This window comes from Hyla sarda, chromosome 6, assembly GCF_029499605.1.
Source record: "Hyla sarda isolate aHylSar1 chromosome 6, aHylSar1.hap1, whole genome shotgun sequence".
Taxonomy (NCBI): Eukaryota; Metazoa; Chordata; class Amphibia; order Anura; family Hylidae; genus Hyla; species Hyla sarda.
This window is the reverse complement of record NC_079194.1, coordinates 236,756,204-236,900,382: the sequence shown is the minus strand read 5'-3', so window position 1 is coordinate 236,900,382 and position 144,179 is coordinate 236,756,204. Positions and strand designations below refer to the sequence as shown.

The 144,179-nt window shown below is 43.4% G+C and overlaps 1 long non-coding RNA gene across 1 annotated transcript; it reads left to right on the top strand.

Moving 5' to 3' along the window:
* The first annotated feature begins 55,417 nt into the window (after positions 1-55,417).
* LOC130276816 (uncharacterized) lies at positions 55,418-143,389 on the top strand. Its single transcript, XR_008845255.1, has 4 exons — positions 55,418-55,460; positions 88,352-88,464; positions 133,908-133,950; positions 143,157-143,389. It is a non-coding gene; the product is annotated as an uncharacterized LOC130276816 (long non-coding RNA).
* The last annotated feature ends 790 nt before the right edge of the window (positions 143,390-144,179 follow it).

The window sequence follows — 144,179 nt, the reverse complement described above, 5'->3', positions numbered from 1 at the left end:
CCATCCCCAGTTTTATAATTACCTGTTCCCGGGGCCCGGGGTCCGTGCTACTTTTCGCTCCTGCGGCATCCTGAGCTGTCACCGCGCGCACTGACGGTGATGTCGCGTTGAGGACATCACTCATCATTGCGCTGTGCAGCGCGCAGGACGTCGCAGGAGCCAGAAGTAGCTCAGACCCCGGGCCCGGGAACAGGTAATTATAAAACCGGGGATGGGGGAGGCAATGGGGCAGCAGCGGCGTCGGCATCAGAGGCAGCAGGGAAGATCGTCACTAATCTTCGCTGCTGCTTCTAGGAGTTTCAAAACTACAACTCCCAGCATGTCCATGCTGGGAGTTGTAGCTTTGCAACATCTGGAGGGCCACAGTTTGGAGACCACTGTGCAGTGGTCTCCAATCTGTGCTCTTCCAGATGTTGCAAAACTAGAACTCTCAGCATGCCCAAACAGTCCAGGCATGCTGGGAGTTGTAGTTCTGTAACATCTGGCCCTGCAGATGTTGCCGAACTACAACTCCCAGCATGCCTAGGCAGTCTGGGTATGCTTGGAGTTAAAATTTTGCAACATCTGGAGGGCCACAGTTTGGAGACCACTACACAATGGTCCCCAATCTGTTCTCCTCCAGTTGTTGCAAAACTACAACTCCCAGCATGCCCTTCAGCTGTCTGGGCTTGCTGGGAGTTGTAGTTTCGCAACAACTGGAGGCACACTGTCTGGGAAACTATCTGTTTTCTAACTCAGTGTTTCCCAACCCGTGTGCCTCCAGCTGTTGCAAAACTATAACTCCCAGCATGCACTGAGAGACCATGCATGCTGGGAGTTTTAGTTTTGCAACAGCTGGAGGCACACAGGTTGGGCATGCTGAAAGTTATAGTAGTGTGCCTCCAGCTGTTGCATAACTACAAGTCCCAGCATGCCCTTCTGTCACTGCATGCTGAGAATTGTAGTTTTGCAACAGCTGGAGGTTTGCCCGGCTATGCACTGACAAGTAGTTGCCAGTGCATGGCCAGTATTTGTCGGCGCTTTCGCATACCAACGCTCAACCCGTGGCGTACCCCTATGAGTACGTGTACCACGGGTTGAGAACCCAGGCCTCTGGTCTGACTCTTTTAGAAAAGGTGTACATTAGACACAGCTGCAGCAGGAGAGGTAAGCCCTCCAGCTACCTCTACAGTGGATCACACCCCCCCCCCCCCTACTATCGAGCTGCAGGGGGGGCAACATGGTTTAAATTTCCTTTTAGACGCTGCTGTCAACTTTGACAGCGGCGATCTAAAGGGTTAATAGCTGGATCACCGCATATCGGCTATTAATACTGATTCCTGTAGCTGGGGGCCGGCCGGTATGGTGCCATACACCACTTGCCGTGTCAGGACGAGCTGGCTAGTCCTTAGACGGCAATCGGTTAAAGGGGTACTCCAGTGGAAAACTTTTTTTAAATCAACTGATGCCAGAAAGGTAAACAGATTTGTAAATTACTTCTATAAAAAAATCTTAATCCTTCCAGTACTTATTAGCTGCTGAATACTACAGAGGAAATTCTTTTCTTTTTGGATTTATTTTCGGTCTGTTCTTAGTGCTCTCTGCTGACACCTCTGTCCATGTCGGGAACTATCCAGAGCAGGAGAAAATCCTCGTAGCAAACATATGCTGCTTTGGACAGTTTCTAAAATGGACAGAAGTGTCAGCAGAGAGCACTGTGGTCGTGACAGAAACGAAATCCAAAAAGAAAATAATTTCCTCTGTAGTATTCAGCCGCTAATAAGTACTGGAAAGATTAAGATTTTTTTTATAGAATTTAATTTAGAAATCAGTTTACATTTTTTGCACCAGTTGAATAAAAAAAAAAAAAAAAGTTTTCCACCAGAGTACCCCTTTAAGTAACAGAGGGGGTCCACCTCTAGGCAACAAGACAACTAGCATTAACACCAAAGATCACTGAATCCAGAGGGACCAGATCGTCAGTTTATAAACATGGACATCTCATTGATGCAACCTGCGCTGACATTGTCTTTCTTTATAATGTCTCTACATACATTTCAGGGCATGGGGGTGTCTTTTCTATCTATACATGTAAAGTATGTCTTGTGGGCTTAGGAGAGGGGCTCCGGTGTCCTATCTGAAATACGAGTTATTCTTGGTGGCTTATTCTTGCCCCACTGATCTGGGTTCATAGATCTCCCTCTATACTCGAAAAGGAAGAGAGCTATCAACCAAGGCTGATGGAGTGAGGAGAAGCTGCCAGGGACCGCCATGAGGACTCATGGTTCAAGCAACATGAAACCAATGACAGGTTCCCTGTTAAAGGGGAAGAAAAGACAAAATCAGTCCTAGTGTTATCTAATGGGGGGGGGGGGTTTGCACCAGTGAAATGCCCATGTTTAACCTGTTCAGGATCAAGGGCATACAGGTGCGCCCTCAAGCCCTGGTACTTAAGGACCAAGGGCATACATGTATGCCCTGGTCCTGTCAACTGGGTTTAAACCGTTCTTACGAGCGGAGAACAGGTTAAACCCAGTGTTTCCTGGTTGCTCAGGGCAGCCAAGGCCCCCGGCTAATGCTGGGCACCGCCAACTGGGCCGATGCCCAGAACTAACCCTTTAGACACTGCGCTCAAAGTTGATTGCAGCGTCTAAAATGAAACTAAAACTCCCGCAGCTCAGTGGAGCTGATAGGGACTACCGCGACAAAATCATTATGTCCTGATCAGCTTAAAGGACGACGAGAGAGTCCTTACCTGCCTCTTCGTTGTACGTTCGGCAATTTGCTGCAGGTGAGGACAGAGTTACAGAGTGCCGAGAACACTGACCAATGCTATGCTATGGCATAGTATTGATCAGTGTAAGCAATCAAAAGATTTAAAAAAGATTGCTTTAAAAAAAAAAAAATAGCGTAAAAATAAAAGTTAATAAAAGTTAATTAACCGCTTCCCTATTAAAAGTTTAAATCACCCCCCCTTTTCCCATTTTTTAAATAAAATAATGTAATAAAAAATAAAAATAATCATATGTGGTACTGCCGCGAGCATAAATGTCCGAACTATTAAAATATAAGTTAGCTAAAATGCACGGTCGATGGCGAACACGTAAAAAAATACCAAAGTCCAAAATTGTGCATTTTTGGTCACCTCATATACTATAAAACCTTATAAAAAGCAATCAAAAAGTTCCATTAAACCCCTTAAGGACCCGGGGTTTTTCCATTTTTGCATTTTCGTTTTTTTCCTCCTTACATTTAAAAAATCATAACTCTTTCAATTTTTCGCCTAAAAATCCATATGATGGCCTATTTTTTGCGATACCAATTCTACTTTGTAATGATGTCAGTCATTTTACCCAAAAATCTACGGCAAAACGGAAAAAAAAAATCAATGTGAGACAAAATTGAAATTGTTACTTTTGGGGGCTTCCGTTTCTACACAGTACATTTTTCGGTAAAAATGACACCTTCTCTTTATTCTGTAGGTCCATATGGTTAAAATGATACCCTACTTATATAGGTTTGATTTTGTCGTACTTCTGAAAAAAAATCTAAACTACATGCAGGAAAATTTATACGTTTAAAATTGTCATCTTCTGACCCCTATAACTTTTTTATTTTTCCGCGTATGGGGCGGTATGAGGGCTCATTTTTGCGCCATGATCTGAAGTTTTTAGCGGTACCGTTTTTGCATTGATAGGACTTATTGATCGAATTTTTGCGCATACGCCATTGACCGTGTGGTTTAATTAACAATATATTTTTATAATTCGGACATTTCCGCACGCGGCGATACCACATGTGTATATTTTTATTTTTATTTACACTTTTTTTTAATGGGGAAAAAGGGGCGATTCAAACTTTTATTAGGGAAAGGAACTTTATTGACTTTTTTTCACTTTTTTTTTGCAGTGTTATAGCTCCCATAAGGACCTATAACACTGCACACACTGATCTTTTACATTGATCAGTGGTTTGTCATAAGAAACCACTGATCGATGATTCTGCCGCTTGACTGCTCATACCTGGATGTCAGGCATTGAGCAGTCATTCGGCGATTGGACAGTGAGGAGGCAGGTAGGGATCCTCCAGCTGTCATGTAAGCTGTTCGGGATGCCGCGATTTCGCCGCGGCTATCCCGAACAGCTCCCTGAGCTAACCGGCATGGTTTCACTTTCATTTTAGACGCGGCGTTCAACTTTGAATGCCGCGTCTAAAGGGTTAATAGTGTGCGGTACCGCGATCAATGCCGCACGCTATTAGCCACGGGTCCCGGCCGGGCCCGACCCGCTATGACCCGGGGCCACGGCGTGGCCCCGCGTTATAGATCGGGAGCAAACTCAGGACGTACAGGTACACCCTGGGTCCTTAACAGGTTAAAACAAAAATCATACTGATAAAAACTACAGACCATGGCGCAAAAAATGCAGAAAAATAAAAAAGTTATAGGGGTCAGAAGATGACAATTTTAAACATACTACTTTTGGTGCATGTAGTTAGGATATTTTTTTTAAGTAGTAAAGCAAAATAAAACCTAGATAAATTGGGTATCCTTGTAACCGTATGTAAAACAAAAGAAGAACAGGCGCTCCCTTGTGGAGAATCAATGGGATCACAGGTGCGTGAGAAGGGAGGGTAAAAATGAAGGCTCACCCTGCCAGGTTGTGCAAATTCCCACACAACAAGGATCTGCGTTTGTAGTATAGTGAACTGGGTAGCCTTCCTGGAATCGACAGAGATGCAGAGGCGAAAGCTTCAGGGGTGCAGGAATACAGGCGCTGACCAAGGAGGGGACCAGTGAAGCCAGGTAGGTATCAAACAGCTTTAATCCAATGTGACACGTTTCACCGCGCTTGCGCGGTTTCATCAGGCATGATGCCTGATTAAACCGCGCAAGCGCGGTGAAACGCGTCTCATTGGATTAAAGCAGTTTGATACCTACCTGGCTTCACTGGTCCCTTCCTTGGTCAGCGCCTGTATTCCTGCACCCCTGAAGCTTTCGCCTCTGCATCTTTGTAACCGTAGAGACCTACAGAATAAAGATCAGGTGTCATTTTTACCGAAAATTGCACTGTGTAGAAACGGAGGCTCCAAAATTTTACAAAATGGCAGTTTTTTTTTTTCAATTTCCCTCCACAAATATATATATATATTTTGGTTTTGCAGTAGATTTTCCTATTAAATGATTGATGTCAATACAAAGAACAATTGGGGGAGTAAAAAAACAACCCTTATATTGGTCTGTAGGTGCAAAGTTGAAAGCAATATGATTTTTCGAAGGGGAGAATGAAAAAAAGTGCAAAAACGAAAATTGGCCTGGTCCTTAAGGGGTTATACACTGACTACTCTGGATTCAATGACTATAATAGAGTACATTTACAAATATTTCCTGACAAATAAAATGCTGTTTTCATTTCGGACTGACAGCAGATTGAAATACTGTAGAATTCTGCTTGGCACAGGAATACATGACATATTCTATGTGCTTGTCCAAGATCTTATGTGTAAATAGTATACCGTGCCAGGTCTATGGGGTATTTGGGAGACACAGACGTAGATAAATCTTATTAAGTAAATGCCACTGGACTTGTACAAATACTGCAACATGCTGCTGCCACCGCTGCAATAAATGGAGGTTGATATTGTTTTAATCTCAATAAAGTACACTGTGTGTAGAAATAAATGTCTTATGCATGACCCGGTCTGGTTTAATGTACTGGATATCGCTACTCACTTATTACTCAAAGAAACTCATCTCATCCTGTCGAGGAAGTGTAAACTCATTATTTGTCATAGGCCCCGTAATGGTGATATACAGCAGAATGTAGAATATGGAAACTGCTGCTGGGTGATTTCATACAGACTTATCTGCATATGGTGCTTGAGTCGCTAACCAGAAGCTTATCTGCTCCTGGACCCTAATGCAAAGCCTAAGACAGGGACCACCAAATATCAGACTTCATTTAATGGTGTGTATAGAAAGGTTTATCTTGTATTTTCTTTTTACTTAGCTCATATCTAGTGTCAACGGGTGGAATGTGAATGGAATGCACAGTTCGTGACGCCAGGGAAACATTAACTTCCACATTCCGAGGTTGAGATAGCTCACCTGGGCCAAGCGCGGGGACAATGACGACCACGATGTCAGGTTACGGAAAACTATCTTTATTGAGGCAGGAATGGTGTTAAAGGGATACTCCGATTGAAAACTTTTTTTTTTATAAATCAACTAGTGCCAGAAAGTTGAACAGATTTGTAAATTACTTCTATTAAAAAATCTTAATCCTTTCAGTACTTATTAGCTGCTGAATACTACAGAGGAAATTCTTTTCTTTTTGGAACACAGAGCTCTCTGCTGAATCACGAGAACAGTGCTCTCTGCTGACATCTCTGTCCATTTTAAGAACTGTCCAGAGGAGGAGGAAATCCCCATAGCAAACATATGCTGCTCTGGACAGTTCCTAAAATGGACAGAGGTGTCAGCAGAGAGCACTGTGCTCGTGATGTCAGCAGAGAGCACTATGTTCCAAAAAGGAAAGAATTTCCTCTGTAGTATTCAGCAGCTAATAAGTACTGGAAGGATTACGATTTTTTTTAACCCCTTAAGGACTAAGCGTTTTTCAGTTTTTGCATTTTCATTTTTCCTCATCACCTTCTAAAAATCTTAACACTTAAAATTTTGTACCTAAAAATCCATATGATGGCTTATTTTTTGCGCCACCAATTCTACTTTGCAGTGACATTAGTCAACAAATCATTGTGCAACAAAATTGAAGAAAAAAATTAATTTTGTAACTTTTGGAGGCTTCCGTTTCTACGCAGTGCATTTTTTGGTCAAAATGACACCTTATCTTTATTCTGTAGGTTTATACGATTAATATGATACCCTACTTATATAGGTTGGATTTTGTCGTACTTCTGAAAAAAATCATAACTTCATGCAGGAAAATTTATACGTTTTAAAATTGTCATCTTCTAACCCCTGTAACTTTTTTTTTTCTGCGTACGGGCCAGTTTGAGGGCTCCTTTTTTGTGCCGTGTTCTGAAGTTTTTATCGGTACCATATTTGTGTTGTTCGGACTTGTTGATCGCTTTTTATTCATTTTTTTATGATATAAAAAGTGACCAAAAATACACTATTTTGGAATTTGTATTTTTTTTGCGCGTACGCCATTGTCCGTGCGGTTTAATTAGTGATATCATTTTATAGTTCGGACATTTACGCACGCGGCGATACCACATATGTTAATTTTTATTTACACAGTTTTTTTTATGGGAAAAGGGGGGTGATTCAAACTTTTATTAGGGAAGGGGTTAAATGACCTTTGTTAACTTATTTTTTCACTTTTTTTTTTTTTGCAGTGTTATAGCTCCCATAGGGACCTATAACACTGCACACACTGATCTCCTATGCTGATCCCTGCAGAGCCATAGCTTTGCACGTATCAGTCAGATAGGGGCTTGATTGCTGAAGCCTGTAGCTCAGGCTTGGAGCAATCAATCGACGATCGGACGCCGCGGAGTCAGGTAAGGAGACCTCCACCTGCGTCCAAGCTGATCAGAACATCGCGATTTTATTGCGATGTCCCGATCAGCCCGACTGAGCTGCCGGGACGCGTTTACTTTCGTTTTCAGACTCGGCAGTCAACTTTGATCTCCGCGTCTGAAGGGTTAACAGTGCGCAGCACAACGATCGGTGCCGCACGCTGTTAGCCCAGGGTCCCGGCTATGATTAGCAGCCGGGACCGACCCGGTGTAATGCGGGGTCACGGCGTAACCCTGTTTTTCATGCCGGGACCTGGCTCAGGGAGTACAGGTACGCCCTAAGTCCTTAAAAGGTTAATAGAAACTTTCTGGCACCAGTTGATCAGTTTTCCACCAGAGTGCCCCTTTAATGTCTTCACAGTACAGATTTATGCAGTGAGAAGTGCAGAGTGAGGCCGAGAAGCCTGTTGCCTTGCTGTGACTTGTAGTTACTGAAACTGCAGACTTGAAATTAATGACAGCCCACGCTGATTTAGAGACTTTATACTGACTGACTGATTGAAGATTATTTTTCCCCTGGTGCTTTGTGCTTCCGCCAGGCTTGAACTTCACCTGAGTGATGGGGTTTTCCTGAGATTCGCGCGTGGCTGCAGATTTTGGGTTTCTTCTCCTTAGGCCTCCTCAGACTACACACCGTTCCTCTGCTCTCCAACTCCAAGACTCCTTTCTTCAACAACTCCTGACTAGATTTAGACTGAACAGCCCCCCCCCCCACTATATAAGAATAATGTTGGGGCTCCCATTGGGGCGTCAGGGTCACCTGGGTCCCTCTGCAAACAGCAGCATAGTTGATTAAAACATAGCAGAAAAACACATTACATTACAACAAAACAAGAGCACCTTAGAGTAGTGGGCCCAGAACAGTGACACCAGAGGCGCCTGAGGCAACATTTAGCCAACAGGACAACATCCTGTACTGGGACACCACAAATATAAAAGCGAGAGATGTCATCATTCCAAAGGCCCTTATGTAACCATAAACTCACCTTTGTGTGTTAAAAATTCAATAGATGGCCCCATCCCCTCTGAATTGCTGTATAGCTGAATATATATATATACCTGCTGTATAGCAAAGTTTTCATTCCTGTTTACTTTGCATCTTGTTGCACTTGTTGCTTTGTATTTTACTTTTTTAGTAAACCAAATGTATCTATTGTGTATATGGACCTAATTGTTCTTGCATTCATACAATCCACCCTCTCTTAATACAGGGTAAAAAGCATTTTATGCCTCCTCAGATTCCTGGTCCTTGGTGCAAAAGCATCATTTACAATAGTATGGTAACACACTTGTCTGTAACTCTTAGGGTATGTTCACACGGTAGCAACATTTGCCATGGAAATCCTGATTACAGCGTCCGCAAAAACATTAAACCTGTTCAATGTGGATTCGGCACGGAAATGCATTGCATCTATGATACAGCGCATTTCTGAGCAGTCCTGGTGCCATGTTCTGCCACCGCTTCACTGTCTGTGGAATGTCTGCACGGAAGTAGCCTCAGGCTAGGTTCACACTTTAGAGATTCCAGTGCAGCAGGATCCCATTGTTGGCAATAGGATTCAACATTTTGTTCCGAACGCTTGGGGCAAGCGGCGGGGATCATGATGTCACAGCCACACCCCCTCAATGCACACCCCCTCCCATAGACTTGCATTGAGGGGATGGGGTGTGACATCACGAGAGGTGTGACCGTGACAACATGAACCCTGCTGCCCGCACCCAGCGTTCTAAATAAACGCTGGTTGCTGCACAGAGAACGCGTGGGTCCCAGCAGCGGGACCCCCGCAATCAGACATTTTATCCCTTATCCTTTGGATAGGGGATAAGATGTCTAATGGCGGAGTGCCCCTTTAACCTCTTCAGGACGCCGGGCATATGCATACACCCTGCATCCCTAGTTCTTAAGGACGTGGGGCGTATGCATACGCCCGTGGGAATTCCAATCATTCAGCCGGCACATTGCCCAGGGGGGTCCTGAGACCCCCCCATGTCGGTGATCGCAAAAAATCACATGTCAATTCAGACATGCGATCTTCTGCTATTCCGGGCTGATCGAGTCTCTGGTGACCCGATCACCCGGAAAATTGGGATGATCGGAGCAGTCAGTGACAGCCCCGATCATCCTGAGGGTTAGAAGTGAGGTCACAGTGCTGCGATCTCCTCCTATCCCCTGCCATTGGTCAGAACTGATTCTGACCAATGGCAGAGCAGGACAGTGGGTTGTCATGGCAACGGGGGGTTGCCATGACAACCCACTGTCCTGCTCTGTCATTGGTCAGAATCAGTTCTGACCAATGGCAGGGGATAGGAGGAGATCGCAGCACTGTGGAGATGGAGAAGATGGAGGCCGGTACCTGGAGGAGAAGATGCCTGGAAACCGCTGATCTTCGCTGGAGACTGCAAAGTGTAAAGTGATCTTTACTGTGGCAACCACTTGAAAGGCCAAACTGCAACTCCCAGCATGCTGGGAGAGGTAGTTTTGCAACATCTGGAGGGTCACAGTTTGGAGACCACTGTTACAGTGGTGCCCAAACGGTAGCCCTCCAGATGTTGCCAAACTACAACACTCAGCATGCTTAGACTGCCCAGGCATGCTGGGAGTTGTAGCTCTGTAACATCTGTCCCTTCAGATTTAGCAATTTTCATGACATTTTTGAAAATTGCTGCTCTAATTTGAAGCCCTCTAATTTTTTCAAAAAGCAAAAATATGTCCATTTTATGATGCCAACATAAAGTGGACATATTGTATTTGTGAATAAAGGAGTGAAAGGTAGAAGAAGGTTCTCCACAACGTATGAAAGTAAAAAGAAAAACGAAGTTCCATTTAGTGGGTGCAAAATGTCCCTTGGACAAGGAGGGGACAAGAATACGTGAGTTGGTTTCTCTGGTGCTCCTGGGTGCTATGTGAATGGTGTGCCAAAAAGAGGGAGCTTCACACAAACATCTTCACATGTATTCACACTTACCAGTGAGTGTCTCCATCAGGAATCAGCTCTGCCATCTGTTCATATAAATACCAAGCAAACAGGCTATTCACATATCTTCAGTGCTTCTACATACTGCAGACAATGGGGGGGGGGCAGCTTTTATTTACAGTATAATATTATTAGACATCATGAGGGGGCGGGGCTATAACGTCCCAAGTTCCCCGCACCGGCTCCAGATTTCAGAACAGTTTGTTCAAAACCCTGAGCAGCAGAGCACCCCTTTAATGTGCATACATTAAGTTACCTTTATACTACTCAGCATTTTTTCCCTACAATTAGATTCACTTTCCTCTGTGTAGATAAACCATTTCCTCATCTGATGCTGTGATTTCATATTCAGTATTTGCTGCCTCTGAAACACAAGTGAAATGTGTTTTATATTCGGCTTTTATTAAATACATGTAAAAACAAGCACTTTTATAAGCGGCGCTGGAATAATAATATAGTCTGGCTGAGCTGTAGGTCTATGAGCCTCGGTAAAAGTGCTTCAATTATGCAAGAAATGGTGACTTGTAATGATTTAGCATCTGCAGAGGTCGCATTTATGAAAGGTTGAAATCTGCCAAGGCGCAGACCTAATGCCGGCAATAAATTGACAAAATCACCTGCGCCAAAGAAGAAGGTAGTAAGATTAAATCAAGGCAGAAATTACAATGAACGATACTAAAAATATCCCAGCTTCTCTGTTTAAGGTTCAATTTTCAGTCATTTTCCTCACTATCCATTGCAGAACATAACACGTTCCGAGAAGTGAATTAACAGAGTGATCTGCAGTACAGACACATCACATATGCACGTGTTAGATACTCTAGTGCAGTGTTTCCCAACTAGTGTGTCTAAAGCTGTTGCCAAACTACGACTCCCAGAATGCCCGGCAGGGGCGTAGGAACCCCAGGAATTCAGGGTGGGGGACCCTAGAAGGAAAGCTGAGTAATGATTCTTGTGAAAAATGTAATTTCTCACAGGAATCTGTAATATCCACTTACCTAACTATCTAGCTAACAACCAACCTAACTTTGAACATACCTAGCTACCTACATAGCCAGCAACCTACGCATGTAGCTAACTACCTACTTACCTGCCTATCTACCTAGCTAACAACCTACCTACTTTCCGATGTATTTACCTACTGGGGGGAGGTCTACAGTGGGGGATAGGCCTACTTAATGGGGGGGACCTACTATCCTAATTATGAGAGGGCATTGCACTGGAACAATGCAGAGTCTAACATGTTTTTCCTGCAGATGCTAAAGAGATAGTTTTTGGCTTTAAGAAGTTGATATGTCAGTCTGATCCAGATGATCCAGAAGAAAAGGAAAGAGGACATCGCTGATCAGAAATGACCGTACCTGTGAGTCCATAGATGTAACTATAATCACTTACAGTATATGGTATACAGATCCTGTGTACAGCTGGTATCTACCTTTATATGGCCCTGTATACAATCACTTATATGGGATACAGGTCCTGCAACAAAGTCCAAGACCACAGTACCAAAAATTGAAAACTCTGGATATGTGCAAAAGAGCAGTAGTTTATTGGTTCCCCAAAAGCTTTTTTTGAGGAACAGTTTTCCATTTTTCATTCAGTTTTCCATTTCTGGTTCTGTGATCTTGGACTTTGTTGCATGTTTGGTATCCGGATACCAAACATGCAACAAAGTCCAAGACCACAGAACCAGAAATGGAAAACTCTGGATATATGCAAAAGTGCTATCATTTATCTGTTCTATCTGGATGACTACGGGGACAATGGATTTATCCAGTGCTGTCTTCTACTGCTTTTCTGTATACAGATTCTGTTTACTGCCGGTATCTACTTTTTTATGGTCACTGTACAGGGAGATACAGGTCTGTATACAGTGGTTTTATTCAGTAACAGTATGATGCATTAGTCAGTCACTGTGTGATGTAAAGTGTGTTCCTGATGATGCGGTATTATTTGCTCCTGTTATTGTTTACATTCTGGTATTATCAGTATTGTTAGTCTGTACATAGTAGTTTTACTCAGTATGGCGGTATTATCCTGTCTTTTTGTGCCGGTATAATTTGTTCCTTGTATACTGATATTATTGGCAATATTGGTCTTAGTATTCAGGATTTGGTCAGTAAAAATATGGTGGTAATATGTATGGTGATTTTATTCCTCCTTGTATACTGGTTTTAATGCTTAAAATTGTCCTCTTCTATAAGACTTTTACTCATGGGACTTATTTGTTGCTTCGTGGTCTGTAGTTTTATCGGTATCATTTTTGTGTTGATGGGACTTTTTGATCACTTTTAATAAACTTTTTTTCTGGTATATGAAGAGACCAGAAATCAGCAATTATGGACTTAGGTATTTTTTTATGTTTACACCATTTACCATACAGTTTCATTAATGTTATATTTTAATAGTTCTGTCATTTCCACATGCGGCGATACCAAATATGTTTATTTTTGTTTACATTTTTATTAGGGGAGGGACGTGATCACTGATGTCCAGCATTAGCAGTAAATGAAGAGCGCTCAGCTTGCAAGCGTACTTCATACACCCAGACTGCTACCACGGCATATATGTGCACCCTGTTTGTCAAGGTGTCAATGGTGCCTACACTAACCCCTTGTCCTGACCACACAGACTACCTCCCACAGTCCTGACAGATCCCTATCCCTTGAATTCACTGCTCCCTGTATTGTCATGCAAAATTGAGTGGCCTGCCCTTTTAGTCCCTCCCCTTTTATGGCTCCACCTTTTTTCAAAGCCACACCCAGTTACAATGCGATCCCCCCATGATTTGCAGGGATCCTACCCCCCCTGATGCCCGGACAGCCTTTGTGGCAAAAAGTAGTCTCTGTGCTGTTTGGTATCATGGTGTAAACCACATTGAACATGGATCATGGGAAGTCAAGGAGAGAGTTGTTTCAGGAGGTTAGAAAGAAACAGCGTGTGAAAGGTTAAGACTATGAGACAATCTCCAAGCAGCTAGATTTTCCTTTGACTACAGTTGCACATATTATTCAGAAGTGTAAGGTCTACAGGACTGTAGCCAACCTTCCTAGACATGGCTGCAAGAGGAAAATTGATGATAAATTGAAGAGACGGATAATACAAATGGCAACCAAGCAGCCCAGCACAATGTCCAAAGACATTAGAGGTGAACTGCAAGGTCAAAGTACATCAGTTCACACCATCCATCACTGTTTGTGCCAAGGAGGACTTAAAGGGGTACTCTGGAGGAAAGTTAAACAGATTTGCAAATTACTTCTATTAAAAAAATCTTAATCCTTCCAGTACTTATTAGCAGCTGTATACTGAGGGAATTGCTGAGGAAATATTGTTTTCTTTTTGGATTTCTTTTCTTTCATGACCACAGTGCTCTCTGCTGACACCTCTGTCCATATCAGGAACTGTGAAAGCAGGAGAAAATCCCCATAGCAAACATATGCTGCTCTGGACAGTTGCTGAAATGGACAGAGGTGTCAGCAGAGAGGACTGTGGTTGTGAATGAAAAGAAATTCAAAAATAAAATAATTTCCTCTGTAGTATACAGTCTCTAATAAGTACTGGAAGGATTAAGACTTTTTAATAGTAGTAATTTACAAATCTGTTTAACTTTCTGGCACCAGTTGATTAAAAAAAAGTTTTCCACCGGAGTACCCCTTTAATGGAAGACGACCAAGTAGGACATCACTGTTACAAGTAAATCATAAAAAACTGAGATTGAAATTTGTCAAAATGCATATCGAGAAGCCTAAAGCTTCTGGGAGAATTTCTTTTGGACAAATAAGACTAAGCTAGAGCTTTTTGGCAAGTCACATCAACTCTATGTTCACAGGCGTTAAAATAAAGCCTTCAAAGAAAATAACACTATACTTACTGTGAAGCATGGAGGATGCTCTGTTATGTTTTGGGGCTGCTTTGCTGCTTCTGGCACAAGGTGTCCTGAATCTGTAAAGGGTACAATGACATCTCAAGACTATCAAGGCATTCTGGAGTGAAATGTGCCCAGTGTCAGAAGAAGCTTAGTCGCAGGTCATGGGCCTCCAACAGGATAATGACCCAATACAGACAGCTAAAACCACCCAAGAATGGTAAAAACAAAACATTGGACAATTCTGAGGTGTCCCTCCATGATCCCTGATCTGAACCTATTGATCATCTGTGGAAGGAGCTGAAACATGCAGTTTGGAGAAGACACCTTCACCTTCACACCTGAGACAGCTGAAGAAGGATCTTATGAGGAGTGGGACAATATACCTAAAGTCTGGAGGAGACACCTTCACACCTGAGACATATGGAGCAGGATCTTATGAGGAGTGGGCCAAGATACCTGCAGTCTGGAAAAGATACCTTCACACCTGAGACATCTGGAGCAGGATCTTATGAGGAGTGGGCCAAGATACCTACAGTCTGGAGAAGACACCTTCACACCTGGGACAGCTGGAGCAGGATCTTATGAGGAGTGGGCCAAGATACCTACAGTCTGGAGAAGACACCTTCACACCTGAGACATATGGAGCAGGATCTTATGAGGAGTGGGCCAAGATACCTGCAGTTTGGAGAAGACACCTTCACACCTGAGACAGCTGGAGCAGGATCTTATGAGGAGTGGGCCAAGATACCTGCAGTTTGGAGAAGACACCTTCACAACTGAGACAGCTGGAGCAGGATCTTATTAGGAGTGGGCCAAGATACCTGCAGTCTGGAGAAGACACCTTCACACCTGAGACATCTGGAGCAGTATCTTATGAGGAGTGGGCCAAGATGCCTGCAGTCTGGAGAAGACACCTTCACACCTGAGACAGCTGGAGCAGGATCTTATGAGGAGTGGGCCAAGATACCTGCAGTCTGGAGAAGACACCTTCACACCTGAGACAGCTGGAGCAGGATCTTAGGAGGAGTGGGCCAAGATATCTACAGTCTGGAGAAGGCACCTTCACTCCTGAGACAGCTGGAGCAGTATTTTATGAGGAGTGGGCCAAGATACCTGCAATCTGGAGAAGACACCTTCACACCTGAGACAGCTGGAGCAGGATCTTATGAGAAGTGGGCCAAGATACCTGCAGTCTGGAGAAGACACCTTCACACCTGAGACATCTGGAGCAGTATCTTATGAGGAGTGGGCCAAGATACCTGTATGTTGTGTCAGGGGTGTGGATGGTGTAATCCACAGTTCGTGACGCAAGGGAAACGTTAACCTACATGTTCCGAGGATGAAATAGCGCTCTTGGGCTAGGAGTGAGGGCAATAATGACCACGATGCCAGGTTACGGAAAACTACTGAGGCAGAAATATTGGTAAATCGTCTGTTGTGCAGGGAGAAGTGCAGAGTGAGCCCGGGAAGCCTGTAACCTTGCTGGGATTGGTAGTTGGCGAAACAGCAGACTTATTATTAATGGCAGCCCATTAACTGAAGGTTTTTTTCCCCATGCATTGTGCTTACCGCCAGACTTTAACTTCACCTAAATGGATGGGGTTTTCCTGAGGTTAGCGTGGCTGCAGATTTGAGGTTTTCTCCTCCTTAGGCCTCCTCACACTGTTTCTCAGCGCTTCAACTCCGAGACTCCTCTCCTTAAACACTCTCTCTTACAGAACCCTGACTAGACTTAGATTGCTCTCTTCTCACAACTGAACCGCTCTTCCCCCCCCCTACACTATATAAAGGTCATTGGGGCATCAGGATCACCTGGGTCACTCTGCAACATTCCCTTAAAAAGACAGTAACATAATTTATTACAACATAACACAGGATCACACTTCAGTACAACAGGATACACCATGGAGCAGTGGGCTCAGACCTGTGACACAAGGGATGCCCGAGGCAACATTTAGCCCACAGGACGACGTCCTGTGCTGGGACACCTCATTTAGACAGGTGGAGAAGTCTCATTGATAGTTATAGAAATCGGATTGGATTGCAGTGCCTGCCTCATAAGGTTGTGCACCAAAATGTAAAGTTCACCATTTTTGTCCAGGACAGTTTTATTATTTTATTTTTCAAAATGATTCTGTTGAACCACCATTTAGAACTAATATATGATTTTCATCAATTAGTTTCAGTACATTTTTATTCATTATTACTTGTGTCAGTTTATTTAAAGGGGTACTCCACCCTTAGACATCTTATCCCCTATCCAAAGGATAGGGGATAAGATGTCTGATCGCGGGGGTCCTGCCACTGGGGTCCCCCGCAATATAGCACGCAGCACCCACCTGTTACTGCTCCGGAAGCCCTGGAGGGTCTGGCTCCTGACCACAGGGACGGAAGATCGTGACTTCACGACTCAGCCCCCACGTGACGTCACATCCCACCCCGCCCCCTCAATGCAAGTCTATGGGAGGAGGCGTGATGGCCGCCACGCTCCCTCCCATAGACTGGCATTGAGGGGGCAGGGCATGATGTCACACGGGGCGGGGTCATGACGTCATGATCTTCCGTCCCAGTGGTCAGGAGCCAGACCCTCCAGGGCTTCCGGAGCAGTAACAGGTGGGTGCTGCGTGCTATATTGCAGGGGTCCCCAGCGGTGGGACCCCCGCGATCAGACATCTTATCCCCTATCCTTTGGAAAGGGGATAAGATGTCTAGGGGTGGAGTACCCCTTTAAGGGAGCATTGTGGGGGTTTTCTGTCTTTCCTGGAAGGGTACCAGCAATTTTGTCCACGTCCTGTATTTTAATGCTCAATATAATAAAGTGGCATCAAACCAAAGCTTCCTGTACCATGAAATCCTTAAAGCCTGTGCTCTGTAAAAGAAGGATCATGCATATACAGTATAATAAGAAATATTGTGGCTTTATGAGGTGTATGAGCATAAAAATAGCTAGAATTCATTGGACTTCTTAGGAAAGTCACCTTGCAAAGTAAATTGCAGTATAACAATTACTTGACGAATAAAACACACCATAAATACTTGAATAACAAGCAGAAAAAATGGACAGTAACTATCCGTAGGCAGCATTGTATCAGCATGTAGTAGGTTTATACATGTACAGAACACATAGATGTACTGTATGGACACAGTCAGCGAATTGTAAAGTAAATGATGCCTTACTGTATACATGACCTATGCCACCATACAAAAAGGACTGTCCTACTGATCAATAAATGTTTGTTAAAAAATAATACAGCTATACAGTGCACAACTAACAGAGACTGAGTATATTATCAGAATCCCCCCATTTATATCGCCATCATAGGCAGTGCTGCCGTATACTGTACTATTTAAATTCCCTTCCCTATGTACACTGACCATTACTTATCATACAATGCCATTTGTTTTATTTCAGTGCAGCTGCATCTATGTTTTTTTAAATATTACTTTAACTCAGGGGCAGACTGATAGGTCGCGGGCACTGCCAGAGGGCCCAGGCATGAGAGGGGGCCTGCTCTCCACAGGACTTGCTACTGCTCAAAATCAGGGAGCATGCAAGCTATAGGTCTGTATGTATTATTTTATTACACTGCTCAAAAAAATAAAGAGAACACTTACACAACGCAATGTAACTCCAAGTCAATCACACTTCTGTGAAATCACACTGTCCACTCAGGAAGCAACACTGATTGACAATCAATTTCACATGCTGTTGTGCAAATGGAACAGACAACAGGTGGGAATTATAGGCAATTAGCAAGACACCCCAACAGAGGAGTGGTTCTGAAGGCGGTGACCACAGACCACTTCTCTGTTCCTATGCTTCCTGGATGATGGTTTGGTCACTTTTGAATGCTGGCGGTGCTTTCACTCAGGTAGTGCAGCTCATCCAGGATGGCACATCAATGTGAGCTGTGGCAAGAAGGTTTGCTGTGTCTGTCAGCGTAGTGTCCAGAACATGGAGGCGCTACTAGGAGACAGGCCAGTACATCAGGAGACGTGGAGGAGGCCGTAGGAGGGCAATAACCCAAAATGAAAATACACTTAAAATGAAGCATTTTTTTTTTTTTTTTATAAAATCCTATTAGAAAGTTGTTCTATATATAATCAACTGTAACATATCAAAAAGTTTTTTTGATGACAGGTAATCTTTAAAGCAGAAGTTACAGGTTTGGGAGAGACCGAAATCTTGCTTGTTTATAGGTGACCAAATACTTATTTTCCACCATAATTTGCAAATAAATTCTTTAAAAATCAGACAGTGATTTTATGGATTTTTTTTCTCATTCTGTCTCTCATAGTTGAGGTATACCTATAATGAAAATTACAGGCCTCTCTCATCTTTTTAAGTGGGAGAACTTGCACAATTGGTGGCTGACTAAATACTTTTTTGCCCCACTGTATTTAACCTGCACTATACCTGTATTGTATAAACTAAGCCAGACTAGTATTGATCTTATGACTTGTCTTTTCATTATAGGGAGATCTCCAGATAAGTATATGAATTAGGCTATGTTCACAGGAGGGAATGTCCGCACGGAAAATTTCCCTTACAGTGGACCACCGGCATAACATGGTGGCGCTAGGCACTATAGACAACAGTGCATTTCTGTGCTGAGTCAACAGAAAGAATAGACATGTTTATTCTTTATACAAACACCAGAATTTTTATTTCCGTGCCAGATATTTGCGGCACATAAATTCTGCTTTGTGAACAGCGCAGAAGAATCCCATTGAAAGCTATGGGACTCTGCTGTTGGGGAAGGTCCGTGCAGAATTCCAATGAGAAATTCCGCACGGTAATTCCATCCTGTGAACATAGCCTAATACTAGAAATCTGATCTCTTAGGCTAAGTTCACATTGCCGTCGTGCTCCGTCCAGTTTTTTTTTCTTCCGCTGAACGGCCCAAAAAATGGGTCAGAGCACAAGGGACTCTGCTAAAATTGACGGAATTTCTGACAGAGCTCCACATTGCAGAGCCTGATGGCAATGTGAAAGGGACCATATATATCTCCTCTAATTTTCCTCTTCTGTTTAGTAATGACCACTAAAAGGAGAAGTTCTCCTAGGTGTTGAGTAGAGATGAGCGAACTTGCAGTAAATTCGATTCGTCACAAACTTCTTGGCTCGGCAGTTGATGACTTTTCCTGCATAAATTAGTTCAGCTTTCCGGTGCTCCGGTGGGCTGGAAAAGGTGGATACAGTCCTAGGAGACTCTTTCCTAGGAATGTATCCACCTTTTCCAGCCCACAGGAGCACCTGAAGGCTGAACTAATTTACGCAGGAAAATTCATCAACTGCTGAGCCGAGAAGTTCGTGACGAATCGAATTTACTGTAAGTTCGCTCATCTCTAGTGTTGAGTGCAGGGAACCTTCCCCTGTGGTAACTTTGTGTTGCTGACATACTTTGTGAATCATTGTTGCTATGAGATTGCATGTTAGCATCTGTATATATCTACAAGCTCGATTCCTACCATTTGTACATGTTTAATAATGACATCTATAAACTAATGGAAAAAATAAGTGGTGCTATCACTCAGGAAGACCTTCTGACCTGACTTTTAAAAATTGGCACATTTAACGGTTATGCCCTTTTTTTGTATTTTATGCCGTTATACAAGATTTCATTTATTACTATACAATATGTGCAAAAACTTAGCTCTGCCGGTGGATCTGTGGCCAAAGGGAAGATCAAGGATGCCTGATCATTATTGTATTCTATGTCACAACAAGGGAGCATGTATTACAGAATGGTATTTTGTCATCATGCTGTTTTGATCTCCATATTGGCAGCATATAATGGTATGTGTGTCATAGCTCCAGTACCCCGGTGAGTACAAGTACCCTCAGGCCTATGCCTTCTATGATGTCTGAATACATCAGCCCCATGAATGTTACTTACTGTATATACTCGAGTATAAGCCGAATTTTTCAGCACGATTTTTCGTGCTGAAAATGCCCCCCTCAGCTTATACTCGACTGAACTCTCCGCCTGTCAATCCCTTCTCAGTGGTCTTCAACCTGCGGACCTCCAGATGTTGCAAAACTACAACTCCCAGCATGCCCGGACAGCCATTGGCTGTCCGGGCATGCTGGAAGTTGTAGTTTTGAAACATCTGGAGGTCCGCAGGTTGAAGACCACTGCGGCATTCATCATCATTCACACCCCCCTTTAGTTTTCTACTCACCTCCCCTCGGTGGGAAAGAAAGGTGAGCTGGTCCGGGCCGTCTATGCTGCAGGGACCGTCTGGTGGGGAGGGTTAGTCGTTCCGGGCTTTCCATTTTCACCGGGAGGCACTCTTCTCCGCTCCGGGCCAGCCCTGGACTAGTGACGTTGCCTTGACGACGACGCACAGGGACGCCTGTGCTCAGCAGACGTGCCTGCGCATGAATGTCCCTGTGCGTCGTCGCCAAGGCAATGTCGCTAGTCCGGGGCCGGCCCGGAGCGGAGAGGAGGGCCTCCCGGTGAAAATGAACAGCCCGGAATGACTAACCCTCCCCACCGGACGGTCCTTGCAGTATTGATGGCCCAGACAAGCTCACCCTTCCTTCCCACCGAGGGGAGGTGAGTAGAAAACTAAAGGGGGGTCTGGATGATATGGGGGGATGATGTATTTCCCACCCTAGGCTTATAGTCGAGTCAATAACTTTTTTTATTTTTTTTTTTTTTTTTTTTTTTTTTTTTTTTCTGGGGTGAAATTAGGGGCCTCGGCTTATATTCGGGTTGGCTTATACTCGAGTATATACAGTATATTTTATGAAGAATGAACAAGAAAGCAATTCCATACAGACTATTCCTGGCCAGTTATATCTGATAATCCCACCCCTGAAATATGTGACTATCATGGCTAAGATTAAAATAGACCATTTCACCTTTTACACGAAGACTGATGCCTGCTGCTCCAGCTTTATTTCCACATTAAGAACATTTTATTTCTTAAGTCTGATGAAACTTCATTTTACAGCGGCCATCAGGATAAGAAATGTTCGAGAATGGCTTGAGAGCAATAGAGATAGGGGAGATTTGTAGCACCACATGGAGGAGTGAATAGACATTGTATGCAGAAGGAGGCATTTCTTCTTATCTTCATCCTAGTAGCGATAGGAGTTGTGATGATCAGATAGAAATCTGAATATGATTGATCAATCTAATTGTCTAAAAGGTAATTGCTACCTTGTCCATTATTCATGAGAAAGACACATGATAACATTTTATTACACAGGAAATCAGTCTGTGCCACAGAGCAGAATGACGTATGGTAGTACAGAATACCATTTGGTGATAAATTACAGCCATAGATCACTGTTCTGCGACACAGATCATTGTTGTTCTGTGATAGTTGTTGTCATTTTGTGACATTAAATTTTGGTTTGTGATAGTTGAGTTTATTCTGCCTTTTGGTTTAAACAAGGTTTAACCAATACTTATTCTCCAGTAAACCATTGGATCTCCGGCAGACCCCATTCAACGTGTCCGTGTGGAGTGGCTAAATACTACCGTAAAATTAGCACATTTTATGTGTATTTTTTCCTGGAGCATTGTATTTTGTCTCTACCATTGATCTTACCCATTGGATGGTAATGGAAAAATATGCAGCAAATCCAATAAGAATCATTGACAAAGTTGAATGTCAAATTGGGAGCCTAATTTAGTGTTTTGTTGTTAGGAGAATAAATGATGCTGACCGAATAGTTTTATTAAATAGTGGGAAAACTTTTGAGGTATCTTTAAACTGGAATAAAAAAAAAAAAAACTCCCCACCACTGAGGTCTCGACTAAATAAGGTTGTGCCAAAGCAAACAATGGCTTCCAGCCCATTCTACTGTGCTGCCAGGGGAAGGCTTCCTCCACCTAAAGGCCATTGGTGGTCAGTATGCATTATACAACTCTCACATAAAGTACCTTTATATTGTGCAACACTAAGGTATTTATGCCATACTTCTCCTTCCTCAAACTGTCTGCAAGGGAGCGTGTATCACAGAATGGTATACAGCCCACTGGACATCACTGAATTATTGGAGGTCTCAAACAAATAAACAAGTTGTGTCTCACCAACAAATTTTCAAAACATCTCTCCTGGTACCATCTGACAAAGTACTAAAAGAAAAAAATAGTATAAACAGGATGACTCCTCCAAGCTCACAACCATAAGGTGCCTAATCCCTATTGGGACAACATATAAAAAATATATAAATACAAATATTTCTCCACAACAATCATATAGCAAATAGCTGTAAGTAACAATAATTTCCATTTATAAATATTTCAGGAATAAAAACAAAGCATTTGTAATGTCTGTTTTTGTATTTTTGTGTTTTTATGTTTTGGGGTCTGTTCAGACAATGGTATTCTTGTCAGCAGGCGAGCTACCATCTGTTCCAGCCCCTGCCTCTCAGTGCACCCCCATACTCTGAGTGTTGCATCAGGTATTGGTGGGTGGAAATCCTGGCTGATCCATGCCTGATTCATCTTCACAAAAGTCAGTCTCTCCACATTTTTCGTGGACAGACATGTTCTCCTTGGGGTGAATATGGCCCCCGCCGCACTTAACACCCACTCTAATGGCACACTACTGGCCGGACAGGACAGCTTTTCCAGGGCAAACTCTGCTAGTTGTAGCCATAAATCAAGTTTGGCTGCCCAGAAGTCCAGCGGATCTTTAAGGTGTGTTTTCACGGCCATGTCACAGTATGCCACCACCTGCTGGTTCAGTTCCTGCTCCAGGTCTACCTGCTGATGATGAGTTGCTTCACTATGTGGGTGAAGAAAGCTACTCATCAGCGACTATAGACTCAGGCTGCTGCTGATGGAGCTGGTACTGCTCCTGCCACCCCTCCCCTCCCCAGCAGCCATGGCAGTGGAAGGTGAGCGCAGAAGGCCCCCCGAGTCGGACCTGTGAAAGGATGGACGATGGCGCTGATCGGCCAACTGACTATGTAGGATGTCTCTGTAGTAGGTTAGTTTGTTCTCCCTCTCAGTGGGTGTAAAAAGGACCCGATTTTGTGCCGGAAGCAAGGGTCCAATATGGTGGAGAGCCAGAAGTAATCCCACTGACGAATGATGACAATTCGGCGGTCACTACGCAAGCAAGTGAGCATGCATCGTGCCATTTGTTCAAGTGACTCGAATGGACTCACTGCTTACATCTCCACTGCATACTGCCATGGTGTGTCTGGGTCCTCGGTCTCTCCTTCCTCATAACCCTCTAGCTCCTCAGGCTGCTCCTGCTCCTCCTCTCCTGTCAAATGACTAGAAAAACTGCCCATTTTGCGAAACCTAAACTGTTCTCTACTGTACCCCTCCTCCTCAAGTTCAGCCCCCACAGGGCTCATGTAACCGTGAGATGTAGGCGCCACATCTCCAGTGCCCTGACCAGCCATCGTATCCAACACGAGTTGTAGTAAAGGAATAAGTGGAAAGACGTTGTTCATCCCGTAATCCTGGCACCTGACTAATAATTTGGCTTCCTCAAAGGGCCTGAGCAAACGACAGGTGTCACGTATGAGCTGAAATTGAAGTTACACAGAGGAGTCCCCCTATCAGCTTGGATCATCAAGAAATCGGTGATGGCTTTTCGCTGTTCATATTCTCGGTCCAACATATGGAGAATGAAATTCCAACATGTGGCAACATCGCAAATCAGACTATGTTGGGGGATACCGTTCTGACGCTGCAGCTCAAGGAGGGTGTGCTTTGTGGTCTACGAGTGGCTGAAGTGCATGCAAAGTTTCCTTCCAATTGTTAGGATGTCTTACAAATGGGGGGAACACTTCAGGAACCGCTTGACAACCAGATTGAACACGTGTGCCATGCAGGGTACATGGCTCAGCCTTCCTTGTTGCAGCACAGACAAGATGTTCTTCCCATTGTCAGTCACCATGGTTCCCATTTCCAGTTTTCGTGGAGTAAGCCATGCTCTGATTTCTGTATGAATGACTTTTAGCAATTCCTCCCCTGTGTGACTCTGTTCACCAAGGTAAACCATGTGAAGAACAGTGTGACACCACCGTGCCCTGCACACATGGTATGCAAAAGGGGCACTGAGACTTGTCCGTGCAGAGGAGGCAAAGTCGCACACTGTCACAGGACCATCAGCCTGAGAGCATGGGGGAGGAAGCAGCGTGACCTGTCCAAGTTGCTGTTGTTGGTGTGCAGGAACCACATTCACCCAGTGTGCCGTAAAGGACATGTATTGTCCCTGACCAGAGTTACAGCTCCAGACGTCAGTGCTGCCATGCACTTTGGTACACACCGACAGGCTCAAGGACTTGCCAACCTTCTCTTCCACAAAATTGTGCAGGGCTGGTACTGCCTTCTTCGCAAAAAAATGACGGCTTGGGACTCTCCACCTCGGCTCGACATAAGCCATCAGTTCTCTGAAAGGTTCAGAGTCCACCACTTGAAAAGGGAGGGACTGCAGCACCAGCAACTTGAACAAGAGCACATTCAGATTTTGTGCCATTTGATGAGTGGGCTCATACTGTTGTCTCTTGGACATGGCTTCGCCGATGGATTGCTGGCGGAATGACTGCGCCGAAGTAGGAGGAGCAGGAGCATCTGAAGTGACAGAAGGAGAGTGTGACACACAACTCCCTTCGGCTGAAGTGGTGGAGCCTTGGCTTGCTGAAACAGGGAGCCGCGTGTCGCTGGGTGATGCAGCAGGCTGGACCACTACATCTGAGCAACCGTTCTCCCATGCCGCTTTATGGTGGTACAGCATATCTTGATGCAGGCCCGTGGTGCCAACATTGGGACCCTGGACACGCTTCATTTTCTGCCGACACATCTTGCATGTGGCTATGTTAACTTCCTCAGGATGCTTGATAAAAAACTGCTACACTGCCGAGTAGCGGATTTTCTTACCAACAGTCCACACTAATTGACAGCTACTGCTGCCGTCTCCAGGAACCCCTGTTCCACTACCTCCTGGGAAAGTAGGCTGCCGCGAAGCAGGTGGTCTCCCCTGGACACGTTTGGCTCCAGAATTTTCACTTCTGCCTCCATGTTGACTGCCAACAATGCTACCACCTTGCTGGCTCAGCTGCTGCCTCACGGGCAACCTGGAACCCTCTTCTCCAGCTGATGATGAAGCCCCTTCTGCACCCGGCTCCCAATTGCGATTGCTTCATCATCATCAACAAGTGTCTGCACGTCACTGATGTCCTCCTCAGGTTCCTCAACAGTGTCTGCTTCAGAACCCTGAACTGGCAACACCGCCTGTCACGTCACTCTCCGCATCACTACTTGCCCATCTAGCGGATGAAGCGGTGCATGTCTCTTCCCCTTCTTGGCTGGGCAATAGCTGCTGACTGTTCTCTATTAGATCGTCCTCACTGAATAGTGGAGCTGAACCCACAGCATAAGATACTTCTGTAGGAGAGGGAACAGCATAGGACAGAGGCAATGGGAGGACAGGGACTGCTCCCAGGCCATGCCAACTGAGGGTTGTGTCTGAGGAACCCACCGACTGTTGACTGTGGGTGTCAGATGTCACTTGTGATGAAGTAGATGAAAGTGTTAACCAATCGATGACGACAGATGGGTTGCTGGTTGAGAAATGACCGCTGGCTGATACCAGAATATGAGGCCTCTCTCTGCGACTCCTGCTGCCACTCGCCCCTAGTCTGCTGTGACATCTGCCTGATGAATTTAGGCCTCTGCCACTCCTCTCTGCACATCCTAGGTAACAAACACACAAAAAAAAAAAAACGGATCCAGGCGCAACCGCTTAGTTCCAAGGAGGAGATGGTGAACTTGAATTTTTCACACCAAAATAATTTAATGCAATTAAAAAGTAGATACTGGCCACAACATAATGCGTTTCAGGGCATACAACGCCCCTTCCTCAGATGTGTAAAAATGGCATCTGTGCACATCCTGGCATTTCTCTGCCTGACATACTTAGTGCGTATATGAGGGGAGTACAATACACTTCACTATGCTTAAAACAGTATTTGTCTAGAACAGCAGCAGGTGTGTACTTCTGCCTGGCCTTTTACAGTAACTAGGCCCTTAAAGGGGCATTCCAGGCCAAAACTTTTTTTTTTATATATCAACTGGCTCCGGAAAGTTACATAATTACAAACATATTTGTAAATTACTTCTATTAAAAATCTTAATCCTTCCAATAGTTATTAGCTTCTGACTTGACTAGAAGGTGAATCGCTGCTGGAAAAAGCTTTTCTGTGCAATACACAACTCTGTCTGTCCCTATCTATCTCTCTGCAGTGAAAGGCTGAAGTGACTGGACCGCAATACGGCTGCCGATTATATATGGCTCTGACATCACAGGGGTGACTTGCTGCTGATAGGGTGCATCCTGTATGTGATTCAGGGTCATCCCAACTACCCTTGTTCCCGCCTTCCCTGGATTCCTTGCCCCATGTCCTCACATGTTGATTTTAGATGCCCTGGAGCCTGGTCCGCACTAAATGGAGTTTAACCCCTTAAGGACCAAGGACGTACCGGTACGTCCTTGGTCCTGCTCTCCTGATATAACGCGGGGTTACGCAGTAACTCCGCGTCATATCACGGCGGGCCCGGCATCATAGTGAAGCCGGGACCCGCCTCTAATAGCGCGCGCCGCACGCTATTAACCCTTTAGCCGCGTGCTCAGAGCTGAGCCGCGCGGCTAAAAGTGAAAGTGAAAGTTGCCGGCTAGCTCAGTCGGGCTGTTCGGGATAGCCGCGGCTAATCGCGGCATCCCGAACAGCCGACAGGTCACCGGGAGGGCCCCTAACTGCCTCCTCGCTGTCCAATCGCCGAATGACTGCTCAGTGCCTGAGATCCAGGCATGAGCAGTCATGCGGCAGAATCATTGATCACTGGTTTCTTATGAGAAACCAGTGATCAATGATGAAGATCAGTGTGTGCAGTGTTATAGGTCCCTATGTGAGCTATAACACTGCAAAAAAAAAGTGAGAAAAAAAAAGTGAAGAAAGATCATTTAACTCCTCCCCTATTAAAAGTTTGAATCACCCCTCTTTTCCAATAAAAAAGAAAACACAGTGTAAATAAAAATAAACATATATGGTATCCCCGCGTGCGGAAATGTCCGAATTATAAAAATATATCATTAATTAAACCGCTCGGTCAATGGCGTGCGCGCAAAAAAAATTCCAAAGTCCAAAATAGTGCATTTTTGGTCACTTTTTATATCATTTAAAAATGAATAAAAAGCGATCAATAAGTCCTATCAATGCAAAAATGGTACCGTTAAAAACTTCAGATCACGGCGCAAATAATGTGCCCTCATACCGCCCCATACACGGAAAAATAAAAAAGTTATAGGGGTCAGAAGATGACAATTTTAAACGTATTAATTTTCCTGCATGTAGTTATGATTTTTTCCAGAAGTCCGACAAAATCAAACCTATATAAGTAGGGTATCATTTTAATCGTATGGACCTACAGAATAAAGATAAGGTGTCATTTTTACCGAAAATGTACTACGTAGTAACGGAAGCCCCCAAAGTTTACAAAACTGCGTTTTTTTTTTCAATTTTGTCGCACAATGATTTTTTTTTTCCGTTTCACCATAGATTTTTGGGCAAAATGACTGACAACATTACAAAGTAGAATTGGTGGCGCAAACAATAAGCCATCATATGGATTTTTAGGTGCAAATTGAAAGAGTTATGATTTTTTAAAGGCAAGGAGCAAAAAACGAAAATGCAAAAACGGGAAAAAACCCGGTCCTTAAGGGGTTTGCGCGATAGAATCATGGCAATATTCTCATTTTTTGCAAATTGAATTTTTTCTGAAATTCGTAATGAATTTGGATTTGTCAGATTCGATTCACTCATCCCTAGTAATCACAAAATAGCCGCTGTGACTTGTAGTCTGCCCCCGACTACTGATTTATGTAAATTATGCTGAAAGTTTAGTGCCTAGTTCTGCTGTCCGGCTAGGCAGCTCCCTCCCTCTACTGGGAGAACTCCCTTACAGCTACTCTGGCAGCACAGCGAGTCACCTGCTATCTAGACTCATCTGTGATGGCGGCCCCCAGTGTGAGTTGCGCTTCAGAGAGGTGGACAGTGGTACAGCCTCCTCGCCCGATGGCCGCAGGTTAGACTCTGGTGCCAGCACTAAAGCTCCATCTGCCGCAGGTACAGTGTGAGGCCTTCCTGAGCACCCAGTTCTCGGTCTCTCCTGCTTGCCACATTGCAGAGGTGGGCTCCATCTCCCCTCAGCAGCCATATACACCCCTGGACCCTCTCCATAAAGGGTCTCCAGGCTCTCAGTTGCTCTCCTGGGAGTCCATTGTAAGAGGCTCACCTTCTCAGCCTCTCCCCTCTCTTGGAAACCCTGCAGCTGCTATTACCCTGGATTCACAGGAATCCCTTCTGGGCCACCCTTCTACCACAGTGGATTGAGCCTCCAAATTGGGGCCTCTCCCCTCCCCCTCCTGTGTGGCAACGGGTCTGCAGTCGGCGGTCTGGAGGGACCAAGAAATTGGCCCCTCCCAGCCGGCATGATCCCCCCTTCTACGTCTCCATGAGTAGGAGTCCAGAAGTTTGCTGACGATATCCTTATTCCTATGATACTTTGTTGTTTCATGTTTTTCCCCTAGGATACATTTTCTGTTATTATTTAATTGCCTGTTCTCTGCTTATTAAGATGTTTATGCTAATGTATCCTTTGCCCGTATTTGCGGTCACCTATCATTCTTTAGTTGGTTCCCTTGGCATGGCCTCGTGAGTGGAGCTGTTTCTTCTGAATGTTGTTCTCTCATCTCCCCACTGAGGCCTTACCAATCGGAACAGTGTATTGGAGGTGCTTTTGTATCATTTTTATACTAACTTTTTGTGCCTCCTCATTGACCAAATAATCATTGGTTTACTTTTGGATTTGTTGTTCTGTTTTGTTTGTTGTGTTCATGACTTTCCTGTGTCGTTCAGTTGGGTTCGATTTTTCTCTCCTTTCCTCTTGTGTTTTCCCTCTCTCCTTCCTCCTTGTTTGTATCTTGGCTTCCTGGTGTGGCTGTGGCATCCTTCGGTTCCCTCAAACATCGCTGGCACAATCAACCATGGGTGGTTCCCTCTCATACATGGGTAAGTGCACTCCCTTTTTGTGCTTCTTTTTCTCGCTCTTTCTTCTGCTATGGCTAAGTGTGTTTCCTTGAATGTAAAGGGCCTCAACTCCCCCCTAAAGGGCACCTCTTGCAATGGGATTTGGTCATACAGAGGGCTGATGTAGTCTTCCTTTAGACAGATTGTTGCTTATTGGAGCATGGTGAGGGTATCAGTCCCCCTGGATCCACTAGTTTACCTGTTGCATCTCTCCAGTAGGGCTCTGATCAAATGACACTTTAGGCTAATAATGCACATTGTCCTAGCAGTAAAGACCCTTATTGCGAAATGTTGGACGCAATCCGCCCCTTAGAGATGGATCTCCTGGCAAGGATCAGGGAGATACAATCTTGAATCCCTTACTGCCTCTCTTAACGATACCATGCCTCTTTTCCTTTCCATTTGAGAACCTCCATAAATCTTTTGCCCTTCTTATGTTCTTTTTCCCCCTTCTTCCTCTCCTCTCTCTTTCTATCCCCCTCCCCTCGTCTTGTTTGTTGTGTTCTTATTTTTATTTTTGTCCATGTTTGTACTTGTGCTTGTGATGTTCTGTGTCCCTTCTATTTCTGTTAAGGTTACTCAAGGGCCTTCCAAAGTTCTTTCCTAACATCTTTTTCGTACCTTGACTGCCGTTTTGTAATTGAATGCCATACGTGTGCTTTTATATAGAACCACTCGCAGAGTCAACTTCATCCAATTTTGATTACCTCTTTTTCTCTCTGCCATTGTCTTACTTCCTGATATTTATGTGTAAATGATATACTATTCTTTGACTGTTGTTTTGTACCTGTAATGGGCTTAAGTTTTTCTTTTCTGTATTGAAAAAACTTTTATAAAAACAGTTGAAAAAAAAAGACTGAATGGAGGCCTCAAACTCAGAGGTGAGACACACATCTGGGGGGCATCTATGGAATAGAGTGTGGATATGCCCTAAATGTCTCAGATGGGAATACACCCAAAAAATTAATCTCTATAATGATATTTTTTAAATAAACCACCTTAATACTTAAATAAAAAAACTGCAATGATACTTAGATTTTATAGGATTTTAATGATCACCTATACAGAGTCACATAGAAAAACAATTCTTTAACTGAAAGCAGCTATAGAGACAATTTATGCGTGAAGCGAATTTGCTTATGGGAGCACTTGTGCCTTATGTAGATTTATGGGAAAGGTTCATGCTGAACCGACAAATAAAGAAAGCGCGTTATACCCCGCTATCATGAGGGATTAAGAAATGTCTACACTGAACTATAAGATGATGAAATCAATACATTACAGACTTCTAAAGATGTTTTTACTACATTCACATAACAAACGTGTGGAATAGGAGAGATAAATGTATGTGCGCTAAGCTTTTCTGGGTGGGAGATTTACATGAGAAGCACATTTTAATATTGGTTGATGGAATTTCCATAATGTCCGCTGAGGATTAGTCTTACTGTGGATCATGGCAAGTGAAAAAGGAAATTGGTTTAATTTATGGCTTTGGGATTAACCAGTTAGGATGAAGTGAGGTCACATGTCCATGTAATATCCCTTCAGAGCATTTCCAATTTAATAGCGTGAAGGTAGCTTCAATTACCTGGCGTCTCAAAATTTAACTAGTTAACTACCTGAATGCTCAGTTAAAGGAATACTAGGCTTGAAGAGGACCCATGGCTTTTCTTATATCTCTGTATTGTACATGAACACCTTGATGCTTTTTTCCTTCTCCATTCTCTGATCTGCTGTGTAAACCCAGACAATCAAACAATATCTAGGCATCTTTTCTGTATCTCAAGTAAATATAGCTAAAATCTCACATTTTAAAGGGGTATTCCAGGAATCTTTTTTTTATTTGACTATGCAGCAGAGGCTGAAAAAGTTAGTGTAGTTCATAATATAGTGTCTTTACCAGTGTGTGACAGTTTTCTCACAATTCTTCTGTAATTATCGCTCCAATATTTATTTTTAACAGTATACAAAATTACTCATGTCTCGGGATTTCCCAGGTTGCAGCGCGTCGAGACCTGACTACACTAGTCAGGTGATCATAGGGAGTCTGTCCTGCTTTAATGGGTGGAGCGACCGCTGGCTTGGAGAGAGTTCATTTTGCAACAGCTGTAGGCACCCTGATTAGGAAACACTGGTGCATTGCATTGAAGTGACCTCATACTTACAAACTATGGAACTATGGGATGTGTAGTTTAGAGAACAAAATTCAACAGAAAATACCAGTTCTGGCAGGTACGCACTTATAAAATCACCTTATGGTGCATAACCCCTTTAAATCATTTGAACTTGGGAAGAACTTTCCTCTTCTGATGAGCATTGCATCTGATCCTTGGTCCAGACAAGTCTCTGGTTTTCTGCAGGATGATCCATGATGGATGCAGGTCTCTTTTTTTTTTTAGCCTAAAGTGTGCCTGAATCAATAGACATTAGATCTTTAATTGTCACATAGGGCAAGGAATAGTTAGGCCCTGCTCTCACCCAGACCACTGTCCCTGCCTACTTGACAACACCCTAGGTAACGAACTCTTAACTGGGCAACGATCTCTGTACTTGATTAAAGTGCGTACAAGTTAAAACAACAATTAAAACAGTAAAGGTCAAGGAAGCAAGTCAGAACACAAAGGGTTAATCAAGGATACTGACAAACAGGGCACCAGGAAGATAAAATGCCAGGTATACAGAGTACTGACAAACGTGTACCAGAAACAGGTATCCAGGTCAGAATACAGGTAACTGGAGTTAGGTCAGGATACAGGTTTAACTAAGATAAAGCAGGAGTACTAACACACAAGGCAAGAGGCAAAACAAGAAACGCAGTAAGTAAGATCTATATGAGATGAACTACTGGAGCTGTCTGCTCCAGTAATGAGGGAGGGAGAAGTGCAGGGCAGGCCAGACAGGTACTGGTAGTAGGGGACTTAATTATTAGGGGGACAGACAAGGGGATCTGTCACAAAGACCGGGATCGCCGAACAGTGTGTTGTCTTCTTGGTGCTCAAGTTCAGCACATCGCGTATCGGGTTGACAGGTTGCTGGGTGAGGCTGGAGAAGACCCAGCAGTCATGGTACATATTGGCCCCAATGACAAAGTAAGAGGTAGGTGGAGTGTCCTTAAAAATGATTTCAGGGACTTAGGCCACAAGCATAAGGCAAGGACCTCCAAGATAATATTTTCTGAAATATAAGGCTGCTTTCACACTATAAAATTCATCCGTTACAATCGTCCGTTAGAAAAGCCCTGGTAAACGTCTGTCAAACAATCCCATTAAAGTCTATGGGATTTTTTATTATCCTTTATGACCCGTTATAGTCCGTCATGAATAACAGCCGTTAGTTGTGACGGAAGAAATAACAGCACATGCACTAACTTTTCTTCCGTCACAAGAAACGGGTAAATTAACGGCCATTATTTTTAACATTGAAGTCTATAGCTGACGGATGAGCCTTTATGTCATCCGTTTGCACACAGTTTATTATATTCGTTATTACTTCTGAGCATGCTCAGAAGAGGTGACCTCAGTAGACTCCTGCAGTGCTGAGGGAGGACTACTACTCCCATCATGGAACAGACTTGTTTCCATGATGGGAGTAGTAATTCCCCAGCTGCAGGAGTCTGCAGACAGCTGGGGAGGCTAGATTAGTGTTTGTACTACAACCCCCATCATGGAACAGAGTATTTTCTATGATGGGGGTTGTAGTACAGGGGCTGAGGGATTGATCGCACCGGGTTTCACTTCTGATACCCGATGCGATCAAAAATTATTAAGCAGGGGAGCGGGCGGCATGGTCCGCAACCCTGTGATGTATCAGTGTGTTTTAACTTTCATTTTTGAATCCCCCGCAGGGAGCCCTGAATGGGCGATCAGGGCTCTTAGCAAGAGATTGAAAAATGAACTTTGAGAGTAGCAGGGGCCAAAGAGCACTGTGGGGGGCAAGATATAAAGCGCTGCAGAGGGGGGCAGACATATAGCCTATATATCTAGCCCCACAGAAGCGCATTAGATATGACCCCACCTGCGCATTAAATAAATACCCCCGCAGCGCATGTACATGTGCCCTCACAGCTCTTCTATATACATATGCCCCTACCGCCGTATGAATGAAAGGTATTTCTATTAGCAGCGCATAGTGTCGGCTCCCGGCACTATGCACTGCTAATAGAAATACCTTTCATTCATATGGCAGCAGGGGTATATGTATGTAGAAGCACTGGGGGGGCAGATAACGCTATATGTCTGCCCCCCACAGCTCTTCTATATACATATGCCCCTGCCGCCGTATGAATGAAAAATATTTATTTTAGCAGCGCATAGAGCCCAGAGCCGACACTATGCGCTGCTAATAGAAATACCTTTCATTCATTCGTCGGTAGGGGCATGTGTATATAGAAGAGCTGCGAGGGCACATATACATGCGCTGCGGGGGTATACATTTAATGTGCCGGCGGGGGGTATATATTTAATGCGCCAGCGGGTATATATTTATTGCACATGCGGGGGTCATATCTAATGCGCTGCTGGGGGGCTAGCTATATAGGCTATATGTCTGCCTCCCCCCTCTGCAGCACTATATATCTTGCCCCCCACAGTGCTCTTTGGCCCCTACTACTCTCAAAGTTCATTTTTCAATCTCTTGTTGAGAGCCCTGATCGGCCATTCAGGGCTCCCTGCAGGGATTCAAAAATGAAAGTTAAAACACACTGATACATCGCAGGGTTGCGGAGCATGCCGCCCACTCCCCTGCTTAATAACTTTTGAGCGCATCGGGTCTCAGAAGTGAAACCTGGTGCAATCAATCCCTCATCCCCTGTACTACAACCCCCATCATGGAACAGACTCTGTTCCATGATGGGGGTTGTAGTACAAGCACTAATGTAGCCTCCCCAGCTGTCTGCAGACTCCCGCAGCCAGGGAATTTTTACTCCCATCATGGAAACAAGTCTGTTCCATGATGGGAGTAGTAGTAGTCCCGGCTGTGGGAGTCTGTAGGCAGAGGTGTTTGGCCATACAGGAGGGGTAACGGATGAATACTTATTCAGCCATTAGCACCCTTTATTTCATCCGTTATTAAACGTCCGTTTTTACACAGAAAATGGACATTCAACCCCTTAAGGACCAGGCCATTTTACACCTTAGGACCAGAGCGTTTTTTGCACATCTGACCACTGTCACCTTAAACATTATTAACTCTGGAATGCTTTTATCTATCATTCTGATTCCGAGATTGTTTTTTCGTGACATATTCTACTTTAACATAGTGGTGAAATTTTGTGGTAACTTGCATCCTTTCTTGGTGAAAAATCCCAAAATTTGATGAAAAATTTTAACATTTTGCATTTTTCTAACTTTGAAACTTTCTGCTTGTAAGGAAAATGGATATTTAAAATATTTTTTTTTATTCACATTTCCAATATGTCTACTTTATGTTTGCATCATAAAATTGACGTGTTTTTACTTTTGGAAGACACCAGAGGGCTTCAAAGTTCACCAGCACTTTTCCAATTTTTCACAAAATTTTGAACCTCGCTTTTTTTCAGGGACCAGTTCAGGTTTGAAGTGGATTTGAAGGGTCTTCACACTAGAAATACCCCACAAATGACCCCATTATAAAAACTACACCCCCAAAGTATTCAAAATGACATTCAGTAAGTGTTTTAACCCTTTAGGTGTTTCACAGGAATAGCAGCAAAGTGAAGGAGAAAATTCACAATCTTCATTTTTTACACTCGCAATGTTCTTGTAAACCCAATTTTTGAATTTTTACAAGGGGTAAAAGGAGAAAATGTATACTTATATTTGTAGCCCAATTTCTCTCGAGTAAGGACATACCTCATATGTCTATGTAAAGTGTTCGGTGGGCGCAGTAGAGTAGAAGGGAAGGAGCGACAAGTGGATTTTGGAGAGTACGTTTTTCAGAAATGGTTTTTGGGGGGCATGTTGTATTTAGGAAGCCCTATGGTGCCAGAACAGCAAAGAAAAACCACATGGCATACCATTTTGGAAACTAGACCCCTTGGGGAACGTAACAAGGAATAAAGTGAGCCTTAATACCCCACAGGTGTTTCACGACTTTTGCGTATGTAAAAAAAATAATATTTTTTTTCACTAAAATGTGTGTTTCCCCCCACATTTCACATTTTTGCAAGGGTTAATAGCAGAAAATACCCCCCAAAATTTGTAACCCCATCTCTTCTGAGTATGGAGGCACCCGATAAGTTGGCCTGAAGTGCATTACGGGCGAACTACAATGCTCAGAAGAGAAGGAGTGATATTTGACTTTTTGAGAGCAAATTTTGCTGGGGGGCATGTCGCATTTAGGAAGCCCCTATGGTGCCAGAACAGCAAAAAAACAAACACATGGCATACCATTTTGGAAACTAGACCCCTTGAGGAACGTAACAAGGAATAAAGTGAGCCTTAATACCTCACACGGGTTTCACGACTTTTGCATATGTAAAAAAATATATATTTTTTTTCACTAAAATGTTTTTCCCCCCAAATTTCACATTTTTGCAAGGGTTAATAGCAGAAAATACCCCCCCAAAATTTGTAGCCCCATCTCTTCTGAGTATGGAGGTACCACATAAGTGGACCTGAAGTGCACTACAGGCGAACTACAATGCTCAGAAGAGGAGGAGCACCATTGAGCTTTTGGAAAGAGAATTTGTTTGGAATGGTAGTCAGGGGCCATGTGCATTTACAAAGCCCCCCGTGGTGCCAGAACAGTGGACCCCCCCACACGTGACCCTATTTTGGAAACTACACCCCTCACAGGATTTAATAAGTGGTGCAGTGAGCATTTACACCCCACTGGCGTTTGACAGATCTTTGGAACAGTGGGCTGTGCAAATGGAAAATTAAATTTTTCATTTTCACGGATCACTGTTCCAAAAATCTGTCAGACACCTGTGGGGCGTAAATGCTCACTGTACCCCTTAGTACATTACATGAGGGGTGTAGTTTCCAAAATGGGGTCACATGTGGGGGGGGTCCATTGTTCTGGTACCATGGGGGCTTTGTATACACAAGTGGCCTATAATTCCGGATAAATTTTCTCTTCAAAATCCCAATGGCGCTCCTTCTCTTCTGAGCATTGTAGTGCACACATAGAGCACTTTACTTCCACTCAGAAGAAATTGGGTTACAAATTTTGGGGGGCTTTTTTTTATTTTCCCTTGTGAAAATGAAAAATTTTGGGTGACACCAGCATTTTAGTGAAAAAAAATTATTTTTTTCATTTTCCCATCCAACTTTAATGAAAATTTGTCAAACACCCGTGGGGTGTTCAGGCTCACTATACCCCTTGTTACGTTCCGTGAGGGGTGTCGTTTCCAAAATGGGGTCACATGTGGGTATTTATTTTTTTGGGTTTATGTCAGCTGTAAAATCAGCCACCCCTGTGCAAATCACCAATTTAGGCCTCAAATGTACATGGTGCGCTCTCACTCCTGAGCCTTGTTGTGCGTACGCAGAGCATTTTATGCCCACATATGGGGTATTTCCGTACTCAGGAGAAATTGCGTTACAAATTTTGGGGGTATTTTTTCCTTTTACCTCCCGTGAAAATAAAAAGTAAAGGACAACACCAGCATGTTAGTGTAAAACATTTTTTTTTTTACACTAACAGGCTGGTGTAGAACCCAACTTTTCTTTTTCCTAAGGGGTAAAAGGAAAAAAAGCCCCCAAAATTAGTAGTGCAATTTCTCCTGAGTACGGAGATACCCCATATGTGGCACTAAACTGTTTCCTTGAAATACGACAGGGCTCTGAAGTGAGAGAGCACCATGCGCATTTGAGGACTAAATTAGGGATTGCATAGGGGTGGACATAGGGGTATTCTACGCCAGTGATTCCCAAACAGGGTGCCTCCAGCTGTTGCTAAACTCCCAGCATGCATGGACAGATAGTGGCTGTCCGGAAATGCTGTGAGTTGTTGTTTTGCAACAGCTGGAGGCTCTGTTTTGGAAACACTGCCGTATAATACGTTTTTTATTTTTATTAGGGGGACAATGTAAGGGGGTGTAAATGTAGTGTTTTACCCTTTATTATGTGTAAGTATAGTGTAGTGTTTTTAGGGTACGTTCACACTGGCGGAGGTTTACAGTGAATTTACCGCTAGGAGTTTGCGCTGCGGCGAAAAATTTGCCGCAGCTCATACTTGAAGCAGAAAACTTACTGTAAACCCGTCAGTGTGAATGTACCCTGTACGTTCACATGGAGGGGGGGGGGCAAACCTCCAGCTGTTTCAAAACTACAACTCCCAGCATGTACTGACAGACCATGCATGCTGGGAGTTGTACTTTTGCAACAGCTGGAGGAACACTGGTTGTAAAACCTTCAGTTAGGTTCTGTTACCTAACTCAGTATTTTCCAACCAGTGTGCCTCCAGCTGTTGCAAAACTTCAACTCCCAGCTTGTACTGATCGCCGATAAGGCATGCTGGGAGATGTAGTTATGCAACAGCTGGAGGGATCGCAACTACAACTCCCAGCATGCAGAGACAGCTGTTTGCTGTTTAGGCATGCTGGGAGTTGCAGTTTTGAGAGCTATAGTTTAGAGACTGCAGTGGTCTCCAAACTGTGGACCTCCAGATGTTGCAAAACTCCAACTCCCAGCATGCCCAGACAGCAAACTGCTGTCTGGGCATGCTGGGAGTTGTAGTTTTGCAAGATCTGGAGGTGCACAGTATAGAGATCACTTTGCAGTGGTCTCAAAATGTAGACCTCCAGCTGTTGCAAAACTGCAACTCCCAGCAAGCCTAAACAGCTCTCTGGGCATGCTGGGAGTTGTAGTTTTGCAACATCTGGAGGGTTACAGTTTAGAGACCACTATAGTGGTCTCAGACTGTAGCCCTCCAGATGTTGCTAAGTAACTCACCGGCTTCCGTCGGATCCAGGGAGCTGCGTCGCGTCCTCTTCTTCCGCTGATCATCACCCGCTGCCGTTGCCGATGGGTAAGTTGATCTTCGGCGCCGGTCCCTGTCGGTTTCCCTGTCGGTTTCCCCGTCCTGCCCCGCCTATTGTGGTAGGGCAGAACGGGGAAACCGAAAGTAAACCCCTCCGCCCCCGATCTGCTATTGGTGGTCGCGTCTAGACCACCAATAGCAGAGATAGGAGGGGTGGCACCTCTGCCACCTCACTCCTATCGCTACAGGGAGATCGTGGGTGTCTAGGACACCTGCGATCCCCCTTCTATTTCGGGTCACCGGGTCACCATAGACCCGTAATGACCCGGAATCGGCGCAAATCGCAAGTGTGAATTCACTTGCGATTTGCGCCGATCGCCGACATGGGGGGTCTAATGACCCCCCTGGGCATTTGCGCGGGGTGCCTGCTGATAGATATCAGCAGTCACCCCGGCCCGGTCCCCGCCCGGCGGGGACCGGAATTCCACGGGCGTACAGGTACGCCCTTGGTCCTTAAGTACCAGGGAGCAAAGGCGTACCTGTACGCCCTTGGTCCTTAAGGGGTTAATAACCGATGAATGCTCATAGTGTGAAAGCAGCCTTACCTGTACCATGAGCCATGCCAGAGAGGGAGCGGGAGATTAGGGAGGTAAACAAGTGGCTCAAAAGCTGATGTAGGTAGGAGGGGTATGGGTTCATGGAGAACTGGGCCGTCTTCGCTGTCGGATACCGGCTCTACCTGTTAGTTTAACCTCCTTTGTATGTAAATAGTTTGAGGGTTTTCTAAGGGATGCTATTTTGGAGTATCTTGATAAAAAAAAAATCAGCATGGCTTTATGAGGGATCGGTCCTGTCAAACTAACCTGATCAGCTTTTATGAGGAGGTGAGCTCCAGACTGGACCAGGGGCAATTGCTGGATGTCGTATATCTGGATTCTTCCAAACCATTTGATACAGTGCCACATAAAAGATTGGTGCATAAAATGATAAGGATGGGGCTGGAGGAGAATGTGTGTAAGTGGGTAAGTAACTGGCTAAGTGATAGGAAACAGATGGTTATTAATGGTAATTATTCTGATTGGGTGACTGTTACTAGTGGGGTACCACAGGGGTCCGTCTTGGGTCCTATTCTATTTAATATATTCATTAATGACCTTGTAGAGGGGTTGAATAGTAAAGTAGCAATCTTTGCAGTTGATACTAAACTCTGTAAAGTGGTAAACACAATAGAGGACAGTGCACTGTTACAAATGGATCTGGATAGGTTGGAGGTTTGGGCTGGGAAGTGGCAGATGAGGTTCAACACTGATAAATGTAAGGTAATGCACATTGGGAAGAAAAATCCGAGCTGGGATTATGTATTAAATGGGAGAACACTTGGGACGACTGACGTGGAAAAGGACTTAGGAGTCTTAATTAATAGTAAATTTAGCTGTAGTGACCAGTGTCGGGCAGCAACTGCCAAGGCAAATGAAATCATTGGGTGCATCAATAGGGCATAGATGCCCACGACAAGGAAATAATTCTACCGCTGTACAAATCACTAGTCAGACCACACATAGAATACTGTGTACAGTACTGGGCACCAGTGTACAAGAAATATGTAGTGGACCTCGAGAGGGTTCAAAGACGGGCAACCAGAGTAATGCAGGGAATGGGAGGACTACAGTACCCAGAAAGATTATCAGAATTATTGTTATTTAGTTTTGAAAAAAGAGGCTTAGGGGAGACCTAATAAATATTTATAAATATATCAGGGGGCAGTACAGAGATCTCTCCTGTGATCTATTTATACCAGGACTGTATCTAAACTACGTTTAGAGGAATGAAGGTTTCAACACCAGCACAGACAGGGGTTCTTTACTGTAAGAGCAGTGAGACTATAGAACTCTCTACCAGAGGAGTACGTAATGGGGAACTCTGTAAAAGAATTCAAAAGGGGTCTGGGTGCAATTTTGGAGAAAAACATCATTACAGGTTATGGATTCTAGATCTATAGGGACAGAATGTTGATCCAGGGATTTATTCTGACTGCCATATTTAGAGTCAGGAAGGAATTTTTACCTCTAGTATGAGGGTTTTCTGCCTTCCTCTGGATCAACTCAGTAGGGACTCATTTAGGTTATAGGTTGAACTTGATGGACTCTGGTCTTTTTTTCAACCTTATGAACTATGTTACTATGTTAATACCAAAATACCACAAGAAAGTATTGCAAAATAACATATCTCAGAATAACAGACTGTCACAGGCAATGCTGCACAGACAATAGCTGTACGTCCCCTGTTTACTCTGAGCAATGTATGGCTGGCTAATAATAATTTTATTGTCCTGCATAAATTATACCATCAGCCAGAGGCGTAACTTGTAGCTTTTGGGCCCCGATGCAAAATCTGCAACAGAGCCCCATATGCCAATTATAATACTGCTCTCTTTTGGGGCTGATGTGCTATGGGGCCCCCTTAGGCATCAGGGCACCGATGCGACTGCTATCTCTGCTACCTCTGTAGCTACGCCCCTGCCATCAGCTAGTGTTTTCTCATTTATTGGCTGATCACTGGCATTTTTACACTTCCTTTGGCCGACAATCGGCTCATGTAAAATGACCTTCTGACACCTCACTGAAAGCTCACTGTAAGCTGGGAGGATATTATACAGGAGAATACTCATAAGACTTTCTCATATGGTACATATATTCATTTGGGCACTAAAAGTGCCTTCTGTAACATTAAGCAAGCTTGAGTTGTCAACAAGGAGGATGTCTATTCAGTTATTGCTTGAACTTTCTTGGAGGCACTTAAAGGGGTATTCCAGGATTTTTTTTTATTTGACTATGCTGCAGGGGCTGTAACGTTAGTGTAGTCCATAATATAGTGTCTGTACCTGTGTGTGATGGTTTTCTCACAATTCTTCTGTGATTTTCACCCCAATATTGATTTTTAACAGCATACAAAATGACTGTTGTCTCAGATTTTTCCCAGGTTGCAATGCGGCCGAGACCTGACCTCAGTAGTCAGATGATGACAGGGAGCCTGTCTGCTTCAATGGGTGGAGGGATCGCTTGGTGGGAGAGAGATAAATCTGCAACTAATGCAACAGCTGTAGGCACCCTGATTGAAAACCACAGGTGTTTTGAATGGAAGCAGCTCATTTGTGTTTCAATGGGTGGGGTGGCTGATGTGTGGGAGGGAGGAAAATGGAATTATGGGATTTGTAGGAAAAAGAAGAAAACTCAAACAGGAAATACCAGTTCACAAAAAGCTAGCCACACTGTTATGGTAATCTCACAACATAGCCATTTAGCCCCAAGACAAGCGCAGATCCTTCCTAAGCATGTCCATTACTGTCTGCCAGGTACGTACTAAAATCACCTTATGGTGGATAACCCCTTTAAAGCTTAGCAGTTACACAGGTTGAGGCTAGTGGTACATTTGCAACATGGGGCTTCATTTACTAAAAGTGTAGTTTTCTTTTATTTTATCTCTTTCTGTTTTCTGTTAGTTACTTACTATTTTGTCTCACTTTGTATTTTTTTTTGGTTTTTTTTTGGGGGGGAGGGGGCGCACGAGGGATTAATTTTGTCCACATTGGAAGGGACAAAAAGAGTAAATAAACAACAGTGTCAGCAACTGAGGAAAGAGACCACACCACAACAACCAGACAGAGGTGTCAGCAGAGAGCACTGTGGTCAGACAGAAAAGAACAACTAAACTTCCTCTATAGTGTAGAACAGCTGATAAGTCCTGGAAGGATCAAGATTTTTAAATAGAAGTAATATACAAATCTGTTTAACTTTATGGGGCCAGTTGATATGAAAAAAATTGTGCTCCACCGGAGTACCCCTTAAAATTTGGGTGCCAAATGTGCTTTTTGAACTATGACGATTTCATTTAAGAAATAACAATTTTTTTCACTAAATATTGAAAAACTTTTAAGCATTTATTTGGACACTGAGGCTGCCAGCCATTGCGACAATATTCTATATACCAGATGAAAGAAAAGGATGAATGTGGATTATGTTAGCAATGCAACAAATAAAGTTGTGCAATAGATATTGAATAAATCAAAGATGAAATTAAAAAGTACTACCATGAAACAATGCAAACATCAAAGTAAACCATATTTTAAAAATACATTTATTTAAAATCAACACATTTAAGGTATAAAAATATTTGTCCACATATCCTATCGAGTCAGGAATATAAGTCCCGATGAAAGGCGAGTTAAGTGAACCAGTCTTTTTAATTTTGGTTTACCTAGTTTATGCATATTGCCCATAATAACCCTGCTTGGTGAAAAACTGACCATTTTGCCTGTTTTTGCACCAGCCTCTGGCTTTCGGGTCTTCAGAATTCACTCTTGTCCGCTTTTTAGCAGGTTTTGGACAAAAAAGCGGAGTGATTTTAGAAAAATTTTGTGTTACACCAATTTTTTGATAAGCCACGCCCCTTTATACGGTTTTCTCAAACTCTCCAAGGGATTTTTGAAAATGTAGTTCTTTTTTTGTCCAAACATGTTGCAAACATTGTCGCACAGGCGTGCACCTAAATTTAGTCCACAAAACCCGATAAAAACTGTGGGGTTGGGCTTAGTAAATAAGGGCCTTTGTCTCACTAACTCCAGTGTCATGGGTATGGTCTCTCACAGACTGTTGTAATACTGCAGAACAACGCAGTACCAGTGCTACTCACTCGGATGACACTGATGACACCATATGCCTATCCTGTACCAGGAGCTTTCTGGCCTAGCTGTCATTCTGGATATTGCTGGTGGAAATCACATGGTCCATTCTCTCTATGGCCCAATCAGCTTCAATTGTACTTGATGGCACTGCTGCATCCAGGTGGTAGTAGCAATCACTTTTATAAATGTAAAGAAGCTCCTCTCCCAATAAAGAATTTAATCACCTTTAATCCCATTAACAAATGAAAAATAAATTAAATAAATAAATAAACATATAGGGGGTCAGAATAGAAACATTTTAAACTTACTTAAAAGTTACTTCTCTTGTTATAAAATAGGACTTTTAAAAACACAGGACATCCCGTGTCCACCTCCACCATACGAAGTGCACTCACGAGCTGGCAGCCTGCACTAATGGAGCACTGATAACACTGATCAAGGCCTGATGAAGCACCCCTGCAACTGCATTATATCTCCACCCTGTATTTATGTATGTTACTCTAATCTACATATTTATGTATGTTACTCTAATACTCTAAGAATCCACATCAAATGGTGAGTGCTGCTATTTGTTCTTTATACAAATATTCTTTACAAAGTATAATTGATGGCACAAAAACAAGGGCTCTTAAGAATCTGTAGGTGGAAAATGCTTTTTATAAGGCAAGAAGAAAAAAAAAACAAAAGTGCAAAAATGAAAAATTCCTGTGACCTTAATGGGTTAAAGGGATACTCGGGTGGAAAACATTTTTTTAAATCAACTGGTGCCAGAAAGTTAAACAGATTTGTAAATTACTTCTATTTAAAAATCTGAATCCTTCCAGTACTTATTAGCTGCTGTATACTAAAGAGGAAGTTATTTTCTTTTTTTATTTATTTTCTGTCTGACCACAGTGCTCTCTGCTGACACTTCTGTCCATGTCAGGAACTGTCCAGAGCAGGAGCAAATTCCCATAACAAATCAATCCTGCTCTGGACAGTTCCTGACATGGACAGAGGTGTCAGCAGAGAGCACTGAGGTGAGACTGAAAAGAAGTGTAAAAAGAAAACTTCCTCTGTAGTATACAGCAGCTGATAAGTACAGGAAGGATTAAAATTTTTAAAATGAAGCAATTTTCAAATCCGTTTAACTTTCTGGCAGCAGTTGATTAAAAAAAATAGTTTTCCACTGGAGTACCCCTTTAAACAGCAGTACAATAATAGAAAAGAGTTTAAACATGGGTATCATTTTAATCGCATTGACCCACAGAATAAAGAAAATCTGTCAGTTGTGTACCACATAAAAATTGTAGTTTTCTTTAAAAAAATTTCCTACTTCAAATAATATGTTTAAGGTTGTGCCATACATTTATGGTAAAATGAAAGCTCTTAAAGGGGTACTCCGCCCTTGGCATCTTATCCCCTATCGCCACGCCCCCTCCCATAGACTTGTATTGACGGGGGCGGGCCATGACGACATGAGGGGCGGGCCGTGACGTAACGATGCCCCGGCCCCTGTATTGCCCGTCATTACGTGCAGAGCGATCTCGCTCTGCGCAGTAATGATAGCGGAATGCTGCAGCAGTGATCCCCGGGGTCCCCAGCAGCGGGACCCTGGCGATCTGACATCTTATCCCCTATCCTTTGGATAGGGGATAAGATGTCTAGGGGCGGAGTACCCCTTTAAAATGCAAACAATTCAAATTGACTGTGTCCTCAAGGTCAAAATGGGCGGTGTCCTTAAAGGGTTAAAATATAAGATTCTGAGAAGGTCCTAGAAAGTTAAAGCAACCCTCTGAATCTCCCATCATTATTAACACGGAAGCCCTCAGATTGATTACTGCAATGATAATCTGCTTTTGATTAGAACCTGAAAATAGACTAGAGAACGGTATACGCTTTCAATTACATGGTTCATATAGCGCTTTCTGTCTATGGATTTTCTATGAGGATTTGAGTAACCTGTGAAATCACTCACTCGGCTCCAAGTGATCACAGCTCTGATAGGGTTGGGAATTTCAGATATTTTCTTTCAAATATCCTTGGATGAAAAGAAAAAAATAAATCCCTAAAAAATGTGTGTCTACTTCCCCCGTTATCTGGGTGTACTAAACAAAAAAAGCTTATATTTATATATTTATCTCCGTATATACCGTATTTTTCGCCCTATAAGACGCTCCGGCATATAAGACGCACCCAATTTTAAATGAGGAAAATCTAGAATACAATGTAAAGTATAGGTCACAGTGATCTTCAACCAGTGGACCTCCAGATGTTGCAGAACTACAACTCCCGGCATGCCCAGACAGCCGTTGGCTGTCCAGGCATGCCAGGAGTTGTAGTTTTGCAACATCTGGAGGTCCGCAGGTTGAAGACCACTGGTATAGGAGGTAATACTCATGTGTCGCCGCCGCTCCGGACCCGTCACCGCTGCCCTGGATGTCGCCCTCCATCACTGTCGCTGCGTCCCCGTGGTGTCCCCGTTGCTCCGGAACATCTCTGCTGCCCGGTATCCTCGCTCTCCATCGCCGCCATCACGTCGCTATGCACGCCGCTCCTATTGGATGAGGGGGCGGCGTGCACGACAACGTGATGACGACGGGGAGTGCCGGCCATGCAGGGGATCCCGGCACAGAGCAGACACCGAGGAGGCAGGTAAGGTCCCTCCCGGTGCAGCCGGGTTAGTGTCACTTTTGCTTCAGACGCAGTGGTCAGCTTTGATCGCCGCGTCTGAAGGGTTAATACAGGGCATCACCGCGATCGGTGATGTCCTGTATTAGCCGCGGGTCCCGGCCGTTGATGGCCGTAGGGACCGCCGCGATAGGTGTGTATTCACCGTATAAGACGCACCAACTTTTCCCCCCAGTTTTGGGGAAGAAAAAGTGCGTCTTATACGGCGAAAAATACGGTAAATATTATCCTTTTGCTGGTCCTTAGTTATATTTCCCTGTACTATTTTTTGCCTTCTTATGGATCATTTCCAAACCAGTAATAAAACCCTTCCATTATAGGAAGACATTATGGTCTGGATGGAGCCATCTTGCTGCTGACACTGTACGATTAAGTATAATCTGATGTTTTGCTGTTATGTCATTGTGCCCAGTTACTACCTTGTACGGAACATTTTTCTACTCAATGACCAATTTGCAGACGTTTCATTTTCCTTGTGGAAACGTTGAAGTGCATCACTAATAGATGACCGGATCTCCAAGGGAAAATCTCATCTGAATAATCATTCTCTCTTTTCTCATCAAGATAGGAAGAAAGGACTAAGTACTTTAAATAAAAGTGAAGCTGATAGATAAAAAAAATATAAACAAAAGTTTGTGTTCTGTTTCCCTCTAAATTACATTTAACATAGAAAAAAGTTATTAAATCATTTTTGCACCATATGAAAAGTTTTTTTTTCTTTTCCAATTACAGTAAATGATAAATAGAAATGTGTTTGATATAGTGTTCAAGGTATGAACAGTTATCTGAATGTGTTTTATCTTGTAACTGTTCATACCTTGACAAAGGTTATTTACCGAAACGCGTCGGATCATTTTCTATTTTTTATGTCATCCCTATATTTTTAAACATGCATCAATAAAGCTGTTATGTTTTAACTTTTTCTGAGCCTGGATTGGAAGTGCTGGGATCCTCATTTGGGGCGTCTCTTCTATAATTGTACTTGCATACCGACTGCAATGCCCTAAGCACCTGGTCGGCTAGATTTTGCTTGGACATGGACATTATCTACAAGGGGGGAAGGGGGGGTGAGCAGACTTTTTTTTTTTACTTTTCTATTGTGTTCTATAATTTAATCTGGTATCACATGATGAAGAATTACCTACCTATCTATCTAAAGCAGGGCACTCACCCTTACAAGGGGACCTATGCTGTAACCTGTCCCTAATCTACCCAAATCCTCCTAAAGTATCCCTTTCTATCTAAAGCAGAGCGCTCACCCTAAAAATGGCAACCCCATGATGGAACCTGTCCCTACATACGCAAAAAGATGACCTACGATGGCCCCGACATACGATAATTTCAACATGCGATGGCCTCTCAGAGGCCATCGCATGTTGAAGGCAGCATCAACATACGATGCTTTTGTATGTCGGGGCCATTGCATAAACGGCTATACGGCAGCGCAGACTGCTTCAGTTGCCGCTGAATAGCCGTTTACGGTGCCCCATTTGCTCCGGTGATGGTCTCCTACCTGTCCTCGGTGCTCTGGAGCGTCCTCTTTACGATCCCCTCCATCGCCGGTGCTCTCCTTCGTCGTCATCACGTTGCGCGCACGCCGTCCCGTCATCCAATAGGAGCGGTGTGCGTGTGTAGTGACGTGATGGCGGCGACGGAGAGCGAGGATCCCGGGAAAGCAGAGACGTCCGGAGCTTCGGGGACACCACGGGGACGCGGCGACAGAGATGAAGGGCGACATCCAGGGCAGCGGTGAGGGTCCGGAGCGGCGGGGACAGGTGAGTACAGCTTCCTATACTTTACATTGCATGGATCCCTCAACATACAATGGTTTCAACAAACGATGGTTCATTTGGAACATAGAAACATAGAATGTGTCGGCAGATAAGAACCATTTTGCCCATCTAGTCTGCCCAATAATCTGAATACTATGAATAGTCCCTGGCCCTATCTTATATGAAGGATAGCCTTATGCCTATCCCATGCATGTTTAAACTCCTTCACTGTATTTGCAGCGACCATCTCTGCAGGAAGGCTATTCCATGCATCCACTACTCTCTCAGTAAAGTAATACTTCCTGATATTACTTTTAAACCTTTGCCCCTTTAATTTAAAACTATGTCCTCTTGTGGATTACCATCGTATGTTGAGGGACCACTGTATTGATAGAGCATCACAGTGTATGGAATACTCATTAAAAGTACTGATAAAATCCCACATTGATACTGATAGCTACAATGTCTAGAAATTGATTATATCCACCCGAACACATGTTTTCTCTGAGATTACTTCCCTTTATAGACAGAGGTGTCAGCAGAGAGCACTGTGGTCAGATTGGAAAGAACTTCCCTTTATAGAAGTTAGCAATTCATTTAGTCATTGAGGGCTCTATGACTTCAAATGGTCCACATCTGCTTGAAGAATGGGCCAAAATGTTCTCTATCACTTCCTTGGCCTGGTTCTTATAAGTGCCTGCTCTCTGGACCATTTTCTGTTCCTCTTGTCTTTGTTTAGATATAATGAGTTGTCTGTTCTGTGTCTGTACACAATGAAAGAATTGGTGGTTGCAGCATTTGCATTTTGTGTGGGTTAGAAGCTAAGGAGGGTGCTGGAAAAGGGATGAGCTACAGATTTCTGTAAAGCAAACTATGTAGACAAAGCCATGAATTACAAAGTGGTAATAGTGGCTTGAGATGGATGGAGAAGACAGGAAAAGTGAATTGTAAATAACTGCAACATAATAATTTATATGGTCTGCAGAGCCTATGTAGAGCTGTTATCTACTAGACTACTATATGGACACTAAATTGAAGGAATATCGGTCTATGTACATGTGTTTTTTATTCCGTAACAGTATGGGGGAAATCACTTGTTACTATTAACTGGTAGCGATATATTGGTCATGCTAGTGGTATTATTTAATCCTGGTATAGTGGTACATTGATAATATTGATCTTTGTAAAGTGTCTGGGACTAAAGTGTGTAATACATGACTGTGTCATTGGTACAATAGTGCATTAAATGGAGCATCACATTTAATTTTGCTCAGGGGCACACTGAGGCCGGGTTTACACTACAGAATATCCGCCCGTGGAAAGACAATACATTTCTGAGCTGTTGAGAGAATGGACATTATCATTCTTTTGGTAAAGTCTGGAATTTAAATTTCCGCAGCTGAATTTTCTGCTGTAGAAATTCTGCAGTGTGCACAGTGCAGTAGAATCTCATTGAGAACAATGGGAAGCTGCTGAGCCAGAATTGCCAAGAAAAATTGTTCAGCTATAAAAACTTTTAGCGAAAATGTAGTCAAAGGTCACGTCCACTCCATGGAATTCAGCTGGCTGAATGTCTGGTTGCAGCTTCCAAATACGTCAGCGGTAGGACTGCGCAGACATCGCCTCCTCCATAGACATGATCACGTTCATTCTTTGAGTGGATGTACTTTCTACCGGCGGAAATCCTCTGCGGTAATTCCGTAGTCTGAATGGAGTGGCAGAATTCCATGAAGACATGCCGGTGGAATGTCTGCAATGTGAACAACCCCTTCTTATGGGTTTGTTTCGATGAGGTCATCACGGCCTACTATTTAAACCCAGGTCTCTTACTTATTGTCGGAGTATTGTCTTCATGCAGGCACTGCCTCCAACCAGAACACCAACATATATTTATACTGACCTGTGTGTGCATTTCCCTAAATTTTATTTATTGCCATGCCCTTGGAAGCTTGTAACTATTTCCTGATCTTGACTCATGGCCGAACCAGGGCTGTATTTACAGCTCACACTGCCCTAGGCAATAATGCTGAATACACATTAAAGACTCATTACACTGTCCAATTATCATTATGACTTACTCGTTTCTGAGGAATGGTTATGGTAATTGGTCAGTGTTAGCAAAGGAGACGGATACTGTTGACATATACTTGGGCTTTGCTTCCAGCATTTTTGTTTCTGATTAAGTATATTTTCCATTTCAGCAAAACCAGGCTGTGAAATAAAGAAAATATCAATCCAAATTACAACCCTTACTTGCTATTTATCTTTATACATGAAATATTTGACATTAACCCCTTAAAGACCAGGCCCATTTTGGCCTTAAGGACCAGAGCGTTTTTTGTACATCTGACCATTGTCACTTTAAGTATTAATAACTCTGGGATGCTTTTACCTTTCATTCTGATTCCGAGATTGTTTTTTTTGTGACATATTCTACTTTACGTTAGTGTTAAAATTTCAGAGATACTTGCATCATTTCTTGGTGAAAAATTTAATTTAGCATTTTTTTTTTACTTTGAAGCTCTCTGCTTATCAGGAAAGTGGACATTCCAAATAAATGATATATTGATTCACATATACATCATGTCTACTTTATGATTGCATCATAAAGTTGACATGTTTTTACTTTTGGAAGACATCAGAGGGCTTCAAAGTATAGCAGCAATTTTCCAATTTTTCACAAAATTTTCAAAATCTGAATTTTTCAGGGACCAGTTTAGTTTTGAAGTGGATTTAAGGGGCCTTCATATTAGAAATACCCCACAAATTACCCCATTATAAAAACTGCACCCCTCAAAGTATTCAAAATGACATTCAGTAATTGTGTTAACCCTTTAGGTGTTTCTCAGGAATAGCAGCAAAATGAAGGTGAAAATTCAAAATCTTTATTTTTTACACTCGCATGTTCTTGTAGTCCCAGTTTTTGACTTTTTACAAGGGGTAAAAGGAGAGACATCTTCCTAAAATTTGTAACCCAATTTCTTTTGAGTAAGGAAATACCTCATGTGTATGTAAAGTGTTCGGCGGGCACAGTAGAGGGCTCAGAAGGGAAGGAGCGACAATAGGATTTTGGAGAGTGAGTTTTTCTGAAATGGTTTTTGGGGGGCATGTCATATTTAGGAAGCCACTATAGTGCCAGAACAGCAAAAAAAACAAAACAAATGGCATACTATTTTGGAAACTACACCCCTCAAGGAACGTAACAAGGGGTACAGTGAGCCTTAACACCAAACAGATGTTTGACGACTTTTTGTTAAAGTTGAATTTGTAAATTAATTTTAATTTTTTTTCACTAAAATGCTGGTTTTCCCCCAAATTTTACATTTTTACAAGGGGTAATAGGAGAAAATGCCCCCCAAAATGTGTAACCCCATCTCTTCTGGGTATGGAAATACCCCATGTGTGGACGTCAAGTTCTCTGCTGGCCACTACATTGCTCAGAAGTGAAGGAGTCACATTTGGCTTTTGGAAAGCAAATTTAGCTGAAATGGTTTTTGGGGGGCATGTCCCGTTTAGGAAGCCCCTATGGTGCCAGGACAGCAAAAAAAAAAACACATGGCATATTATTTTGGAAACTACACCCCTTAAGGAACATAACAAGGGGTACAGTGAGCCTTAACACCCCACAGGTGTTCGACAACTTTTCGTTAAAGATGGATGTGTAAATGATTTTTTTTTCACTAAAATGCTGCTTTTCCCCCAAATTTTACATTTTTTTTACAAGGTGTAATAGGAGAAAATGCCCCCAAAATGTTTAACCCCATCTCTTCTGAATATGGAAATACCCCATGTGTGGACATCAAGTGCACTACGGGCGCACTACAATGCTCAGAAGAGAAGGAGTCACATTTGAAAATGTTGCTGAAATGGGGGGGGGGGGCATAGCGCATTTAAGAAGCCCCTATTGTACCAGAATTGCAAAAAAAAAAAAGCACATGGCCTACTATTTTGGAAACTACACCGTCAAGGAATGTAACAAGGGATACAGTGAGCCTAAAACACCCCACAGGTGTTTGATAAATGTTATTAAGTAAATTTTATTTTTTTTTACACTAAAATGCTGGGATTATCGCACATTTTTTATTTTCACAAGGGGTAACAGGAGAAAATGTCAACATAAATTTGTAAGTACATTTCTTTGGAGTAAGGACATACCTCGTATCTGGGCATTAGCAGCTCTGCGGGTGCACACTGCTCAAGGGGCATTACATGGGGTACACTAAATAACTAAATGGGGTACAGTGGGACGAAAAATAATAAAACAGGTTATGTTCCCAGAATGATGACCCAGAGCATAGCCAAAACTAAAAAATATGTGTGTGGCCATCCCTAACCTGTTGCTTCAAATGCGCACCCACTCAGGTGGAGAGAGAGCGCTGCGCATTTGAGGCAACATAAAAAAGTCCCCAATAATAGTGACTCAGTGACCCATGACCCATTTTTGGAAAAAATGCCCCCAGAGGCCTTGTCAGGTTTTTTTTTTTTTTTAGGTAATTTAGTGGTTTTATGGGGTGAAAATTTGGAATGTACTCTGGACTTGGTACATTGGGGTCGAAATAAAATGAAAAGAGAAAATTTGGTACTGCATGGAAGTGTGATACTCCCTGAAGCAGTTTTTAATGCAGATGCCCGGATGATCGGGGCAAGTGTCCCATTGAGTGGTGGTGTCCTTTCACATCCCCCTCTTGTGATACACCCTGCATTTTTTATGTGATTCTCCCTTCTTTCCATTGTGGGGGACTTCACCTGGAAAGTGCTGGCCTGGGACGATCCTGGCACCTATAACTTCAGTTCCTTGGGAAGTCCAGCCTGCTCTTTCCCGGTCGCCAAAGATCAGGACCTTTAGGACTTCTTCTTGGAACTGGAGGTATGTCCCTGTGTTGCCAGCGTACTGGGACAGTATAAAAGAGTTGTACATGGCAACCTGTACCAAGTAGACTGCAACTTTTTTGTACCATACTCGTGTTTTCCGCATGGCGTTATATGGCCTGAGGACTTGATCAGAGAGATCAACTCCCCCCTTATACCGATTGTAGCCCAAAATACAATCAGGCCTGAGGACCGTTGTTGTGGTACCTCGCACAGGGACAGGTGAGCGGGGAGGGTGGGTGTGTGTGTAGGGGGGGGGGGGGAGTACGTAGTGTGTGTGCTTGACTTGTTGCCCAAAAAAAAAATGGGGGGGCCAAATGCAGTGCCCTGAACCCCTTATAGGGCCCGGGTCACACTAAAAAAAATTACGGCGGTCTTCTTCTCTGAGGGGCTCCGATCTTCACAGAGGGGAGGGGGGGTCCCTGGCTCCTTCTCGCAGCTCTGCCCGCTGAATGAACTCAGTGGGCTAGCAGAGCCACGAGAAGGGGCCGTTAACCCCTCCCCTACCGGCTGCTATTGGCTGTCCGGCCAATAGCAGCGATCCTGGGGGGGAGACAAAATTGCCACCTCCCCATAGATTTAGGAGGTGATTGGGGGTGTATCCTACAACCCCGATCACAATGTATCTCTGGGTCACACGTGACCCGCATCACCGGAATCGCCGCAAATTGCACATGTGAATTCCCCTGCGATTTGTGGTGATTGCTGACATGGGGGGGTCTGGGCACCCCCCTGATCTACATGAGCAGACACCCCGGTCCGGTCCCCGCCCGGTGTGCGGCAGAGACCGAAATTCCCACTGGCGTACAGGTACGCCCTTGGTCCTTAAGTGGTTAAAGGGGGACTCCAGTGGAAAAATTTTTTTTTTAAATCAACTGGTTCCAGAAAGTTAAACAGATTTGTAAATTACTTCTATTAAAAAATCTAAATCCTTCCATTAATTTTCAGCTGCTGTATGCTCAACAGGAAGTTCTTTTCTTTTTAAATTTCCTTTCTGTCTGACCACAGTGCTCTCTGCTGACACCTCTGTCCATTTTAGGAACTGTCTGGAGACGGATAGGTTTGCTATGGGGAATTGCTCCCTCTATGGACAGTTCCTGACATGGACAGAAGTGTCAGCAGAGAGCACTGTGGTCAGACAGAGAGAAAATTCAAAAAGAAAAGAACTTCCTCTGGAACATACAGCAGCTGATAAGTACTGGAAGGGTTAAGATTTTTAAATAGAAGTAATTTACAAATCTGTTTAACTTTCTGGTGCCAATTGATTAAATTTCTTTTTTCCAGTGGAGTACCCCTTTAAGCTTTCTCCAATGTTATGCTCACTCTCTTAAATCCTAGAGACTCTTAAAATTCTTATATAACAGGTTTTGGGGGTGTCCACTCTAATCCCTGTGATCCCTTATCATTGTTAACTTTCTTCATGTGACAGGCCGATCCTGAGCATCTGCTACCAGGGGTATAGCTATAGAGGTAGCAGAGGTAGCAGTTGCACTAGGGCCCTGGTGCCTAAGAGGGCCTCAAAACACATCTGCCCCATAATAGACCAGTAGTATATTTGGCATATAGAGCCCTATTGCAGATTTTGCATCGGGGCCCAGAAGATACAAACTACGCCTTTGTTTGCTATCTAGGAGTTGAAGTACATACCTGCCACAACTACTGGTGTAATGATCTGGGAGCCATTACATATGACAGTCGTCACTCCTAGTAGTGATATGACACTAACAACTGAGTGATATGTGCAGGACGTCCTGTGGCCACGTGCATTTTCCCTTATGGCAGGGCTTCCAGCTGAAATTTCTCAGCAGGATTATGCTCTCTCACACAGAGCTAGGGCTTCCAAGGAAGGTGTCCACCAGGTTGCAACACTTCTTCAGCCTGCCTGGACACCACATTTATCACCAGTGGAGCAAATATGGTAAGCCAGTTTGGCAACCTATGAATTTGCAGGATCTAAAGGCCCATTTGCAACATTTATTGGCAAATGTGTCTCCTGTTCCTATTTGGAACCTGCTTGCCTCCATGCCGATCTGTATCTAAGCTTGTATTCAGTTTAACAATATTTTTATTATTTTTAAACATAAGGAATAACATACAAAAAGGTAAGACATAGGCATGTCAGGTGTTTCATAAGAATGTTAATACAATTCTAGAATTCAAGGTATTTGTTCATCTTTCCAGACAATGTCACATATCCCACAACAGAAAGAATAATTGGGTCCAAATAGGACTCCACAGGAAAATTAAGAACAAGACAATGGTAACAATAAAATAGATCAAAACAATACAACAACAAGTGAATGTGTCTCTGTACTCTCTGCAGGAAGATATCAATTTACCAAGACAGGTGGACGTCTGCCAATTGTTAACGTCAAGGATTAAGGTCACAAGGTTATGACTTTTCAAAGTAAAGGGAAAATAGGGAATTCTATCCCTTATGTTTATATAAGGCTTTTTATAAATAAATGTTGCTTTATGTATATAGTAGTCTATGGGGGTTTATAATGTTTGATCCAAGATTCCCACAGGGAGACACATTTATCTCTCTTTCCCCTTTGTCCAAAAAGTATTAGTTCATAGTAACAATGTTGTAATATCGTGTTTATTAGCTCATTAATGTGGGGAACCTCTCTCGATCTCCATTTACAAGGTAATAGAATTTTATATGATAAGCATATATGGGCAATCGGAGTCTGGATGTCTTTGGGGAAATCATCCAAACCCGGGAGTAGTAATAGGAGTTCCTCCTTGAGTTGAGAACCTTGGGGGGTCAACTTTAAAATCATTCTCCCTACTTCAGAAATAAAGGGAAATATAGCAGGGCAGGTAAGAAAAATGTGTTTCATAGATTCCTGTTCTTCAACATAGAGGTGACAGATGGGAAAAAATAAGAGATAATTTTTTAGGTGTGTAATACCATCTGTTTACTAATTTGCAATGGTGTTCCGATAGGTTAGCGCACGTTGTTGCTTTCTTAATTATTAAGAAGGTATTCATCCATTTGGATTCTGAAAATGATTTTGTTCAACCATTTGTCTTCATTAAAGTATGAATAAAAGTTTTTTAGACCTTTTTCTTTCTCCTTTGCAGGATCCTGGATCCATGTATGAAATTTTTTTGGAAGAAGAGAGTGAGTATTAGGGAATTTTTGTAGGTGTTTAAACAAAATACCATATGACTTTCTATCTGAGTCGGTTAAATTATATTGTAATTGTAAATCTTCAAATGTTAGTATTTCCTTATCTCTAAATAGGTCAGAAATATTATGAATACCCTTGGAATACATTGGAATCTAAGCTTGTATTCAGGATAGTATCATCATTGCTTGCACATAAAGTTTCATTTGATTCCAACACCCTATACCATAAGACTCTTCTTTGATGTTCATATGGATAATTTCCAAGACAATAATAAAGTCGTTCCATTATAGGAAGACATTATGGTCTGGATGGAGCCATCTTGCTGCTGACACTGTACGATTAAGTGTAGTCTGATGTTTTGCTGTTATGTCATTGTGCCCAGTTACTACCTTGTGCGGAACATTTTTCTACTCAATGACCAATTTGCAGACATTTCATTTTCCTTGTGGATTATTGAACAGCATCACTTATAGCTGACCGGCTCTCCAGGAGAACATCTCATCTGAATAATCGTTCTCTTTTTGGTTGGGCTTGTACAGTACTGATACCAGTGTTCTCTGATGTTACTGCACCATTACTACAATAACTCAGCTGATGGAGAAGGAAGGTGACACAAAATCAATTTTCCTAAATATTTCATCTTGTAAAATGGACATCAAGACAGAAAGTAGGACTATGTATGTTTAATGGAAACTGACATATAAAGATATAGAAAGTATGAACAAAATGAAGTGTTTTGAACGTCTAGACGCAACCTACCTTATACACAAGTTATTATAAAATAATCACCTGTAGATCTCATAAATCCATTTATATATTGATCACAAATAAATATTACTAGTTGTGTTCAAAGCCTTGTCCAGTGTGCATGTAACCCAGCTTTCCCAGTCTCCTGAAGGCTCAGCAGTGATCTGCAGCTCATCCTGCTTGCCTTTCTCACTGCAGCAGCACTTCTATGCCCTCACCCTGCCCACACACTGATGTCTTCTCTTCCCCTAACTCTTCTCTCAGCCTGCAATAAATCTTCTCTTCCCCACCCTCTTTGTCCCTTCTCCCTGCCCCCAACTAACTAACTAACTATTCTCTGTACCTGCCTGCCGAACAGTTAAATCGCACTTTACCGTGACATTCCTTTGGCGGCAAGATGTTTAAACTCCTGGACAATTTCCGCAGCCTGACAGTGATGCGATGGGCTCTGCTGTTTTACTGTTGGGCTGCAGAGATTGTCAGTATTGGGACATCCCAAAACTTTATAACTTTTTTATTTGACATGTAAGAAAAGTGCACCATGTTTAATAGAAATATTTCCAGCTGTTTGAAAATGATACTGGAACATGCATAAACATACATATATACACAAATGTGTGTTTATATATATATATATATATATATATATATATATATATATATATATGGAAATACTGTAAATAAAAAAAACACTGGTCTGTTCACACTTCTGCAAGGAGTATCCCAGATATTAACATCTACAACCTTTCTGTAAGGCAGCAGAGAGATGGAGATAGATAGATGATAGATAGATATGAGACAGATAGATATGAGGTAGATGGATGATGGATAGATATATATATTGTGGCTGAATGACACAGCCTGGAGTTGGCGGCAGCATGAGGAGATCACATAGTGGCTGAATGACACAGCCTGGAGTTGGCGGCAGCATATAGTGGCTGAATGACAGAGCCTGGAGTTTGAGGCAGCATGAGGAGAACATATAGTGGCTGAATGACACAACCTGGAAGTGGCAGCAGCATGAGGAGAACATATGGTGGCAGTATGAGACAGCTTGGAGCTAGCATCAGCATGATGCGAACATATGGTGTCAAAATGAGACAGCCTGAAGCTGGCATCAGCATGAGGAGAACATATGGTGTCAGAATGAGACAGCCTGGAGGTTGCATCAGCACGAGTAGAACATATAGTGGCAGAATGAGACAGCCTGGAGGTGGCAGCAGCAGCATCCGGAGTACTGAAAGGGACCCGGTGACAGAGTGGTGTGGTGGGTGGCAATACCAGTACCCGGTGACGAAGGTTGATGAATAAAGGAAAACTTGGCATCAGATGTATGGCATCAGGCGGGTGGCAGGATCAGAATAGTAGCTCAGGCAGTTAGGCAGAAGAAAACAGTCCCTTTAAGTATGTATTGAAGATATGCATTACATAAAGCTTAACTTTTAATAAGATGCTTATGATAAAATTTATGGACCCAAAAATGTATTTTTAAATAATAAAAACAGAAAGGTGTGCAAAAAAAAAAAAAACATGTGCCCACCTACACCACCAAGTATTGCAAAGACCTCTAAAAGGTGGAAGGGAACAACGTATGGTCCATTGTAACCGGTGGGGCTAAAAACTTCCTCTGTACGGCCCTACTCTCGCCCAATTAATTCCCTTCTTGGCAAGTGTTACACACCCTACTCTCTCTATTTCCACCTAAAAACGCAAAATTCCACCTAAAGACCCTTGTATTTATGCTTTTTTTCCATTCTTATTCTTCACCCTTTATTTATATACTTTCTCTCTTTTATTATTCTTCACTCTTTATCTATATATTTTTATACCGTATTTATCGGCATATAACACGCACTTTTTAGGCAAAATTTTTTAGCCTAAAGTCTACCTGCGTATTATACACCGATAAGCCGCTGCAGTTCAATGATTTAAAGCGGGCGCTTTAAATCAATGAACTGCAGCGGCTTTGCAGGTGCAGAGACCGCCAGGGCTGCCGGCTTCTCTGCCCCTGCCTGTCCTGGGGTCTAGAGCCCTGCTGCCGGCCCTTCTCTCCCCCTGGCTATCGGTGCCGCTGCCCATTCTCTCCCCCTGACTATCGGTGCTGGCGCCGATAGCCAGGGGGAGAGAAGCGGCACCGACAGACAGGGGGAGAGAAGGTATATAGAAAGGGAGATAAAAAGGAAGAGGTGCGCTCCTAGTGTAGAAACCTTTGCTGGAGACGAACCCCAAAAGAAAAATGCAAGCTTGCCAAAGGATGTGGTGCTAAGGGCACAACACCTCAGCTGGCACGTGGGTTCACTTGTCGGTCAGAGGTCAGCTGCTCCGGAGTCCCTCCTGAACAATCTGGTCGCTCAGCGGTAGGTAAGATACAGGCTATGCAAAAATGGACTCTTCTAGGTGCTTCCCCTCGAGATCAATGATGCTAACAATCCCGTTACAGGATGGTACTTAGGACTTTATTTGCAACATAAAAGTTTCGAGCCCATCCGCCGGGCTCTTCATCAGGCATATAAAAGTATACAAATGACTCCGTTTAAAAAGACCTGGAGAGAAATTACAGCCGGGTAAAAGGTTAACATGACGTCACACATAATAAAACATTCTTAAAACATGTCAACATATAATAACTACTATGCTCCTGACCATACTCAGTGAGGGTCCCGTTTTCTTTCTTTAAAAGCACTGTAGTCCCCTCATTACGAGACGCTGTCGGACTTGAGAGCGAGGCTCTTACGTCAGCCCCATTCACAAAAAACAAAACCGGAAGGAGGCTGACACATAGTTCTACACTTTGTAAACAAAGTGCTACGATGTATCCAGCTCCCGTTCCCGTGATTGAAGTCAGTGGAGGATCCCAGGTAAGGGATTGGACCACCTCTAACACCAAGGGTGAGGGATGAAATACTCCATCCTCGACAGTGTAACCTGGGTGATCAATATATACTAATATCAATTATAACTAGATTGTGTTTCTAGTTGTAAATATTTTGTTTGGAATTAATAAAAACAATGTCCATTAATAGGACTGTCTCACAAAACATTTAACCAGGACAGTGTACCCGGGCAATAATTGATGATGTAAAAAAAAAAAAAAAATAAAATAAAATATATATATATATATATATATATATATATTAATGTAATAAATATATAATTAATATATAAAATTGGTAATAAATCGGGACCCCACAGGAGAAGAAATTTAAATTACTAAAATATAATAAAAAAAACACATAATAAATTAGTGTTTAAATTATTAATATAAATTTTAAAGAAAGAACCATGGTATACTCAGATTACAATATTGTTTCTACCGTCTCATTCAAACCCCTAGGTGCAATTGTGGATAATTTGTACATCCAAAAGATTTCCTTCTTTTTCAATAAATCAAAACGGTTAGTAAAATCAACAGGAATATGGTCAATGGGAATGACCGTATAGACATCTCTATCTTCAGGGTGTAATAAAGTACAGTGCCTGGATTCTCCATGCAACATGAACTTGTTTCTGATGTTTTGTCTATGTTTGTTTAAGCGATTCCTCAACGACTGGATGGTCCGTCCTACATATTGTAATCCACATTTACACTCAAGGAGGTATATTACATATAATGAGTCACAGGTAAGTCGATGTTTCATTGCAAACTTCTCTCCAGTACTATTAGAGATAAAATCAGTTTTTTTCTTTTTGATTTCCCTGCAGCATAAGCACCTCTTCATATTACAACTATATGAACCCAAAGGTAGGGTGCATTTTTTAGGATTAGATTTATGTGGTTTAATGGTTTTAATATTACTTGCTGAATTGCAGAAAGTGGTGACAAAATTCAATCTCTGTTTCTCTTCCATATCTTTATCCGTGTTTTTCAAACAATCACCTTGGGGGAGATTTATCAAAACCTGTGTAAAGGAAGAATGGTGCAAAATGGCCTCTGCAAAATGAAAGAAGCAATCTGATTGGTTGCTATGGGCAACTGGGCAACTTTTCCTCTGCACAGGTTCTCATAAATCTCCCCCCTTGTGTTTTGTCTTTCACCTTCATAAATGCATCGTAGAGACTACGATTAAAGCCACTCTTAATGAACAAGAACATGAGGAAATGATGGGTCTATTCAACACCCTCGAACATGAACTGAAAGATGAGTTACAACATCAGGTGGATTTTAATTCTGAATATTTATTTGAAGGAAAATCACACCTAGGGGCCTTAGAATCACGTTTGGGTCTACATTTAAAAATGACAATGTGTACACGAGTGATTGGTATGAATTGATTGACTCATGCACTTTTAAAATGCTCTCTTTTTTATGTGATAAGCGCAGTACACTGTGGGAATTTGAATAAGAACATATGTGAGGTCTTGCGGCAATTGGAGAAATACAATTGCTATGATGAATATCGCAAAGTTAATAATATCATCAGCAGCAGACTAAATAAAATTGAAAAGGAAACAATTGAAAAGAAAGCAAATAAACTCACTAGGGACAGAGCGAACTATGCCCAGGGTAATCCATGGGCGTGGAATACACAACACAAAAATATGAATCCGGATAGTAAGGCGAATGTCCAGTCCACAAATAAAACCAGGACCAATAACCAAGGTTTAAACAAAACTTGAAAAGTTCCTATGGAGGAGGATGAGCAATCCTATAACACTAAATACTATACTAATACAAGGTATAGAACTAAACAAAAATCCAAACACCAAGGTACACCAAAACCACAAGAAATCATAAAACCAAAAGAAGTAAGAACAACAAGAGAAATCATTATAGACAAAAAAGATGACACTAAAGTGAATAAGGAAATAATAACTCCAAAGAAAACACCCATAAAAGAAGTCATACAACGAAGAGATGATAATCATACACCGAATTCTTTGTTTTGCAGGCTAGCAGGAGCCTATTAGGCAAATATAAAAAATTCAGTGAGGAGCACAAGAATAAAAATGAAACTAATTTAAGAGGACAAGTGAACAAAGCACCGTTGCTCCCAAAAGACCCAATTGTACAATTGATTGATTTCGGTATATCAACACATGAGGCTATCTCACCAACAGGGATATGCAGTATAGAGGTGGACACTGCATGTACAGTTGAGGAAGACATCATCCTCATTGATAATATCAACAATGAGGGTTGCTTAGCCCCCTTTCTGAAAAAATCGGAGGAAGTAAGGGTTAACAAACAGGCGGAATCCATCTCTAATGAAGAATGCCCCTTAGATCCTTTTGAGGGGCTTCAGAAGTCACCAATTTCCCTACTTTTACAGGTAATTGAGGGTCACACAGATATGGTCAGTAACAGTACTGGTACATCGACCAACTCAGATACAACATCTCATTCATCACATGATTTTTTAGAGTCACGTCCTCAGAGGACCACAAAGATACCAGGGATGTTTCTGGGCAACAGAAACAAAAGAAAAATAGAAGTAGTAGAGGGAGAAGGGGAGGCAAGAAAAGGAAAAGAGAAATGAAATCGTCAACATCTGGATTAGAGAAGACCACCACTATTAAGATATTTAATCTCTCTAAACAAATTTTAAACCACTAGGAAATCTCCCTACTCCAAAAAGATCTTTCCTTTTGTCCGAACTCCGAGGGCGATGATTTCCAGTTGTTTCTGGATCTCGATAGTTTTGAAAGAAAACTGACACTGCAGCGGTTCTTTGCACGAAAATCAAAGGAATCCAAACCTCTGGATACACCTCAACCAGGTGAACTGTTCTTGGATGGAACTAAACATCAAAATGTAAAGGCGCCTTCCAATTTTTATCCTGTGCATGCCCAAGGGCCACATATTCAGGTCTTTAAAGACCTTGTTTTTGAGGAATTTAAACAGATGTCAAGATCTAATAAAAGTAAAAATAAGCAGATAAATAGTAATTTAACTCAGGAAAAGAAAAAAAGCCCTTGGGAGCTTGAAGAAAAATAATGATTTAGTTGTGCGGTCAGCGGACAATTGAGGGGAGTGGTAGTTATGGATTTTGATTACTATGAGGAAGAATCCCTAAATATATTGTCGGACGAGAAATTTTATGAATGGATTCTGGTGGACCCTTTCAAGAAGATCAACATAGAATATAATGCCCTCATTAATAAAGGGCATTCTGACGGCATTTTGGACAAGAATTAATTTACATTTTTGCAATATCATAATGACAATAGACCTTATTTAAATTTTTTGCCCAAAATTCATAAATCCATTACCAGACCACCCGGCCGTCCTATTATTTCCAATACTAACTGTCTGAAAAGCAATCTTTCTCATTACATTGATTTATTTTTGCAGGAATATGTTACTACCTTGCAGAGCTACCTTCGAGACGCTACTTAGTTAATTGAAAAATTCTGACTATGATATGGGAGCCAGGTATCCATTTTGTCACCTGTGATGTAACATCTTTTTACACCAATATTGAACACAATATTGGGGTACAGTGTGTGAAGGGTTTTTTAGACAATGATTCGGATCTCACTGAGGCTCATAAAGACTTTATCGGCGATGGATTAAGATTAATTTTAGAAAATAATTTTTTTCTTTATAATAAACGAGTGTTTCACCAGAGGAATGGTACGGCGATGGGGTCAAAGGTCGCCCCATCGTATGCAAATCTATTTATGGGGGCTTTTGAGAGAGAATTAATTACCAATGACCCCGAATTTTACCCATATATAGTAACCTACCGCCGTTATATTGATGACCTCTTCTTTTTGTGGAAAGGGCCTGAGTCATCAATAGATTCTTTTCTTATGAAACTTAATTCAAACAATTGGGGTATAAAATTTACCCTAGAGTACAGTGAGCAGAGCATCACTTTCTTGGATCTTAATATCTCCCATGATAATAAAGGATTTGTGACTTCCACACATTTTAAGTCAGTAGACGTCAATAGCTATCTTGAGTTTGACAGTGCACACTATAAGCAATGGCTAAGGAATGTACCCTATGAACAATTTAAATGGGTACGAAAAAACTGCACGGATGACGACACCTTCAAAATGCAAGCAAAGATCCTAACAATTAGGTTTAAGGAAAAGAAATATCCTAAATCAATTATACAGGATGCATTTATGAAGGTGAAAGAGAAAACACAAGGTGATTGTTTGAAAAGCACGGATAAAGATATGGAAGAGAAACAGAGATTGAATTTTGTCACCACTTTCTGCAATTCAGCAAGTAATATTAAAACCATCTTGAATAATCATTGGCATGTCCTTCAGAACGATGTGTTATTAAAATCTATCATACCTATGAGACCTGTTGTCACCTATATGAGAGCCCCCACGCTTAAGAACATCTTAGCGCCTAGTATCATTAAACAACATAAATCTAATCCTAAAAAATGCACCCTACCTTTAAGTTCATATAGTTGTAATATGAAGAGGTGCTTATGCTGCAGGGAAATCAAAAACAAAAAAACTGATTTTATCTCTAATAGTACTGGAGAGAAGTTTGCAATGAAACATCGACTTACCTGTTACTCATCATATGTAATATACCTCCTTGAGTGTAAATGTGGATTACAGTATGTAGGACGGACTATCCAGTCATTGAGGAATCGCTTAAACAAACATAGACAAAACATCAGAAACACGTTCATGTTGCGTGGAGTATCCAGGCACTGTACTTTATTACACCCTGAAGATAGAGATGTCTATATGGTCATTCCCATTGACCATATTCCTGTTGATTTTACTAACCGTTTAGATTTATTGCAAAAGAAGGAAATCTTTTGGATGTACAAATTATCCACAATTGCACCTAGGGGTTTGAATGATACGGTAGAAACAATATTGTAATCTGAGTATACAATGGTTCTTTCTTTTAAATTTATATTAATAATTTAAACACTAATTTATTGTCAGGATTCGGCAGGCTGGAGGTGGATCCTCTGTGTCAGAGAGGGATTGGCGTGGACCGTGCCGGCGGACCGGTTCTAAGTTACTACTGGTATTCACCAGAGCCCGACGAAAAGCGGGAAGCACGGCAAAGTTTAGAGTCCCCATCGAATTTGTCCGGCAAAGATAAGCTGAGGCTGGAAGCGGCCACTCGCTGCGGAGGAGGTGCAGGAGCTGGCGGAGGAGATGGTTGCTGTAGCTGTGGTAGAAGCTGTTGTAGCATAACAGTCAGTTGAGACAGCTGATGGCCTTGTTGCGCTATCTGTTGCGACTGCTGGGCGACCACCGTGGTAAGGTCAGCGACAACTGGCAGCGGGACCTCAGCGGGACCCATGGCAGGATCTACTGTCAGGATTCGGCAGGCTGGAGGTGGATCCTCTGTGTCAGAGAGGATTGGCGTGGACCGTGCCGGCATACTGGTTCTAAGTTACTACTGGTATTCACCAGAGCACGCCGCAAAGCGGGATGGTCTTGCAGCGGCGGTAGCAACCAGTTCGTATCCACCGGCAACGGCTCAACCTCTCTGACTGCTGAGATAGGCACGGTACAAGGGATTAGGCAAGAGCAAGGTCGGACGTAGCAGAAGGTCAGGGCAGGCAGCAAGGATCGTAGTCAGGAGCAACGGCAAGAGGTCTGGAACACTGGCTTGGGACATACAAAGAATGCTTTCACTGACACAATGGCAACAAGATCCGGCAAGGAAGGGAAGGGGAAGTGAGGTTATATAGGGAAGTGCACAGGTGAACACAGTAATTAGAACCAGGCGCCAATCAGCGGCGCACCGGCCCTTTAAATCGCAGAAAGCCGGCGCGCGCGCCCCCGGACAGAACAGGCGGGGAACGAGTCTGGTAAGCGGGCCGGGATGCGAACCGCGAGCGGGCGCGTCCCGCATCGCGGATCGCATCCCGGCTAGGGGCATTATCGCAGCGCTCACGGTCAGCTGGTCTGACCGGGGCGCTGCGAACAAGAAAACGCTGCGAGCGCTCCAGGGAGGAGCGGGGACCCGGAGCGCTCGGCGTAACAGTACCCCCCCCTTGGGTCTCCCCCTCTTTTTGGAACCAGAAAATTTGTGAATGAGGTCCTTGTCGAGAATGTTATCCTCGGGTTCCCATGACCTCTCCTTAGGACCTAAATTCTCCCAATCTATGAGATTTTTTTTTTTTTTACCTCTGACCGTCTTAGACGCGAGAATTTCTTCAATCGAGAAGACATCTGAGGACCCGGAGACAGGAGTAGGAGAGACAACCTTGGGAGAGAAGCGGTTAAGGATAAGAGGTTTAAGGAGAGAAACGTGAAAAGCGTTAGGAATACAGAGAGAAGGAGGAAGAAGGAGTTTGTAGGAGACAGGATTGATTTCGCACTTGATTTTAAAGGGTCCAAGATAACGTGGTCCCAGTTTATAACACGGAAGCGGATATACTTGGCGGAGAGCCACACTTTGTCTCCAGGAGCAAAGACAGGAGGAGTTCTTCTCTTTTTGTCGGCATGCTTCTTCATCCGGGATGAGGCCTGTAGGAGGGATTTTTGAGTCTCTTTCCAGATGATGGAGAAATCCCGGGTAACTTTGTCAACAGCAGGCAAACCAGAAGGCGTGGGAGTGGGGAGGGGGGGGGGGGAAGAGGGTGACGGCCGTACACCACAAAGAACGGGGATTTAGCAGAGGATTCAGAGTCTTTGAAATTGTACGAGAATTCAGCCCAGGGTAGAAGATCGGCCCAATCATCCTGGTGAGAGGAAACAAAATGTTGCAAATAGTCACCAAGAACCTGGTTAACTCTCTCTACTTGCCCATTGGATTGGGGATGATAGGAAGACGAGAAATTTAATTTGATTTTTAGTTGGTTACAGAGAGCTCTCCAGAATTTCGACACAAATTGAACGCCTCTATCCGAGATGATATGTGTGGGAAGCCCGTGAAGGCGAAAAATGTGCACAAAAAATTGTTTCGCCAACTGTGGCGCAGGAAGTGGAATAAAATGTGCCATCTTGGAAAAACGATCAACGACCACCCAAATTACTGTGTTGCCATGGGATAAAGGCAGGTCCGTTATAAAGTCCATAGCAATCTGAGACCATGGTAGCTCAGGGACAGGCAGAGGATGAAGGAGGCCGGCAGGCTTCTGGCGAGGAGTCCCGGGCACTGACTATACAAGCCCGAACAAAATCAGCAACATCCGCTTCCAGAGTAGGCCACCAATAAAATCGAGAGAGGAGTTGGATGGACTTCTTGATGCCAGCATGGCCGACGAGGTGCGAGGAGTGTCCCCACCTGAGGATCTTGAGGTGTTGGCGTGGAGGGATGAAAGTCTTTCCAGGAGGTGTTTGTCTGATGGAAGCTGGGGAAGAGGAGATCAGACATTCAGGAGGAACAATGTGTTGCAGAGGGGCTTCCATTTCGGAGGCATCCGAGGAACGAGAGAGGGCATCAGCCCTGATGTTTTTATCAGCAGGGCGAAAATGAATCTAAAAATTAAAACGGGCAAAAAACAACGACCACCTAGCCTGGCGTGGGTTCAGCCGTTGGGCCGACTGAAGATAAGAGAGATTCTTGTGATCAGTGTAGATGATAATTGGGTATTTGGAACCCTCCAGCAGGTGCCTCCATTCCTCAAGGGCTAGTTTTATGGCCAGCAGTTCTCGATCACCAATAGAGTAATTTTTCTCCGCCGGGGAGAAGGTCTTAGAAAAGAAACCACAGGTAATATTATGTCCAGGAGAGTCTTTTTGTAGGAGTACAGCTCCGGCTCCCACCGAGGAGGCGTCTACCTCCAGTAAGAAGGGTTTAGATGGATCAGGTCTGGAGAGTACAGGAGCAGAAGAAAAGGCAGTTTTGAGACGGTTGAATGCCTCGTCCGCTTGGGGAGGCCAGGACTTAGGGTTGGCGTTTTTCTTGGTTAGGGCCACAATTGGAGCCACAATGGTGGAAAAATGTGGAATAAATTGTCGGTAGTAATTGGCAAACCCCAAGAAGCGTTGGATAGCTCGGAGTCCGGAGGGGCGTGGCCAATCTAACACGGCTGACAGTTTGTCTGGGTCCATTTGAAGTCCCTGGCCAGAGACTAAATATCCTAGATTGGCATTCAAAAAGACATTTCTCCATCTTGGCATATAATTGATTGTCACGGAGTCTCTGGAGCACAAGACGGACATGTCAGCGGTGTTCTTCGAGGTTAGAAGAGAAAATCAAAATGTCGTCCAAGTAAACCACAACACAAATATATAACAGATCACGAAAAATTTCATTCACAAAGTCCTAGAAGACAGTAGGGGCGTTGCAGAGCCCAAAGGGCATAACCAGATATTGAAAGTGTCCATCTCTGGTATTAAATGCGGTCTTCCACTCATCCCCTTCCCTGATGCGGATGAGATTATATGCACCTCTTAAATCCAATTTGGTGAAGATGTTAGCGCCACGTAGGCGGTCAAAGAGTCCTGAGATAAGAGGCAGGGGATAGCGTTTTTTTATAGTGATCTTATTAAGACCGCGGTAATCGATGCATGGCCGTAAGGAACCGTCTTTTTTGGAGACAAAGAAGAACCCCGCTCCAGCAGGGGAGGCGGACTTGCGGATGAATCCCCTTTTTAAATTTTCTTGGATGTAATCCAACATGGCTTGTGTCTCCGGAGCTTACAGAGGGTAGATCCTGCCCCGGGGTGGAGTAGTACCAGGAAGGAGATCAATAGGGAAGTCATAAGGCCTGTGAGGAGGCAAAGTCTCTGCTTGTTTTTTTCAAAAAAACATCTGCATAGTCCACATAGGCCTTGGGGAGACCTGGTATAGGAGGAGCCACAGGGGTTTGACTGGCGGGACTGGGGGCAGACGTGAGGCATTTTTTGTGGAAAGAAGCACCCCAGTTCTTGATTTCCCCGGTGGTCCAGTCAAGGGTAGGGGAATGGCGTTGGAGCCAAGGCAGTCCGAGAAGAATTTCAGAAGTGCAATTAGAGAGGACCAGAAATTCAATTTTTTTGTGATGAGGTCCAATGCACATTAACAGGGGTTCTGTGCGGTAACGCACAGTACAGTCCAATCTTTCTCCATTAACAGAAGCAATGTAGAGAGGTCTGGCGAGACTGGTCACTGGGATGTTGAACCTGTTAACGAAAGAGGCCAAAATAAAATTTCCTGCAGATCCAGAATCCAAGAAGGCCACAGCTGAGAAGGAGGAGTTGGAAGAAGAAATCCGCACAGGCACAGTAAGACCTGGAGAAGCAGAGTTCACACCTAGAGCTGTCTCACCTTTGTGCGGAGTCGGAGTTCCTGACGTGGAGGACGGATAGGACAATCCTTCAGGAAGTGTTCGGTACTGGCACAGTACAGGCATAGGTTCTCATTGCGGCGGCGTGTCCTCTCTTGTGGTGTCAGGCGAGACCGGTCTACTTGCATAGCCTCCACGGCAGAAGGCACAGGAACAGATTGCAGCGGACCAGAGAAGAGAGGAGCCGGAGAGAGAAACCGCCTAGTGCGAACAAAGTCCATATCCTGACGGAGCTCCTGGCGTCTTTCGGAAAAGCGCATGTCAATGCGGGTGGCCAAATGAATAAGTTCATGCAGGTTGGCAGGTATTTCTCGTGCGGCCAGCACATCTTTGATGTTACTGGATAGGCCTTTTTTGAAGGTCGCGCAGAGGGCCTCGTTATTCCAAGATAATTCGGAGGCGAGGGTACGAAATTGGATGGCGTACTCGCCTACGGAAGAATTACCCTGGACCAGGTTCAGCAAGGCAGTCTCAGAAGAAGAAGCTCGGGCTGGTTCCTCGAAGACACTACGAAGCTCAGAGAAGAAGGACTGTACAGTGGCAGTGACAGGATCATTGCGGTCCCAGAGCGGTTTGGCCCATGACAGGGCCTTCCCAGACAGGAGACTGACCACGAAAGCCACCTTCGACCGTTCAGTTGGAAATTGGTCCGACATCATCTCCAAATGCAGGGAACATTGCGAGAGAAAACCACGGCAAAGTCTAGAGTCCCCATAGAATTTGTCCGGCAAAGATAAGTGTAGGCTGGAAGCGGCCACTCGCTGCGGAGGAGGTGCAGATGCTGGCGGAGGAGATGGTTGCTGTAGCTGTGGTAGAAGCTGTTGTAGCATAACAGTCAGTTGAGACAGCTGATGGCCTTGTTGTGCTATCTGTTGCGACTGCTGGGCGACCACCGTGGTAAGGTCAGCGACAACTGGCAGCGGGACCTCAGCGGGATCCATGGCCGGATCTACTGTCAGGATTCGGCAGGCTGGAGGTGGATCCTCTGTGTCAGAGAGGGATTGGCGTGGACCGTGCCGGCGGACCGGTTCTAAGTTACTACTGGTATTCACCAGAGCCCGCCGCAAAGCGGGATGGTCTTGCGGCGGCGGTAGCAACCAGGTCGTATCCACCGGCAACGGCTCAACCTCTCTGACTGCTGAGATAGGCGCGGTACAAGGGATTAGGCAAGAGCAAGGTCGGACTTAGCAGAAGGTCAGGGCAGACAGCAAGGATCGTAGTCAGGGGCAACGACAAGAGGTCTGGAACACTGGCTTGGGACATACAAAGAACGCTTTCACTGGCACAATGGCAACAAGATCCGGAAAGGAAGGGAAGGGGAAGTGAGGTTATATAGGGAAGTGCACAGGTGAACACAGTAATTAGAACCAGGCGCCAATCAGCGGCGCACCGGCCCTTTAAATCACAGAGAGCCGGCGCACGCGCGCCATAGGGAGTGGGGCCGCACACGCCGGGACAGAACAGACGGGGAACGAGTCTGTTAAGCGGGCCGGGATGCGAACCGCGAGCGGGCGCGTCCCACATCGCGGATCGCATCCCGGCTAGGGGCATTATCGCAGCGCTCACGGTCAGCTGGTCTATCCGGGGTGCTGCGAACAAGCAAACGCTGCGAGCGCTCCGGGGAGGAGCGGGGACCCGGAGCGCTCGGCGTAACATTTATTATGTGTTTTTTTTTTTATTATATTTTAGTAATTTTAATTTCTTCTCCTGTGGGGTCCTGATTTATGACCAATTTTATATATTAATTATATATTTATTATTATAATTAATATATATATATATATATATATATATATATATATATATATATATTTTTTTTTATATCATCAATTAGTGCCCGGGAAACACAATCTAGTTATAATTGATATTAGTATATATTGGTCACCCAGGTTACACTGTCTAGGACAGATTATTTCATCCCTCACCCTTGGTGTTACTTACCTGTGATCCTCCTCTGACTTCAATCACGGGAACGGGAGCTGGACACATTGTGGCACTTTGTTTACAAAATGTAATACTATGTGTCAGCCTCGTTCCGGTTTTGTTTTTTGTGAATGGGGCTGACGTAAGAGCCTCGCTCTCAAGTCCGACAGCGTCTCGTAATGAGGGGACTACAGTGCTTTTAAAGAAAGAAAACGGGACCCTCACTGAGTATGGTCAGGAGCATAGTAGTTATTATAGGTTGACATGTTTTAAGAATGTTTTATGATGTATAACTATAGATGTGTGATCCGATGTGTGACGTCATGTTAACCTTTGACCCGGCTGTAATTTCTCTCCGAGTCCTTTTAAACAGAGTCATTTGTATACTTTTATATGCCTGATGAGGAGCCCGACAGATGGGCTCGAAACTTTTATGTTGCAAATAAAGTCCTAAGTACCATCCTGTAACGGGATTGTTAGCATCATTGATCTTGAGGGGAAGCACTTGGAAGAGTCCATTTTTGCATAGCCTGTATCTTAGGGGGAGAGAAGGGGCAGCGGCACCCATTGCCGGCACCGCTCCCCCGTTGCCTCCCCCATCCCCAGTTGTATAATTACCTGTTGCCGGGGTCGGGTCCGCGCTGCTTCAGGCCTCCGGTGTGCGTCCTCTGCATCGTTGCTATGCGCTGCGAGACGCAATGACGTCACTCGTCATTGCGCCACGCCGTGCAGTGCATAGCAACGACGCATGGGACGCACACCGGAGGCCCGGGGATGCAACGGGGCAGCGGCTCCGGCAATGGATGCCACTGCCCCTTCTCACCCCCTGGCTATCGGCGCCGCTGCCCCATTGCTGGTGCCACTTCTCTCCCCCTGGCTATCAGCGCCGGCAATGGGGCGCCGATAGTCAGGGGGAGAGAGCGGGCAGTGGCGCAGATAGCCAGCGGGAGAGAAGTGGCAGCAGCAGGGCTCTAGACCCCAGGAAAGGCAGGGGGAGAGAAACGGGCAGCGACGGTCTCTCTCCCCCTGCCTTTCCTGGGGGTGTATCGAGGTATACGCATGCACACACACGCACCCTCATTTTACCAAGGATATTTGGGTAAAAAACTTTTTTTACCCAAATATCCTTGGTAAAAAGAGGGTGCGTGTTATAGGCCGTTGCTTGGTATACCCCGATAAATACGGTATATATTTTTAATTTTTTTTTATAATAAATAAGCATCTTACTAATCTAAGTATGTGTATTCTACATTGCATTCAATGTGTGTGTGTGTTATATGTATATATGTATGTGTGTATATATGTATATGTGTATATATATATGTCTATGTGTGCATTCATATGTGTGTGTATGTACACACTTACACATGTTTAGTTATAATTTTTTTTCTCTCTATTGCACTGAATTCACAAAAGATATCACCCCAATTATTAACTATAACACCATTTGTGTATTTATTTATTTGCCCGTGGAGTGCAAATGGCCTACTTAAATCTCCGTCTCATGTCAGGAGTGGCGTCCTCTCCCCGAGGAAAATACTGATCCCGTTTAGCTAGTCAGAGGCCTCTCACCCAGCCAAGCCAGATAACCCTGCTCTGTACTGACGAGGGGCAAGTACCCCGAAACAGCTGTCTGCAGATGGGTTCTCTTTCCTTCTGGAGAGAGTTCTGGCTTGGCATAAAATCCCAATCAGTTCTGAGACTTCTTAACTGGAGTCGGAGCTGGTTGCGGGACACACTACCTGTATAGGGGGTGTGGTGAGCTCATTTGAATATTTTTCAGAACATTATACTTAACACAAAGTGTCCTGTGTTTTATACTAGTGTTTATTTAGATAATTTGCTATAATCTCCAATTGTATATATATCTACTATTTCCTCTTTTTCTTTCTTTTCCCAATCCTGTTCTTACCCTCTTACTCAACTGGTTATTATGACTCCTATATGTGGAATACTCATTCCAGGTTTAATATAAATCTTTTTATCTCCTCCCTCAATTATGACATCACTATTTCCCTACCCTATTTAAACCTGAATCTTGGATCAATTTGCTGATATCCACTACCTTTGGCTACTGAAGAATAAGACGGCCAGTCTTGAAACGCCTATAGCCCTGCTTTTTATATAATACTTGCTGCAACCACCTCTCATACCTGACTTGAGCACACCTCCAGTTTGGGCAGCGCTGCAGACTCCTACAATTGGGACCACTGTGAATTGCGCCCGCGATTCTCCCTCTCCAGCACACGAGGATGCCAGGGACAGCATTCACCCCATTATCTCTGTCATCTCCATGGCCGGATGCATTACCGTGCCAGCCTGATCTGCCGATACCAAGCACTTTATTGAGACCGCGCACCTGGACCCAGGCCGGACACCATCCCGTGCCAACGCCGACAGTTATCCTCATGACAGGACTGCCACTCCCGTACACTACCAGCAAGCGGTGATCTCTGCAATGGCAGACAGGTACTATCTTTCCAATACCTTTGACGCCATTCTCTATATAGCTTCCTGAACTGTACCATCCTTGCGCTTTAATATTTAATATTACCGTATTACCATCTACCTCGAACACTATCATCTACCTCGGATTTTATTATCTGCAGACGCTTTCTCATATTTTTACTATTTATGACTGCAAATCACAGGTGGTTGCACAGAAGTGACTTTCAATATTGATTCATATTCTAATTTTTTTAGAAGGAGGAGGACAGACACGGGTGTAGGATTAAATAGAGAGGTCAGGATGAGGACGATGGACAGAGGGGTGTAGGGTAAGATAGAGGTGTCAGGATGAGGAGGACGGACACAGGGGTGTAGGGTAAGATAGAGGGGTCAGGATGAGAAGGACGGACAGAGAAGTGTAGGGTAAGAGAGGGGTCAGGATGAGGAGGACGGACTGAGGGTTGTAGGGTAAGATAGAGGGGTCAGGATGAGAAGCACGGACAGAGGGTTGTAGGGTAAGATAGAGAGGTCAGGATTAGGAGGACGGACTGAGGGGTGTAGGGTAAGATAGAGGGGTCAGGATGAGGAGGACGGACAGAGGGGTATAGCATAAGATAGAGGGGTCAGGATGAGAAGGACGGACAGAGGGGTGTAGGGTAAGATAGAGGGGTCAGGATGAGGAGAACGGACTGAGGGGTGTAGGGTAAGATAGAGGGGTCAGGATGAGGAGGACGGACTGAGGGGTGTAGGGTAAGATAGAGGGGTCAGGATGAGTGTAACATTCACGTTTCTGAAGACAGGAACTCCGGTGTATGTGGATCCGCTGGACCTGAGTGGCAGATGACTCGGACTGTATCAGGGAGTGGAGTGTAAGGTGCCGCTGGTCTTCACCAGAGCCCACCGCAAAGCAGGATGGGCTTGCAGCTGCAGGCAACACCCAGGTCGCTACCCCTGGCACGACTTAACCACACAGGCGGCTGAGAAGATGCGAGGCACAGGAGGGATGAGGCAACTCATAGTCTGGATAGCAGTAGGTCAGACCAGGCGGCACAGTAGCATAGTCGGGATGTAGCAGGAGTTATGTATGCAGGTGGAAGAGGAGCAAGGTCAAGTCACAAGAGCTGGAGATCTGGTACACGGCAAGGCAATACAATGGAACGCTTTCTCTAGGGAACAAGGCAACAAAAATCCGAAAAATCTTTTCAGGACACAAGGATGTCCCTGTTACCTCTCTCCTGCCCCGCGTTAAGTTTAAAAATGCAGAGGCAGCCGGGAGGTAGCGCACTGACGTCCTGTGTGTGTGCCCATAGGAGAGCAGAGCGGAGTGGAGCAGTGAGGAGGACTCGTGCATGGTAAGTCACCACTCACCAGCACGTCATTTTCAGTGTTCTGACCACCTCTCCTCTCCGGTCCTGGGACCTACAGCTATGGCTACTGCACCTAATGGGGGGGGGGGGGGGACTATACTGCACCTAATGGGGAGAACTGTACTGCACCTAATGTGGGGAACCATACTGCACATAATGTGGAGGAACTAAACTGCACCTAATGTGGGGGAACTGTACTGCATCTAATGTGGGAAACTGTATTGCACCTAATGTGGGGGAACTATACTGCACCTAATGTTGGGGAACTGTACTGCTCCTAATGTGGGGGAACTGTACTGCACCTAATGTGGGGAAGCTGTACTGCACCTAATGTGAGGGAACTGTACTGCACCTAATGTGGGGGAACTTTACTACACGCCTAATGTGGGGGAACTGTACTGCACCCATAATGCGGGGGAACTGTACTGCACCCCAAATGCGGGGAGGGACTGTACTGCACCCCTAATGTGGGGGAACTGTATTGCACCCCTAATGTGGGGGAACTGTACTGCACCCCTAATTTGGGGAACTCTACTGCACCCCTAATGTGGGGGAACTGTACTGCATCCCTAATGTGGGGGAACTGTACTGCATCCCTAATGTGGGGGAACTGTACTGCATCCCTAATGTGGGGGAACTGTACTGCACCTCTAATGCGAGGGGTACTGCACTGCACCCCTAATGCGGGGGGAACTGTATTGCACCCCTAATGCGGGGGGAACTGTATTGCACCCCTAATGTGGGGGAACTGTATAGCACCCCTAATGTGGGGGAACTGTATTGCACCCCTAATTTGGGGAACTCTACTGCACCCCTAATGTGGGGGAACTGTACTGCATCCCTAATGTGGGGGAACTGTACTGCACCTCTAATGTGTGGGAACTGTACTGCACCCCTAATGTGCGGGGACTTATACTGCACCTAATGTGGGGGAACTACAACCTAATACTGGGCAACTATACTGCCAACCTAATGTGGGGGAACTTCCGGAGGGGGGTTGGGGCATCATAATGAAGTGCTCCTTCTTCCAGGCAGCCTTGATCTGGCCCTGCAGGGGTGTAGGGTAATAAAGAGGGGTCAGAATAAATCCCTGGATCACCCTTCTGTCCCTATAAATCTAGTATATATAACCAGCAATGTTATTACTCTCCAAAAATGCATCCAGCACCTTTTTGAACTCTACTACAGTGTTCACGATAACCACCTCCTCTGGGAGAGAATTCCACAGTCTCACTGCTCTTACAGTAAAGAACCCTAGTATGTGCTGGTGTAGAAACCTTCTTTCCTCTAGAAGTAGAGGATGCCCCCTTGTTATAGATACAGTCCTGGGTATAAATAGATCATGGGAGAGATCTCTGTAAGGTACCCTGATATATTTATACATAGTTATTAGGTCTCCCCTAAGCCTTCTTTTTTCTAACCTAAATAACCCTAATTCTGCTAATCTTTCTGGGTACTGTAGTCCTCCCATTCCCCATATTACTCTGGTTGCTCGTCTTTGTCCCTTCTCCAGCTCCCATTTAATACATAATCCCAGCCTGGATTTTCCCCATGTGCATTACCTTACATTTATCAGTGTTGAACCTCATCTGTCACTTCCCAGCCCAAACCTCCAACCTATCCAGATCCATCCTTTACAGAGTTTAGTGTCATCTGCAAAGATTGTTACTTTACTATTCAACCCCTCTATAAGGTCATTAATAAATATATTAAATAGGAAAGGACCCAAGACGGACCCCTGTGGTACCCCGCTAGTAACAGTCACCCAATCAGAATTAGTACCATTAATAACCACACTCTTACATACCCAATTGCACACATTCTCCCCCAGCCCAATCCTTCTCATTTTATGCACCAACCTTTTATGTGGAACCGTTTCAAATGCATTGGAAAAATCCAGATATACGACATCCAGCAATTGCCCCTGGTCCAGTCTGGAGCTCACCTCCTCATAAAAGCTGATCAGGTTAGTTTGACAGGACCGATCCCTCATAAATCCATGCTGATACAGGGTCATACATATATTTTTATCAAGATATTCCAAAATAGCAACTCTTAGGAAACCCTCAAACAATTTACATACAACCGAGGTTAAACTAACAGGTCTATAATTCCCGGGGTCACCTTTTGACCCCTTCTTAAATAGAGGCACCACATTTGCCATGCGCCAGTACTGGGGAACAGTCCCTGTCACTATAGAGTCCTTGAAATAGGGGTCTGTCTATTACATTACTTAATTCCTTTGCCATCTGGACCTGGTGATTTGTCTATTTTGATTTTTTGTAGGCGGCACTGTACTTCTTCCTGGGTTAGACAGGTGACCTGTACTGGGGAGTTTACCTTATCTCACTGTATTTCACCTGGCATTTCATTTTCCTCAGTGAACACAGTGGAGAAGAATTTGTTTAATATATTTGCTTTTTCCTGATACCCGTTTATAATTTCTTCCTCATCATTTTTTAAAGGGCCTACACTTTCATTTTTGACCTTTTTGGTATTTATATAGTTAAAGAACATTTTGGGGTTAGTTTTACTCTCTTTGGCAATGAGTATTTCTGTCTCTATTTTTGTGGCTTTTATCTGTTTTTTTTTACATATTTTAAATTTTTCTCTATAGCTTTTTAATGCTTCTTCACTGTTTTAGTAGTTTAAATGCTTTATTTTTGTCATTTATTGCCCCCTTAACATTTTTATTCATCCATATTGGTTTTCTTTTATTCCTGACCCTTTTATTACCATAAGGTATATACATATTACTGTGAAAATTTTAGATATTTTTAAAAGTCTCCCATTTAGTGTCAGTATTGTTCTTTTTGAGGACATTATCCCATTTTATATTGTTAAGGGCTTCTCTGAGTTGATCGAACTTTGCCTTCCTAAAGTTCATTGTTTTTGTGGCCCCTCGAAAGATTCCCTTATTGAAGAACAAGTTATAATGTATTATATTATGATCACTATTTCCTAGATGACCTTCTACTTGCACATTAGTTACTCTGTAAGGTCTGTTGGTTAATATTATGTCTAGTAGGGTGCCCCTCTGGTCGGGCCCTGCACCATTTGGGACAGATAATTGTCTTTAGCTATAGTCCGAAACCTGTTTCCTTTATGAGATTCACAGGTCTCAGTCTCCCAGTTTATATCCGGATAGTTAAAGTCCCCCATTATTATCACCTCATTCTGATTTGCTGCCTTGTTTATTTGCCTCAATAATGATCTTCTGGCTCTTCCATTATGTTTGGTGGCTTATTGCAAACCCCCATCAGAATTTTTTTAATTTTATCTCCATATATTTCTACCCATAATGACTCCACATTATTGTTTCCCTCCCAAATATCTTCCAGCAGTGCGGCCTTCAAATTGGATTTAACATAAAGACAAACTCCCCCCCCCCCACCACTTTCCGTTTTGTCCGATCCTTCCTGAATAGACTATAACCCTGTATGTTGACCGCCAAGTCACAGCTATCGTCACACCAAGTCTCTGTTATACCCACTATGTCATAATCCTCCTCAGAAATTTTCAACTCCAGTTCGGCAGTTTTATTGGACAGACTTCTGGCATTAGTCAACATGCAATTCAATGGTGTATGTTTTTTTTTCCTATGATGCCTATCCCTATTAACTATTCTCACCCCTCCTTCCGCTCCACCCCCAGGTACATTAATAAGTCCCACCTCTCTATCTATACTATCTTCCCCCTCTATGTTGTAGGTTCCCTCCCCCCCAGTTCCTAGTTTAAACACTCATCCACCCTTCTAGCCATCTTCTCCCCAGGGCACAGCTGCACCCTCCCTATTGAGGTGCAGCCCGTCCGGTAGGGACGGTAACCGACAGCGAAGTCGGCCCAGTTCTCCATGAACACAAACCCCTTTCTACACCAGCTTCTGAGCCACTTGTTTACCTCCCTAATCTCCCATTGCCTCTCTGGTGTAGCTCGTGGTACACTTAAATATAGTTAATGGGGTATTCCGGGATAGGGGATAAGATGTCTGATCGCATTCTATGCGCAGCTGTGTCTAAAGTTTCGGAAACCGCCGGGCTTCCGAGACGGGAACGTGATGTCATGTCACGCCCCCTCAATTCATTTCTATGGGAGGGGGCGTAATGGCAGTAACGCCCCCTCCCATAGACATGAAAGGAGGGGGCATGGCGTGACGTCACGTTCCCGTCTCGGAAGCCCGGCAGTTTCCGAAACTTAAGACGCAGCTACGCATAGAATGCGGGCTGCTGCAGGGAGAACACGGGGGTCCCAGCGACAGGCCCCCCACGATCAGACATCCTTTCGATAGGGGATAAGATGTTTTTGCCCGGAATACCCCTTTAATTTAACCCTTAACTACCCCCAATTGTGAGGGTCAGGGTTTTCGTTTAAAGTCCCATGCAAATAAATGGGAAATGTATGTTTCCACATAACTTCCGTACGGCTGGCGATATTTCAATACCTGGTACACATATTATGGGTCGGGATAGGAGGTCGTGATAGGAGGTCGGGATAAGAGGTTGAGATAGGAGGTCCAGATAGGAGGACAGGATAGGAGGTTGGAATATGACAACAATATATTAGGATGGAATATGAAGTCAAAAGCTTCCTCCTTTGTTTAATTTCCTCCTCAACAAGGATTAGGAAGGAAAAACCGGGCAACGCCGGGTACTCAGCTATTGTACAATATAATATCACAACAGTGAAAGGCTGAAGACTACAAGGCACAGCATGCCCGGACAGAAAATTACTGTAAAGGCTGGCTGGAACTAATAGTTTTCAAACAGATGGATAAAGGCTGTTTGGGGAATGAAAACAGAAAAGAGGAAAGTGTTTTTACTTTATTTTACCAACATGGACGGTGTTTGGTGCACTACTATACGACTCCGACACTACAGCATCTAGTGGTGTAAGCTGTAGGCTAACATCGCTAGATTGTAACGTGAGCATGTAGCGGCGAACAAAAGCATATTGGAGCTTCAAGCACAAGTGAGGGAAGACGTGTTCTGGGGAGGTGGGGATATGGAGATGATAGGGTGCATGGGAGCGTGCTTTATTATAATTTCTGGAGTGGGCCGAGCAGGGCAGAAGCAGAGGTAGGGCAGGAGCTGTCCGGATGTGATCGGGCATTCTGGACAGAACCCTGAAGTAACAGAAAATTCGGTAGGGCATGGCACAGGAATGGCTGGACCATTGTGCACGATAGGGGACTCTATGGACAGGTACGGGAACGGGCTACATTTTGATATTAGTTTATTCCTTCTAGGGGACATCTGAGTTTTTCTTTAGACTGTTCATGTCTTTGGCACTTTACACATCCACAGTGCAGGGAGAAAAAGTAAAAACCAATGTAAATGTCTTCTCCAAGAGCTTATTGGCTAAAGAGATTGGGGGTTTCAAATGTGCTTTGCCTATTATATAAATGCACATAAAGCTTGGTTAAGCTGTTTTCCCACAAGGTATTTGGACTTCAAGCAAAGTGTAAATTTTTGTATCTGCTGGATCCAGTCAACAATTATAAGCAAACGTAGACACAATGGCCCTGATGAAGAGTGGAGTATAGGTTTCTTTGTGGGTGTTAATTCTCTACAATTTATTTTCTACTGTATTTACTAAGGTTTCCCTACATTTTGCACTTTTCCCTACACTTTGCTTTTTTTTACACATGCTCTGATCTGTCTGGTTTTCCTCAGCTCAAATCAACTATGTTTTCTGTGGAAACCTTAGTAAATATGTTGGGTTGTTGTGAAAATGTCGGGGACATGCCCCTTTTCGGTGGCTACACCCACTTTTCCAGGCGGCCATGCCTCTTTTTTGGGTCTTCTCAGTAAAATGGAGAGCTAGTTTTTTTTTTTTTTTTTTCAATTCTGGCGCACATTCTGGCAATGTCGGGTTTACAATAGTCAATCAGGGCCATTGTTGGGATTCAGCTAAAATGTATCTGTCCTATATATTTTTTTTTTTACATTTTTTTTCTGTAATAAAAACAGATAAATATTGAAAAAAGGGGACATATTGGTTACATTGACAAACACATGAATGCCATTTAATGTCACTCACATCTATCTATTGCCCTATACTTTTGATGGCAATTGAAACCTTTTCACAATCGTTTACATGCATGTAGTTAGTGTGGTCAAAATTCTATCGAGGAAATTCTGGACCCCAGATTCTGCCAAAAGAATTAACATGTTCGTTTGTTCTGCGAAATCCGCTCTGAAATGCATTGCCGTCTGTTGAGATGGCGCATTTCCGAACGGTCCTAGCATGGCTTGTTTTGCCAGCGCCTGCTCCAGACTGAATCTTCCATAGTGTGAATTAGCCTTAATAGTACAGAAGGGATAGCTGCACTCTGGTAGGGTTACAGGGGTATTCCAGCCAAATACATCTTATTCCCTATCCAAAGGATCTCTGTGCAGCACCTGCATTCTCTGATGGGCTGCTTCATGCCACACCCCCTTGTGATGTCATGCCACGCCCCCTTGTGACATCATGCCACACCCCCTCCATTCATTTATATGGGAGGGGGCATGAAGGCCATCACGCTCCCTCCCATAGACATGAATAGAGGGGGCATGGTGTGACATCACGAAGGGGCATGGGGTGAAGTCACGTCTCCATTCCCGGAAACACAGACGTTTCTGAGACTGGAGAAGCAGCCCCAATCAGACATCTTATCCCCTATCCAAAGGATAGGGATAAGATGCATTTTGCCGGAATACCCCTTTAAATACATTTTTGTGGATTATTTTCTTTAATATAGAACTGTTTTTTGTTCAGCTTTTTTTGTATTGCTACAAAGGACTTTTTATGTAGGTTTAACTCCCTTTAGTATAACATGGTTGGCATATAAATATGCTTAGCAAGGCATAACTGGCACTTTACAGACAAGAAGTCAATCCGCTGGCAGCTATGAAAGACACTGTAATGAAGCCTCTGTTTTATAACCTGAAGGAGAAGATACAAGATATTAATACCCTTACTATGCTAATGAACTATCATTATACATAGACAGCAGAGGCTGTCAACTATTTTAGATTCATATTGGGATAAAACTGATCAGAGGGTAAAACATACAGACATTCACCTGCTTGGAAGATTTGCTCACTTTTACTGCGATAAGATAACAAGAAATACCTCTGGTAACCTTTAAATGATCAAAAGGATCATGTGAGTAATGTAGACTTAGATTAACATAAAATGCCCAAATATGAAATATGAGACACTCCATGGTCAAATGTTAATTGAAACCAAAGTATTACACCCATATAGGCCTACTAAACACAGTGGGGAATTTATGATTTTTTGGGCATATGATGTGATTTTTCATACAGTTTTGCCATTCATTTGTCACGTGTGCCTGCGTCAAATTGATCAAAATGGCACATGTTCTTAAAGAAATAGCTTAAATCTAATTACATTTCAGTGTGGACCTGGTTAGAGAGGGATTGCACAAAAATGGGAGAGATTGCAAACAAAATGTCTGATCACAATAGCATTATAAAAGTTCAATTGGGGGACTAAAAAGTGTACATAACAAAGGAATTTTAAAAAAAAAATATATAAATATGCCCCCAATAATACGATAAATCACCCTTCCTTTTTTTAGTCTACACTTGTCCCCCTCCAAAAAAACAAAAAACAAAACATGTTTAGTTTACTTACAGTAAAATAAACCATTTTTTTTAGCCATAAATATGTGTTTTTACATGTTTCAGATTAATTGGTCAGTCGTGGGTCAGAACATGCTGTTGTATTTATGGGCTTTTTGCCTTATTTGTGCAATTTTAGGAAAAATAAATCAGTCGCTTTTCTTATTATATATAGTGCTCCATTGACAACAATGGAACACAATATAAGAAAACCGGCTGATTTATTTTTCTTTTATTTGTTGATTTTAAAGTGCACTTTAGTGCACAAATGAGGCAAAAAAAGGCCATAAATACAACAGAATGTTCTGACCCAGGTCTGACCACTTCCTTTGACACATTAATGTGTCTCTGTCATTAACGTTTTATATAATGTAGGTAATACCACTATATGTATATTTGCAATATGCATTGGTTAATTTTAAAAAAAAATATATTTGGGTTTAAAAATGTTCTCTGCAGCTATTGTCTATGTGTGTCTGTGAGGAGTCCAAATGCTGGAAAGGAGGGCAAGACAAACAGGGCTCTGTGCAGGTTCCTGAGTTGTCAATCATCCTGCGATGTGAGCCCATAGCATGTCACAGAGCCTCACTGCACAGAGCCCTGCTTGTCCTCAGTGTACAGAGCCCTGCTTGTCCTCAGTGTACAGAGCCCCGCTTGTCCTCAGTGCACAGAGCCCTGCTTGTCCTCAGTGTACAGAGCCCTGCTTGTCTTCAGTGTACAGAGCCCTGCTTGTCCTCAGTGCACAGAGCCCTGCTTGTCCTCAGTGTACAGAGCCTTGCTTGTCCTCAGTGCACAGATCCCTGCTTGTCCTCAGTGTACAGAGCCCTGCTTGTCTTCAGTGTACAGAGCCCTGCTTGTTCTCAGTGTAAAGAGCCCTGCTTGTCCTCAGTGTACAGAGCCCTGCTTGTCCTCAGTGTACAGAGCCCTGCTTGTCCTCAGTGTACAGAGCCCTTCTTGTCCTCAGTGTGCAGAGCCCGGCTTGCCCTCAGTGTACGGAGCCCTGCTTGTCCTCAGTGTACAGAGCCCTGCTTGTCCTCAGTGTAAAGAGCCCTGCTTGTCCTCAGTGTACAGAGCCCTGCTTGTCCTCACTGTACAGAGCCCTGCTTGTCCTCACTGTACAGAGCCCTGCTTGTCCTCAGTGCACAGAGCCTTGTATACAAATATACATATAATAGTATCATCTACTTTATATAAAAAGTTTTTGTTAACGACAGGTACACTTTAAGCACAGGAATTTCCCGTGGTGATCAACTGACCCAGTAACAGTAATGAAACACAATGATGGAGCTGTGCTGGTACTTCTTTAGGGTCCATTCACATGTACAGTATCCTGCACAGATTTGATGTGCAGAATTTAAAGCTGTGTCCAGTCATTTAGTTTACATTAAAACCTGCAGCAGAAAATCTTGCACATCAAATACTGCGCATCAAATCTGTGCAGGATGTTGTACGTGTGAAGGGACCCTTAAAGGGACTTGAAGGGACTATTTGAGATTGATTAGCAAAATAAAGGGCTGCATTCTCCTAAAAACAGAGCCTTGCGGTGTCCATTATTAATCAAAACCCCAGTTTGCACAGGACAAATAATGCTGCCACACCATGACCACATATTCCCATGACATAGTGACTGAATAATACTACCACATAGTGACTACATACTGTATTACTACCGCATAATGAGTACTGCTACCACACTGCTACTGAAAATCTGCAGATCACATACGTAATTACAGTGCAGTTACACCCAGTGACCCACAGGGAGTTATTCTTGTCTTGTGTTATCATGAAGACTTCAACCAGCCATAATTTTTATCTGTAGAGTCTATGTTTAGAAACTTTTTGGGTAATTTTCTGCCACATCTGCAAAGGGGGGAAATGCTAGGGTAAAAGAAGCTCGGCTTATGATTCCACTTTGTAAGCCAAGAAAAAAAAAAATCCCTACATTTCTGGTATTAGATTATGGTGTAGTTTAAAGGGGTATTCCACCCAGAGACCTCTTATTCCCTATTCAAAGGATAGGGGATAAGATGTCTGATCGCAGGGGTCCCACTGCTGGGAACCCCCGCAATCTCTCCTGCAGCACCTCCTGTCATCTGGTGCATGGAGTAAGCTTCACTACGTGCCTGATGACTGGCGATGGAGGGCCGGAGGATTGTGATGTCACGGCCCTGCCCCTTGTGACGTCAGGTCACGTCCCCTTAATGCAAGTCTATGGGAGAGGGCTTGGCGGCTGTCATGAGGGGGCGGGACCATGATGTCATGATCCTCCGGCCTTTGCATCGCCAGTCATCAGGCACGGAGTGAAGCTCGCTCCGTGCACCAGATGACAGAGGGTGCTGCAGGAGAGATTGCGGGGGTTCCCAGCAGCAGGACCCCCATGATCAGATATCTTATCCCCTATACTTTGGATAGGGGATATGATGTATAGGGGTGGAGTACCCCTTTAAGCTAACTACTAGTAGTTCTAAACTTAGACTAGATAATGTTTAACTTTTTCATTATAGTGAAGCCAACTTGGGCATGAGTGAATGAGTATGGACATAGTGACAAGTTGTCAGGTGACCCTGACAGTAAGGATCTCTATTTTTATTTATGTTCTAGAAGTCATCATAGTTTCAGCTGACCATGTGCAACTTAAACCTCTATGTGCATAAATCATCAATTCCTATGTGACACTGTATATATTCTCCTAGATGAACACAGACACATCACTGTATTTTTATTGTCATTGCTGCTGACACAGAAAATTAGGAACAGACATTTGGACATCACATAACTATACAAAGTCTGGTCTTCAGATGCCGGTGCAGCATTCTCCTGTCAGGAATCCTCTGGCTGAACACACAAATTAGTCTTGAAAACCTATTTTAAGACCTGTTTGGCTGAAGAGATGCAATCTGTCAGCTCAGACACTTCTTGGTGGCGTTGGGGGATAAATACGCTGACATGAAGCCGATTGTCAGCACGTAAGACAGATCAGAACCTCCATGGAAGGTAAATCCTCAGAGAAGTAGTGCTCTTTCCTTGCAGATCTCCTGCTGTCCATGTCCCATAATTCATGTTACTTAGCAAGGAGAAATCAAGAACAGATTTAGCTGTCTGCCTGCGAGCGTGCACCGAGCTGTAATACTTTCCATTAGAAAGCTGAAATATCCTTTGGCCATTCTCTTTCTAACCGCACTGGAACTAGAGGGTCTCCTGGAGCATGACCTCTCTGTTTTCTCCTTTTGTGAAATCTCACACTTCATTTCTCCACTATAGTGGGCGCCCAGAAGAATATCTTGATAAAGTCAATTAATACATGTATTATAAGAAAGAGGATCAAACTAAAGGTGTGCAGGGAACTTTCCATTTAAGGCATACCTGTCATATCACATCAAAACTATAATGCTTCTATAAATTACTCACCAGATCATGCAGATTCTTCACATGCCTATTTTATGTGTCTAGCTTCTGTATTCGTAGAAAATTGAAAAGGTGTTCCCCTCAATGACGGCGCTAGTCCATGGGTAGATAGATATGCATTTATTGAAACATAAAAGGCAACGCGTTTCAACCCCGGACAGGGGTCTTCATAGGGCATGGTGCCAGAAGAAGACCCCTGACTGGGGTTGATACGTGTTGCCTTTTATGTTTCAATAAATGCATATCTATCTACCCATGGACTAGCGCCGTCATTGAGGGGGAACACCTTTCCAATTTTCAACCTATGCCTCGTTACCGGTGAGACTGACGTCACCCCGGGAAGTTCCTTGTGGCAGCTGTCTGGCTATTCATTCATTCCAGACGCCACTGTAGGTGTTGTGCTCTTAACGCAACACCCAAGGGTAAGGACCCATTTTGCTTTTACCTTGTATCATTTACCTAGACGGTCCTCACTAGGTGCGCACCTTTTGTTGCTTTTATCTCTTTTCATTAGCTTCTGTATTTGTCTCTAGGGCTGCCATCAGGGGGTACAACCGATACCCCTGTAAGGGGCCCGTCTGGTTCCGGCAAATTTTTTTTTTTCAATATCACTCACTGATTGCTGAGGCCAACACATTGTACACTGAATGATTGACTGACTGTACTCTGTACAGTCAGTCAATCAGTCACAGATCACGTATGGCAGCAGCAGCGCTGCTGCTGCACAGCACGTGCCTCCAGGGCCGGCAGCTGGTGTCTCTTTAAAACAGCAGCAGTGGTTGCCGTTATTGAGGAAGAGGAGGCCAGCGGGGTGGAGCAGCAGTGTGACTGCCGGCTACAGAGCGGAGCAGCGCAGAGGAAGAGCCTGCCCATGAGGAGGTCAGCGGACCGATACAGAGCAGAGGTTAATAAGTAAAAGAAAAAAAAGGAGAAAAAAAAATATATGACTGGAGCTTGGGCAGAACTATGTGGTGGGGGGCAAGGACAGGGGCCTACCCAAACTATAAGGGGCCCCTATAAAGTTTGGGTAGGCCTCTCTTCTAATAGCTGCCCCCATAAAGTTTGCCTGTTAATAGTTGTCTCCATAATGTGGGGCCTACCCAAACAATATGAAACAACACCAACTGACTAAAATATAGCTTATATTGCATAACCTGTTAAATGGGTACTCCACTGGAAAACATTGTTTTTTAATCAACTGATGCCAGAAAGTTAAACAGATTTGTAAATTACTTATATTAAAAAATCTTAATCCTTCCAGTACTTATCAGCTGCTGTATGGTCCACAGGAAGTTCTTTTCCTTTTGAATTTACTTTTTGTCTGACCACAGTGCTGACTGGTGACACCTCTGTCCATGTCAGAAACTGTCCAGAGCAGGATAGGTTTTCTATGGGGATTTGCTCCTACTCTGGACATTTCCTAAAAGGGATAGAGGTGTCGGTAGAGAGCACTGTGGTCAGACTTCCTGTGGATTGTACAGCAGCTGATAAGTACTAGGAGGATTAAGATTTTTTTATAGAATTAATTTACAAATCTGTTTAACGTTCTGGCACCAGTTGATTTAAACAAAAATGTTTTCCAGTGGAGAACCCCTTTATGGACCAAGGGCGTACCTGTACGCCCTGGTCCCACTTCCCCAGTTTGAAGTGCGTTCACGAGCTGAGCACACTTAATACCCAATGGGTCCCAACTGCTAACAACAGCCAGGACCCACGGTTAATACCAGGCAAACGGGTTGATTTGTGGCATTAACCCTTGAGATGCTGTGATCAAAGTTGTGTCTAAATGCGGGAGTTAACAGTGCTTTCTGTTTTTACGTTTTTTTTTGTTGTTTTTTTGTTAAGTGGGCTGGGGTAAGATAGATAGGGCAGATTAGAAAAGGTTATGTTGTTAGTGTTATTGTAGGGTCCTGCCTAAAAGAGTCTACCTTGTTGTGGTGGCAGGCTTCATATTCTTTGGTTAACCCTTAAGGACGGACCTATTTTTTACCTCAATGACCAGGCTCTTTTTTTTTAATTTGACATGTATCTTTTTAAATGGTAATAACTTTAGAATGCTATTTCTGATCAGAGCGATTCTGAGATAGTTTTTTTCGTGACATATTGTACTTTATATAAGTGGTGCATTTTTGTTGACACATGCAGCATTTTTAGTGAAAAACCTCAAAATATTTTGAAAAATTTGAACATTTCTGGAGTTTAAAATTTTTTTTTTATGGTGTACACTGTGCGGTAAAAATGATGCTATATTTATTCTGTGGGTCAGTACGATTATGGCGATACCCATTTTATATAGCTTTCTATGTTTTTTCTTTTCTGAGCAAAATTCTTTTTCTGCCATAAATTTTCCAACAGCCGTAACTTTTTTATTTTTCATCCGTTGCCATTGAGTAAGGGCTTATTTTTTGCGGCATGAGCTCTATTTTTATTGGTTTCCTTTTTGTGCTACGTGCTACCTTTTGATCTTTTTTATTCCGCTATTTGTACCAAAAATGTTTTATTTTTTACAGCGTTCACCGTGCGGGATAATTTACATTTTAGTTTTGTAGTACACGTCATTACGGACATGGCAATACCTATTATGTATATGATTTGCATTTTTGATATTTTTTGGAGATAATACAGGGCTTTTATTGGTAAAGGGGCATTTTTAAATAAATTTTTTACACTTCATACTTTTAATGAAGAAATTTTTATTTAATTTTTTTACACTTTTTACAGGTTATACTAAGCTGCAATATATTTGTACTGCAGCACAGTATGACCTGATGAGCCGCACACACTACAGCCGGTGCGATCCAGCCTCTGGCTGGATCTCACAGGCTTCCGTAGCAGGCATATAGAAGGTCATGATCTGACCTCCTGCTGCCATAGCAATCAACGGCAACCCGCAATTGTATCGCGGCTCCGCCGTTGGCGAACAGGGGGCCTTGAGCTGTGTATGGGGCCCTAACATTTCTTTTTTTTTTTTTTTTTAACATGAGAATAACATTTCTGATGGCAGCCCTATTCATCTCACAGATCTCTCTGTTCTGCTGGTCACTCATTCTGACATCCACTGATAAGGAAGGGGCATGTCTGAGGCAAGCACTGATCCCACCCTTATTTACAATGCATTCACCTTCTCCCTTAGTCTTCTGTGCTGGGTCTCTTCATCTAATCACTTCAGGCTACTCTGTAATACCCTCCTCTCTGTTTTCAGACAGGAATCTGATAGACAGGACAGGAGAGAGCACAGAGGGGATCTAGTCCCGCCCTCGTGCTTCAGATGGAACAAATATGATGCAGCAGCTGGAGAGGACCACATTCTGGATGGTATGGGGCCCCTAGTGGTCTTTTTTTTTTTATAAGCCATGATTTCTATAAAAAGCTTTTGATTCTAACAGTGCTAAATTGTTAAACTTCTTTCGGTACAGTTAAATTGAGAAAAAAACTTCTTTGTATATTTTCTGACAAGGAACAAGTTAACTACATAATGGTATGTACAAAGCTTCCCTACAATGAATAATCCTAAAGAAATCTTTGAATATTAGCCACTTCCTGTGTTTTCGGTGCATGTAGAACCCAAAAAATAAGAAGAGGTGCAATCTAGTGTGGTTATCTTTAAAAGTTAACAGTCATATAGATTATATATATATATATATATATATATATATATATATGTAGATTATATGTATGCTCACCTTACGCTGTTGTATTCGGGTCACAACACTACTAATCCCATGTACACTGGAGATTAAAATTAGAGAACAACACACAATGTCCTAAATGTCAAGGTCATAGTGAAGTCCTATGTGACTAACCTGTAGAAATATGCCTACGGCACTGCGGTAGTATTGAAAAACCGATCCCTGAAGGGGCTGAAGTGGTTCTTTGCTTATAGATAGTGATGGTGCTCAGGCTATAAATGATATAAAGCAGTGATATTCATATGAAGAAAAGAAAAGCCGGCCACTCACCATCATCCATCTTCTGGCTTTTATTGCAGCAGATAATACTCACAAATACATAAAGGGAGAGAGAAGGAGCCGGGATACAAAGGCAACAAGCTCCATTACACACTTAACAAGTGCTTCTTCTGGCCTTATAACCTTCTTTGTGACTGCATTACAAATATACAGGTAAGTAAGACAGGTAGCCAATCACCAGTGATACACCCTCACATGTGACGTCTGGCGTCTCGGATGGGTGTTCCCTGAACTCAGAAGCATATTGCAAGATCTGTTCTCTCGTTTAACCCTAGAGGGCCCATCGCATTGGTTCGATTGGTTTTTCAGGAGTGTTATGTCAATTCTTTCTCCCTCCTTGGCTTCCACTCTTTCGAGTCCCACAAATCACAGGACTTCTGGGTTATTGTCATGCTTTTCCTTCATGTGGGACAGTAAACGAGGGACACCGTTTTTTTCCAGTGCGAATGGAATAAAAGTTCCCTTATGAGCATAAATAACTGTTGCCTCATTTTTGCCACATAGAAGAAATAGCATGGACAGAACAGTGCATAGACTATATTTTTAGATCGACAAGTAATAAAAATGTTTACTGTATGAAAGATCGGACCGATTGTAAATTTCTGGTTGCCTTATTGTATTTACAAAAATTGCAGTTCCTGCAGCTAAAATTGCCTTGTGGTGTGAGGTCACCTAGCCATGTTGTTTTCTGAATTCTTTGTTCTCTCTTTCTTAGATTGTCCCCTATCGTTCTATTTTTTCTGTATGTAATTAAAGGTTTTCTGATTGCTATGTCTTTTAAATCTCCGTCTGCTTCTATCACATACCAGTTGCGTCTAATAGCTGTTTCTATTATGTGATTCATGGGTAAGTTTTTCGAATACAAAAGTGAATCGTTTCTCTTGTATATTTTTAGGTTTAGATTGTAGCAAATTATGTCTTTTTTTCATGTTAGCCCTTTGTCTACTTGTTTTAATCAATGACTCTGGGTATGCTCTCTCTTTTATTCTGATTTCTAATTCATCGGTCTGCGTGTGGTAAGATTCTTCTGCAGTTTTGTTCCTTTTTAATCTAATGAATTGCCCGTACGGTATACCCTTTTGGACTGTCCGCTGGTGTGAACTATTGTAGTGAAGTAGAGTATTCCTAGCAACCTCTTTCCTGTAGCCCTCTGTGATGAGTGTATTATTTTTGACAAGCAATTTTATGTCTAAGAATGCCAATGAATCTCCTCCATATTGGTGTGTAAATGTCATATTTACTGTATTTATGTTGTTCAGATGATTGACAAAATCAATAAACTGTTGTTCAGACCTTGACCAGATGACCAAAATGTCATCCACATATCTGGCGTAGGTTTTAAAGGGGTTGTGCGCTGCCCTGACTTTCGGAGCTCCGCTCACAGATTCCGGAAGTTCATTACTCTGAACGCTGTGTGCGGGCTTCCGTGTTCGCGGCCGCTGGGCGTGACGTCTCACCCGCCCCCTCGTGACGTCACGCCCGCCCCCTCTACCAAAGTCTTTGGGAAGGGAGCGTGACAGCGGCCGTGCCCCTTTCCCATAGACTTTCGTTGAGGGGGCGGGCGAGATGTCACGAGGGGGCGGGCAAGACGTCACGAGGGGCCGGGCATGACGTCACGCCCGGCGGCCGCGAACACGGAAGCCCGCACACAGCGTTCGGAGTAATGAACTTCCGGACGCTGTGAGCGGAGCTCCGAAAGTCAGGGTAGCGCACAACCCCTTTAACATACTGCAGATAAGGGTTAGTAGATATATAAATGTACCTGTCTTCGAATATTGCCAAAAATAGATTAGCATAAGTACAGGAGACCGGGGGCTCCATCGGGGTCCCGGTCTCTTGCCTATACCATTGCTCTGCATATTTAAATGTGCTATTGGCAAGTACAAACTTAAGTCCTTTTATTACAATATTGATAAGCTCTGGTGACACCTCTGTATGATGTAGAAACTCCTTTACAGCCTGTACACCCGCATCATGGGGGATGCGGGTGTACAGTCTGACTACGTCTATTGAGCATAATTTGAAGTTACTTTCCCATTGAATATCTTTAACTAAATTAAGCAAATGACTCGTGTCCTTAATGTAGGAAGGGATTAAAGGGGTATTCCAGGCCAAAACTTTTTTTTATATATCAACTGGCTCCGGAAAGTTAAACAGATTTGTAAATTACTTCTATTAAAAAATCTTAATCCTTCCAATAGTTATTAGCTTATGAAGTTGAGTTGTTTTCTGTTTAACTGCTCAATGATGATGTCACATCCTGGAAGCTGTGCAGTTCGTATGGGGATAATTTCCCATCATGCACAGCTCCCGGGACGTGACATCATCATTGAGCAGTTAGACAGAAAACTTCAGAAGCTAATAACTATTGGAAGGATTAAGATTTTTTAATAGAAGTAATTTACAAATCTGTTTAACTTTCCGGAGCCAGTTGATATATATATAAAAAAGTTTTTGCCTGGAATACTCCTTTAATGATAAAAGGGGATTCAGCAGCCAATCCACATACTGGGATAGGTGCTCTGTCACTTTTTTTCACAGCGTTTTTGGAGAAAAATTTATACAGATTAATGTCTCTCATGGATTTAGCTAGGTCTATTTCAAACTGGACTTCATTGAATTTTTCTTCAAGACCGAAATTGAGTCCTTTTGCAGCAGAGATAGTGTCGCTTCATCTAGGGGGTGATCGGTTAGATTAATCACATTAGATTTCAATTTGAAGGTTTCCAGGCGGTTGCTTTCCGTTTTTCCTGTTCGTGCAATACAGAGTCTCTGCTCCTGTTTCTGTCTTTTCACTCGTCTCGTGCTCCCACTTCTTCCTCTAAAGGGATTGCAGATGGAGCTACCTGGATATTCTTGTGTTGTTCTTTACGGTTAGGCTCTGTGGCCCACATTTATCATTGTCTTTAGACTGTTTTTTGTGTCTAAAAAAGGGGGAAAAAAGGCGCAAGCAGGGTTTTTTGCGCCTTTTTTTGCGCCTTTTTGTTTACACATTTCTGCTGATTTTGAGTTGCAATCCACTGATTTTGAGTTGCAATCCACTGATTTTGGCAATATATAGATATGGAAGGGATTTATCATTGCGCCTTTTTGTAAAAAGGAGCAAAAGAAGGCGCAAAGCCACTGAAAAGTCTCTAAAACTACACCAGCCCAGACATGGTGTAGCTTTTTGGTTTATGTGTAGACAGAAATTTCAGAAAATGTGACCTGCACAAAATGTATCAAAGCTCTTTTACCTTTTAATAAATTTGGTGCTCCTACACATTATCAGCACACAAAAAAAAGGTGTAAAAAAATGCTTCACTTGCACTGCAATGATAAATGTGGGCCTGTGTTCTTAATAGGGACTGTGTGAAGATCCTCTAGTGGGGCTGACTTGCTGGCATTCCTTTTGGGGATTTTTTTCTTTCTGTTATCCCTAGCAACGTCCGGGTCTATTGTAGAATTTTTATTCTGTCGAGAGAATACATGATCCGTGTCATAATCTTTTTTGTCCCTTATGAATTTTGTGCATTTAATGATCTTGGTTTCTTTCTGGATGGTAACTAGATTATTCTCTAGTTTTTCAAAGAAACTCTGCGATTGCTCGTGAGATGCTCTGGCCATGTATTCATTTTTACATTTAGACAGTTCTTTAGAAACCTTATCATATTCAATTCTATTTCGTGTAAGAACAATCTGTAATAACTTTTGCGAATGCTCATGATGTGCTTGCTTCCATGCGTTTACAAAAATCCCATTGGCCTGAAATACTGCTGGAAATTTGTAAGCTCTGAGTCCTCTAGGGACTCTATCGCAATGTACATATGACTGAAGAGAATTTACGGTCCAGAATAAAGCAATCTCCTTCTCTGACAGTGATGTAATGCGATATTCTAGCGTCATAATGCTTATGATTTCAATATCATCCTTGACATTAAAGTCCAAAAAAAAACCCTCGGTATCCTCTCTCCCGGTTAATATGGCAACATCCAACTTTTCCAACGGCCCTTTCTGATCCGGTTCCATGTTTTGTGGCTTTGTTATCCTTAACTGTGTGCTCTGTAGAGCTGATAGGTTATACCAATCCAAGATTCTAAGCTGTAGAAATATGCATACGGCACTGCGGTAGTATTGAAAAACTGATCCCTGGGCTGAAGTGGTTCTTTGCTTATAAATAGTGGAGGTGCTCAGGCTATAAATGATATACAGCAGTGATATTCATATGAAGAAAAGAAAAGCCGGCCACTCACCATAGTCCATCTTCTGGCTTTTATTGCAGCATATAATACTCACGAATAAATAAAGGGAGAGGGAAGGAGCGGGGGGTACAAAGGCAACAAGCTCTGTTTCGCACTTAACAAGTGCTTCTTCTGGCCATATAACCTTCTTTGTGACTGCGTTACAGATATACAGGTAAGTGAGACAGGTAGCCAATCACCAGTGATGTACCCTCACATGTGATGTCTGACGTCTCAGATGGGTGTTCCCTGAACTCAGAAGCATATTGCAAGATCTGTTCTTTCGTTTAGTGCTTCTGGCCGGAAGAAGCACTTGTTAAGTGCGAAAAGGAACTTGTTACCTTTGCATCCCCCGCTCCTTCCCCCTCCCTTTTTGTATTTGTGAGTATTATATGCTGCAATAAAAGCCAGAAGATGGACTATGGTGAGTGGCCGGCTTTTCTTTCCTTTATATGAGTAGTCCTATGTGAATATATCCTAACATGATTAAAATCGCAGTATTTTAAGCTTTCATAAATTGTATTTATTCTAAAGCACAGAATAAAAATGTAAATGATATAATTGAAAAAGAACACTGATCAAAATTAGACAACACTTTCAGATACCTGAAAGTTATTGGTGTTAATCTGGCAACTGGTGCTAATTTCCTTAACCCTTAAGGACGCAGAGTTTTCCTGTTCTTGCACTTTAGTTTTTTTCCTCTTTATCTCTTAAAAATCATACCCCTTTCAATTTTGGACCTAAAAATCCATATGATGGCTTATTTTTTGTGCCACCTATTCTACTTTGTAATGACATCAGTCATTTTACCCAAAAATCTACGGCAAACCCCAAAAAATAAATCATTGTGCGACAAAATTGAAGAAAAAACTAAATTTTGTACATTTTGGGGGCTTCCGTTTCTACGCAGTACCTTTTTCGGTAAAAATGACAACTTATCTTTATTCTGTAGGTCTATATGGTTAAAATGATACCCTACTTATATAGGTTTGATTTTGTCTTAATCACAACTACATGCACAAAAATGAATACATTTCAAATTGTCATCTTCTGACCCCTATAACTTCCATGTACGGAGCACTATGAGGGCAAATTTTTTGCACCGTTATCTTATGTTTTTATCGATACCATTTTTGTATTGATCAGACTTTTTGAACGCTTTTTATTCATTTTTTCATGATATAAAAAGTGACCAAAAATACACTATTTTGGAATTTGGAATTTTTTTGCACGTACGCCATTCACCGTGCGGTTTAATTAATGATATATTTTTGTAGTTTGGACATTTATGCACGCGGCGATACCACATATGTTTATTTTTATCATGGTTACATTTTTTTTACATGGAATTTGGGAAAAGGTGGGGGGGATTTAAACTTTTAATAAGGAAGGGGTTAATGGGTGTGTTTTTTTTAACCTTTTATAAAAAAATATATATTTTTTTACACTTTTAGACCCCTTAGTGGACTTTTAGGAGCAATCATTAGACTCCTCATACAGATCAATGTGGTTTCATAGAACCACATTGATCTGTGTGCTCTGTGCTCGATTGATAAACCCTGGCCCTGTCAGGCTTTATCATTCACAGCGCAGCAGCAGCAGGAGGAGAGGTAAGCCCTCTGGCTACCTCAGCAGTATATCGCAACCCTCCCCTCCCCCCGCCCCGCAATCGTGCTGCTGAGGGGCGATCCACCCCACTGGACCACCAGGGATGGTTTCAATGTCCCTCAGGAGCCTGCATCATACACCGCTTGCCGTCACAGGACGAGCTGGCTCATCCTTAGTCGGCAACCGGTTAATGATCTGACCCTATTTAACTGGCAGCCTAACTTTCCAGTTTTCACTGACTTTGCCAAAATGATGTGCTGTTCCAAAGTGACTGAAACCCTCCGGCAACAGGTTGTCCAGATGAAGGCCAAAGGGGTGACCCTATCAGCCATAGCATGCGTTGGTCGTTCCAAGTCTGTGATTTCTAGAATATTGCATCTTTACAACATCACAAACTCATTCAAGTCCCCAAAGAAGGCTGGTCGCCCTTGAAAGACAAATGCAAGAGAGGACAGGATAATGTGGAGAATCTCCATGGGTAATTGTTTCAACTCTGCAGCTGGAATTGCTCGCCAGTTCAGCACTGAACAGGGTAAGGATCTGTCTCGTCATACAGTGTCTCAACATTTAAGAGCATTTGGACTGAAAGCCCACTCTGCAGTGACTAAACCTCTCATTAGCAGAAAGAATCAAAAGGCTAGATTAACCTATGCTGGGGAGCATGTTGTGTGGACAGTGGAGAAGTGGTCCAGAGTTCATTTTAGTGATGAAAGCAAGTTTAATTTATTTGGGTCTGATGGGAAACATTATGTTCATCGACAAACTGGGGAAAGACTGAACCCAAAGTGTGTGAAGAAGTCAGTGTAAAGAAGTGAGTGAAAGGTGGAGGAGGAAGTGTCATGGTTTGGGGAATGTTTTCTACAGCAGGAGCCGGACCTCTCATACAGATACATGGCAGAGTGAATGCAAGTGTGTATCAGAACCTTCTTCAACAACACATCACTCAATCAGCCAGTAGTTTAATGCAGGACAATGCCCCCTGTCACACAGCAAAATGGGTAAAGCAGTTCCTTGAAACTGAAAACATTGAAACAATGAAATGGCTAGCTCGGAGTTCTGATCTAAACCCAATGGAAAACCTGTGGGAAATCCTTGGTGACAAAGTTATGGCCAAGAAACCTACAACAGTCACAGAACTGTGGAAGAGACTGGAAGAAGAGTGGACCAAAATCACACCAGAGAAGTGTGTGTAATGTCCATTTTTGTATTTTTGAAATTGTATGTCTTGGGGTCTTTTCAGACAATGGTATTCTTGTCTGAACAGTTTCTGTTCTAATTCTTCCTGTGCTTGGAAGAGTTAATGCTCTGAGCCAATTGCAACTCGGGTATGGTTATTTAAACCCTAGCTTTGCAGCACTCTGGTTGCTGGTGTGTTGTGCAATGCTGACCCTGTCTGCTTTATCATGCACTTTGTATTTATCTTGTAATACTTAGTTTTAACTTGGTTTATAGTCCTGTTCATTATTGATTTTAGTCTGTGGTACATCTGTTGGTTTTTAGGATTGTATGTCCGTTCTGCTTTTACCTTGTTTCTTAGTCTCTGCTTTCACTGTGAGAATCCTGACCTGTGTCCCTTCAAGTTGTGAAGTTTGGTTTTCTTTGATCATAGAGTTCATGATCACTGATCTAGTGTTTCATCATTAGCTTTACCATTGGTCTACAGTGGGCTCTGTGCTTACTCACTGATCTGTGTCCTTTAAACTTAATCGGTAATGTTAGTGTTCCGTGTATTATATTTTTGTTTCCTTCTAGGCCAGTATTCTCGTCACACAGTGGAGTCTGCCCACTGGCTAGAAGTCTATCTGGAGTCATTATTGCTGTCCACTCCTTTTGTGGAGTGGGGTCGCCAGTGTATTTCTGTTCTGTGTCCCAGTGTGAACAGTGTTCTATGTTTCTCATCATACAATACAGAAATTTAGGTGCACTACTGTGGTAGATGTATACAATGACATTGGCTATCCCTCAACACTGATGTTAAAATTGAGACACTTGCCAGTATATCCTTATATGAAGGACATACCAGAGCCCGCACACCAACGCCAAGGTTTCTGAAATGGCACGGGACCCAACGCTAAATCTACCTGTGTGGGGTAAGCAAAACAGGGGCCAGTGGGCAATTACAGCAGTATTAGGCCGACTCACAGCCTCTTCCCAGGTACCCTCCAGCGTGGCTAAGCACACATACAATGGGAGGAGGGAGGCAGGCTGCAAGCCCCACCTATGTTGGCTTGGCTAATATAGGTGCATGGCCTCACAGGTGCTACCTTAATGCTGCCTGGAAGATGTTCAAGGCGCATTACATATGGAGTTTACACACCTCCAAGTATAAATTTTAAAGAACAAAAAAAAAGTGGTCTCAAATGGCTGGAGGTGCTCAACCCTAAATGCGGTTGTGCATTTATACTGGGGGAGCAGATCCTGCCCTTGTAGTCCGTTGCTAGGGGCGATCCCCAGCATAAAAATGCATACAATGGAGGATGCCTGCAGCGGACTACAAGTGCCACAATAGAATCCTACACCAGATAGACGGTGTGGATGTGTAACAATTAGAATAATACTATACAGGGATTTAGGTGCACTACTGTGGTGCACAGCAGTATTAGGCCGATTCACAGCCTCCTCCCAGGAGGGCTTGCAGTCTGTCTCCCTCCTCCCATTGTATGTGTGCTTAGCCACGCTGGAGGGTACCTAAGAGGAGGCTGTGAGTCGGCCTAATACTGCTGTAATTGCCCACTGGCCCCTGGTTTTTGCTTTTCACGCACAGGTAGGTTAGCGTTAGGTCCCGTGACATTTGAGAAACCTTGGCGTTGGTGTGTGGGCTCTGGTATGTCCTTCATATAAGGATACACTGGCGAATGTCTCAATTTTAACATCAGTGTTGAGGGAGAGCCAATGTCATTGTATACATCTACCACAGTAGTGAACCTAAATTCCTGTATTGTATTATTCTAATTGTTACACAGCCACACTGTTTATCTGGTGTAGGATTCTATTGTGGGACTTTTAGTCCGATGCAGGCATCCTCCATTGTATGCATTTTTATGTTGGGGATCGCCCCTAGCAACGGACTACAAGGGCAGGATCTGCTCCCCCAGTATAAATGCACAACCTCATTTGGGGTTGAGCACCTCCAGCCATTTGAGACCACATTTCTTGTTGTTGTTTATGTTTCTGATCAGTTTATTGTTTAACATTCAGTTCATCTGTTCATCCCCTACATATTCTGGTTTCTGCTGTATTCTTATTCCATACCTTGTCTTGTTCATTTATTCACATCTGCCGTTTATCTGGATACAGGTTTTTGAACTGTTTGTTAGTTCAATTTATTCAGCCCTGTTTGTGAGTTTATATTCTGTCTGGTATATCTGGTTGTCTGGGATTTTTCCTTTTCTGTTTCTGGCCTGTGACTAACTATGTGGCTGCCATGCCCCCTTCCATAGACTTGTATTGAGGGGGCGGGCCGTGACGTTACAAGGAGGAGGAGGTATCACATCATGATGCTCAGGCCCCTGTATCGCTGTCATTATGCACAGAACGAGTTTGCTCTGTGCAGTGATGACAGCAGGGTGCTGCGGCCGAGATCCCGGGAGTCCCCAGCAGTGGGACCCCACGATCAGACATCCAAAGGATAGGGGATAAGATGTCTAGGGGCAAAGTACCCCTTTAAAGACTGTTTGGTAAATCTGGGCCATTGTTTCTTAGCACAGAGGAGCAATAACGTAAGAAAGGTAAGTCCAGTGGGAAAATAAATTTGGCACAAGCAGCATGAATCAATGACCCTTCCTGTCAGGTATTAACTGATCAGGCTGATGGCGAAAGGTGTAATGGTGGGGGAAATGTTTTTTTTGGCACAAACTTTGGGTCCTCTGATACCTGTGAATAGATGTTTGGACAAAAGGGCTTATCTAAGCATAGTGGCTGACCACATTTATCCCTTCACAGCCGCTGTTTACACTATAGTAGGACACTGTCAGAAGAAAAATGCTCCATTCCACAAGGGTCGTATAGTCATGGATTGTTTCCAGGTACAAGTTTTACTTGCTTCCTTGACCTTCACATGCAGCAACTGCAAAAAGCTATATTTTTAAATGGGCCAATATTTCTGCAGGACAATTTTAACCCTTAATTCAATCTTTCTTCAATCCATGACATGAAGAATTGCTGTGCTTTTGATAGCCAGAGGAGGTCCAACATGCTAACAGATGGGTGACATGTGTGACTCTACATTTGTTATAGCCTACAACCATAAGCTTGGACAACCAGTAGTTCTACTAAACAAAACTAAAAGTGTCCGTATACCTTTGTTTGTCACTGTACTTCTCCCTGCTGCTCAAAGCAGAAAGGTGGGGGCTGCTCTCAGAGAGTGAGCTGGCTGGCAAAGCTGCAATTATTTCTGGGAGTTGTAGGCAGGAGGGGGAAAGGATGTACAAATATACCGTATTTTTCGCCGTATAAGACGCACTTTTTCTTCCTAAAACTGGGGGGAAAAAGTCGGTGCGTCTTATACGGCGAATACACCCCTATCGCGGCGGTCCCTGCGGCCATCAACGGCCGGGACCCGCGGCTAATACAGGACATCACCGATCGTGGTGATGCCCTGTATTAACCCTTCAGACGCGGCGATCAAAGCTGACCGCCGCGTCTGAAGGGAAAGTGACACTAACCCGGCTGTTTGGGACCGCCGCGATTTCACGGCGAATCGCGGCGGTCCCGAACAGCCCGACTGAATAGCCAGGTTAGTGCTTACAGGACACCAGGAGGGACCTTACCTGCCTCCTCGGTGTCTTCTCCGTTCAGGGATCCCCTGTATGGCCGGCGCTCTCCTTCCTCGTCATCACGTCGTCACGTACGTGAGTCGGCGTGCGTAACGACATGATGGCGGCGACGGAGAGCGAGGATACCCGGCCGGCAGCAGAGACGTTCCGGAGCGACAGGGACACGGCGACAGCGATGGAGCGTCATCCAGGGCAGCGGTGACGGGTCCGGAGCGGCGGGGACACGTGAGTATTACCTCCTATGCAGTGGTCTTCAATCTGCGGACCTCCAGATGTTGCAAAACTACAACTCCCAGCATGCCCGGACAGCCAACGGCTGTCCGGGCATGCTGGGAGTTGTAGTTTTGCAACATCTGGAGGTCCGCAGGTTGAAGACCACTATTGGGTTCAAAATCTTTATTTTTTTAGATTTTGCACCTATAAATTGGGTGCGTCTTATACGCCGGTGCGTCCTATAGGGCGAAAAATACGGTACGTATTAAGGACTCAAGTCCTGCAGGAACACACAGGAACGGAATTTCTGCACTTTTCCACAGTAGGAACACTGTTCCCATGGGCAGGACCAGCCCTTGAGTGGAAATCTTGAGTGAGTTCCCACAATTTTTTTTCCCAGGACTTGACCCCTGTGTGTGTGTGTGTGTACATATATCTGTATGTACTTCCCTGGATTATCCCTTTAAAACGATGTGCCTATTCCTTCTCTTCCCTACAGAGTTATGGGGGGGGGGGGGGCGCATACACATTAGAACACCAGCCAGTCCTGCCAAAGTCTGCATAGTTGGATGCATGGCTTTTCACTAAGGGCCTTTAGTTTACCACTACAAATGTTATACTTTTTAAAGTTTAGTTAGCTCTTTTCCCAAAGGTTTGGGCTGGATCATGCAGACATGATGCATCCATCGGAAGCTGGCCTTAGGCTTATAACCGGTGACACCCCATGTAGCGGTCTCTATTACTAATCTAAATATACAGGAAGAAGAAGCAAGGTTGTCATTTCATTTCACTCCCCAGACACTAGACACTCTAGAATTGCTCCTGGCTGGTGGGATAATAATAGCGTACACTCCATTGCAGTCACCTGAGGGGATAACCTGAGCTGACATGTGCAATTTGTAAGCGTATTACTAAAGCCACAATATAGTTGACTTCTACATTATACCTCACTGATAGTTACCCTTACATAACCCTAGTAATTTAGTACTGAAAATTGAAAGACATTGTCACTTCTAGGAGTACAAATATCTGGGAAGGTTAAGAAAATTAAGTTCCTTTTTTGTAATATCATTTTGTTGTTTGCAGCAAGAAGAACAGTCGTTTTTGGCCTGTGGAATGGCTAGAATGAATTGTCAGCTCAATAATGGCCCCCAAAGAATACGCTATTAAATAAGCACAATCTGTTTCCATAATATAATGTTCTATAGGCTTGCTATGAATCCTACTGTACCTTTGAGGTACAGGAGTTTTTTCTCTTATGGATTCCTATGAAATCACTGAGAAAAACAATCATGGCATACTAAGTTGCATACTGGTACACAGAGTTCCTATGGATACATACACTGCTCAAAAAATAAATAAAGGGAACACTTAAACAACACAATGTAACTCCAAGTCAATAACACTTCTGTGAAATCACACTGTCCTCTCAGGAAGCAACACTGATTGACAATCAATTTCACATGCTGTTGTGCAAATGGAACAGACAACAGGTGGAAATTATAGGCAATTAGCAAGACACGCCCAATAAAGCAGTGGTTCTGCAGGTGGTGACCACAGACCACTTCTCAGTTCCGATGCTTCCTGGCTGATGTTTTGGTCATTTTTGAATGCAGGCGGTGCTTTCACTCTAGTGGTAGCATGAGACAGAGTCTACCACCCACACAAGTGGCTCAGGTAGTGCAACTCATCCAGGATGGCACATCAATGCGAGCTGTGGCAAGAAGGTTTTCTGTGTCTGTCAGCGTAGTGTCCAGAGCGTGGAGGCGCTATCAGGAGACAGGCCAGTACATCAGGAGATGTGGAGGAGGCCGTAGGAGGGCAACAACCCAGCAGCAGGACCGCTAACCTCTGCCTTTGTGTAAGGAGGAGCAGTAGGAGCACTGCCAGAGCCCTGCAAAATGACCTCCAGCAGGTCACAAATGTGCATGTGTCCACTCAAATGGTCAGAAACAGACTCCATGAGGGTGGTATGAGGGCCCGACATCCATAGGTTGGGGATGTGCTTACAGCCCAACACTGCAGGACGTTTGGCATTTGCCAGAGAACACCAAGATTCGCCACTGGCACCCTGTGCTCTTCACAGATGAAAGCAGGTTCACACTGAGCACATGAGACAGATGTGACAGAGTCTGGAGACACCGTGGAGAAGATTCTACTGTCTACAACATCCTCCAGCATGACCGGTTTGGCGGTGGGTCAGTAATGGTGTGGGGGGGCATTTCTTTCGGGGGGCACAGCCCTCCATGTGCTTGCCAGAGAGAGCCTGACTGCCATTAGGTACCAAGATGAGCTATTTAGACCACCATATACTGGTGCTCTTGGCCCTGGGTTACTCCTAATGTGAAACAATGCTAAACCTCATGTGGCTGGAGTGTGTTAGCAGTTACTGCAAGAGGAAGGCATTGATGCTATGGACTGGTCCACCTGTTTCTCAGACCTGAATCCGATTGAGCACATCTGGAACATCATGTCTCGCTCCATCCACTAAAGTTACTGTTACGCCGAGCGCTCCGGGTCCCCGCTCCTCCCCGGAGCGCTCGCAGCGTTCTCTCATTCGCAGCGCCCCGGTCAGACCTGCTGACCGGGTGCGCTGCGATATTACTCCCAGCCGGGATGCGATTCGCGATGCGGGACGCGCCCGCTCGCGATGCGCATCTCGGCTCCCGTACCTGACCCGTTCCCCGTCTGTGTTGTCCCGGCACGCGCGGCCCCGCTCCTTAGGGCGCGCGCGCGCCGGGTCTCTGCCATTTAAAGGGCCGCTGCGCCACTGATTGGCGCAGCAGGCCTAATCAGTATTCTCACCTGTGCACTCCCTACTTATACCTCACTTCCCCTGCACTCCCTCGCCGGATCTTGTTGCCATTGTGCCAGTGAAAGCGTTCCCTTGTGTGTTCCTAGCCTGTGTTCCAGACCTCCTGCCGTTGCCCCTGACTACGATCCTTGCTGCCTGCCCTGACCTTCTGCTACGTCCGACCTTGCTCTTGTCTACTCCCTTGTACCGCGCCTATCTTCAGCAGTCAGAGAGGTTGAGCCGTTGCTGGTGGATACGACCTGGTTGCTACCGCCGCTGCAAGACCATCCCGCTTTGTGGCAGGCTCTGGTGAATACCAGTAGCAACTTAGAACCGGTCCACCAGCACGGTCCACGCCAATCCCTCTCTGGCACAGAGGATCCACCTCCAGCCAGCCGAATCGTGACAGTAGATCCGGCCATGGATCCCGCTGAAGTCCCACTGCTAGTTGTCGCCGACCTCACCACGGTGGTCGCCCAGCAGTCGCAACAGATAGCGCAACAAGGTCACCAGCTGTCTCAACTGACCGTGATGCTACAGCAGCTATTACCACAGCTCCAGCAACAATCTCCTCCGCCAGCTCCTGCACCTCCTCCGCAGCGAGTGGCCGCTTCCGGCTTACGATTATCCTTGCCGGATAAATTTGATGGGGACTCTAAGTTTTGCCGTGGCTTTCTTTCGCAATGTTCCCTGCACTTGGAGATGATGTCGGACCAGTTTCCAACTGAAAGGTCTAAGGTGGCTTTCGTAGTCAGCCTTCTGTCTGGGAAAGCTCTGTCATGGGCCACACCGCTCTGGGACCGCAATGACCCCGTCACTGCCTCTGTACACTCCTTCTTCACGGAGATCCGAAGTGTCTTTGAGGAACCTGCCCAAGCCTCTTCTGCTGAGACTGCCCTGCTGAACCTGGTCCAGGGTAATTCTTCTGTTGGCGAATACGCCATCCAATTCCGTACTCTTGCCTCCGAATTATCCTGGAATAATGAGGCCCTCTGCGCGACCTTTAAAAAAGGCCTATCCAGCAACATTAAAGATGTGCTGGCCGCACGAGAAATTCCTGCTAACCTGCATGAACTTATTCATCTTGCCACCCGCATTGACATGCGTTTTTCCGAAAGGCGTCAGGAGCTCCGCCAGGATATGGACTTTGTTCGCACGAGGCGGTTTCTCTCCCCGGCTCCTCTCTCCTCTGGTCCTCTGCAATCCGTTCCTGTGCCTCCCGCCGTGGAGGCTATGCAAGTTGACCGGTCTCGCTTGACACCTCAAGAGAGGACACGACGCCGCATGGAGAACCTATGCCTGTACTGTGCCGGTACCGAACACTTCTTGAAAGATTGTCCTATCCGTCCTCCCCGCCTGGAAAGACGTATGCTGACTCCGCACAAAGATGAGACAGTTCTTGATGTCTACTCTGCTTCTCCACGCCTTACTGTGCCTGTGCGGATATCTTCCTCTACCTTCTCCTTCTCTGCTACGGCCTTCTTGGATTCCGGATCTGCAGGAAATTTTATTTTGGCCTCTCTCATCAACAGGTTCAACATCCCGGTGACCAGTCTCGCCAGACCCCTCTACATCAATTCTGTTAACAATGAAAGATTGGACTGTACCGTGCGTTACCGCACGGAACCTATCCTAATGTGCATCGGACCTCATCACGAAAAAATTGAATTTTTGGTCCTCTCCAACTGCACTTCTGAAATTCTTCTTGGATTACCGTGGCTTCAACGCCATTCCCCAATCCTTGATTGGTCCACAGGAGAAATCAATAACTGGGGTACTTCTTGTCACAAGGACTGTCTTAAATCGGTGCCCAGTACTCCTTGCCGTGACCCTGTGGTTCCCCCTGTATCCGGTCTTCCTAAGGCTTATATGGACTATTCTGACGTTTTTTGCAAAAAGCAAGCTGAGACTTTGCCTCCTCACAGGCCTTATGACTGTCCTATTGACCTCCTTCCGGGTACTACCCCACCCCGGGGCAGAATCTATCCTCTGTCTGCTCCAGAGACTCTTGCCATGTCGGAGTACATCCAGGAGAATTTAAAAAAGGGGTTTATCCGCAAGTCCTCCTCTCCTGCCGGAGCTGGATTTTTTTTTGTGTCCAAAAAAGATGGCTCCCTACGTCCTTGTATTGATTACCGCGGACTTAATAAAATCACGGTAAAAAACCGCTACCCCTTACCTCTTATCTCGGAACTCTTTGATCGCTTACAAGGTGCCCACATCTTTACCAAACTGGACTTAAGAGGTGCTTATAATCTCATCCGCATCAGGGAGGGGGACGAATGGAAGACCGCATTTAACACCAGAGATGGACACTTTGAGTATCTGGTCATGCCCTTTGGCCTATGCAACGCCCCTGCCGTCTTCCAAGACTTTGTTAATGAAATTTTTCGTGATCTCCTATATTCCTGTGTTGTGGTTTATCTGGACGATATTCTGATTTTTTCTGCCAACTTAGAAGAACACCGCCAGCATGTCCGCATGGTTCTTCAGAGACTTCGTGACAATCAACTTTATGCCAAAATGGAGAAATGTCTCTTTGAATGTCAATCTCTTCCTTTCCTAGGATACTTGGTCTCTGGCCAGGGACTACAAATGGACCCAGATAAACTCTCTGCCGTCTTAGATTGGCCACGCCCCTCCGGACTCCGTGCTATCCAACGTTTTTTGGGGTTCGCCAATTATTACAGACAGTTTATTCCACACTTTTCCACTATTGTGGCTCCTATCGTGGCTTTAACCAAGAAAAATGCCAATCCCAAGTCCTGGTCCCCCCAAGCAGAAGACGCATTTAAACATCTCAAGTCTGCCTTTTCTTCCGCTCCCGTGCTCTCCAGACCTGACCCATCTAAACCCTTCCTATTGGAGGTAGATGCCTCCTCAGTGGGAGCTGGAGCTGTCCTTCTACAAAAAAATTCTTCCGGGCATGCTGTGACTTGTGGTTTTTTTTCTAGGACCTTCTCCCCGGCGGAGAGAAACTATTCCATCGGGGATCGAGAACTACTGGCCATTAAATTGGCGCTTGAGGAATGGAGGCACCTGCTGGAGGGATCAAAATTTCCAGTTATCATATACACTGATCACAAGAATCTCTCCTACCTCCAGTCTGCCCAACGACTGAACCCTCGCCAGGCTAGGTGGTCGTTGTTCTTTGCCCGTTTTAACTTTGAAATCCATTTTCGCCCTGCTGACAAGAACATTAGGGCCGATGCCCTCTCTCGTTCTTCTGATGCCTCTGAAGTAGAGGTCTCTCCGCAACACATCATTCCTCCGGACTGTCTGATCTCCACTTCTCCAGCTTCCATCAGGCAAACTCCTCCAGGGAAGACCTTCGTTTCTCCACGCCAGCGTCTCGGGATTCTCAAATGGGGACACTCCTCCCACCTCGCAGGCCATATGGGCATCAAAAAATCCTTGCAACTCATCTCTCGATTTTATTGGTGGCCGACTATGGAGACTGATGTTATTGATTTCGTGCGGGCCTGTACTGTCTGTGCCCGGGATAAGACTCCTCGCCAGAAGCCTGCTGGTCTCCTTCATCCTCTGCCTGTTCCTGAACGGCCTTGGTCACAGATTGGTATGGACTTTATTACGGACTTACCCTCATCCCGTGGCAAGATGAGGGCATTTTATTCCTCTTCCTGGTCTTCCTTCAGCGCCTCAGTTGTCAAAGCAATTTTTTATACACATTTTTCGCCTTCACGGTTTGCCCACGCATATCGTCTCAGATCCAATTCGTGTCTAAATTCTGGAGGGCCCTCTGTAAACAGCTCAAGATCAAATTAAACTTCTCTTCTTATTATCATCCCCAATCCAATGGGCAAGTAGAAAGAGTTAATCAGGTCCTGGGTGACTATTTACGGCATTTTGTTTCCTCCCGCCAGGATGACTAGGCAGATCTTCTACCATGGGCCGAATTCTCATACAACTTCAGAGTCTCCGAATCGTCTGCTAAATCCCCATTTTTCGTGGTGTACGGCCGTCACCCTCTTCCTCCCCTCCCTACTCCCTTGCCCTCTGGTTTGCCCGCTGTGGATGAAGTGACTCGTGATCTTTCCACCATATGGAAAGAGACCCAAAATTCTCTTTTACAGGCTTCATCCCGGATGAAAAGATTTGCTGATTAAAAAAAGAAGAACTCCCCCCATTTTTGCTCCCGGAGACAAGGTATGGCTCTCCGCTAAATATGTCCACTTTCGTGTCCCCAGTTACAAACTGGGACCACGCTATCTTGGTCCTTTCAAAATCAAGTGCCAGATAAACCCTGTCTCTTACAAACTCCTTCTTCCTCCTTCTCTCCGTATTCCCAATGCCTTCCATGTCTCTCTCCTTAAACCACTCATCCTTAACCGCTTCTCTCCCAAAGTTGTTTCTCCCACTCCAGTTTCCGGATCTTCTGACGTCTTTTCTGTGAAGGAGATTCTAGCATCCAAAACGGTCAGAGGTAAAAGATTCTTCTTGGTCGACTGGGAGAATTGCGGCCCTGAGGAGAGATCCTGGGAACCTGAGGACAACATCCTGGACAAAAGTCTTATCCTCAGGTTCTCAGGCTCCAAAAAAAGGGGGAGACCCAAGGGGGGGGGGGGGGTACTGTTACGCCGAGCGCTCCGGGTCCCCGCTCCTCCCCGGAGCGCTCGCAGCGTTCTCTCATTCGCAGCGCCCCGGTCAGACCTGCTGACCGGGTGCGCTGCGATATTACTCCCAGCCGGGATGCGATTCGCGATGCGGGACGCGCCCGCTCGCGATGCGCATCTCGGCTCCTGTACCTGACCCGTTCCCCGTCTGTGTTGTCCCGGCGCGCGCGGCCCCGCTCCTTAGGGCGCGCGCGTGCCGGGTCTCTGCCATTTAAAGGGCCGCTGCGCCACTGATTGGCGCAGCAGGCCTAATCAGTATTCTCACCTGTGCACTCCCTACTTATACCTCACTTCCCCTGCACTCCCTCGCCGGATCTTGTTGCCATTGTGCCAGTGAAAGCGTTCCCTTGTGTGTTCCTAGCCTGTGTTCCAGACCTCCTGCCGTTGCCCCTGACTACGATCCTTGCTGCCTGCCCTGACCTTCTGCTACGTCCGACCTTGCTCTTGTCTACTCCCTTGTACCGCGCCTATCTTCAGCAGTCAGAGAGGTTGAGCCGTTGCTGGTGGATACGACCTGGTTGCTACCGCCGCTGCAAGACCATCCCGCTTTGCGGCGGGCTCTGGTGAATACCAGTAGCAACTTAGAACCGGTCCACCAGCACGGTCCACGCCAGTCCCTCTCTGGCACAGAGGATCCACCTCCAGCCAGCCGGATCGTGACAGTTACATTGCACCACAGACTGTCCAGAGTTGGCAGAGGCTTTAGTCCATTAGCTTGCTAATGGACCACATAATAATTAAATGGGGTATTTTTTTTTTTTTTATAATAACTGGCTCCAGAAAGTTAAACAGATTTGTAAATTACTTCTATTAAAAAATCTTAACTTCAGCAGCTGATAAGTACTGGAAGGATTGAGTTGTTCTTTTCCGTCTGGCAACAGTGCTCTCTGCTGACACCTCTGTCTGTCTCAGGAACTGTCCAGAGCAGGAGAGGTTTACAATTGGGGATTTGCTACTCTGGACAGTTCCTGAGAGAGACAGAGGTGTCAGCAGAGACCACTCTTGTCAGACCAAAAAGAACAACTCACTTACGCAGCTGATAAGTACTGGAAGGATTAATATTTTTTAATAGTAGTAATTTACAAATCTGTTTAACTTTCTGGAGCCAGTTGATATGAAAAAAATGTTTTTTTTCATGGAACATGGAGGAGAAATCTGTCTCCTTGATAACGGAGGTGTGGACAGACTGCATGGCCATTGTCTGCACAGTCACTAAGGCAGACATTTAGAAGACTTTATTTAGTAGAGGACACAAGAAAAGGACAAGGTAAATATAGGAAATGATAACATAAAGACGGTAATAATTGTCACTGTGTTGTAATTCTCATAGAGAACACAGGTCATTACCTCAAGTGCTCCATTATAATGCAGGCCCTGCGCTCTAATCATGTCATGTGTTGTACTCAGTATATTAATAGATAAGTTCTCCTTACTGACCTACAGCAAGGTCACATGCAGTTTAGTCATAAAGTCTTTTGTGTGGAACACAGTGGGGGGTATAAATGAAATGTGTCTGCCTGTCAGGCTGCCTATTTCTCCTGCACCATCCACCTCATAATGTAAACTAGCACATAGTCTCTTGCAGTAGTGGATCCCTCTAAATTTAGGCACACAATAATTTTTTGGCACAATTTTGGTGCAAGTAAATACTGAAGTATATCTAACATTTGTTTATTTATTTTTTCAACAATTGGCAGATATGAGATATACATGTAATAGCAAGAGAAAAAACTGGAAGACGCACTCACCGGGGTCTTGCTGAGATGAGCAGTTTCTTTCTTCAAGCGTGCTGTACAGGTACACAAGACAGGTGCACAGGGAGCTGAAGGTGGAAACAGGCAGGGGGCGTGCAGGGGGCGGCAACTAGTTTTGCGCACGTGGGCGCTTCCTCTGGCTCGCACTGGAGTGCGAGCCAGAGGAAGCGCCCATGTGCGCAAAACTAGTTGTCGCCCCCTGCACGCCCCCTGCCTCATAGGGCAGCATAAAAGCAAAAAAATAAATAAAAAAAATTACACAATACAAATCTAATATTCATAACTGGAGTGCGAGCCAGAGGAAGCACCCATGTGCGCGAAACTAGTTGCCGCCCCCTGCACTCCCCCTGCCTGTTTCCACCTTCAGCTCCCTGTGCACCTGTCTTGTGTACCTGTACAGCACACTTGAATAAAGAAACTGCTCATCTCAGCAAGTCCCCGGTGAGTGCATCTTCCAGTTTTTTCTCTTGCTATTACATGTGTATGCTACTCCGTCTTTATGGATCACAGCACCACCTAATGAAGGGACACTATAGCGTCATCACAGACATATTCAGGGTTTGCTGTCACTCTTAACCATCGCATCACTGCCGTCTAGACTAGCGGTGCCGGACTTATCAGTTCTCTCCTCTTTCCGTTTGTAGATATGAGATATAGCCAGCACCTGCGGAATATGGTCAGGCTCAGCTTGTGATTAATGGCAATGACTGCTTAACCCTCAAAAACTGATTTATCAGAAACCACTACAATGTTAAAAGTTTAAATGAGTAGAAATGTGGAAGGCGTGCAATGCCCCATTCACATTTCAATATGTCTTACCTACTCTTTAAAAAAAAATCATAGGGCAGCATAAAAGCAAACAAATAAAAAAAATATTGCAATTAAATAAAAAAAAATTACACAATACAAATCTAATATTCATAATTAAAATTTAAATAAATAAAATGTACACAATATACATTAGAGATCTCAAGTTATCGTGTGGGCCAACACTTTATACATTGATTCATAATATAAAGTGGAATAAATCTAAAAAAGACCAGTTTGGGAAAATTAGAAGCTTGGTACTTACTTTCTTGCCCTACAATTTGCTAAAGCAGGTGTTCCATATTTCTGCTTCTTAATTAAACTGTCTACTTTGTTGTCTTCATTTCCCATTATCTATCTATTGTACACCCTGTAGCGGACTTCCTGTTTCTGCTGTACACTTTAGTTGGTAATTCAGCCAACTGTATCACCTTTCCAGTATTTTAGAGGCTCCTGTAGGTGTAATGGCATAGGTTATAGTCAAAAGAAGGTTAGAGTAGGCAGGAGGATATAAGGCTTCAGAAGGTACCCGGCTTCACGGCGCTGAACGACCACAGCAGGTGAACGATTAAAAGGATTTTATTGTCCAGAATGCAACGCGTTTCGCTGCGCATGCGCAGCTTCATCAGGCATGACAGATAGAGTACACAGCAGGTTTAAATAGGTAAGATTTAACCCTTTGATTAACAAAGAAAGTAGATAAAATTTTACCATTTCATTAACAAAGAAGATTTCCTCATTTATCATTAACCCATGATACCTATGTTACCTATGATAAATGAGGAAATGTTCTTTGTTAATGAAATGGTAAAATTTTATCTACTTTCTTTGTTAATCAAAGGGTTAAATCTTACCTATTTAAACCTGCTGTGTACTCTATCTGTCATGCCTGATGAAGCTGTGCAGCGAAACGCGTTGCATTCTGGACAATAAAATCCTTTTAATCGTTCACCTGCTGTTGTCGTTCAGCGCCGTGAAGCCGGGTTCCTTCTGAAGCCTTATATCCTCTTGCCTTCTATTTACCGGACGGCAGCAGACGACCTATTATCTTCCTATGTCTACATCATTGTTGTGTATGAAGTTGCACAACCACCCAGGGTGAGCAATTAATTTATATATTTATCTCACCATTGGATCCTAAACGTTACTACTCTATGGAGCGCCTGTTTTCCTTAATCATAGAAGGCAGGAGGTAGAGCTAAGTTTATTCCCAGCTATAGTGTACAGCAAGAACAGGAAGTCTGTTCCAGGATGTAAATCTTGATCAGTTGGCCACTTAAGGATGTTAGAGCAGAAATACACTAACAATACCCATTCAGTGGAAATGTATAACTTTGAAACTGATTTCTAAAAGTCCTGAAACAGGATCATTGCAGTAAGCTGATCATTTAGCTGGATTTAATAAAGAGGCTGTATAGGAGACTTTATCTATTCAAACCCTGGCACAATATTCTAAGCAATGAACCAATGTAATCAATGGCTATTTTAGCAATGCTCAATGTTTATTTAAAGGGACTGTATTATCAGAAAATGACCTATAGTTTAAATCTATTTTCATGTTAAAGTGTCATTTGCACACGTTTTTGACATGTTGAAAAAAATATGTCAAAAATTTTGATCAGTCAGGGTCTGGGTGTTCAGACCTGCACTGATCTCTTAAACAAGCTGGTAGAATCAAGTTGCTGAGGGTTTCATTCCCTGGCTCGCTGCCTTTCTACAGAAGATAACATATATAACTGACAGGCTATAGAGCCACATTTTACTTTAGATCAGATCCATTCCCAGTATCATTGCATCCATGTCCTTTCAGTACAATTCATTTTGCCTTTAATAGACCAAAATGCAACAGGGTTTCTAAATGTATTGACAGTTTACTGTCATTACTTCTTTCTGGTCCAAAATAAAAAAAATCTCTATTATTACATTCTAGTAAAGTAGAGATGGTCGGCACTTAGGTTTCTCACCCGGTGCACGTAGTAACAAATATGCAGTTGAAGAAGTCTCAGCACTCGGGATTTCTTTTCAAAAATTTATTAAGGTACTTCCAGCGTACTGCTGCACGCGCCTCGGCTCACACCTGAGCCTTTCTAACAGCTAGTGAAATCTCCGGACATGACATCATTTAAATCATACAAAGGTAAGCGTAACACAGGTATGCAAATTACATGAAAACATAACATAGATATCACCTCTATTAATAACAGAAAAATATTCGCAAAACTAGCGAGCATATAACTAAATACAAAATAATAGTATATGCTTTGAATATAACGGACTTCTGACAGTGTTCACATTCAAGCGTTTTTTTGCTGTGTCTGTGAGAGAAAGATAAAAAATTATCATAATCATAATCTGGAGAGGCTATATGCATTTATAACTGTGGTACTTCATATTCCCGGTTAAGACCCTTTGGAAAAATAGTATTTAATGTATGAATCCAATATGCCTCTCGAAGGCGGAGTAATTTCTTAATGTCCCCACCTCGTCTCGGGTATCTAATTTGTTCTATTATCTGGAAACGTAGTTGAGCTATATTGTGATTTTTCTCATGGAAATGATGTGGCACAGGAAGCAGTAAATTCTGACATCTAATCGTAGACTTATGTTTACTCAACCTATCCTTCATGGGTTGTGAAGTCTCTCCTATATATAAAAGCCCACAAGGGCATTTAAGTGCATATATAACATTAGATGTGTCGCATGTATGGCATCCTCTAATCTTGTAAGGGATACCTTTGTGAGGATGGAGAATTTTATCACCTTTCAGAACATTAGGACAATGTGTACAGTGTAAACACGGGTAAGTCCCGTTTTTCCGACTAGAGAGAAATTGTTGGTGTGTTTTTTTTACTTGACTCCCTATGTCAGCTTTTACTACTGTATCCCTAATAGTAGGGGCTTTTTTATTACAGCAAATAGGTACTTGTGTACATTCTTTAACTCCGTTATATTCAAAACATATACTATTATTTTGTATTTAGTTATATGCTCGCTAGTTTTGCGAATATTTTTCTGTTATTAATAGAGGTGATATCTATGTTATGTTTTCATGTAATTTGCATACCTGTGTTACGCCTACCTTTGTATGATTTAAATGATGTCATGTCCGGAGATTTCACTAGCTGTTTGAAAGGCTCACGTGTGAGCCGAGGCGCGTGCAGCAGTACGCTGGAAGTACCTGAATAAATTTTTGAAAAGAAATCCCGAGTGCCGAGACTTCTTCAACTGCATATTATAACATTCTATGGGCTTAAAGGGGTTATCCAGGAAAAAACGTTTTTTTTTATATATCAACTGGCTCCAGAAAGTTAAACAGATTTGTAAATTACTTCTATTAAAAAATCTTAATCCTTTCAGTACTTATGAGCTTCTGAAGTTAAGGTTGTTCTTTTCTGTCTAAATCCTCTCTGATGACACGTGTCTCGGGAACCGCCCAGTTTAGAAGCAAATCCCCATAGCAAACCTCTTCTAAACTGGGCGGTCCCCGAGACACATGTCATCAGAGAGCACTTAGACAGAAAAGAACAACCTTAAATTCAAAAGCTCATAATGACTGAAAGAATTAAGATTTTTAATAGAAGTAATTCACAAATCTGTTTAACTTTCTGGAGCCAGTTGATAAATGAAAAAAAGTTTTTCCTGGATAACCCCTTTAAACCTGAACCTGTAGAGACTTAGTGAAATGCATTAATAAAGTATCATGAGAGTCATTATATATTTCCTAGATGCTTTATATATAAGTATGCCGGAGGGACATGTCAGGAGCTACATACGCTTTCATTAGGAATATTATTTTATGGTAAATTACCCCAAGATGCTTAGATCTGTGGACGATCTGAGTGAAAAAAGATGAAAGTGATGTTAACACCTAAAAATTAAAATGTGTCATAAATTTAAAGATTCCATCACTAAGCATGAGATTATCATATGCTCAGAAATCACAGCTTTAAAGCCAAAAAATGTGACCATTAAAGTCTTGGGCTGTGGTAAATTAATGTATAGTGTTTATTACAACAAAGATATCACAACTACTGAAGGAATTGTGTTTTTTACAGTACATAAAATATTAAAGGGGAACTCCGGTGGAAAAAAAATGTTTTCAAATCAACTGCTGCAAGAAAATTAAACAGATTTGTAAATCACTTCTATTTAAAAATCTTAACCCTTCCAGTACTTATCAGCTGCTGTATACTACAGATATACTACAGAGAAATGTGTGAAGTTCTTTTCTGTCTGACCACAGTGCTCTATGCTGACACTTCTGTCCATGTCAGGAACTGTCCAGAGCAGGAGAGGTTTTCTATGGACATGATTCTAATCTGGACAGTTCCTGACATGGACAGAGGTGTCAGCAGAGAGCACTGTTGTCAGACAGAAAAGAAATTCACAAATTTATCTGTTTTATATGACAGCTAATAAGTACTGGAAGGTTTAAGATTTTTTTATAGAAGTAATTTACAAATCTGTTTAACTTCCAGGCACCAGTTGATTTGAAAACAATAGTTTTTTTCTTGTTTCTACCGGAGTTCCCCTTTAAAATAGAAAGTTTAATATGAACCTCTCACCAATAGCTTTCCTGCTATGTTTCTCCTGCTGACAGTCATCCGAAAGTGACAAAGAACATGTTACTTCACTATGAAGCATGCTGCAGTGTAGCTGGTTGAGTATTGTACTTTGCCATCTTCAGAAAAAAATAGATTAAAGGGGTACTCCCGTGCAAAACATCTTATCCCCTATCAAAAGGATAGGGGATAAGATGTTAGATTACGGGGGTCCCGCTGCTGGGGACCCCTGTGATCTCCGGGCCGGCAGCTGCGGCGTCCGGAACACAGGAGCGTAGAACTACCTTGTTCGTGATGTTACGCCACGCCCCGTCTATTCATGTCTTTGGGAGGGGGCATGACGGCTAGTACATAGCCATCACGCCTCCTCCCATGGAGGGGGGAAGCAGCTGTAATCTCCAGTCATTCGGCACGGGGCGGCGTTCGCTCCGTGAACGGATGACCGGGGTGCCGTGCTGATGATCGTGGGGGTCCCCAGTGGTGGGATCCCCATGATCTAATATCTTATCCCCTATGCTTTTGATAGGGAATAAGATGTTTGTGCTGGAGTACCCCTTTAAGCCTATGGCACTTGATGATGTTCCCTTCCTTAAATATCAACACGAACTGGGTCATCTTAATAGGCTTTTTTATTCACACTTCTACTAGTCTAAGAGGGTAACACTTCTTCAAAGACCTATTAGCATTCTGAAACCTTAGTGAATGTCCGATGAGGTTTGGGCCACTACCGCCACGAGTGAACCATGTGATGTCTGTCCTCTTAGGGACTTTAGCATCTCAGGAAATAATTCAGGACTTTGCAAGGGTTCACTCGCCACCACTTGCCCCACTTGTTTGTATTTTACTGGGTCACTCCCCCTATGGGCTTGTTGTCACGGAGGCAGTGGTCTCCGCCCGGCGCTACGCCAGTGTGAGATTAGGGACCCACTCTGACTAGGTGGCCTTGAAATGGTGAATTGGCTTGTACTTTTTGTTCAAAATGTATACTAACAACCTGTTAGTTTTTGAAATTATGCTGAGAAGTAAGTAGATAAAAATACATATGGTGGATGTGCGGCTATGTTTCTGTTTCTCTATTTTTGTTTTATAATTGTAGTCTGTTCACTCCTTAATGGCCAGCACTGTGCTCCACCCATTTGGCCCAGGTGTTTTTAATTAGCAGGAGACTGCATTTGGGATTCCTCCTAGCATTCTTCCAGCCCACTGGCAGGAAGCACTTGGTAGGTGTTCACATTGGTGTGGTGCTCTGTGTTGGCCATTGCTGCTATGATGCTTTGTCTGTGAGGTGGTGTGGCCTGGAGCCAGAGGCTTGGTCAGGCAGCAGTGGGGCTGCCTGGCAACTTGGTCATTCCCCCTATTGGCTTGGTGTCGCAGATCCAGTGGTCGCCGACCAGCACTACGCCAGTGTTAGGTTAGGGATCTACTCTGACTAGGTGGCCTTGACATGAAGTGGGCTTGTACTTTTTGATCAAAATGTATACTAACAACCTGTTAGTTTTTGAAATTATGCTGAGAAGCAAGTAGATCAAAATACAAATGGTGGATGTGCAGCTGCGTTTCTGTTTCTCTATTTTTTTTTTAACCTTTATTGGAACTATAAACTGTTCAGGGACTGTGTCTCCACGTATGTAGATGATCCATTTGTTGATAGTAAATTAGCTCATTGCACTTCACTCCTATCTAGTTTTGCTCTACCCGCTTTTGGTGTTCTCGCTGCACCTGCATAAAATTAAGGGTACACCACTAGAACATAAGCTGGGCACCATATTCTGGAGTGTCCCCTCCCTATTAGTGTGCTGGAGAATGTGCTGGCTGTCAGTCCCACTGTACCTGCTGTGACCAGAGCTTGTTGTGGTGAGAAAGTACTAGTCCCTGCTGGCTCTCTACAATAATATTTGTGCAAATCCAGTGGAACGTAGCACAAGGATGATGAATCACAGGAACAAGGGCTTAGTAGTGACAATCATGGACTGTGAGCATTAGCATGGCAAACCATTTTTAATAACATTAATAGTTAACATTAGCATGGCAAACTATTAATTAAACAGTGATTTGTTAACATAAGACAAGACTATGCCTTTAAGACAATGGAAGCCATAGGTGTCTGATTGCCCCCCCCTCCCCCAATGCACTGTACAGGCATTGGACAGGGTGGGGCATGCAAGGACTAGTTATATATATCACCAGACCCTTTACTCCTTAATTTATCTGTGGGCATCTAAAAATAGACTAGGCCGGTTGGAGACTCGATGTTCTTGTTGTGTAGACTATAGATAGTTTACATATAGTCTATTGTTGGTCACAAAGATGTGACCCTTTTTAATTAGGTTATCTGCAAAATACTGTATATAAAGCAAGGTAATGTGTGGTGTCGGATGGGGTAATGTGTGTATTAACCTCTTTGTGATGCCAGGTCGTGGTTGATCTATACACCACCCGAGGTAGACCAGCTTCACCTGTGCCAGGCACAGGGCAAATAATCACTCCGATACAAGGTTACGGTTAACTGGTATGCTTTACTGAGGTAGACAAGGTGTTAAAGTCCATACAGCTCAGATTGGCACTAAGGAGATGCAAGGTGAACTTAAGGAAGCTTATCGGCTTGTTGGGACTTGTAGTTGCAATTGACTGATGCAGCCATGCTTGAATTTAGTAATTGATAGACTGACTTGACTGACTGCCTGGACTGGAGTGGACTTCAGCAAAATCTCCAATAAGTTTAGTTCCTACCGTCAGGCTTTGACTTTCACCCACGGTGCAGGGGTTAACTTGCCATAGAACCGTGGTTGCAGGATTGGGCCTCAGGCCTCCTTCAGCTACAAGAGCACAAGAGAGCTAGAGCTCAAGAGAGAAAGCTGAACCCTGACCTCACTATATAAGGGGACAGTTTAGTGATACCCCATTGGGCAGATAAGTCACCTGTTCACCTTGCATACTCCCCTAACAACAAAGGTCTTTAGCAACAATAGATTTGTTAAGGTAACCGTGCATAGAAATACAATATATTAACTCTAATGTAACATGACATTAGTAAGTGCAATATAGAGAGTTCTAAGGAGAGAGGACCCATGACGGACATTGAGCAGCATCGGCCACACAGGATGGGCATGAGTACAGAAGAGCATGTGATTCTGTACTGGGTCACCACAAATGTGTGCTCACCTCAAAGTAGCTTACATGACATTCACATGTAACAAGATCGTGTGGTCAGAACATAACGAAAACATTTTAAGACAACTTTCTAGACTTTCTAGTCACATCCTGTCTGTATTGGTATCAGTAATAAATCTGCACAGATCAGAAGCTTTTATTCTCTCCTCTGCAGCCCCTTGATAACTGCAAAAGTACGGTAATAATTTATAGACAGACATTCCAGCTCTTCTCCATTTTAATTTGCTCTATCCTCCAAACAGATTTTGTTTCTCATAAGATACATTCTGTTTCAGGTTAACTGATTTGATTCACTATTTTATGGAGTCATAGAAAGTTTGAGAACATCAAGTCATTTACATATGCTTTAAAAAGTGACGGTGTTAGCAGTTCTGTGTTTATTTCCTCTTAGATCCGGCTTATGTCCCACCTGACAGTAAAATCACTTTTTCCTCCGACACCAGGCCCTTATTTACATTGTGCTCTCATTAAAACCTCTTAATGTGAATTTCTTAAGCATTTTCACTTGAAGTGTCACATTGGGAGATGCTTAGTGTTCATACTTTATGAAAATTACAGATTCTTATTACAATTCCATAAAGGGGTAGTATGTTGCAAAAAAATATTAGGGATTTCAATCCCTTCAGGCAGACATTTTTAGTTTGTGATGTGCCTCCATAATTGTTGTACTTCATTTCCCTTTCATTTGACTGTCTATACCCAGTGCTCTTGTTGCAGCAGCCATTTTGGGCACAACAGTAATGTCAACAAGGTACGCCGGGAGGCTTTCCATCCTCCCCTAACCAGCCCATCCTACACTTTGAAGAGTAATAAAGCATGGGCTCACTTGGCATGGATTGGCTGAGCAAAGAAAGTGTATTACCTCTCTACCTATCCCCGACAATTAAGATGTACTTGGTCCACAGGCGCTTGTTCCGTTGTCTGTCCTCCAACCAGCAAGCAATGTGCACACATGTGTAGTTCAGTAGCATTACTTTCAGTGCTGCTGTTCCACACAACATATTAGGGGGTCTTGACACATTACTTATCCACGAGTGGATGCTACGTCTGAGGGGAATGTGGGAAAAGATTTGGATGTGGGTGTGCCCCATTCCCATGTATGCACATGATTTGGGGAGAGCATTAGACCCAATGTGCGGCGGGCACATCCTCAGAAGTATGACAAATGGGTTTAGTTGATTTACACTGAATATGACCAGGGGATGCCTGATAAGAATATATATATATGTCTGTTTGACTGACTGGTATTTCATAAAGTAACTGCTACTACACCACAATATTTTACCAACTTAGCAAATATAGGGGTAATAAAGAATTGAAGCTGAAGATTCACGTTTCTGAACATTATTAGTAATTTACTTACATATATCTACTACATCAGACCCTTCAAGGGTATGTTTAGCAGATTATGTATCAATTTCTCTCTGTTCTGTATCACTGATACCCCTAGAGAAGGATATAGAAAAAACCATAAAAAGGTCTCTTTGCCTTAAACAGCCAATTGACAAAGAGTAAAGGGCTTTTTGTTATCATTCTGTTTGAGGGTGGTAAATTCAAACCCACAAAAAACATGAAACATCTACGATCCCCCCCCCCCTCCCCCTCCAATGTTGTATTATTTTTGGTGATAATCGAAGTATGAAGTAAAATAATTTATTACTAAGCAGCAGTCAAGATATAGTGAGACAGTGACAGAAATGGTGGTCGAGGATTCTCCAAGGTATTTGTGATATATAGCTACCTGGTTTTTGGAAGTGCACACCTCATCCAGGGAAATCTGGGTAGGATAATGGAAATCCAGGATAGTGTAAAATCCCTAGAAGAGCATAGATACTAAACCTTTGGTTACTCAATTTTTGGGCCTAGATTTTTATGAAAGGACAGGCAGATTGTTAGTGGGGGGCTATATTTCCTTTCCAGGTTTTCAGTATGGCCCAAATCAGCACAAGTGCTGAAGACAGCTTGTTATTTGGCTTAAAAAGGTATAACTCAGTCTGTAGGCTAAGATGCATCTCTGATAAAGTCTGCAGCGTGAAAGGGGACACTTGGAATCATGTGAGTAACTCAACTTGAAGACTATTTTGTTGGGTGATAATAGGACACCTGTGTAGATAAGAAACATTGGCTCACATTTCCTATTGCAAACCCGACATGTTTTGTTGGGTTGTGCACTAGATTCTGTCGCATTGCGCCAGAAATTCTGTCTGCACCAGATTTTGCCCCACAATTTGCGCCAGAATTGAAAAAACCCAGACTAACTCTCAATTTTGCAAGAAAACTCAAAAAGGGGTGTAGCTACCGGTAAAAGGGGGGCGTGTTCTCCGAAAAGGGACGTGTTCCCGACATTTTCACAAAAACCCAACATATTTACTAAGGTTTCCACATAAAATATGATGGATTTGAGCTGAGGAAAAACAGACAGATCAGAGCATGTGTAAAAGAAGCAAAGTGTAGGGAAACCTTAGTAAATACTGTGGAAAATAAATTGTAGGGAATTAAAACCCACATAGAAACCTGCACAACACTCTTCGTAAATCAGGGTCATTGTGTTAGTTAGTGCTTGGATGAGTATGATTTAATTTGCACTTTGTGCCTGAATTTTGAGGCTCGTTTTTGTTATGCTGTAAAATAATAACAGCAGAAGCCCTGTTTAAATATAAATATATACATACACAGTATATATTAATTAATTATTCTTTTCTTTCTCTTACAAATTTCTTTCATGTATGCTGTTGAACAAAGCTATGATTAATAGCATACAACCAGCAAACTGGTACAAAGGTCTGGAGTGGTATGCTCCTGAACTAGGTCAGAGAAAAACCATTGAACCTCTTGGCAACTGACATACGCCTTTTACATCTCTCTCATTTATCTTATTATGTAATGCCCTTCAATTGCAGAGTCGGATCTATTTTTGTGCTTACTCTTCCACTAATACCCTCGCGTTCATTCTCTATAATGTGATTCACTATAGTGGTTTTGATGAAGAGCTGGATTATTCTTAAAGATTCAATAGTCAAAGTCTGTCTAAGGTCTATAAATTCTACAGTCAATGAAGACGGCTCTGCAGATGAAACCACAGGGTTGATGGATTCACATTTAGGCAGGACACAATTCTTCTTGCCAAGTCTCTGCAAATGTTCCATTTAGGAGATTATTAGTTGGTGCAATGGTATGTACTGTAATTAGGAGAAGCATACAGTTTCCCAATATACAGTAGATGTGATGAATTGAAAAGTTTGTTAGTAATGTAGAAATGTCAAAGCGGACCAGTAAGCAAATAAACAGGTGTAAATAAGTACTGGATAGTGGTAGTAATCGAGATGTTGGGCATATCTTTTAATCTCTATAAACTTTTCTAGAGTTGACATATAAGCCTTTTTTGTTATTCAAATGAGGCTCCAGTGCTCTACAGGCGTTCTACAACATGGCAAGAACCAGGTAAGCCCAACCCATATCCACTTTATCACAACCCCCAGCTAATCTTGTATCCACCTACCCTACTTTGCTGACAGCCACTAGATAAAGAGCAGATGAGCTGACTAACCCTGGGCCATTGCTTTTTAAAAGGAGGCAGGGCCTAAATTCCAGCTTTAAAAATGTGGCATTGCAGGAGATTTAGGTACAATGTGGTGGGAAGGGTTTTTCATCCATAAGGGAGCTGCTTGGTTAAAGGAATACTGTGGTGCTGTACAACTTATCTCCTATCCAAAGGATAGGGGATAAGTGTTTGACCGCAGTCTCCTGCATGGCACCCCGGCTCTCCCCAGAAACAGAGTATGTCGATCGCCGCATGAATTGGAGGTGGTCACTACCCCTCCATGTATCTCCATGGGAGAGCCGGAGATACCCAAACACTTCTTATAATGTTACTGTTTCTTTCTATAGTCTACTTTCTTCTAAAGTGTTTTGACACTTTTATTAGGTCTGTCTAATGCAGATTATACTGCGAACAATACACCTCTTTACTGCAGGACAGAAAAGCCATTTTAGAAGACAAGCAAAAGTGTTGGATAAAATGTGAAGTTACGGAAACATAGGCTGTACTTAGAGATGAATTACAAATCATTCTATATCCCCCTTCTGAAAAGGTTGCAATTGATTTGTCCGTTCATAATTAAAAGTGACTAAAATGAATATGTTAAAGAAAGTCTGACAAGAGAAAGAACCCTGGTGATTCATTTGGAATTCACCTCTTGTCTGACCTTATGGGTGAGCACATGTTGTCCTTCTTTTATATGCCCAAAATATTCTTTTTGAATCCATAGAGAATTTTATTACCTGACAAAAGAATAATATGACAATTTAGGCTATGTGCACATCAACAGCGCGGCCATCAGAAATGTTTGGGGCCCATTACACAGCTCAAGGCCTGTTACTAACCAAATCCTGTATACCGAGACCAATATTACCAATAATAATAGTATGCAAGGAGAAATATTATCATTATACATATCACCATCATACTGTTACTGAACAAATCCAGTATACTGAGAAGTATACTGAGACCAGTATTACCAATCATTTTAGTATACAAGGAGGAATGTCATTACCATACATATTGCTATCATACTGTTACTGACCACATCCTCTATGCTGAGAACAATATTACCAATCATACCAGTATACAAGAAGGAATATTTTCACCATACAGATCACCATCATACTATTACTGACCAAATCCTTTGTACTGAGACCAATATTACCAATAAAACCAGTATACAAGAAGGAATATTATCACCATACATATCGCCATCATACTATTACTTACCACATCCTGTGTACTGAGAAACAATATTACCAATAATACTAGTATACTAGGAGGAATATTATCACCACACATATCACCATACATATGACCATCATACTGTTATTGACCAAATCCTGTATACTGAGAACAATATTACAAATCAAATCAAAGGCTGATTCAGAGTCCAATCTTCCAAAATGAATTTCTGAAGATCTGCCAATCTCTTTCCAGTGTAATTGTAGAAACAGTAACAGCAACTGGGCTACAGCTTCATTATGTCTGTAACATGTTGGACAATGATCCTGTTTGTGAACTTGAAGACAAAAAGGGTAAAGGGTCTACAAATCTACTTTTTAATAGGAGGCATTTTTAATAGTGTCTAGAACAAATGTTTCCTCTTAGGGCTGTCAGACTGGCTGTGAAGTATTTTCACAACATCGTTCATCTCCATCCAAGGGAGCGCCATCACAGTGTCCATTCTGCTCCATATAACAGAGCCAAAAAGATCCTTTGCACAATGGACACCAACAGTTCCCGAAGGACCCCATAACTTGAATAAGGTCATTCTGGTTTCCTTCCTTGTTTTGGGGAAGTTGAGCAGAGAAAAAAAACACACCTGCAGATTTTTTTTCTTAGACCAAGTCCTCTAATTTTAATGGACTGAGCAAACAGAACTCCTCTGGACGGAGCTAAACTGTGGTGTGAACTTTGCCTAACTTCAACTGGGATACTACTCAATAACAATTTTTGGTTGGCAATTTTCAAGAAAAGAGGTATCCAGCACAGATGGCAGAGTTGCCACTTTCTGTGCACAGAACTTTTTCCACCTGAATCTTAGTGCTGCTTATATAACTGAACAGTTTGCTTGCTAAACATTGACTCCCCTTTGTATCTGTCGAGTAGCAGCATCCATTGATCATCTATGTCAAGCGAACTATCTAAGCTAACACATTAATCAGTATTGTCCTATGCATATATGTATACAACAGACAGGGAGTCATTTGTCATGGGTCGCAAAGCTGCTGGGCCTGGAAACATGCTTTTGAGTGATTACCTTCTCTTTCCAGCAGACGCATTAGACGTACGATCAACAAACCCTTCAAGGCTGTTTAGAAATTGGTATTTGTCTATGGAGTATTAGGATGTCTTTCCAATCACATTAGTTCTGTTTTCACAAGGTTATAAACATTTGCAGAAGAGCAGAACATCTCAAGTATGGTACATGATACTGTGATACTGAAAGCTTTGATTTATGATATTGCCATTTAATGAGCTTTATATCAAGTTATGTTTATGACAACATAGTGTAGCTGTAAAGTTTCGCCTGAATGGCTGAAATATCCCATATGTAAAGAAAAGAAACCAAAGATGTCATTCTCATAATTAATCCCCAACGTCTGAGACTCTTGGGGCTGGTGAGTATACTTGGATGTCCTACATTATCTTATCATTTCCTCAGGGTTCTACAGAAAATGTTTACTTAGCGTAGCACTGGTTTACTTTTCTGAAGGGTAATCGTCACATATGTATCATATTTATTGGTTTTCCTAAGTTGGTGTCCTTTCCTTTAAAGGAGTAGTGTAGTAAAAAATAACTTATCCCCTATCCAAAGGATAGGGGATAAGTTATAGATCGCAGGAGGTCCAACTGCGATCTCCTAAACGGGGCCCCTGCAGTCTGCCGGAAGCGGCCGTTCCGACACCCTCAGGAAGCCGCGGCCAACATGCTCCCTACATGTATCTCTTTGGGATACATGAAGGGGGCGTGTTGGCCACCGCTCCATGCAGGGGTCGACTTTCCCCCTTCCAACAGACTGCCTGGGCCCCATTCAAGAGATCATGGGGGTCCCAGCGATCTATAACCTATCCTTTGGATGTTTCACTACAGAACTCATTTAATGGTGCTGTTTTAATTTAGAAGGGTTCTTTTAGAACTACAAAATTGATGACCTATCTTTGATAGACTATCAATGCTTGTATATTGAGAGTCATACCTTAAAGATTCTTACTGATCAGCTCAACATGGTGGCCACGGCACACTCAGACTACTGATGTCACTGTGAGGTGGATCATGTCACCTATTGTCAGACATTATAACTCTCCTAAATCACATTCCAAGAAAATTAATCTTTAGCTGAGAGTAAAATCCTGACAGAAGGATGAATCTCCAGACCCTCTCAGCTAAGTAGCTGAAGAACCAACAAGTGCTCACAAACTCACAAAACTTTTAGTCCACTCCATTTAAGGAGTTACCCACCACAAGATGATTTTAGTACTTACCTGCCAGACAGTAATGGACATGCTTAGGAAGAACAGTGCTTGTCTTGGGGCTAAATGTTGTGAGTCCACAATAACGCTGCTGCTTTCTTTTGGTGAAATGGCTCTTTCGTGTTGGAGTTCCCTCCCTCCAACTACTAGTCCCAGGATCCCTTGTTTTTAAGTGTGAGGACACTTTTTTTCCTCCCACACATCAGCAACCCCATCCATTGCAGTACACCTGAGCTGCCTTGCATGCTGTGCTGTGGTTAAAAACTACAGTTCTCTGCAGCCCTGTGGAAAATGATCTCTTTCCCACATAATGGTCACTTCACCCATTGAGGCTCCTTTCAACACCTGACTAGTGATGTAATGTCTCTGGCTGCACTGCAACCCGGGAAAATCTGAGATAACAATCATTTTGTATGCTGCTAAAAATGGACATCGGGGCGAAGAACATCAAATAAAAATTGCCAGACCAGCCATCAAACACTGTTGCAGACACTATATTGAGAACTACGCTAACTTTACAGCCACTATAGAACAGTCAAATAAAAAAAATCCTGAAATACCCCTTATAGTTTTGGCCCCATCCTCTTGTTTCTGACCATGTACATGTAAAAGCATATAATCTTGTATGTCAATTGTGATTTTAAGTTTACAGTACATTCGGAAAGTCTTCAAACCCTTTCACTCTTATTACATTTTTTTATGTGCCTTCTGCTAAAATTAAAACTCAAGTTTCCACCCATTATTCTGCGCTCAATACCTCGTAATGACAAAATGAAAACACAATGGGCCTCATTTACTAAGATTTTCGGGTTTTTACTAGTGAGAAAAGTTGTTTCAGACATGCAGGATTCCTTTCTATTTACTATTGGGAAAAGTCGGGAACATTTTCTGACCAGCTTTTTCTAGGTCAATATTTCCAGCCATTTACCCACAGGATTTTCTGTGAATTCCATAGTAAATGGGTTTGGGGTGTGGAACCACGTGCCCCCTTTTGCGACAGACCACACCCCTTTTTCGGGTTTGTCGAATTTTTCAGGCGCACACTGTCGCAGACATGTCTCAGACAAAATAACCAGACAAAAACTGGTTGGTTTCAGCTTAGTAAATGAGGCCCAATGTTTGCTAATTTATTGAAAAGGAAAACTAACATTTTGAATTGACATAAGTATTCAGACCCTTTACTCAGTGTTTAGATGAAGCTCCTTCGGCAGCAATTACAGCCTCTAATGCCACAAGGTTTTCATACCTGGATTTTAGAATTTTCACTCTGCAGATCCTCTGTTAGGTTGGATGGGGACTGTTGGTGGAGGCCATTTTTAGGTCTTTCCACAAATGTTCCATTGGGTTTAAGAGCATTCATAGTTGTATCCCTAAGCTGCTTCGATGTTGTCTTGGCTGTGTGCTTAGTGTCACTGTCTTGTTGAAAGTTAAACCTTCAGCACAGTCTGAGTTCCAGCGCTCTCTAGATCAGGTTTTTATTAACAACATCTCTGTACTCTGCTCTATTTATCAGTCCCTCAACTCTGACTAGTCTCCCTGTCTCAGCCACTGGAGCACTCCCTTACAACGAGATGCTGTGATCGCCATTCTTCACTGTAAGGATGGTATTAGGAAGGTGTGGTGCAGTGCCTGGCTTACACCAGACATAGCACTTAAAGGGGAACTCAGGTGGAAAACATGTTTTTCAAATCAACTGGTTCCAGAAAGGTAAACAGATTTGTAAATTTTTGCAGAGTTGCAGAAAATCCCCATAGCAAATATCTTCTCTGGACAGTTCCTGACATGGACAGAGGTGTCAGCAGAGAGCACTGTGGTCAAACAGAAGAGAACTATACAACTTCTTTTGTAGCATACAGCAGCTGATAAGTACTGGAAAGGTTAAGATTTTTAAATAGAAGTAATTTACAAATCTTACAATGTGGGTTTGGAGAGGCTCTTGTCAATCAAATAACCATACGACCTGGGCTACCCAATTATATCACCTATACCCAAGGTGATGAAATAGTTAAATGTAAATAGAAGGTAAATTGGGGCTTAAGGTCTTGAACAAATGGCCATAGGATATAGTTTGATAAATAAACAACTATTATATATATATATATATATATATATATATATATATATATAAAACTAGTGGAGATAGGTGTACCACAGGGCCCTTGTGATGACACCACTCCAACAAGTATATCAATAAAATGGTATGGCAAATAATAAAATATTAAAATATTAAAAATTGTGACCACTATAGAAAGGTAGATATATTCCTCTAAATAATGCGCTCGTTTTTTTCTTTTACCGATTGGCGCAAACTATACAAATAGCAACTCAATGGCTGTAACCAGTAGCAACCATATATAAGACTGTTAGCCGGCAGTAGTAATTCTTAATAAGTTCCTTCAGTCCTTAATCGACGATAGATACAGAAAAGGATATAGAAAATGCTGGCCAGCATAAATATTTTGTTTTGCTTCAACACATACTTTGAGTTCAAGTCTCTAGCGCAATCAATTTGTAACAAGTTGTACAGATTTATACTGCTGCAGCAAATAAAGTCTATGATGATTGTCAACTATGCAAGAGATACTGGCAGTTATGACAGGTAATTTTGTATCTCACCACTCCCGGGTATGTTCGGTTGCGATCACCTCTGCGATCCCTTCTAAGATGCAGTCCTCGCAGTATATTGTGTACGTATCAGTGGCGGCGGATGCCGAGTCGGGGACCTGCAGCGCCTGCAAGTGGCATCAAGACAGCGGTCCCACAGCTCCTACGTACGGAATCCGCAGCACTGCCGACAGCAGGTAAGTGGCAATGTTGGTAGCGTCCTCGTGGCAGCGAGGCGCGCGTAGAGATAGTAGGTTGATTGACAGGTATCTCCGCTACTGTCTGGTTGCTTTAGAAATGGAATGTAGCTATATGAATTCCATATGAAAATGGTCTCAGTGGTCACAGCGGGACGCTGGACGCGTTTCAGGACTGTCTCAGTCCTTTCTTCAGCAGCTATGTATATCGAATATGAAGGTAAAAACAGAGGAAGTTCTTTTCAAATTTCCTTTCTGTCTGACCACAGTGCTCTCTGCTGACACCTCTGTCCATGTCAGGATCTGACCAGAGCAAGAGAGGTTTGCTATGGGGATTTGCTCCTACTCAAAATGGACAGAGGTGTCAGCAGAGAGCATGTTGTCAGACAGAAAGGAAATTCAAAAAGAAAAGAACTTCCTTTGTAGTATACATTATCTAAGTACTGAAAGGATTTACATTTTTTTAATAGAAGTAATTTACAAATCTGTTTAACTTTCTAGCATCAGTTGATTTAAAAGAAAATGTTTTCCAGTGGAGTACCCCTTTAAGCTTGGCAACCCTGAAGCTAATAAGCTATTGATTTTTTTTTCCCAGATTGTTTTTTTCTGTAAATGGTAAGCAATTTTTTTTTAGCTCCAATAATACACAAATTCCTTTCTTTAAGAAACTGTATTAGAAGAAATTCTATCACAGCATGAAGCTGTTCAACTTCAATGGGCAGAAAAAAAAATCTAAAAGTAGATGAAACAAATAAAAGGGGAGAATATGAGACTGAATCTTAGAATTTTTCTTTGTTTCCAGAAGGTGCGGCTTTGGATCCAGCTGACCGCAGCTTATAAGTAATGAGACAACATGTTCATATTTAATCATTCTTTTTGATCACAATAAATCAAAGACTCCAGTGAAATATTGTGAGTGGTTGACACCTTTTACCATAATACAGATGTGCCTTCAAGTCATTCTTTTTTACTAAAAGTTTCTGTATGCCTTAGTAAGCAAAATCTGCAAGCAACTAGAATTTTGCTAACCTCCCGTAAATTCATAAGGTAAAAACACGCTTCAAACGGCTCTCCATGTATGTGTTTTATCCAAAGGATAGCGGATAAGATGTCTGATCTCCCGTAGCACCTGGCGTCCTGCGGTAGTGGTCGTGACATCACGGTCATGCCTACTTGTGACGTCACACCACACCCCCTCCATTCATGTCTATAGGAGGGGGCGTGGCGTGACATCATGAGAGTCGTGGCCGTGATGTTGCAATCACGGCCTCCGGCCCCGAGTACCCCTTTAACAGAGATTATTACAACTTGCTTCAGCTGCTAGTCCCAATGGGGCCAACAATCTGTATGAAAGGCTTACAGTGGAGCGAATTTTCATGAGAAGGTACCGTATTTTTCGCCCTATAGGACGCACCGGCGTATAAGACGCACCCAATTTATAGGTGCAAAATCTAAAAAAAATAAAGATTCTGAACCCAACAGTGGTCTTCAACCTGCGGACCTCCAGATGTTGCAAAACTACCAGCCTTAGCATGTTGGGAGTTGTAGCTTTGCAACATCTGGAGGTCTGCAGGTTGAAGACCAATGGTATGGGAGGTAATACTCATGTGTCCCCGCCGCTCCGGACCCGTCACCGGTGCCCTGGATGTCGCTCCATCGCTGTCGCCGCGTCCCTGTCGTGTCCCCGATGCTCCGGACTTCTTCTTCCCCGGGATCCACGTTGTCCGTCGCCGTCATCACGCCGCTACGCACAATGCTCCTATTGGATGACGGTGTGCGCGACAACGTGATGACGTCGAAGGAGAGTGCAGGGGATCCCGGCACGGAGAAGACACCGAGGAGGCAGGTAAGGTCCCTCCCTGTGTCCTGTAAGCTGTTCGGGACGCCGCGATTTCACCGCGGTGGTCCCGAACAGCCCGTCAGCAGTCAGTTTTGATCGCCGCGTCTGAAGGGTTAATACAGGGCATCACCGCGATTGGTGATGTCCTGTATTAGCGGCGGGTCCCGGCCATTGATGGCCGCAGGTATTCGCCGTAAAAGACGCACCAACTTTACCCCCCCCCCCCCAGTTTTGGGGAAGAAAAAGTGGTCTTATACGGCGAAAAATACGATAACTTACCTATCAGTATGAATTTGTAGCACTCCCTTAGTCTTACCCAGTATGATTCACCAAAAATTGTGACATTTTATCGCGATTTGCAAAATCACAGCACAAATACCGGAAAACACATCGTATTATTACAGCTTTAACCCCTTCCCGACCTATGACATACCTGTACGTCATGGGTGGCAAGGTGTTCCCGACCCATGACATACAGGTACGTCATGGACATTACTGCCGCTACTTGCGGCATCCCGCAGCGCCCGGAAAGATGGTGGCTATCACTGATAGCCAGCCATCTTACCGTGCGACCACGGGGGGTTTCGTCCCCCACCCCCCCCAGCGATCGCTGCTATCAGCTGGTCAAATCTGACTAGCTGATAGCAGCGTTTCGCTATCAGAATACTTAGCAGCGCGGTGTGTGAGTCCGGATCACGGGGATCGGGACACACACCGCTCTGCTAAGTGTCACTGACCCATCCCCCGGCGTCACTTACCCGTCGGAGCGGTGTCCCGAGCGGTCCCGGCGTCCTCCGTGCGGTCCCGGCGTCCTCCGTGCGGTCCCGGCTGCGCTGCGTCCCGGAAATGAGTTTCCGGCAGCAGTGCGGCATCTTCATTGGCAGCAGTGAGATCGCCGTAAAGCGATCTCACTGCTGCCTCTGAGAGTTTCAAAACTGCAACTCCCAGCATGCCCAGACAGCCTTTGGCTTTCTGGGCATGCTGGGAGTTGTAGTTTTGCAACATCTGGAGGTCCACAGTTTGGAGGCCACTGTATAATGGTCTCCAATCTGTGCTCTTCCAGAAGTTGCAAAACTACAAATCTCAGCATGCTCAGTCTGTCCAGGCGTGCTGGGAGTTGTAGTTCTCTAACATCTGGAAGAGCACAGATTGGAGACCATTATACAGTGGTCTCCAAACTGTGGACCTCCAGATGTTGCAAAACTACAACTCCCAGCATGCCCAGACTGCCCAAGCATGCTGGAAGTTGTAGTTCGGCAACATCTGATCCTTTAGATATTGCCGAACTACAACTTCCAGCATGCCTTGGCAGTCTGGGCATGCTGGGAGTTGTAGTTTTGCAACAACTGGAGGCACACTAGTTGGGAAACATTGTCCGTTTCCTACCTCAGTGCCTCCAGCTGTTGCAATTGTTGCAAAACTATAACTCCCAGCATGCACTGACAGACCATGCATGCTGGGAGTTGTAGTTTTGCAACAGCTGGAGGCACACTGGTTTGGAAACACTAAGTTTGGTTGCAAAACACTTGAAAGTTTATTACTTAACTTAGTGTTTCCAAACCAGTGTTCCTCCAGCTGTTGCAAAACTACAACTCCCAGCATGCACGGACAGCCAAAGGGCATGCTCGGAGTTTGCAACAGCTGGATGTTTGCCCCCTCCCCCCAATGTGAATGTACAGGGACACTTACATGGGCGGAGGTTTACAGTGAGTGCTGGAAGTTTGAGATGGCGCAAATTTTGGTACGCTACTGTTTCCTAAACGGAGCCTCCAGCTGTTGCAAAATAATAACTCCCAGTATTGCCGGACAGCCATTGACTGTCCAGGCATGCTGGGAGTTTTGCAACAGCTGGAGGCACCCTGTTTGGGAATCACTGGCGTAGAATACCCCTATGTCCACCCCTATGCAAATCCCTAATTCAGGCCTCAAATGCGCATGGCGCTCTCTCACTTTGGAGCCATGTCGTATTTCAGGGCAACAGTTTTGGGACACATATGGGGTATCGCCGTACTCGGGAGAAATTGCCTTACAAATTTTGGGGGGCTTTTTCTTCTTTAACCCCTTATGAAAAGGTGAAGTTGGGGTCTACACCAGCATTTTAGTGTAAAAAAATAAATTTTTTACACTGACATGCTGGTGTTGCCCTATACTTTTCATTTTCACAAGAGGTAAAAGGGAAAAAAGACCCTCTAAATTTGTAACACAATTTCTCCTGAGTACGGAGATACCCCATATGTGGGCGCAAAGTGCTCTGGGGGCGCACAACAAGGCCCAGAAGGGAGAGTGCGCTATGTACATTTGAGGCGATTTGCACAGGGGTGGCTGATTGTTACAGCAGTTCTGACAAACGCAAAACAATAAATATCCACATGTGACCCCATTTTGGAAACTACACCCCTCACGGAATGTAATAAGGGGTGCAGTGAGCATTTACACCCCACTGGTGTATGACAGATTTTTGGAACAGTGGTCTGTGAAAATGAAAAATAAAATTTTTGATTTGCACAGTCCACTGTTTCAAATATCTGTCAAACGCCAGTGGGGTGTAAATGCTCACTGCACCACTTATTAAATTCCATGAGGGGTATAGTTTCCAAAATGGGGTCACATGTGGGGGGGGGTCCACTGTTCTGGCACCATAGGGGCTTCCTAAATGGGACATGCCCCCCAAAAACCCTTTCAGAAAAACTCACTCTCCAAAATCCCATTGTCGCTCCTTCCCTTCTGAGCCCTCTACTGCGCCTGCCGAACACTTGACATACGCATCTGAGGTATTTTCTTACTCAAGAGAAATTGGGTTACCAATTTTAGGGTGATTTCTCTCCTTTTACCCCTTGTAAAAATTCAAAAATTGGGTCTACAAGAAAATGCGAGTGTAAAAAATGAAGATTTAGAATTTTCTCCTTCACTTTGCTGCTATTCCTGTGAAACACCTAAAGGGTTAAAACACTTACTGAATGTCATTTTGAATACTTTGGGGGGTGCAGTTTTTATAATGGGGTCATTTATGGGGTATTTCTAATATGAAGATCCTTAAAATCCACTTCCAACCTGAACTGGGCCCTGAAAAATTACGATTTTGAAAATCTTGAGAAAAATTGGAAAATTGCTGCGGAACTTTGAAGCCCTCTGGTGTCTTCCAAAAGTAAAAACTTGTCAATTTTTTAATGCAAACACAAAGTAGACATATTGTATATGTGAATCAATATGTAATTTATTTGGAATATCCATTTACCTTTCAAGCAGAGACTTTCAAAGTTAGAAAAATGCTAAATTTTCAAAATTTTCATGAAATTTTTAGATTTTTTACCAAGAAAAGATACAAATATCAGTGAAATGTTACCGATAACATAAAGTAGAATATGTCACGAAAAAACAATCTCGGAATCAGAATGATAAGTAAAAGCATTCCAAAGTTATTAATGTTTAAATTGACAGTGGTCAGATTTTCAAAAAATGCCCAGGTCATGAAGGTGAAAATGGGCTGGGTCATGAAGGGGTTAAGGTTACTAAACAGAGGAACATGTATTTTTATCATATTTATTCACAAGTATAATAGGGATTGCTTTGACTAGTTTTGTTTGTAACTATAATGAAGATGTGCAGACTTTTTTTTGTAATTATTGCAATTATTAAAGCACAGTGGGGGAGATTTATCATTGCTTTTAGAGAAATTTTTTTTGTCTATGTTTGGGGGCAGTTCAGGCGCTAGCAGCCGATTTTGAGACTTTTATGCGTCTTTTGATATAGACAGTTTCACTCTTTTTTTTCCTACCCGTAGAACATTTTCTTTTTGACCATGCAGTGGTCACGTATTTATCATTTGCGACTTTTGTCAAAAGTCGCTATTTTGTGCGCAAAGGTACTTTTTTGGTGCAAAGCTACACCACCTACCAGTAGGCGTGAGAATCACTTCTACCTTCCACAATTCAACCTTTAACCCCTTGTGGATGACAGCGTCCCACTCCCCTTCTATGACGCACTCAGGAGCTGAGTGCAGGTCATAGCTGGGTGGTCCTGGCAGCTATCTGCCACCAGGATCCATCTCTAATGCCAGACATCACCGATCACGGTGATGCCCTGCTTTAACCCCTTAGACACCGCAATCAAATTTGATTGTAGCATCTAAAATGCAAGTAAAAATGTCCAGGCAGCTCTGTGAAAGTAAATAAAACACCTAACCTGCCAAATTCAGTACCCGGGAAAGTATCTACTTCCCTCCCTCACAAGTGTCTAGAAGAAGTGTATGTGGTAGAGCTTTTCCCACCACAGCAGAACTGCGCAAAATTCATCATCCTGCTGCACCTTCTTAATAAATAAGATACACGCTAGTCAAACCCACCACCCAAATAAACGTGGGAAAATAGCTATACTGTAGACATTCTTTGCTAAATCTGGGACAGTGTTCTTATGTGTGATTGTGTGTGTTTATGTATTGGGAAACTCCCACTGTAATATCTGGGTATGTGCATCTCAGACCTAAACATATCATTATGGGAATTCAAAGGTATGTATTCTCTTTCACAACTACAGTATCTCCCATAAATGAGTCCACCTCTCATATTTTTATATGTATTTTATTATATCTTTTCAGGTGACAACACTGAGGAAATGACCCTCTGCTACAGTGTAAAGTGGTGAGTGCACAGTCTACAGTATATAACAGTGTTTAATATTGTGTCCCCTCAAAATAACTCAGCACACAACCATGTCTAAACCTTGGCAATAGAAGTGAGTAGACATAAGCAAAGGTTTGCCAGGCTAGCCAAACTTTGGGCAAATGGTTCGTAGCAAACAAGTTCTCAGCGAAACAGCACTGAAATAAGCCTAAAAAAGTGTATAATACTCGCTTAGCTCTAAGGCCCTGCTAGGGTCACCTATGAATGTATTTAAGTAGTTTAGTGTACTTCACATGTACAGGATCTGCTGCATATTTTTGCTGCATATTTTGGAATTAACTTTAATGGTTAGCCAAATCAGCTGCAGAAAATATGCAGCAAAAATATGCAGCAGATCCTGTACATGTGAACGTACCCTTAAAGTGGTTTATGTCAGAGCTACAGTGACATGCGGTAACCCATGGTCAACTTGATTAAAAACACTGGATAAACATAACTAGAAATGGAATTTAAATGCTTAACACTAAAATAAAGGTGCATAAAGTATCCTTGTTTGTTGGCAGATGCCTGCTGGTGCTAAAATGTACACAGAGGTATCTGAAAACACAGTGGCTTATTCCAAGCATTCCAAAAATTGTCAATTTTTGACAGTAGCAACAGGTTTAAACGGGTACTCCAGCCCCCGCTATGCAAGTCTATGGGAGGGGGCGTGACGTTACGATACTCCGGCCCCGTGGTCGGCACCCAGCAGCTTGTGAGCTGGCAGTACAGCGTGCAGTTCAAAGAGGTGGGTGCCGGGGACCCCCGCGGTCAGACATCTTATCCCCTATCCTTTGTATAGTGGATAGGATGTCTTAGGGCCTGAGTACCCCTTTAAGTCTGTCAAGTGAAGGTATCTATTACTACCACCAAGCACCTGGCTGCTGCTACCTGTACTTGTGCTGGTACTGCCACCAACATTCTTATTGGCATGGGGTGCTTAGTCCTCTACCCCATCCAACAATTCCTTTACTAACTCACACGAGCCAGGCCTGGAAATGTTCTGTGAGCCTCTGTCACCCCAAAGATCTGAGCATGACCAGGTTCGCTGCGTTCGGCTGGCCCACCTCTAGTCAGGATTCTATTTTACCTTAATGGAGTTGCAGGCAAAATTTGCCTTATCCTGTTCTGACAAATTGCTTTACCTGCAGGGTCAAAAATGCACTTACCTTTATTGATTGTAAGGCTCAGTTGTTCCCTACAATTGCATACCAGCTTTTTTTCTCTCTCAAATAAAGCAGGCAAAGGTATCTCTATTTAATGAAGCTTTATATTCTATCCCTTACACCAATCTCCTCATATGTTACTATGGGAACTGGATATGGGCTTAGACAATTCCACCTACCAATGAACATCAGTTAAATAAGTGTCTAGAAATATTTCTCACTAAGAGATGGCTTCAAAAAGGTCATGCACTCTTTACGGTCCTTTGTATTTGAGAGATTTGTTTATGTCGCTATGTGCTATATTTGAGTATGTTTTTAATGATGGTTTTGTGTATTTGAAAAATGTCCTAATCAAAAAATAAGTAAAAAAATAAATAAATAAATAAAAAGATCCAATTTGTTCCATCAAATATAGTCATTGTTATACTTATAAGAACTATTAACACTTAGTCTGGATTCAGTAGAGCTGAGCCAATATAACGTTTGGCTGCTAGACACTGTAAAAGAGTCAATCATATTTAATTTCTCTAAATTGTGTGTGAGGTGGGAATTGCTCCAATGAATTGTGTCTTTTGACTCCTTTGACCTTACCGATTCCAATATAATACAGAAGAAAACATAATTGCTTGAAAGTTTTTAACTTCTGAGTTGTTTTTCTTTGACAGCCTTAGTATAGCAAGTCTGCTAAAGCAAATTGTTGTTATTGTGGTGAAATAGAATTTTACAATACTAAAATAACCTTGAAAATTGCTAAATGACCTGGCTGTCACCTAAAATATCCATTATGACCAGTCTATCGCCATCACCTAAAATACCCTGTATGACCAGTCTATAAAAAAAGAATAACACTATATAATTTACTTATTTACCGTATATACTCGAGTATAAGCCGAGTTTTTCAGCACGATTTTTCGTGCTGAAAACACCCCCCTCGGCTTATACTCGAGTGAACTCCCCCACCCACAGTGGTCTTCAACCTGCGGACTTCCAGAGGTTTCAAAACTACAACTCCCAGCAAGCCAGGGCAGCCATCGGCTGTCCGGGCTTGCTGGGAGTTGTAGTTTTGAAACCTCCGGAGGTCCGCAGGTTGAAGACCACTGCGGCCTTCAACATCATCCAGCCCCCTCTCACCCCCTTTAGTTCTGAGTACTCACCTCCGCTCGGCGCTGGTCCGGTCCTGCAGGGCTGTCCGGTGAGGAGGTCGTCCGGTGGGATAGTGGTTCCGGGCTGCTATCTTCACCGGGGAGGCCTCTTCTAAGCGCTTCGGGCCCGGCCTCAGAATAGTCACGTTGCCTTGACAACGACGCAGATGCGTCGTTGTCAAGGCAACGGCTCTATTCCGGGCCGGAAGCGCGGAGAAGAGGCGCCCCCGGTGAAGATAGCAGCCCGGACCACCTCCTCACCGGACCACCTCCTTACCGGACAGCCCTGCAGGACCGGACCAGCGCCGAGCGGAGGTGAGTACTCAGAACTAAAGGGGGTGAGAGGGGGCTGGATGATGTTGAAGGCCGCAGTGGTCTTCAACCTGCGGACCTCCGGAGGTTTCAAAACTACAACTCCCAGCAAGCCCGGACAGCCGATGGCTGCCCGGGCTTGCTGGGAGTTGTAGTTTTGAAACCTCTGGAGGTCCGCAGGTTGAAGACCACTGAGGGCGAATGATGAGAAGAGGATGATGAAGGGGGGGGGTGTGGGGATGATGAAGGGGGGTGGGGATGATGAAGGGGGGGTGTGGGATGATTACAAGGGGATGATGAAGGGGGGATGTGTGGGATGATAAGGGGATGTGTGGGATGATGACAAGGGGATGATGAAGGGGGGATGTGTGGGATGATAAGGGGATCTGTGGGATGATGACAAGGGGATGATGAAGGGGGGATGTGTGGGATGATGACAAGGGGATGATGAAGGGGGGATGTGTGGGATAAGGGGATGTGTGGGATGATGACAAGGGGATGATGAAGGGGGGATGTGTGGGATGATGACAAGGGGATGATGAAGGGGGGGATGTGTGGGATGATAAGGGGATGTGTGGGATGATGACAAGGGGATGATGAAGGGGGGATGTGTGGGATGATAAGGGGATGTGTGGGATGATGACAAGGGGATGATGAAGGGGGGATGTGTGGGATGATGACAAGGGGATGATAAGGATGTTAATGACGGGTCTGGATGATGACAGGGGGGGATGAGGTATTTCCCACCCTAGGCTTATACTCGAGTCAATAACTTTTTTCCTGGGATTTTGGGTTGAAATTAGGGGTCTCGGCTTATACTCGGGTCGGCTTATACTCGAGTATATACGGTATCTGCTTATACAATAACATTATTGTAATTTTCTTACTATACCTAGTTATCGGTATCAATTGCCATGTCAATAGAGCTCATAAGTAGCTACAAGTCCGCAGAAAGTATGTGATAAGTTCAAAGGGCTAATGGAGATTTTAAAGGGGTACTCCGGCGCTAAGACATCTCGCTCTGAGTCTGATTACTGGCAATCACGGGGACGGAGCATAGTGGCGTCACGGCTCCGCCCCGTGTGACATCATGCTCCACCCCCTCAATGCAAGCCTATCGGAGGGGGCGTGACAGCTGTTACGCCCCCTCCATAGGCTTGCATTGAGGGGGGGAGCGTGACGTCACACGGGGGTGGAGCCGTGACGCCACTATGCTCCGTCCCCGTGATCGCCAGTAATCAGACTCGGAGCGAGCATGCTCCGGGGGCTGATTCTAGCGTGGTGCGGTGTGGAAGATCACGGGGGTCCCCAGCAGCGGGACCCCGCGATCAGGCATCTTATCCCCTATACTTTGGATAGGGGATAAGATGTCTTAGCACCGGAGTACCCCTTTAAGAAACCATGGGGCTACATTTCATTAGCATTAGGAAATGGCATGAAATAACAACAACAAAAAAAAGAATACTCATCTGACACATTCCCCACAGGTCTTTGTTTATTTGTTAGCAGCAATCATGTGATTATGTACCAACATAATTGTTGCAACCAATCACTAGCCTTGGTGACCTAGAACACAGAAGGCTGAAGTTACAGAATGTTATAGCTGCAGCCAATGAACCACAAACCAATGGGGAAGGGTTTGGATAGACAACACTGGGGTGGTGGTATCTATCAGGGGAGTATTGCTTATTTTGTTATTTCATTCTTATTTCCTTATTGTGCTAATTTTTTTAGACATCTTAAAAAAACTCTTTGAACCAAAAAGGTAAATTGCCAATCTGCTAGCATTTCAAGATGAATCCCAAAGGGACAGAGATTTCTATTTTCTATTTTGGAAGCTATAACTACCAGTGGGAGAATTTGTCAGTCTATGCTTTTATTCTGTTGTACTCATCGCAGATAATGGCAACAACTTCATGTCTAACCTTGATCATACAGTGTTATTCCCCCTGGGTTCTAGATTAGGGTTCATTCTTTTTATTGTGGTAAATAAATCTTGGAAAAGTCTAATTGTAGCGCAAACCACACGGACATCTGCTCGTTGAGTGCGAAGCTTACTTTATTAAGCCAGACAACTACGCGTTTCGAGGCAGCAGTGCCTCTTCCTCAGGTAAAATGGCTTGTGTACAGACATGCTTGTTTTATATATACAAACATATTGGCACCAAAATTGCAAAGCAAAACCAGGTGCACCCACTGGGCGGGCAGGATCTGCATCATGCAAAGAAGCAAAACAGGTAAAATCCATAATAACATTGATAAAAGAACATTCATATATACTATAGCATGTTTGTTGGTAAATACATAGCAAATAACAATAGCACTCCCTTGAGTGCTGATGTGGAGGACAGAGCTCCTGTAGTCCGCGCGGCTATGCGCATCAGACCGATGTCACTCGGAGCTTGGTGCACATGCGCCAACTGCAAAAGTTACTAGTGATGACTAGTGAGCGCTGTATTGAGAGAGCACACATCCCCGTATGATCGCGGGGGGGGGGGGGGGGGGTGTGCGGGGAGAATATAAATAGCGGGACATGGGAACATGCAGACTTACAGGAATGAAAAGTATAATAGATTCTAAAGCAGTGTGTGACACTGTTAAAACTGGGATAAAGAGGAAGAAAAACTAAAATGGCATGTACAGCATGAATATGTGTGCAATGGGGGAAATGATAGAGGCAAAACCCTTGAGATATGAAATGATTGATGGGGGATATAAAGTAGAGAAAATAAACTCCAGGGAAATAAATAATGGATTGCATATTGGAATGCATTGGAAAGTAGAATATAACCCCTAGGATATGGATGGGCTAATGGAGGATGAAAAGTGGATAAAAATTCCAGGGAAAATAAATATTGGATTGAGTGTTGGAACGTAAAAATGCATGATTAGATGGAGAAAAAAATGCATGTTTGAACACATGAGAGTGCATGCTTGGACATATGTAGAGAGGCATGCTCCTACACAGGAATTGAGTACTTTCTAAAATTAATAAAAGCTAATCGATAATGCATGTTGAAATGAAGTTGAGTATAAATGTGTGTGTATATATATATATATATATATATATATATATATGAATATATATATCCTCGTAAGCATATTAATTGCGTGTGTAGAAAACAATAGATAAAGGGTTCTAGCGGATGAAATCCATGCCCTCATTAAGGCCTCTAGGGGACAACGTGTTGAGCTTGTATGCTTTGTCTGTATACAAGCCTTTTTTACCTGAGGAAGAGAAACTGTTGCTTCGAAACGCATAATAAAGTAACATTCGCACTCAACAAGCAGATGTCCATGTGGTTTGCGATACAACCCGGCTTTTCCAAGATTTATTCGCCATTTACAGATCGGCTGAGGATGCCCTGATGCCGACCCCGGAGAGCAGCACCACATTGCTACCTATGCACATATAGTAGTTGTGTCTTACACAACTCCACCAGGTGAGCAAACCTGTACTATCAAATGTTTTTCAGATGCTATACAGCCTCCTGTGCAAACAATATTATGCCATAGGAAGCTCTGCCTTTGTTTTTATTTCAGGATACAATACTTTTATTGTGACTTCCCTACTTTAGCAAGGGTAAGGATGGGCAGCATGGTGGCTCAGTGGTTAGCAGTGGGGTTCTGGGCTTAAATTCGATCCAGGCTAAGAAAGTTATAATTATATGGATAGGTATGTAGGAAAAAGAAATGTGTTCCAACTACTGACATAATCCAATTCAGAGTTACATACATACTGACTTAGATTTGATTTTTAAAGGACACCAGAAGAAAACCTGATGGACCCCAATAAAGTTAGCAAATGTACATTGTGCAACGAATTGTCCAGCTCAATTTTTTTGCAATAAATGTAGCATCCAAAATAGAAATGAGCATAGCTGTAGAAGTTTCCTATAACAATAGGCTGTCCCCCTGTTGTGACAGATGGCGATCACAACATAGAGCTTTCACTTGGAACTCCTGGAGCGGCTAGCGCCCCTTTTTTGGGACCCCCAGAAGAAAGAGCCATAGTTTAAGAGGCTAACTTCAATCCAAGTTCTAGACTTATTGCAAGAGGCCAGGATGTCATCTCTAGAAACCCCTTGGTCTAGGTCGGCCTGGATCTGAGAGAACCTAGCTTTCAGAAATTTGACTACCTGAGTGAAGGCTATTACCACAGAAGCAGAAGCCGAGGCAGTCGAATAAGCACACCTAAAGGCGCAGTCAGCCTTGCGGTCCATGGGATCCTGAAGACTGGAGCCATCATCGGAAGGAACCATGGTCCACTTGGATAATTTGAAGATGGCCAAATCCACCTTAGGAACAGGTCTTCCAGCATTGGAAACATGCTCTTAAACCGCTTGGTAAGAACATGACCTTTCTCAGGCTTCTTCCACTCAGTCTTCATTAAAGACAAGAAGGAATCATCTGCTTTAAAGGCCCTAGGCCCCTTAGAGGCAAATGTAGAGGCTTCACCCCCATCAGCATCATGTTCCCCGGACCTGATGGACCTAAGCTCTAATAGGTTTTCTCAGAAAAAACAGATATTGAAATGTATCTTCTTCTTCAGAGGATGAAGATTGAGAATCCTCACGGGCTGCTTCTCCAGACACCTCCATAGACCTGGGATGTGAAGATGGTCTAGCAGCTGCTTCAGCTCTTCTATGGCGTATTCATATTAGAAGACAATAGCAAAGGCTATACACACTGAAAGCAGTACTTGGACAAAAAAGTCACAGCACCACCGCTCCAGGAGACCTTAAGCCTGCACTGGCTGGCTTAAATAGTCTCCTGGTCACCAAAAACTTAAGCTCCACCCCCAAATGGGCAGAATCAGGAAATAAAATTTAGTATTTCAAGTATAAGTGAAAAACAAATGACCCTTAAAAGGGGAGAAAGGGTAGGTTGAAACTAACAACTCCTGTTAAAAGTGAGCAGAAACTACAGAAGTAACTCGCAAAAACCTCCGTCCAGATGGCCAGAAGTGACGTCAGACACGAGGCTGCCCCACCCTGCCCCCTTATGGAATGCAGAGCACACACGAGGAGGAAGCCAGGAGGAACAGCCCCGCCGCACTCACAAAATGAAACCAAGCGGCAGCGCCGCCAGAGAAGGAAGGAAGAGAATAACAAAAAAGAAAGGTGTCTGGAAAAAAAACCTAGGGAGACCCAGGTAGAAAGGTCCAAGGTCAAGGATACTGGACACCACCAGTCAGAACCTGTCCAAAAGACAGAAAAAAAAACAAAAGGGGCGGGGGCATTCTTCCCCTATATGTATGAGGGTGGGAGGGTCTAACTACACATTTAATTAAGAGGTTGTCAATAAAATTTCCACCGATCCTAGCAAGCCCACAGGGGTAGAATACCCCATCTGTGCCACTGGTTAGGACGCAAGGAAAAACCAGAATACCCCTTTATTTAACATTTGCAGTACCACAGAGAGTCCCTATGTCTATACTAACATTCCCATAGGAACTCTTTGTGCCACTCTATAGCATTTCCACTGTCATCATATTATCTTCTAACCTACAAACCCTACTGTAAAAAAAAAATAATAATAATTGTAGTTGTTAGCCAGTGTTTACCTAAGTTTTACAGTTGCACTCATACAGATGTCAGATTATTACTATGCAGATCTTTTTCTTCTCCGTTACAATGGTTCTAGTTTTAATAACCTATTAATTCGAAAAAGACCACTCAAAAAAGGACCACTTGTAAAAACAATAATGTTTTATTAATGAATAACATGAATACACATAAAGGGATGTAAAAACAAAGGACATGGACACAGAAAACCAGTGAGGACCAGGGACTCCTGGATAGAGCCCCGGCTTGGGCGAAACACATCGGAGGTGTGGTGGTGGGTGACTGGAGACTACAGGGGGGTCTTTACTTTGCAAACCACTGTGGTTTTTCCTTATGGTCTTTTGCGCATTTGTGTTTCCTCTCTATGCCACTGTGCATTGAGAGTCTTGCTGTTTATGCTATTGATGATTATTTGTATATACCTTGCTATTGTGCACTTGTATGCACATTATATATATATGGCATGTATGCCATTGATACTCGCCCTGGTATAGCCCATCATTGTGCACTCTCATGCACATATGTACTTTATATGACACTAGTCGCTATCGCCATTATATTGGTGCTTCCATTTACTACCTCATAGCTTCCTTTGCATTAGACCTGTATTTATTTACCATTACCTCCCCCCCCCTGGTCCCCACATGTTTTCTGTGTCCGTGTCCTTTGTTTTTACATCCCTGTATGTGTATTCATGTTATTCATTAATGAAGCATTATTTGTTTTTTACAAGTGGTCCTTTTCTGAGTGGTCTTTTTCAAATTAATAGGTTATTGATTTGAGCTTCTAGCACCACAGGACCAGGTTACTAGGTTCAAATTACATGTATCCCCTATCTTTAAGTCAGTGTTAATGTTTCTAATTTTGTAAAAAATAATTGGATGAAGAATAAGTTCTTATCTCTTACTGTAAAGTTACAGCCCGTTGCATTTATGCTATAAAACACAGCTGTTGCAGTGATGCTCTCGGAGTTTGCTCATAGCTATTTTTTCTTACAGATGTAGAATGTACACAGTAAATATAGCAATTTGTTATCAACTCCTGCTGGTAAAGAAATATGTTCATCTTCACCATTTTAAGATGTCAGAATGTCAACGTTTTCAGGCCATAGATACTAATCCATGGGAAATATAGGTCTGGAAGAAGACATGAAGTTCTTTTGTATCATCTTTGGGGGGAAAAAGTTTAGTAGAAATTTTCAAACAGCTATGAGAACTGCAGTGGCTACCAGTTATACCCTATAATGTACATCATTACTATCAATATTTACAAATAAATAAATTACTGTTTCTTCCAGTTTCTAGTTTCTTTTTTTTCTTTTGTTTTGTTTTGTTTGCAAAATAAGTAGAGAGTTATGTACCTGTAGACATCTTCAGGGTTCTTGCCCCTCAATAGAGTGCAGGGTGCTGGCTAGGTGAGATGCCATTGACGTTAGATTAAGAGGGTAGGTTGTCTTCTTTTGTAGACTGCCAAACTGGTGTCTTATAGTTCATGCAAATGCTTCATAGGAAAAAAATACATGCAAAGCAGTTTTATCACAAAAAGTTAAAAAGCTTACTCCTTACTGCCCCTTATTGGAGGTGGCAATCCTTCATACTAATGTCCGACCCTTGTTGGAGCCTTAAAACATATCCAGAATCTCTTCCAGTGAGTTATCCCTCTGAGGAGAAAGTAAACATGCTACCCTGTCAGTCACATGTCAAAGGCCTCTCAATTGTCAGCCCGTACCCTCCTCTACATTCACAGGGGGAAGATAATCCCCAGTCATGTTTCAAGATTTTTAAGACTCAAACATTGATTTATAGTGATGGTATCGCCAACAGGTGTTCCACAACACACCAAGAAAGTCTGCAAAGACTGGTCAGTTAGATCCAGAGAACCCACATGGGAGTTCCACACCTCCCTTAATGCAAATAACTGTGTACACAGTGGGCGAGACGGTATTCAGTTATACTGTCCAAGCATTATCAGACCCAACAGGGTAATAACTCACGTTTCAGCAGATCGTTTCCAACGCTTTA